Source organism: Botryllus schlosseri, chromosome 8 (assembly GCF_051294905.1).
Source record: "Botryllus schlosseri isolate E-star chromosome 8, Bs_hap1, whole genome shotgun sequence".
NCBI classification, from domain to species: Eukaryota; Metazoa; Chordata; class Ascidiacea; order Stolidobranchia; family Styelidae; genus Botryllus; species Botryllus schlosseri.
In genome coordinates, this window is record NC_137243.1 from 4,269,512 (window position 1) to 4,380,479 (window position 110,968).

The 110,968-nt window shown below is 41.0% G+C and overlaps 5 protein-coding genes, 2 long non-coding RNA genes, 3 other non-coding genes and 1 pseudogene across 19 annotated transcripts in view; 8 read left to right on the top strand and 3 right to left on the bottom strand.

Moving 5' to 3' along the window:
* LOC145444059 (transmembrane protein 70 homolog, mitochondrial-like) overlaps positions 1-292 on the top strand; it is a 7,140-nt gene extending 6,848 nt beyond the window's left edge. For all 3 annotated transcript variants that reach the window (XM_080321968.1, XM_080321966.1, XM_080321970.1), the window contains one exon: positions 154-292. The gene's annotated coding sequence lies outside the window, so the exon portion shown is untranslated. The remainder of the gene's footprint in view (positions 1-153) is intronic.
* A 50-nt stretch (positions 293-342) lies between these two features.
* On the bottom strand, positions 343-4,653 carry LOC145444058 (uncharacterized). 2 transcript variants are annotated; one of them, XM_080321965.1, is made up of 3 exons: positions 2,550-4,653; positions 2,166-2,519; positions 343-576 (listed from the first exon to the last, which is right to left on the bottom strand). In XM_080321965.1, exons 1-3 carry the CDS (start codon positions 4,567-4,569, stop codon positions 449-451), a joined length of 2,502 nt encoding a protein of 833 aa, XP_080178091.1. In that variant the 5' UTR covers positions 4,570-4,653; the 3' UTR covers positions 343-448. The 2 variants fall into 2 exon arrangements, with proteins under 2 accessions (XP_080178091.1, XP_080178090.1); XM_080321964.1 differs by having other exon boundaries at positions 2,166-4,653.
* Positions 4,654-21,731: 17,078 nt separating this feature from the next.
* Positions 21,732-26,247, top strand: LOC145444520 (sodium/calcium exchanger Calx pseudogene; annotated as a pseudogene). The gene is made up of 2 exons (XR_013916710.1): positions 21,732-23,235; positions 23,303-26,247. The product of XR_013916710.1 is annotated as a sodium/calcium exchanger Calx pseudogene (transcript).
* A 7,615-nt stretch (positions 26,248-33,862) lies between these two features.
* On the top strand, positions 33,863-36,121 carry LOC145445129 (WD repeat-containing protein 93-like). The gene has a single exon (XM_080323267.1). It carries the CDS (start codon positions 33,976-33,978, stop codon positions 36,043-36,045), a length of 2,070 nt encoding a protein of 689 aa, XP_080179393.1. The 5' UTR covers positions 33,863-33,975; the 3' UTR covers positions 36,046-36,121.
* Positions 36,122-39,879: 3,758 nt separating this feature from the next.
* Trnak-uuu (transfer RNA lysine (anticodon UUU)) lies at positions 39,880-39,952 on the bottom strand. The gene has a single exon. It is a non-coding gene; the product is annotated as a tRNA-Lys (tRNA).
* Positions 39,953-43,958: 4,006 nt separating this feature from the next.
* Positions 43,959-44,040, top strand: Trnas-gcu (transfer RNA serine (anticodon GCU)). The gene has a single exon. It is a non-coding gene; the product is annotated as a tRNA-Ser (tRNA).
* Positions 44,041-44,042: 2 nt separating this feature from the next.
* Positions 44,043-44,114, top strand: Trnaa-cgc (transfer RNA alanine (anticodon CGC)). Its single transcript has one exon. It is a non-coding gene; the product is annotated as a tRNA-Ala (tRNA).
* Positions 44,115-57,645: 13,531 nt separating this feature from the next.
* Positions 57,646-79,199, bottom strand: LOC145445140 (uncharacterized). Of its 2 annotated transcripts, none has more exons than XM_080323275.1 (5): positions 79,082-79,199; positions 66,852-66,950; positions 60,386-60,480; positions 59,324-59,803; positions 57,646-59,257 (listed from the first exon to the last, which is right to left on the bottom strand). In XM_080323275.1, the coding sequence occupies exons 1-5, from the start codon at positions 79,107-79,109 to the stop codon at positions 58,328-58,330; spliced, it is 1,632 nt and encodes a 543-aa protein (XP_080179401.1). In that variant the 5' UTR covers positions 79,110-79,199; the 3' UTR covers positions 57,646-58,327. The 2 variants fall into 2 exon arrangements, with proteins under 2 accessions (XP_080179401.1, XP_080179403.1); XM_080323277.1 differs by lacking the exon at positions 79,082-79,199 and adding an exon at positions 76,203-76,242.
* On the top strand, positions 60,478-66,111 carry LOC145445144 (uncharacterized). Its single transcript, XR_013916899.1, has 2 exons — positions 60,478-63,247; positions 63,481-66,111. It is a non-coding gene; the product is annotated as an uncharacterized LOC145445144 (long non-coding RNA).
* An 8,299-nt stretch (positions 79,200-87,498) lies between the features above and the next one.
* LOC145445557 (uncharacterized) lies at positions 87,499-89,648 on the top strand. 5 transcript variants are annotated; one of them, XR_013917080.1, is made up of 4 exons: positions 87,501-88,010; positions 88,609-88,752; positions 89,222-89,257; positions 89,470-89,648. It is a non-coding gene; the product is annotated as an uncharacterized LOC145445557 (long non-coding RNA). The 5 variants fall into 5 exon arrangements; XR_013917079.1 differs by having other exon boundaries at positions 87,634-88,010; positions 88,645-88,752; XR_013917078.1 differs by having other exon boundaries at positions 87,643-88,010; positions 88,591-88,752.
* A 16,098-nt stretch (positions 89,649-105,746) lies between these two features.
* LOC145444911 (large ribosomal subunit protein eL8-like) lies at positions 105,747-109,441 on the top strand. Its single transcript, XM_080322972.1, has 8 exons — positions 105,747-105,825; positions 106,030-106,150; positions 106,430-106,579; positions 107,827-107,914; positions 108,552-108,684; positions 108,754-108,884; positions 109,060-109,129; positions 109,297-109,441. Exons 1-8 carry the CDS (start codon positions 105,823-105,825, stop codon positions 109,402-109,404), a joined length of 804 nt encoding a protein of 267 aa, XP_080179098.1. The 5' UTR covers positions 105,747-105,822; the 3' UTR covers positions 109,405-109,441.
* The last annotated feature ends 1,527 nt before the right edge of the window (positions 109,442-110,968 follow it).

Below are 110,968 nucleotides of genomic sequence, written 5' to 3' on the forward strand. Positions count from 1 at the left end.
CTGAATTATGGGTTATAATCCAGTGTGTGTCAATGTAAGATTTATAAACTTCTGATTTCAAATAATATTGAACTTAACATCTATCCCCAGAATCCGTGATGCCATGACACACAGGCCACTTGAAAACCTTATGCACTACATTTTATTTTACAGCTCGATGCCTTTTACAAGAGACAGATTGCAATGCAGCGCAATGTACCGCTTCTTCAGACATGGCCACACTTGCCTAGCATGTGGAGGGAATGATGGAAAAACATTAATTATCCTTTCTCAATAAAACTCAAAAAATGCAGGGTGTCCATGTCCACGTCCGCTTTCCACGCTCAGACAGACTATAATACATACAGATTCGTGCATGGTTTATTGAATTCAAGATTTCAAATAGGCCTGCTCCGGTACGTAAATAGATTAGAGTTCATGTCAATCATCAAAAGGTGTATCTTTGAAGTCACTGATTTTCTCTGTACTTGGGTGGAACATACAAGGCCATCGGTGGTTTCACATGTCTTCTTACGTCATTGCTTCCGTACTGTGGCCGATCGTTCGGGTAAGATACTGCTGTATTGTGTTGTGTGCCTGGAATGGAACAAGTTTAACACCTAAAACAGACTTCATTTAAAGTAAATCCTAAATATTTGGGCAGAATGTGAAGCCTCAGGCAGACTTCATTTATACTAGTTATCCTTTTAAATCAAGGCTTGCCAAACACAGTGAATAATTTTGCGAATTTTGAACAGTCAATGGCCCCTATTTCTTCAACTTTCTGGTTTCATTGGGTCATTAGTAGGGCCATTTAAAGTCATTAAAGTCATATTTTTTTCTATACATCAGTAAGTCGTGAAATCAATTTTAAAGCAGAAACCGCATCCATATGGGGTATATTAAGAAAGTTATAAAGTCATATTTTTCTGGCTAGGTCATATTTGAGTTATAAAGTCATATTGTTGTATACTTTAAATAAAAAGTGCCAATTGAAGCAATTACGCACTAAGAAAGTAAGGCAATTTCTGATTGAACGAAGTCAAACTGTAAGGTTAGCCTACATAACATTACAGTCGCAGACCTATGAGGTTGCACATTGCATTATGAGGTCACACATTGCATTGTGTTGCTACACAATCTGTTTTACTTCTGTGCACTGAAGTGGGACGTCATTTGAAGTTCAGAGACTTCCACAAGTGAAAGAAATAGTCAACGCACGGGAAGCTGAAGGAGTTATTGTAAAGAGCGTCAACGATTCAGTGAACGATCCAAAGTTGACGAGTCAGTTAACAGAAATATGCCTCCACTAAAAAAATAGTTCAAACTTGATACTGAAAATGGAAAGTTGTGCGTACACTATCAAAGAGGCTGCTAATGCTGATCTAAATGCCCTCAATATCGGAAAAGATCCGCTTGAGCTCAAAAATTACATTAAGAAGCGATTGAACAAAAACGATGTGAAACAAATTATGGAGCTAAAAAGACAAGACATTTCAGCAGCGCTGTATGCAAAACTGCAGAAGTGTCAACCAACATCAGCGTCTGTGGAGAGCTCATTTTCCTTACTAAAGTCATTTTTACGTCCAAATCGTAAATTTAAAGACTTCAACATTCCACACTACATGAAACTACTACAAAAGTGGTTTAGAATTAAAATGGATGTGTATTGCTGTTATGTTGTTCATGTTTTACTCGTCAGTTCCATGAGTGACGTTGGTTACATGTAAAAATACACAATTTTCGCATAAAGTCATATTTTCCCAAAAATAAAGTCATATAATTGATTTTTTAAGGTCATATAAAAATGGCCCTGTAGTCATTAGTAAGAAAGTTGAACATAAAACACATTGTGGCTCGCACATTCATTTGTCTTGTATATCTGTAAAGCCAAGCTTGAAAGATAACTTATATCATACCTCCCGGCATGGCTAGCAATTGCGAAAATTTAAATATAACAAAATCAACAAATTCAAAGGTTGAACAAAGAAACTACACTCAATATCAAGACGGAGCTTATTGCTTTATATGTTCCTTTTGTTATAGTCGAGTAAACATATCTCAAATTTGATAAATTTTTTCATGGCCCCTTTAAAAAATGGGGTTGCGAACCCCATCCCTAAATGTAAGGAGCAGAATGTGACTACCGGAGGTTCAACTGTAGTGCTATAGTGCACTGCCCTTACCTTCGCCGTGAGCCTGGTTCGCAGCTGCTTCCACAGACTTCAAATCAAACAGCGGCACCTCTTCGTAGTTACCGAAATCCACAAACTGAACCACCGCCGTAGGCGCGGACGGATGAAGGTCTGTTATAACGGCGAGGTAGTACTGTGAGTCTTCCCAGTATTTCGCAAAGCAGTGATGTCCCGCCTGCCATTGCGGAATTATAACGTGAAGACTTTGAGCGATGTTTCGAGGTCTTTCGTAACCTTGTCCAGATGATGAACGATTTCCAGGTGTATTGTCGGAGGATGCGCCACCTCCAAATGTTGTAGGGCCGCGTTGCGGGGGAGGATTAACTGGTATATCATTGAAGACAACTTTGCTATCAGGTTTTTTTGCTGTATCACTTGTTTCCAGCCGTTGACGGCTGTTATCGTTATGTTTCTGATGCCTAGGTGGTTTGCTTGAATTCCTTGCTGCATTTGCACCAGTTTCGGCAAGGCTTTGACCAGATCGTGGCTTGGCTTGCGATTGGTACTTCGAGTCCCTCTGGCTATTGTTACTCCAGCCTTGATTTCTTCCATCATTATTGTACATGTCCCGATTGTTATTTGCACTTGCTGGGGGATGGCTTTGACCAGATCGTGTTTTGGATTCCGATTGGTAATTTGAGTCCCTTTGGCTGTTGTTGCCATAACCTTGATTTCTTCTAGCATCGTCATACGCGCCCTGATCGTTATTTGCACCTACTCCGGGATGGCTTTGACCAGATCGTGGCTTGGGCTGCGATTGGTATTTTGAGTCTCTTTGGCTGTTGCTGCCCGAGCCTTGATTTCTTCTACCATCGTCATACACGCCCCGATTGTTATTTGCACTCATTTCGGGGTGGCTTTGACCAGATCGTGGCTTGGATTGCGATTGATGCTTCGAGCCCCTTTGACTGTTGTTGTCCGAGCCTTGATATCTTCTAGCATTGTCGTATTTTTGAACGTCCTGATCATATGAATGTTTTGTGTGCCACTTATCCCCATCATTTCTCTGCGTATTCCGATCGTATGAATGTTTTGATTGCCACGTATTTCCATCGGAGCTATGAGTAGGATTTCTGTTGTTTTTATGATCATATTGATGACTTGATTGTCGGCCGTAGCCACCCCTCTTATAACCACCATAACTGTTGCTTTGTCGCTCTGTGCCACCATCAAAGGCTTCCCTTTCATAACTAGGATATTTTCCAGTGTCTTTTACCAACATATTTGACATGCGCTGATCGATGAAATCCATTAGCGTAGCTGGATTTGCGGATTGATTGTCTTGTTCCTGCGAGTCGTAGTCACGTTTGCCACGAGCTCTACCACCTCTACCTCTGCCCCCACCTTTTCGACCACGGGGGTTGTCACTGCGTACGTTCCGATCAACTGGTGCTGGTGTTGGACTTGGAGTTTCGGTCAACAAGTTCATCGTCTCTTCAAAGTCGTTATTAGTCTTCTGCAAGCACAAGACCACTTCATCACGCTTGAAACCCATTTCAACGAATTCTTTTAATGTGTTTTGATGCACATTTTGCCCACCAGCTGTGGGTAGTTCACGGTATATTCCTGTGGAATTTTTGGGCTCGATCGTAACCTTTGGGTCTTCATGATGCGGTTTTGCGTTGTAGCTACGAGCTAGTTTTGGTTCGCTGGGCGGTCTCATTCCGAATTTTTCACGGGGATCGATCAGCAATTCTTTTTTATTGTCAGACTTATTAGCTTCGGCGATAGCTGTCTTTCTTTGCACGCTGAATCCTGAATTATCCGCATCTTCCTCCTTTGAATTGTCTTGTAACGATTTTTTGGGTTTGTCATATTTTTTGAATTCCGCTCCTCTTTTTCCAAACGCGACAAACGGTGGTGGGCCGTCGTCCGTTTGGATATTCATCCTACTGATAGCGTTCATGTCTTCTGATATCTTCCATTTCGAATACAGTTTTTCGACTCTGCCACCAAGGACCTTGAAGCAGGAATTTGTCAATTGCAATGTTCCGCTGGATAATGTAATGCGCCCCATGAGTTTGACTTTTGTGCCTGGCGCTGTTTTTAGCGAGACATCGCGCAACTGTTCATATTCTATCGCCGTGACAGTGTTAGATCCGTCGGTCAGACTTAATTTGAGCATTCTAGGTGCAACTGAAGAAAGCTCGTTGTCTTTCGGCGCGGATATGTTGCGTGTTTTCACTACCTGAAGCACACATGGTCCAACTAAAACCCCGCTTTTGCAAGAGGATAACGCATCTTGAATGTATTTTTCACCGATCTCGGAAATATCTTCGTTTAATGCCTGAGATTTGATTCCGTCGATACTATTTTTAGTGCCTTTGAGAGAAGATATGCTGGCCTGCTTTAAATGCCATCCTTCCCCCAGAAGCGATGACTGTAAACTCTCCATTTGCACTTTTTAGGATTCGCTCTGAAGTTCTGAGCTGGTACAATTTTTAGCAGCAGAAGTATCTACAAAGGGAAAGTCCCGAATCATGCAGCACGATTACGACCGGACATGATAAGGATATTCGGTTCGGAACCGGAGCTGTACCACGACACAGAGAGAGAGACAGTTTTTATTGAGCAAAAAATTACATTCAAAAACAAAATACATGTTGCAGCGATACGGTTCCTTAGGGACCATCTAGTCAGCTGCAGCGATGGAGTACAAAAATCAGGCTACATTACTATATGTGAAGAGCTTCTTGGAGGTACAGAACTTCAATATACAATTAAATAGTATATTCATATTGAAATGAACCCGAATATTTTCGGCTGACACTCGTCAGGGGTAATCGTCAGCAACTAGTAGAGAATTGGAAAGAACATTGTATATCAACAATCGTATCACAAAATATGACGTCACCAGCATGAAAGAGAGCGTTCAATGTACTAGAGAGAGATATGATATTCTTTCTCGCCTGCACCATCGAGATGCTTTGGCGACGGAGTTGCGATACGGCCCCATGAGGTCATCTAGTCTGCGCCCCCGTTTTTTTTCTCCTCCATGCTATCCGTGATTGCTGAGCGCCTAGCAGGATAGCTGCGGATACCATTTTTCGAGTCTTTGGTATGACCCGGCCGGGAATCGAACCCACGACCTACCGCTCGAGAAGCCGGACGCATAACCATTACACTATCTCGCTCGGCCACAATCACAGTGGCACCTATATTCGTTCACTTCAACAAAGTAATGTAGTGTACGAATATAGGTGCCACTGTGATTGTGGCTACGTGGGAAGAACGTCAAGACGTCTGCAGGACCGCATAAACCAACATGTCCCCAGATTTATCAGAACACGCTCAGTGAAAAGCTCACCCTTAACTCATCCACTTAAGATTGATGCTGATCGATCAAAGGCCATTAATTCTGCCATCGGCAAACATCTGTTGGATAATCCGATTTGTGCGAATAATTATCGAGACGACCGATTTCGAATCGTAGGGCGAGGTCGCTCACAATTCCATTTGTGTGCCTTGGAATCAACTTTTATCAAAATACACCAACCAAAACTCTGTCAACAAAAGGAGTTCGTGTACCACCTAAAAATATTACATTGAACGCTCTCTCTTTCATGCTGGTGACGTCATATTTTGTGATACGATTGTTGATATACAATGTTCTTTCCAATTCTGTACTAGTTGCTGACGATTACCCCTGACGAGTGTCAGCCGAAAATATTCGGGTTCATTTCAATATGAATATACTATTTAATTACTATATGTCAATAATAACAGTAGAAAGAGAAGCGGGTAGAGCGTTTTCTCTGCACCCTGTTAGCCGTTGCAGTTCTACATTTTACAATGCATGCATAAAAATTTCTCCTTTAGTAATATATTGAGTTATTTGATGCAGATTGCTCAACGAAAAGGATGAAACGAAAAACATTAACAATAGTATTTATTCAAGGTCCTAATTTCGGTTTTATATTCTCCTTTGCTCGTTCAATCTCCTATTTTTCGGTTCGGTTAATTACCAATTTTTATCAGTTCAATACACTTTAACGATATATATTGGTATAACGCCACTTTAATAATATTCAATAAGGAGTTGGTAAACCTTACTTAATTCCTTGAAGTGAAAACCCGATAAGACCTTTGTGAGTCGTATATTTTGTCGTGTGAACGTAGATAACAAAATATGAAATCGTACGATGTTTTGTGCATGTACTCTCTCTCGTGGCTATGAGAGATATGCGTGGGTAATACCACGTAGAGATATTCATTCATACTATTCGATTGACAAATTCGGAAGTACTGTTACGTCGTCGTACATTGATTCAATAAAGTTACAAGTCGTCGAGACAGAAACAAAATATATTCGTCAGTGTGATCCATCGAATACGTGTGCAATAGACAGGCTTCGTGGTACGTCAGCCAACGAGCCAATCCACGGCGTGGATTGCCGGTCGTCGAACGCAAGGGAACACGCAGCGAATTGTAAACGCAACCTTCTGGAGTCAGATAAATCACAACTATAACATCTACAAACGTTCGCTCTGCGTTATATACACCACAAAAATGCGATACAATGAAAAGATACGAAGGTGTCGAAAAGACTCGGACGTCTTTGGAATCAGACACCCACCTTGGCCTAGGCCAGAGGTCTCAAACACGCGGCCCGCGAGACCATTTTGTGCGGCCCGCGTTGGCATTTTGAATTTCGAATATTCGACAATACTGTAGGCCTATTGAACTGCCAATTATCTTTTTTTGAATTTGAGAACTGGAAATTCGCTTTAAAACTACCCGGAAGCCTGAAATTACTCCTCAAATTTCACTATTACATCACTTTCAAAAGTTACCACACAGTGAAAGATCAACTATTACGTCACCTTCCTTGTTTATAATTGTAAAGCATGACCCGTTGATGATTGAAGTGATTGAGTGACTGAAAATTGAGATTTGGACTTGGGCGCGACCTTTTGTAGAATTACTAGAACTCGGACTTGATGTATGATAAAATAAGAACGACTCTAGTTGAATCGCGTCAAACGTTATAATCAGAGAAGGACTTATTGTGACTTGGAACGCCGTGACTTGGTACAGCCACGGACGCAACAAACGATCAAACTGGTATGGGGAATGGTACTATATCAAAAGGTATTAGCTTGTGTTGCGTAGCTTATTTGGATATCTAAGCAGGTCGGATGGCAAGCATTGAAATTGTGTTGCCTCTTGATGTATAGTTAGTTAAATCCTGTGTCATCTTGGCCCTTGGGTATCTTTTTCTTTGTTCTCATCGCCAAATAAATGTGGCGAGTTTAAAGTAGTCGTAGCATACGCTTCACAGCTGTAACACCAATGGATTTTTCGGCGATTGGGCATCTCTATTGCTATGGTGATCATTATATTCAAGTTGTTATAATTCTGTTCCAATATTCGAAGGTAAATCTAACGCTGATTTAATTTGACTTTGGTAAGGACATGATCAATAGCCTAGTTATCGGACTCGAGCCTCTGCTCGATAACTTGGACTGGACTTGACTCGGTGGTGATTCGAAAATGACTGGACTTGACTCGAGTCAAAACTTTAAAAGTGAGATTGACTCGTGACTCGGAGCTTTGTGACCCGATTACAACTCTGCTGAAATGATGAAATCGATAACGATATATTGAATTGAATTGCTAATTTTAGCAAGCAACCTTTACATCTTCGTTTGTATGTAGAGATGCCGTAATAATACGTCATTTCTGGAAATCTGAACTACAGCATTCTGGTCCCACCAAATGACACCCGACCCAGGTAACAAAACTATTCCCTTCAGTTTGCTCTCCTCTTTTGGATCATTGTTTGCTAAATCTGCTGGTGCATTTATTCAATGACGAACAGTGCTATAATAGCCATAGAGCGTGTAAACCAGGGGTTCTCAACTTCCCTTGTGTAACGGGCCGCAATTTAACAGCAATATACGCTGCGGGCGCAGAACATTATTTCCATGTATTTGTGGGCAGCTATAACATTTAGGCTACTGTAGCCTATTTACCAGTCGTATACGGTCGTTTAGTACATTTTCGTGAATTCTAAAGCAATAATGGACAGAGTTCGTAAGTTTGTATTTTTTGTGACAATAATATCTTCCAGCGACGCAAGTAAATCCCATCATTCAGCGTGCATTGCATTAGTTTCCAAGTCGGTATGTGCACATTCAAACCCTCCCACCAGAGAGCGGAACTCTCTGTTTCAATGCGTGAGCGAGCAAGTATAAAATAACGGTAACTTTTTCGTTGCAGAGGCCATTATCACGTTGAGCTCTCAGCGTTATGAGACGAAGTCTGGCGTTTCAGGGTCATTTCTGAACAAACCAATCAACCCTACTCCTTTCCTTCCATGGCTGGAGCCCTGCACCAATAGTCATACAGATAGAAGTCAGCTTTGTTAAATTGGTGATTTTCGCTTGTCCCCCCTCGCGTTTGCCCTGCCAGCATTTCCACTCTGATAAAAGGCACCCAGATAATTCGCTATGTAATGTCTGTGGAGTCAGTGGATTTTTCCGATGCTAGGCTTGGGAGGGGGAGATAGTGGTTAGTGGGAGATAGTGGTTGCGACAAGCGCCCACCAAGCAGACGGAGCGAGTTCGATTCCCGTCGGAGGTTTATATGGGCTCCTCTTCCCCTGCCGTTGCCGTTCTTACGGCGACAAAAAAAGCCCAGATAAAGACCCGACGAAGAAAGCACTCACATGGAATGGAAAGAACTAGTAGAAAGGGCCACGGCTTCAAAAAAAAGATCAACGTCCAAAAGAACCGTGACATCGGGCACTATAGGCCGAGGTGGATGTTAGAGTAAAGGATGCGTGTCGTTCGACATCCTCCTATCTGTTCATGATATCGCGTTGTACATTGTGTGTGTGACTTGTTCAGATGCCTAGCTAGGCTATGGCGGCAAAGTATTTCACAACATGCGCCTGATCGACTGAAATTGCTGTTACTCGTCTGGTCACGGTTGAATCAGACAACTGTAGCTTTGTTAGGTGATGTTGTCTTGCTGTTAAGTTTCGGAAGCAACGAGTATTCGCAGAGTATGTTTCATGGGTTCCAAGCATTTTTGAACCATGCGTCTGTAACACCGTCGACAATTTGAACAATGCCTCGAAATATGGATTGGTGGGATTGACAGCAAGCTAGCAATGTTTTTTTCCCAACATCAGGCGATACGAATAACTTCAGAAGTGTCGTGGTATAATTTTAACCTTCTACGGGGGCGCAGACTAGATGACCTCATGGGGCCGTATCGCAACTCCGTCGCCAAAGCATCTCGATGGTGCAGGCGAGAAAGAATATCATCTCTCTCTCTCTCTCTCTACGCTTCGTTACGAAAACTGTTCTTCGACAAATATGTCACATCGGTTTTCCATTTATATCTGAGAAAGCAAATTGATTGTTCCACGCATAGTTACACACCCAGTTCGCGCCGTTTAATTTCCGGTTCCTTGAACCAGACTCCAGTCGAATACCGATTCCCAACAATACAACAAACTACACTCGAGCATATATCAAGAAACAAGAACACATCAAAGAATGAGTAATCAAACGAGACAGAGACGGTGCGATAAGAGAGCTAAGTAGCAAAATTAATATGTGACAATATCTTGCAGGTTGGGTTTATAGTGAAAGATGTCGCGGGCCGCAAAATAAACGTATGCGGGCCGCGGGTTGAGAACCCCTGCTGGTGCAGACAGTAGGTAGGTAACCTGACGATTCGAAAAACAAAGTTTGTTAATACCCCTAGCAATATTCCCTCTAATTTTTCAAGAGTCTGCGCAAACCCGCGAACTCACTGCGCAGGTCCTCGGACAAGAGTGCGCAACCACCCTCCAATAGGATGATGAAACCGACTACTGGGGGGCTTCGCCCCCCAGACCCCCCTCGGTTTCTTTGCTTTTTCAGGTACTTATCATCTACATTGGATGCCCGTTTAGTGGTTGCGTCCCAAAACGCGCGAAGCGCGAAAAATTCTGTAATTCATGATTGCATCGGTCAATATGATCGGGAATTGCATATATATTGCTAACAATTTTTCTCTTCTCCCTGCTCACATAATCAGATTTACCGGTAGTGCTGATCCATTGAGGTGTGTTGGAATAGATAGGTCCTTTAAATAACAATAAACATCTTCGGGCGTACCCGTTGATATAATGACTTCGTTACATGATGCTATTTCGTTACCCCCTATGTGCTATTATAAAAAGATATTGAAATCGCCAAAACGTACTAAAGTAAAAGACGTACACGATTTCAAATTGGTATTTCTTCACTGGATAATATTGTTCTCTCGATATGGCATTTGTCTTGTTGTGGGACGCGGATCGCCAGGACAGGAACATTCGGCGCCAGCCATTTAGGCGCCTATGAACAATTGAACATGGACAATTACACATATATGTATTTGTATATATATCGAAGTTTTCGGTCAGCACGCGGGAAGTCTTTTTCGCCCAAGGTTTTCTCACTGCTGATCGTTCTGGCGCACTTCTTGGAGTCGCATGTTACATAGCCTTTTACTTGGCGCGTCATGGTGCGGTAATGGCCGACACCCAACTGTCCATTTCTACAAATCATGCGCATTTTTTGTTGGGAAAGGGTATCCAATTATCAAGATATCTGACAATAATAAATCGCGCGTAGCGCGAAAAGAAATTTTCAAAAATACACCATGATTTATGTTAATTCCCGAAATAATTTAGGGCCCCCTTCGAGCTCGGCCCCTCCAATTGGGGGGTTTGGGGTGCGACAGTTACGGTCCTGAGTAAATCTTACGCAATGTTCAAGCCACGCGGAGAAGACTATTCGTTAGTTTCTCGCAGATTAACTTCGAGCTAGCCCATTTATTGTTATTTATAACTTTGTTAAACCATGCTATTTCGCCATTCCCAGAAAATAATGCGCGATTGAAATGATATCAGTATCGCTCACGCGTACGAGTCCATACTAAAAAAATATCTTCCGTGAGGCGCACGTGATTGTAAATTCTCATTTATGCACGGAGCGCAGTATTTACTTTTGCGGGTCGCACTTGTACCTCGGATTCATACTTCAGTGATAACACTTTTTGGCCCTGGCAATGTTCCATCTTACTTCTCACGAGTCTGCGCGCCTGTGTGGTCCATAGGACAACAGTGCGCAACGACTATAAAAAAAAACATCATTTCGGATTTTTTGTGCGCAGCGTAGATTTTCTGTGCGCAGAGACCGTTTCAGCACTGCGCATTTGCGCACGTGCGCAGCTTAGAGGGAACATTGACCCCTAGTGTACATTGTACAATGTACATATAAATAGGACACGGGGTATACAAAGTACATTTATAACGTAAGTCAGCATATCGTTGGAGATGATACAACCAAGATTATAGTAAGGAAAGCTATTGCATGGACATGAAAGTATATCTGTCGGCGTGGTAGATGCCCGCTGTTCCAGAAAACGTTCGTTTTTTGTGATTGAACAAAAATATCGAGACGTGGCGAATACGGTAGACTAGCGTTATTGTAGGTTCATTTGTTTTGATTACGCGTTTACTGCATATATTAATGTATACGATATATTGATATGTGAGGTGTGCAGTGCACTCTGCGAAGCGTTAACGGTCAAAGCTTGTAATCGGTGCGCATCGAAGCGGGATGTTTGCAGGGAAACGTATTAAACTTCCTGGCTGTAAACATATAGGCCTACCCTGAAGATGCGGAATTTGCGTTATCCCGCAAGTACGTTCCATTAAAATCGGAAAATGCCAGCAATAATGACTAAGTGATAGTCTTTATGCATCAGTGACTTTCGACAAGCCGAGGTAGAAATTCTAAATAAAGTTTTTTGTTTTAATAAATTGTATTAACGTTTAGATTCATAGAATTTCTCAAATTATATGCTCATAGCTTCCTTTAGTCCGCGTCACACTCGATTGAACTTCTGGCTCTAGAATGTTTGTAATGACAGGAAACGATATGGGATTTATGCGTGGTTGTTGGGAAACGAATCAACAAACCAATGCAGCTATTTACATTGTCAGAAGTTACATGCTGTATGAAGCGTTATATGGTCATCAATTTTTAAACTTATGTGTATATATATAAATTCTGTTCAAATAGAGCAGTTAAAATAGTGTGAGCGCGATAGATAAATCAAAGTGCATATGTATATTGAAGTAATGGCATTGACATTATCTATATCACGCATAAAAATAGTCAGTGGGACCTACATGTAATAAATAAAGCCTATACATGCGACTCCGTGTGATCGAAAGGGAATTTTGGTTACTGAGTGTATGATGCTTTTACCAATCAATCATACTCGGTCCGGTTATTATTAGCGTCCTACGTTACTGTATTACTTCGTTCAAAATACGTAGAAACCGCGTACGCACCATTCAATATTGAATATAGCCTACTCAATCCGTGCATCTTTGTCGTGAATATTTGAGTATTTTCCTTTGGTTGATGTGTCGAGAGATACTATATTTAAAACTCTGGCGAAGCGATCATGGATGTAAACTGTGTCTGCGTTATCATTGAAAAGCTTCTGTTTATCTGGTCACAATCGATGTTTCCTGCGCGCGATCGATCCGGAAAATCTCGTACAGTGATGAATCTAATGTCGTCGTCTATGTATGTTATGCTGTTACAGCCGCGGAAAGTTGACATCAGTGTCGCAAAAGGAAGGGTTAGGAATAAAGTACTTTTAATATCCGACACGGCTTGTTCTGCTAATAACCCTCGCGCGCTCGTTTTGGTTCCTTGATGAGGTTTTTATGTTTCTTTGAATATTGAATCGATTACGGATTTGAAATCTCCATTACGAGGTATGGGATTACGTGTCGACCATATACATCAAAAGCAAGTTAATGCGACTATCAGACTGGATAAATATGTTATAGCCTTTTCGAAGGGATATATTAGTAAGAAGGTGCTTATAAATATCATTTTAGCTGTGGATTGAATGTGCGTCTTGATTGAATAGAACGGGATGCGTTGCAAACCTGATGTATATATATTATATAGTATACACTCAGCTGTAGTGGTTGGTAGTTGTGTGCTGTAGTAGTTGGTAGTTGGTAGCTGGATCGCTACCTTCCGGTATCGGAAATAACCCGCAATCATGAAGTGTTAAATCCCTCGAGGTATCGCTACCCCAATGCCATATGGTACCCGGAAGCCAAACAGCGCGTGAGCACATTTGTTGCAGAAAAGATACATTTTTTATTAGCACATTTCTGCAATTTCGTCTATATGTCGGATTGTTTGATTGAAATCGTTCGCAGAAGGAAGGACATATATAGTCTATAATCAGGGTTGCCATAGCGTCCTTATTTCTAAGATTTGTCCTTATTTTGAAGGGCCACGTCTTAGAAAACTCAACTGTCCCTATTTCTAAGAAATGTCCTTATTGTCGACTTGCGTCCTTATTTTTTCTTATTTCCAACCACTACAGAACTTAGATTGTTTTCCGCTGGTATCTGTGTTGCATAAAATTCTAAAATGATGCTTTTGCGTCGAGATTTTATGACATCGTAAATGAAAGTAGCTCTCGTGACGTACGCACCACAAGATTTAACTTCTAAGTGGTGAGATAGCTAGGGTAGTGAGTGGTGGTATAGCAGTTTCGTCTGTACCAAGCTACCGTAGCGGACGTCATTTTAGCAGTAAACATCAGCAGGCTACCAGGTTCCTGCTGTTTGGTCTCCAGCATAGAATTAGCTCAAGCTGTGGGGAGGGCAGCATTTATTGCGTAGTGAAGAAGGCGCATGCAGTGCAGTCGACACATTGGTTAAACAGTAGTAAAGCTATAAAACATTGATAGATTTATCTAAATCATATTGCACTTGCGCATATAGTTTTAGCTACTAATAAGGATAAATCTGATTGGTTAATGAGCAGGCGTAAAAACGTTTTTCCTGACGATTATGAGAGGGGATTCAAAGGTTTGAAGGGCGAGTGTTTCGTACATAGCAATATCTGCAATTGTGACATTAATCCGGAGACCATAGGAAAGACCGCTATTTCAACTCACATTCATACCCCAAAACACAAAATATGTGTCTTAATGATTAATTTGAGCCAGTCGATGGATAATTTTTCCACAAGTCGATCAGCACGAACGACCACAGACTACAAGGCAGCTGCTGTAGAGCAGTAGTTCTCAACCTTTTTTGAGACACTCCCCCTTTATGATATGAAAAATTTCTCGCCCCCCTTATCGCCATATCACAAAATCCAATAGGGATGATAGCAACCCCAGCAGATTGTTTGATGGCATGGAATGTTATGAATGTTGGTGAGAGAATTAAATAATGTAAAATTCGGTCTACATATAGAGAAAAACGCGTGAATTGTAGGTAAATCGCGCTGAGCGTGAATTTTCTTTCAGTTGACGGCTTCTTCGCGCCCCCTTCAGATGCTTTCACGCCCCCAGGTTGAGAACCACTGCTGTAGAGGATACCTGGGCATTCCATACTGTCAAACACTAGCAACCATTCCTCGCCAACGATTGCACTTCGCAATTGCTCAAAGCAATATTTCCCGATTCCAACATCGCAAATAACTTTTTGTCGGCCAGGACCAAGACTATAAGCATTGTTACTGGAGTTCATGCTCCATACGCTCAAAAATGATTGTGTCTAAACTTGCTGTACTGCCATTTCCATATTGGTTGACGCCTCTAATCGAGGTGAAGAAGTTTGGGATATCAGCCTATGGGGGGCCCAAGACTAACGATTTTTTTTCGGGGGGGGGCGGCTGACGATGTGCTGTTTCGGCTCTAAGTAAAGGTAAACCTAGACCTGAACTGTCGTGAGAACCATGAATCACTTTCTAATGGCAATGAGTTGCTGAAGTAGATTATCTCTGGCGCAAAGTATGGAATGTGATATGCACCGGCACGTATAAATACAAATTATGTACAAACGCTTTTTCATGCTAATCTAATTTTTCGACTGTCCTTATTTTTGGGTTCATGTCGATGGCAACCCTGTCTATAATTCAGTATCTGATTTTGGGAACAGTGCTAGACAGTGCGCAACGTATGTGACAACGCCAACGAACAACCCTGTTGCTGTTTTGTGATGCGTGTGGTACAGTGTAGGCGAGACGGAACAAGGCTTACCGACTTCCATCGCCACCACTCCAACATAGCGTGTTCCGTATAGCGCAGTAGTTCCCAACGTGGGCGATATCAGGGGTGAAAATACCAAAGGGGGCGAAGGGGGATGAAAATTTTAGAACGACCAGTGAGATATATTTGATTAACACGGTCAAAAATGCACGTGAAGCTGGCGTATTCTGCATGTGACGCGAAAAAATGTCAACTCAACAAATATTAGACACGGAAACCGATTTTCCTACCCCCCACCACCTCGAAAATATGGCGTTTGTAGTAGTTAAGTCACGAGCGATCTGAGTTAGGTAAATATATTTCCAGTTTATATGTCCACTTTTTCGGATCCGTAAATATGGGGGGGGGGGAGAAATTTGTGTCGAGTTTGATAATGGGGTGATGAGTCGAAAAAGGTTGGGAACAATGTTCCCTATGATTTTTCACGAGTCTGCGCGCACTCACCAGCTCACAGCGCGGTCATCGTCATCATTGGTTTATAATTAATTTTAGAAGTTCCATACACCACAAAATGCGATACAATGAAATGAAAGGAAGGTGTCGAAGCGACTTGGAGTAGTCTATGGAATCAGACACCCACCTTGGCCTAGGCGATGTATAGAGGAGGCATGCGCAATTGCACATGTACAAGTCTGCTTGCAGGTACATCTCGTGGTTTTAATATAGAAATTTAAGTTCCATAACTGAAATGCCTTTGCGATCCATTTTATAAGGTTCCATGCTGGTGCGCAGCCCATGGGTTAAATTCCCTTCTCGATTGATGTTTGTGTACGTCAAACGCAGTAAACAAAAGTTAATCAGGCTCCTTGTGTCTTGTTCCCCGATGATTTTGGTGCACCTCTATTTGTAGTAATAGATTCAAACGTACCGCGTGATATGAATTCGCAACCGCAACATGTCCGGCACCATGATTGGATACGGTTATTCAAACACGGTTTCAATCGAGACAATCGCGCAGTACAAGATTGTACGACGAGACATGATATCGCGAATCGTGTTCAAGTATACTTGCTGCATACTGCCAGTAGTGCACGGCTCTTTTTCAATCTTGTAACGAGTCGCGATACGCATTCCCAAACAGCCTGCACTGGCGTGCGTTAAAAATTCATTGATATCGATGAGTTTATTTACTGTACAATGGACAATGGACATATGTCCTCAGTGACGCAATAAACATTTATGTTAATTTACGACTTTTCCAATATAATCGTCGCAACATGCCATAAGCAACGTTGCTGGAGGATCAGAATTCGGACAAAAATCTTCAACAATACCATCAGCATTTTCAATCAATAGCCATTCACCGTTCACCAGCTTTACTCACAATGAGATTGTGAACGGTTTGTATTGAGTTACGAGGTGTAGTTTGGGCTTATGCTGCTTACCTGTGCGCGGTCATTATAAAACCCGCCAGTCGCATTTAGCTCATGTATGAAGTATGATTGATTATTATATAAATTCGTTACAATAACGACATACAGCTTGCAAGTCGACATACAGTTCATCAGGTAATGTCTGAGCTATATAGCAGAGTTTAACGGAAAGGTTCAACAGTCAATAAGGTGGTTAGAATATATCTATTCTTATTGAAGTTCTGTCGGAATCGCTTCCATTTGCAAAATCTATTAAAGTGCGAACGATGAGTCTCATGCTCGGAAAAGACGCGTTTCCATTGTAACCCGCGACATGAAAGTACTTGTTAAATTTCGCCTATGTTGTATATTCAATGATTGATGGATTTCATATTCGAATGCCAATAAAGCAAGAATGTCGATGAGACCAAAGCAAACAGCGCTATATTGGCATATGCTTTCCAACCGCGCCCATAACCAGGCGACACTTAGCCGGATCCGTGAGTGGTTAATTACTGTGCGTTAACCAAAGGAGCTCATCGTTGCAGGCGGTCTAGTAGATGTTAAGTTTGCAGTTTTCTGGTTGAACGGCTTTTCTTTGCTAGTGCAGATAATATTCATCTGACAGACATGCTGCATATATATAGTTTTGATTGTACGGTTTTAGACAAACTGGCATCACAATTTTGGCCATGTTTCTGGACTTTCCAATGCCATTGTACTCGTATAAGCAAAGTATACGACCACACGGGATGTGTCTACGCTACAATATTGATCGGACAACTGTTAAACTCTGCAAAGCATGTATCAAGGGTGGGCAGACCTGTTTCGTGCGCGAGCCGCATATCAAAAATCCTAGTGTTAATGAGCCACAGCACAAAAATGAGGATTAATTACGTCACGATGTAATGTCGGCCATCGAATGAAGTTTATTATTGTGTGGTGCTGGTGATGTGGTGCGTCTCCGCTTGGGCTGCAAGCAATGTTCCCTCTAAGCTGCGTGCGCGCGCGCGCACTGCTGACAAAGGCTGCGCGCACAGGAAAATGTGTGCCGCTCACAAAAAACATCCACCTTCGGTTCGAAAAAAATAATCAGACGATGCGAAACCATCTCTTGTTGTAGAAAATGTATTAAAATGCGATAAAAAAAAACTCGAGTCCGTCGCAGCGAGCGCCAGTGTTTCGCGAAATTCGGGGAAATCGGGAGTCGAGTCAAAGTGGAGTCGTGATCAACCCTTAGCATGGAATAGATATTGTGGAAAAGTACCAAATAATCTTTAAATTGACGTATAACCGGCATTATATTCTTTGTAGTCGCATAGTAGGTACATATTCGTGACCACAGTGTTATGACGTCATAATGAGTGATGCTCTACACGACTCGCAGCCTAATCAGGTTCGAATCACCCAGATACTCGATAGTGTCCATCCAGCCCCGGTAACCATACCCACGAAAGGAATTTAGTCCGAGATGTGATGCACAAACGCTTTTAGATGATGCCATCATAGTGATGTAGGGGCAAACCAATAACGGGTTGACGATGCTTCGTATATTAGATTTACCAGGTTAAGTCGCTATTTATTATTTCAACCAGGTTGAGCTAATTCATGACGATAGCATTCCCGCGCAACGCGCAGTTTGAATCAAATCGGCTCAAGTACTTTTCGCGAAAGTGGTCACCCTGCAAATCGATATTCCGCCGGTTGATGGAATTCGCAAATGCAATCCGACTCCAAGACCGTGACCAAATTGTCCACATTACGAACGATTTTTCAATGAATTCATCGATTATTTAGTAACCTTCATGAAAGATTGATGCGCGCCCGAATAGATTGGCATGGGAAATCGACGATTTAACTAGATACAGTCTGGGTGTTCTGGCGAATCTCAGCCATACGTGGTCACTATAAATTGGTCGCATTAGAACCTACCATGACCGACGGACGCCTTGGGACGTTCTATACTGAATTACAGTCACAGACGGAAGCTCTATTCAGTAAATGGAGTCCTAATCATAGACCATATTGGTTTAGGTCAGTGTTTCTTAACCTTTTTTCCTCTAGCGCCCCCTTTCAAAAATTATCGTGCTCCAGCGGCCCCCACCTCATATTGTGAGGACTGTAATAAAGACAATGGGTGAGAGGGAGGGCCGTAACAGCACTTTGTCAGCCCCCCTAAGGAAACGATTGTCTTGGGCACCCATAGCGTGATAAACCAAACTCATGAGGGCATCGCCCCCAAGAACCCCGTCGCGTGGTTTCGATGGTCAGCAAAGTTTATGTGGCCTGGTCGCACTAGACGACAAAATTTTCTATAATGGATGAATGAAATAGGTTGTAATTGCATATATATTTCGCTATAATCTTTTTATCCTCTCAGCCCACGTAATAACATTTACCAGTAGCGCTGAGTGAGCTGTTGTATTGGAAAATGAAGGCCACGTAATTAATAATAATTGAACATATTCGGGCGTGCCCGTTGGTACAATTAAATCGTTACATGTTATTTTGTTACCTCTTGTCCGCTGCCTAGTCAAAAGATATTGAAACGCATAAACGTATTAAACTGAAGTAAGCACACGATTCAAAATTGGTATTTTAACTGGCAAATAATTTGTGTCTGATGGATGTTATTTGTCCTGTGGGGTGCAGATTGCGACGACATGATATTTCGGCACGAGCGATTTAAGCACCTGTGGACAATTTGACTTATATACATCGACGTTTGCGCTCAACATAAGAGCAATCCTCTTCGGCCAAGGCTTTCTCGCTGACGGTCTTTTTGACACACTTTTCGGAGTCCCATATTCACCGGAACTTCATATATCTTCGTGCATCGTGGCGTGGTAATGGCCGACGCCGAAATGCCTATTTCTATTTTCTATAATTATGCGTATTCTTCCGTGGTGGAGTCGTCAAAACGTGATGTTTAATTTATGTTCATTCAACGAAATAATTTAGGGCACCCTTCGAACTAACCGATTGGGGGTTTGGGTTGCAGCAGTTTCGGTCTTTGGTAAGAGGTCAAAGTTCAGCCGATCTTTTTGTGACTTTCGTATTGGAAATATTTCGCGCTTAATCGCGCTCGAGGACCATTCGACTATAATAAACTATATTATAGTTGTGTGTGGTATATTCAGGGTCAAATCAAGGTTGTTATAACAACAATCGGGTACGGTCTCATACCCTGTGGTTCGAACCCTCCCGAATTCACATCGGCGATTGGCATTATGGGGAAATTAATGGTATTGGATTTTGTCTTAGTGCTTTGTGTAACTATAAGTAAGTCAACTGAAAATGTGATGCATATATCTGCTCACATTGAACTTACTACTGTACCCAGTTATTAATTTTAACAAGAATGTATTTCGATCAAAGCAACTCATATTATATAACGTTCTTGTGAGGTTGTGAACCACAACTCGAAATATTATCATCCTTTATGATACGATGAAGAAATATTCTGACGATTTAATTGTGTAGCTCTCAAATACAAGTATATTTAGTTATTCATTTCGTGTACAAAGCTTCAAAACTTATTTTATGCACAAAGGGATCTCACTCTCAATCAAAAGGGATATACAGTGCCTCCTTTTTCGATTTTCACACGCTGTTCGCTGCGGGATATGATACCTAATTCGAAACATTTTGTTGAAAACAACCCTAGCAAGCGTGACGGGAGTGTTTTAAATAACGGAAAATTGGCGATCTAAAAGTACGCGCAATTCGTTTTATAAGAATATTAATAACCCAGTACATTTATGAAAACATTTGTAGCAAACATCGCCGCGTAGCGCGACCAAAAATTTCGTGATTTGACATGTTTTGTGGAATGTTAATTTGTTCTGAATACTCATTAAGGACATCTCCTACCACATCATCTACGGCGAAGCCATTTTTCTTCAGCGCCCCCGTTATCGCCCCCTGAGCCCAGCTCCCCCCATATCGCCCCCTGAGCGTTTCCGCCCCCTTCAAAATCGTCAGCTCCCCTTGGGGGATGGGGGATGGGGGCTGGAGGCAAGGTTAAGAACCAATGGTTTCGATGGAAGCAGCTGTATATTGGTATTTCGGGCTAGACACAATGATTCGAGTATCCGAATCTAGTATTAATTGTAATGAAGTGAGACATGATCGAAGACTGAAATTTTACGCTCCTTTCCACTAAGATTTGATTTATCAACGAGAATTATAATTTTTTTACTATCATGCCGAAGCATCGAGACCTCGATTGGCAGTATCACAGCATACAAAATGGGTATAATAGGCCCATATGCACGTTAGTGAAAATGATATTGCTGTGAAGTCGGGTTCAACCAGAGCATTGTCATAAAATAAAATGAAATAAAAACTACCAAATTATGTCTAATGTGATGTACAACTGGCATCATTTTCTGCATCGTTCATGAAAGGTACATTTTTTAACTTACAAGTCATTCATACTCCCATGACGTCATAGTGAGTAAAACCAGACTATACTCAACTCGACTAGAACCCAAATACACTCGATTCACACGATTCAGTATCAAGTGCCCAGGCACATAAATTTGCCATGTCCTAATTGGTATTACCTAGTAATATTGTCAACAATGGTGGGGTACCGCCTCGTCTAATATGGTACGGGTGCATCGGAGATTATAAAATACGTGCATTTTTATATCTTGAACATCGAACGCATACCACAGAGTAAAATATTCGTCTGATAGGCGTGATCGGTTTCGAGTATTTAGGTTTCGAATATTGTTGTCCGCTTCATAACAGTCTGTCTGTAGAGATATCAATTCACGAGCGTTCTCTGCAAGGATTAAAAATACTGGTCACCATGTCCTGGAAAATCTGCATAGTGTGTCTTGGCGTATTTTCACGAAACAATGCTGTACATATGGAGATATATGCAGTTTTATCGATCGACTATGCCAGTGAGTATATTCAATGCAAGTGTAAATTGAGACTGTAAAGATGTGCAAACTTGTAATCCATCTAATTTTGCGCGACTCCTCCCGCGAATCAACAACCGGTGTATCCGATAATGAGCGATACGTCGGAATGTCGAGTTATGATTTATAGATGAGAATATCAAACTTTCATGAATGAGACTTTGATCCACGACCAAGCCCCAGCGAGGATTATGTTGTTTATCCTTTCTACGTGCTTCCGCATATTGACCGATTGGGCGAATGACATTCCTGATTTCGTATATACAAGACGCGTACTAGGCGTGTAGAGAAGCGCGTCACGCCGGCGTGGGAGTATTGACGCTATTTGCCGAGACAACGTATCTACGCTCGGTCGCTCGCGCATTCCGTTCCAACGGCCGTAACTGTGAATTATTAACCCCGAGCTGAAAGAAATGCGCAGCGCCCAAGATGGCTCGCTCTCGAACTGTCACCTTTGCGACACCAGTAACGTGGCTGGATGTTCCCTCTAAATTCGGCGAACCTTTCGTGTGTAGTGAATGGATGAGCGACGCGGTATACGTTCAAAATCGCATGAATTTCTGCGAATTATTACGCCTTCTAGCACGCAGTGGTTACGCCGCGAATCCTCAAAAGCGTGTCGGTTATTGCTACGCACGAAAGTTGTAGTTTATGGGCCAGCATTTCTGTTGAGATGCGGATAATATAGTATGCCTAGTCGAGCGAACCGTGTTCAAGTGGTTATGCATTCGCAGCATAGAACACATCCACTACCAACATAATTGGTACGAGTGTCACGGAATCGTGGGATGAAGCCGCGGTATTTCGTGGAAATCAGTTATACGCGCGTTTAAGTTGTGAATGTTGTAGAATCGCTTGAGGGCAATAGCTCATTGATGTCCGGGATATCTATATATCTATCCAGTTCTAGATATCCCTGATTGATGTAAACAGCTGTAGGCTCAGTTTCGCCGCAAATGTAACCGATTCTTATTCATTATCAGTATCAGTATCTTAATAATATTATCATTTCAAAACACCACAAGACTGCGATAGCAAGGTGTCGAAACGACTTGGAGTAGTATTTGAAATCAGACACCCACATGGGCCTATAGGCGATGTAAATAACAGTCATGAACATCAACATGGCACGCTGGATGGAAAGACATAAGCAAGGCATAACATAAAACGTGATGAAAATGAATGACGCATGTGTCAACATACAAGGTTGATATATCAGATCGAGGTCAGGAAATCTTGAAGGCTGACTAGTAATTATTCAGTGAAAATTGCTTGTATTTTGATTTGAATGTGGGCGCTGGACAGTGGACATGTTCGACCCTGTCGGATAGCTGGCGAGATGCTGTTACACAGTTGAGGTTCGGTATACTCGATTGAGTTACAGTGATGCGTATTCTTGTATTCCGTCCTGCACTATGATCATTAGGTATATTGGCTTGTAGGTTTCGGTTATTTTATCATGGCTGCTCATGATGGACTAGGTCTAGGTGTATTGTTATAGACGTGGGAAATTAATGGCCGGTGTCTGATAATTTCATGTTTGCACTAGTTGAGCTTTTAACACGGTCTATTGGCCGGAACAAAAAGACGATGGTGACGCAAACCATTCATTGGCACTACTTACTACTACAAGGATCATGTAGAGCAGGCGTAGGCAGAGTAAGCGTGGCTTGGTTAAAAGTTCCGGTATGTATTCCTACGTGTATGCAGGATTGCAAAATGACTCGTAACCATATCCTTTTCAATTATTCAGACTGTTACTTCGTACAATATGCGTTTGTTTTGAGCACCATTCCACTATCGTTCAATTCAAAGAATGGCTGATAACGCCACAGAGGCGGTGTGCGCGCTGTTTTTAAACTACAGTTGCAGTTCCGGAAATATCTTGCCCTTGGTAAACGAATCACAATGGAGCACAGGATTCCGTGCGTTTATCTACTTAGTCGGGTTACTGTGGAGCTTTATGTTCGTCGCTATCATCGCCGACACCTTCATGTGCTCAATCGAGGTGATCACCAGTAAAACGACTGTCATAAAAGTCGCGAGGCCTGATAAGGAAGAAGGATATCGGACGCTTGAGGTCCGAGTATGGAATGATACAGTCGCCAACTTGACTTTGATGGCTCTTGGTTCCAGTGCGCCTGAAATTCTGCTGTCCGTTATTGAAATTGTGGGCAATAATTTCCACGCCGGAGAATTAGGACCGAGCACTATCGTGGGATCGGCTGCGTTCAATTTGTTGATCATCATCGCTGTATGCGTGATGGGTATACCGATCGGAGAAGTCAGAAAAATTAAGAGATACAAAGTCTTCGCCACCACTTCGCTTTTTGCTATATTAGCCTACGTGTGGCTGTACATTGTCTTGGTCGTAAACACAAAAGACGAGGTAGATCTGTGGGAGGCGATTGCTACGTTTGCCTTTTTCCCTGTGTTGGTAGCTTTGGCGTTTATGGCGGATAAGGGATATTGTGGTAGGCAAAAAGTGAAACACACACAGCAGATGGAAATAGAACTGGGCAACAACGTAGAAGACGCGGCTTTGATGACAGCAAACAACTCAGAAGAAGAGAAACTCAAAGAAGTGGTGAGCGCTTTCATGCAGAATTTGGACAAACCTGAAAATCTATCCGAAGAGGATGCGGCTTTAATCGCGGCGCATAAAATGCATTCTGATGTCGCTCACAGTAGGGCCTGGTATCGAGTCAAGGCTTCAAGAGATATATTAGCAGGTAGAAAAGTCACGCCGGATTTGAGCTGCGCTCTGAACACGTTAAGTTCAACGTCACCGGAAGATAAACTCCATTACAAAGTCGGAGTGGATGAAATCTTAGGCAACACACAACCTAAACACGCTGTGATTGAGTTTGACGCTGTGTCTAGTTCAGTAATGGAAAACTGTGGTTCTGTTAAGATCGCGGTGGTACGTTCTGGGAACACTCAAAGCATAGTGAATGTGAGATACGAAACAGTGGACGGCACGGCCACTTCGCATGAAGATTTCGTGCCTGTAAAAAGCACTATGACATTCTACGGGAACGAGGTACGCAAATACATCGAAATCGATATAGTCGACGATGACGAATGGGAGCCGGACGAGACCTTTTTCGTGCGCTTGTTCTTAAGCAGTGACGATTCGGACGGCGGGACCGTAAAATTGGGCAGTAAAAATATAAACCAAGTCACCATTATCAACGACGACGAACCAGGCACTATAGAGTTCACCAAACCAAGTCATTTAGTCACGGAACGTGTAGGCACAGCACGCATAGCGCTGAAAAGAACTAACGGTGCCGACGGTACCGTAACAGTGGAGTGGGTTTCGAAAAACATAACCGCAAAAGAAGGAACTGATTTCATCGGAGATAGTGGTAAAATTATCTTCGAAAACGGGGAAGACACAAAACATATCGAAATCCCAATCGTAAACGACCACAAGACTGAAAAAGACGAAAGTTTCCAATTAGAACTAACATCTATATCAGAAGGAGCTAAACTAGGCCATCTTCAAAGAACCGTAGTCACCATCGTCGGAGATGAAGAATTTGAGGGCATGATCAAACGCGTCATGGCTAAGACACAATTTAAGTTGAAAAAGATGAAATTGGGATCGCAGTCCTGGGCGGAACAGTTTAAAGACGCTATGAATGTAAACGGGGGCGATGTAGAAAACGCTACTGGATTCGATTATCTGATGCACTTTCTCACGTTCGGATTCAAATTCATTTGCGCATTTGTACCGCCCCCTACGATGGCAGGCGGGTGGCCATGTTTTTTCTGCGCGTTGGCTGTGATTGGACTTTTGACTGCTGTTATACAAGATCTGGCGAGCATATTCGGTTGTCTAATCGGGTTGAAACCAAGTGTTACTGCTATTACGTTAGTGGCGCTTGGCACTTCACTACCGGATTTATTCGCTAGCAAGACAGCGGCTGTACAGGAAAAATCCGCTGACAACAGCATAGGAAATGTTACCGGTAGTAACAGCGTGAATGTGTTCTTGGGTCTTGGACTACCGTGGCTCATCGCTTCGATATACTGGAACGTCAAAGAGGGCACATCATTCCCGATACCGGCCGGGAATCTCGGCTTTAGCATCGCTATCTACTCGATATGCGCGGTTTTATCCACTTTGGTTCTCGTGCTTCGTCGTCTGACTGCATGCTCCGGAAAAGCAGAACTGGGTGGTGCCAAAATACCGAAAATCGCGACAGCGGCTTTTTTTGGGTTTCTGTGGTTTATGTACGTGCTGCTGTCTTCTTTGCAAGCGTACGACATAATAGCGGGATTCTAAGAGCACGGTGTCGACGGAAAATCTCGATTAGAGTCCCACCGATTATATTGGTTCGCCGATAATGTCGAGTCGATATCGCACTCTGAAAGGTTAAAAAATAGCGGCACTTTTCGTGGAAATGGCTGTAAAGGTGTTTAGATAAATGCTCTGAATTTTTGGTAATGCGCCTTACGCTAGATGCCATATCTTTTGAGTATCGACTGAATATATCAGGGCTATCGGGGAAGATGCTAGTTATAGTTATCGGCTCAAAATCAGATTTCGGTCTGGCTTTTAGTCTGGATTCCCGGGAACGCGTCATACGCGTTGCCCTACACTCCTTGTATTCGTTTAGTATAAGAAATCAATCGGAACACCGCTTAATCAGTTATATTTTCAATACATATTCTTTTATAAACTAAAAATCACGGAGTTGTCGATTTTTATGTAGACTTTCGTCGTGTCCTGATAAGCTCTTAAGCGATATCGATTTCTAACGTGAAGCCGGCTGTTGCAACTCACGGAGATTTTAGCCTTGACAGGAACAACTTTGATTCAGCATTAATTCGCAATTATCTGTCCGACACTAGTCATATATGTCCAGGATGTATTACCGTACGACTATGCGTGACTTAACAAGACTGTGATGGCATAAATGCATGATCCGACGATTATCTATAGTCAGAAACAGCAGACCTATGCATCGGCTACATTTTCGTGTTGAGTCTCGAGTTTCAGTGGTTTTAGACTCAATTTGTAACCTAGACACCTTCCCGGTGTAGATTGAGCTTTTGAGTATCGAATTCCGATCACACACCGTCTCCTTCATGTTTTATTCACCGGATGGGAGCAGGAGTAGTCAGCACACTCTCAGTGATGAATTAGTGGGAGCTCTCTTGCTAGAGACTTGGGATTCGTAGCTGGAACGTTGTAAATTTTTTATGATCACTTTCTGAAAACGATTTTTTTTTACCTGATGGTAAAGATAAGCACGGATTTTGCTGTTTCATATACTCAATTTTGCGTCCAATTCCAACTCGCGTACCAATACGTTGCACAAGTTAAATCTAGCATTTACGTCCATCGTTATCACTGTGAATGTGGCATGAATAGTCATGATTTTGCGATCTAAAAAGAATTATCAATAACATTAATCGTCTGGGGAATAAGACGGGAATACGACGTTTTCGCATATATCTTATAGGCTTACATATATATATAGGCGTATTTCTCACACCACCGCAGTCAAGTTATTTCTTGGTAAACCATTGTCTATTTCAGGCAATCTGTATACACAAAACGCATACCAGAATCGTTATACGAAATTGCATTGGTTATGGACTGAAATATCAATGAATGAGCTCTCCCCTCTATGTCTTTCCATGCGACGAAACAAGTACAATAGGGCGGAGTGGATCGACAAATTCTCTGGTCCGACTCCGATCCTGATTTTCAATTCTCTGGTCCTGCTCCGGCCGTATCAGAAAGAGCACTGATCCGGCTCCAGTTAGAAATGAAAAAGTCCGGCCGGATATCCAATCCGGCTCCGGTCCATGCTCCGCCCTACAAAACAAGCAAAAGTGTCCAGGTTAAGTATTTCATTGACTCAAACAACCTGCTCAAAGGCTACTCCTCAATTAAGAAGTGGTTTCTTGTCACAGGAAGACGCTATAATAGGTCCTCGTATTGATTGGGAAACTGTTAGCAGTTTCTCGAACTCGCGTGGCTTGAGGAATCAATGGACGAAATTTCAAATTGCACCCTCATTTTTATCCTGGCTGCGTCTTCGTCTAAACGCATTTTCCCGTCGCCCGCTATATAATCATCTCGAACGTGCCTATATAGGCCTACCACTATAATACGTTACAAACGAGTGGCCCAGAGGGATATTGTAACAAATCAAATAAACCAACTTTCATGTGCAAGACCTGAAAAGCTCAGAGAAAAGCAATTTAGCATCACGTATCTGATATTTGATGACGGCTATAACTTCTGTGTGTACAGAAAACTGTACGTGATCATTGTACTATTTACTGAGTGAAGACCGGCTTGGAGTTTTCTACTGTTCCAACGATTTATCAATAAATTGCCATATACTTTCAAAGACTTGAATATACCGTTGCTACAACGTCGGTAACAAACTGTTCTGCGACACTCCCCAAGGAATTTCGATTGAAATGTGGTATTAACTGGGCTATCAATTAACTCAAAAAATATTTATAGATTGTATTTCATTCTTGCCCACTTTCGCGGGCTAATTGAGTCGTACATTTAAATATTCATGAGCTGCTCCGCTAAACATTAACTGTCATTATGTATGGATTATAGCATTGTAAGAAAGTACTCGCACAACATATGAATTATATATCTCAAATTAATTTCGAAGTATATTCGTGCTTCTGTAGAGTACAGAAATGATGAGCATAACACATATAATTCAACAAGAGTGGAGAAGTTTTTAAAGTATTAGTTATAAACTATAGATATAGCACTTATAAACCACCTTGACACTTCATTGACCCGCCGATCGAGATGATAAAAACCAGTGTAGCTTCCCTGATATGGCATGCTAAGAACCAACAGGAACGCCATTGAAATTCTGGGTTCAGAATCTCGTCTTTTCGCGATTGCCCAGAATGCCCATGCCCACATTAGTAATACAAGTCCGTATGGTTTTCAAGGTTGTGATGCCTCGAGTCATGACTCGACTCGAGTCGCGATTTCTTGATGACTCGATTTGACTCTAGTCATTTTCGAAAAATACGGAAATGGCTCGAGTCGAGTCAATCTTTGTATTGACTCGACTTGGACTCGAGTCATTGCGCATGACTGGAACCAAATCATATGACTCGAGACTCAGACAGTCAAGACCGACATTTTATTGTAATTTCGAAGAATTGTAAAGTAACCGCGCTATTTGGGATTTCGTCTATTGGTAGTTGGTAGTTGGTACTGGTCCTTGAAAATGCGACCACAAACAGCTAAAGTGATGAAAATTAGTATGTTAGAAATGCGAACCATTCGATATCACCAATCAAAATTATAAAAAGTGGGTTTAACAAGATTTGAACTGTCTGAGCAGTCAACACAATTACTTGGACTCGAACTCGAGTCATAATGCCAATACTCGGACTCGACCCTTTGCTCGCTGACTTGGACTCGGACTTGACTCGGTGGTGTATTGAAAATGACTCTACTTGACTCGAGTCAAAACTATAAAAGTGATATTGACTTGTGACCCGGAGCCTTGCGACTTGCTTACAACCCTGACGGTTTTTGATACCATATACGCCCACCTTTAGGAGGATTCGTCCTCCTTTTTGAAGATTTTGAAAATGTCAGCCGACCACCTAGTGGGAAAAATTTACCGTTTCTTTGAAGATTTTTCCATGGTATTCCAAGTTTGAAAATTTTGAAAAAGTGTCCTCCTATCCCGATTCCAAAATATGGTAACCCTATATACGTATTGACATAATCACATAACACAAACACAGCCACCCACACAATACACATACTGATATACCCCGGTATAGCCTTTTCACTCTCAGACACTTCCTATTACACTACTCCAGTCATACTACTATTTCAACCACGCGACACATTCACGCAAGACCAGTCTGCCATCTCCGGCCACTCTCTCAGCCAGAGTGTCGCATCTCAACATCCAATCCCACGCGCAACGTAAATTAACAGAAATACCGAGCATCCTAGAAACATGTCAAGGACAATAAGGATGCGATTACGGGGACGTCACAGTAGTTTTTTTTTCTATATTCTTTCTTTGTCTGATGCAGCGCAGGACTTGCTTTGTGGTGAGGAATACAAGTGCTCCGAAATATGTTCATTATTACTAAAACATCATTCGGGTGTCCAAGAACACGATTTTGGGTCACAGCAAAACGGGTTATGGTCATTTACCGCCGCACTGAATGACTTTGTAAGCTGTAATATCTGGCAGCAGGGAGACAATAGTTATTTGCATTCTATTCTTTGAGCACTGTAACTTGCATACATCATCTAGCCTTGGCGTAACATCGTATAGGTATCAAAAATCGTTTGTAATTGTCACATTCACAACAGTTCATTTCGAGACGTAGATTAGGAAGACAGGGGCCGTGTCTGCTATGCTTTTTGATTATTCAACGTATCGCACAATTCAAGATTTCGAGTCGGGTACATCGAATTCGCGAGTGATATAGGCCGCCGGCGTGGCAGTAACTGAAATTTGATGATTTTGAAAAGGGGGTATCCGAGCCCCTAAACCTGAAGACGATATTGTCTTTACCTCTCAAAGATATGTTTATACTGCCACGAGAATAATTATTTTGGCTGTGATTAAAATTTACCAACAGGGCGTTTCAATATTGCTCAATTCAATACACAAAATAAATAGTTAGCAAAGAGCCATATCTTATACCCAAAAGAGCCATATATGGCTCGCGAGCCATAGGTTCCCGACCACTGCAGTCTACACTCTACCTATATGTTGCTGATGATTACCCGTGGCGAGTTTCAGCCAGAAATACTCATATATAGCCTATTTCAATTTCAATATGAATATATTATTCAATTGTATGTTTTGTATCTCCAAGATGCTCTTGAATTGCCTATTCCCAGGCTTTAATTTGTTACGGAAATAGTATGTTTGTTTGTGAATCGCGTGTGTAAAGTAGGGGTCGGCATACTTTTTTGCTCTGCAGGCCGGTATTAAAAAAACACAAATGTTCAACATGGAAAATGAGTAGGCCTACAGCACAGTACACGGTGAATAAGGGGTGCACATGCACATGCACGCAGTCAGGCAGTAACACAGCATATGCTTCGATCGGTTGAAGAGAATGAATTAATTCTCTTTAAATTTATATCAGTGATCTTGACCTATATACATGCAAAAATATACGAAGTTTTCGCGGACCGGTTGCCGAGCCCTTGGCGTAAATGAATGATGGTGAATGGCAGGGTAACCATATTTTGGAAATGTGAAAAGAGGACGCTCCTTCAATATTTTCCGATTTACAATTCAGGAGTAAAATAAAAATCCGGAAACAAATGGTAAATTGTCTTCGACTTTATGGTTGGTTGACTAAAAAAAAAGGTAAACACTTCGTCGCGACTACGCTTTGTTACCATACTCTTCCGTTGGTTGATTAAAAAAAGGTCAACTTTCCGGCCCAGCTCCCGAAATAGTCGCCGAAGCGTTACTTCAGTGCTGATTTACTGTGTCTCACTCGAATTTTACCCTATATTTAAACAAAATTCTCGAAAAAGACGACAAAATCTCCAAAAAGAGGACATTTTGGCGTCCTCCGGGGACACTTTCCAAAAAGTCAAAAAAGAGGACAAATCCTTTTAAAAGAGGACGTATGGTAACCCTAAGTGAATTGTGATGAAATGGCCTGCATCGCAAGTCTCACTTCATCACGTGGGGGCTTATGACCAGCGTTTGGAGGACGGGGACATGAGAACGTCTATTGTAAGCTCACGCGGAACGAGCGCGAAAAAGGCATTATATACAATAAATGACATGCGCCCACTAGGAAGTAGCCTACAATATCTGCAGTGATGTCGATCGTGTTAGATCAGGGGTGGGCAACTTGCGGGTGTATAAGGGAATTTGTACGGCTGTCGACCTGCAAATTGACTCCCGAATTTTCGAGAGATTATAATTATTCTTAAAATTTTCTTCGCGCTGCGCGCTATTAAATGTGACTTCATTTTTCGATTTTAATATAGCAGCGTCCTTTGCAATCTGAACCCCATGGAATGTATGTATGTAATAATGGGCACAACACAGTGGAGCTTATCGCCATTTTAGGCCGTGTGCTCCACGACATGAATTTCATAATGTTCATTGTTCTTTGCTTTTTGTATTCTTGGGAACATCTTTCAATCTCTCTCGCAGTCATTCTGCATTCTCTCACGCTCCCATGCGTCCTCGGCGTGGTCTCTGCTGTAGCACGGCTCACTTTCAGTCTGAACTTTTCAAGGCACTATCGTAGTAGTGAGGTCGGCGATGAGGAGCCCAGATAAACCTCCGACACGTAGACGTTGGTCAGAACCGGGATTCGTACCAACGCTCATTGGTGTCGTGACTGCAGTGATTAACCAACTGCGCCACTCGCTTACCCAGAACCCCATAGTAGACGCGAACATCACATGAAAATGATTCGCCCCATTTACAACTATACCAATTTGGAATCGTGTGCTCCTCACGAAAGAAATTTGCTTCTGGTATGTTTGAGCGATTCCAATGTCTTTCTACTACACCGACAATCCTGTTGGAAGGTCAAAATAACATCATGCAACAAAATGACCATAATACCAATTGGCTCCCCCGAAGATTTATCATCATTTATAACACTAGTACTGTAATAACCGGCGAGTTGACCAAAAAAAGGTCAAATTTTCGGTTCGACCTCGAAATTACACTGTTAGAGCTAAATTTGCATGAGTTGACTAAAAAAACGTCACATCTCCCACTTGACTCCAATATAGCCGTTTTAACGCGCCATCGCCCCCCTATCGCCCCTTCGTTATTTTCGCCCCCCTAACCCGCCAAATCGCCCATTGGGGGAAAATATCGCCCACGTTGGGGACCACTGGCCGAGGCGATGTAAGGATGTAAGGGTGATGCATATTGCATCATCATTCGTCAACATTGGTTGATTGGCAATTCTTATCAGTTCAATTATCGTTCAATGCACCACAAAAATGCGATAAGAGATATAGTAAGGTAGAAAAGATAGCAAGGTGTCGAAGCGACCTGGAGTAGTCTATGGAATCAGGCACCTACCTTGGCCTAGGCCAGTCGTTCCCAACCTTTTTTCAGCTCATCGCCCCTTTTTCAAGCTCCACACCGATCATCGCCCAACAAATTTTGTGAACCGAATGATAAGCATACAAACTGTAATCACCGGCTGGAAAAAAGGTCAACTTTTCGGCTCGATGTCAAACGTCTACACTTTTGCAGCTAAATTTTGATGGGTTGACTAAAAAAAGGTCATTTCTCCGATTTGGCTCCAATTTCCCCGTTTTAACGCGCCATCGCCCCTTCGCTATTTTGCCCTCTGTCGCCCCCTCTGTCCATTTTCGGCCCCCTATCGCCCCCTTCGTCATTTTCGCGCCCCCCCCCCCCCCAAGACCACCAAATCGCCCACGTTGGGAACCACTGGCCTAGGCGATATACTGAGGAGGCATGCACATTGCACACTGAATGAAAAGTAAATAAGATAGTATAGAAAAAAGCAAGCGACAAGGAATGGGGTGACATGTCATGGAATGCGATATTGATAGATCATGTCGTGGTCTGGTAATCTTGAGGATGGATTAGTATTCATTTAGTAGTAATTCCTTGTGTTTCGACTTGAATGTGGACATGCTCGTCGACTGTCGGATGGCCGGCGGGATACTGTTCCACACTTCAGGTCCGGCATATTTGATAGAGCGATGACCTTTTTGGTCGATCATATAATATTTGGACGACGTGGACGCGCGCGTGTACCTGTGGGCTTTTGATTCCGAAGGAAAAAAGTCAATGAAATATTCGGGGCAACGACCGCAGTGGAACTGATACATAAGCTTGGCATATCTTCTATGTTTAGGACACCGAATCTTTTCAGCAGAGACTGTTGGATGGACAACCAGGCCCCCTTGGGGCCCTAGCTATGATACTGAGTACGTTATGTTCTAGTTTTTGCTGTGGCTTGAGTGCAGTTTTACTGGTAGCGCCCCTCCCCACAGAGGATGCCATATTGAAACTTCGATTGGATTAAGGATTTAATTAAAGAGTATCAGTAGAACCCATGCATTGCACACTGAATGCAAAGTAATAGAAATAACGTAAAAGGAGGAGTCGATATAAGTGTAATTGCTTGGTTATTAACTTGGTCATTAATTTGGTCCCGGAATTCCCTCTAGCATATTGTTAATCGAAGTTTCATTCGTATTTTGAAAGAAGGACTTAGCTTAAATAAAAACCATGAAAACCATACAAATTTAAACACTCTCCATTGTCATGGAAATAACATCACGCATCAGTGGCTCGTTCATTTCTTCGTTGGTTGCCTTGAGAGTTCAGTATAATATTGATACAAGTCGTGTGTTATAGCGTTGATATATTGTAAGCGTTGTTATATCTTGCCAAATCAGCGAAAATGCCGTTCTTCATACGTGCAAGACAGCTTGACATACCAACTCCTACCATCAGCACAGTAGCTTCGGATGACGAGGATAACTTCATAACAGATCCCGAGAAATTCTTCGACGAATTGCCTCAGCCATACCGTTTTATTGACAAAGTTCTAAATGGATTGATAGAAACAGCCTGGGAAAGAATCTCAGAGAGGGAAAAGCTTCGCGAAATTGAAGCTAAACGTATCAAACCACCAACTTATTCCGCAAGTGGTAGATTGGAGCAGTATGATAACATATCATGCTTATGCCCGGCTCAAGAAAACATCATGTTTTTGAGCTTAGAGAATTTGATAGTGTCAGTGAAGAATGATTCATACGAAGAAATTGCGTCATGGCGGCCTGAACAAGAAGTATGTTTTGAAAAAATATCAAACGCCTTCGTAAAATCCCTTGACATGTACCTGCTAACTGTTATTGACGACATGGGATTTTGCCATTTGTTGGTTTATGAGAATGATAAATTCCATTTTGTGTGTATCCTGAATGAACTTGTGGATGGAGCACCAAAATCAAATGTGGTGCACGCCGAGTTTTCAAAAGACGGACAATATTGTGGCGTATCTCTCGAAACAAACAATCTCTCAACAATAGACTTTTACCGAATCCCACTGGAAAATTGGACAAAAGAGATTGACTCTGCACATAAAGAATATCAAAAGAAGGCAGAGTCAATGGGTGCTGCTACAGCTAATGATGATGAAAGTAATAACTCATCTCACCCTTCGCAAGCTGATGTTGAATTCCCCCCTATTAAATTCTCAAATGTCGTTCCCATTCTTAAAGTAAATGAACCTTCTAAGATCGATGGTATATCTGGAAAAACACCTCAGCAACTTATAGACTCTGTAAGCTCTGATGTTATCGGCGATGGAACTTGTCATTTATATTCAGATTCAGCGTTGAACGTGCAGAGCAAGCTATTTCACATTTTAAATGAACGTGACTTGGTGTATGCAGAAGATGAAGAATGTGTGGTGACATATCGACCACAGTTTCACTTTCTCCAAAAAAGCTTGATGGAACCTCCCATTCAGACTAAGGGCGACTCAAGCTATATTTACGTGGGAGTCTGGTGGACACATCATCACAATTTCTATGTATATCAACTTAACAAGGCAGGAAAAAACATTGAATTCAAACCGGATGGAGTGTGGCCCCAATGCGCCGACATCACAAGCTGTACTGTGGCCTGCAACACGACCCTGTTAGCAATTGGATTAAGTAACGGCACACTGACATTATGGGATAGAAGCTTAAGTCTTGTTAAAAATGTGATGATGATATCTCCATCGGTTCCAGTTACGTCAATCCAGTTTTTGATTGCAGAAAACCCTACACAGACGCAGTATTCTTTTCGGGGAAAAGATGTTGCATTACTTGTCGGATCAGAGAATGGACAAATTTGTCATGTGATTTCAGGCCAAACGCCGTCTTCTCGTGTAGTAGTGTCTGAAAGCAGTCAATGTTTTGAAGTTATGAAACCTGTCGTGAATCTGCCAAAAGTGTTTTTGATGATTCTCAAGGATGGAAGCTTAGCGCTTCACACCACGACGGAAAGCGATTCATTGTTATGCTATCTGTCTTTACCTGAAGATTTTCGCTTTGAAGGTCCGTACCAAAGCGGCTGTGTTTTGGATGCAAATGGAGAAATACTGTATGTAAAAAGCAGCTCGATATCTACGAGCGGAAATAGCATATTTTTATTCCATCTACGAAATTTCCCGACGCTTGACAAATTCAGAGATTCGTGCAAGGTTGTGGAAAGCTTCCAAAATGTATCTTTTGATGATACTGTACACAATATTCTCACAGAAAGAATGAGACAGCAGGCGTGTCGCACTGAGAAATTGTCAGCGAGATGGCATCATCTCGATAAGCAGTTACAAGTCATCGGCAGTTTGAAGGAATCGGTGTCGATTATGAAAAGGGAAGAAAAATTTTCAAGAAAGTCCACATCGGCTGCAAGATGGGGCAGGACCACCTCGCGGATTATCTCGCATAATAACGAGTTGAAAAGGATTCAAACTTGATCTTTTTTATCGTTATAGTTATAGCAATTTCATTTCTGAAACAGTGGCCAAAAATTATTATATTGATAATTTGCAATGCTGTTGTGGATAAACGTTGTGCTGTGGCCTGTGGATATTGCTCACAGGGTACACTCCATGGCAGTAGGGTTACCATACGTCCTCCTTTAGGAGCATTTGTCCTCCTTTTTCAGGTTTTTGAAAATGTCCTCCGAGGACGCCCAAATGTACTCCTGTTTGAAAATTTTTAAAAAGTGTCCTCCTTTCCCGATACCAAAATATGGTACCCCTAATACAAAGGGAGTATAATTCAATGTAACTGAAATGCTCTGTGAAGGCTATAGGCAGGAGAACTGATGTTCGAGCATGTAAGAGAACAGGAGTTTATGGAAGACCACGGATTTACTATTGACGACTAGATCTATGACACTTAGACACGTTCAAAGCAATCAAATCATAATATTGGACAGTTGTTCTCGGCTCAGGTTCAACACAAATAAATATAAAATAAGTTTGGACAACACATTTGGTTTTATGGTATCCAATGTATTGTGAAATCGCATTCTGGTGCAGGCCAAGTCTGCGTGGAATCCAGAAAAAGTGCTGTGGGGTATCACCCAACTTCGAAAGTTATGGGATAAGATCCACATCAGGGATAATCCATTGGCGGACCTTTGGAGTGTTGGATCCGGGCCTTACTCATCAGTTCTAGATATCCCTGGTATCCATAAGTAGTAGGCCTATTTCGATATGGCAGTCAGTAACGCGCGCGCCGCCCATTTAGATCGGTAGGACTTGGTATGTTGCGTGCGGTATCAAAATGGGTAGCCTATGCGCATTGCGCATGTTGTGATCTAGGACGGAATATGATGGCGCGAATGCTGATTTTTTCTGACATAGAGCACCGAATAAAGCAGGTGGATTCAGAAATCACAAGCGCCCAAGACGGAATTTTTTCGTTCGATGTACCACCATCATCATCATTGGTTTATTAGCAATTTTATCAGTTCAATACACCACAACAAATGCGATACAATGAAAAGAAAGGAAGATGTCGAAGCGACTAGGAGTTGTCTATGGAATCGGACACCCACCTTGGCCTAGGCGATGTAAAGAGGAGGCATGCACACTGAATGAAAGTAAAAAAGGTAGTATAGAAAGAAATAGGGCGACAAAAAATAGGGCGGCATGTCATGGGAAGCGAGATCGATAGGTCAGTCGTGGTCCGGTAATCTTGAGGATGGACTGTATTTATTTAGTAGTAATTGCTTGTATTTCGACTTGAATGTGGACATCTGGACATGCTCGTGGACTGCCGGATGGCCGGCGGGATACTGTTCCACACATTAGGTCCGGCATATGTGATAGAGCGATGATCTTTTCGGTCGATCATATGATATTTGGACGACGTGGACGCGCGTGTGTTGTACTTGTGCACTTTTGATTCAGAGGTAAAGAAGTCATTGAAATATTCGGGGCAACGACCGCAGTGAAACTGATACATAAACTTGGCGATTTCTAATTTCCGCATATCTTCTATGTTTAGGACGCCGAATCTCTTCAGCAGCGACTTATTGGATGGGCAGCCAGGCCCCTTTGGGGCCCTAGCTATGATTCGGAGTACTTTATGCTGTAACAATACGAACCCACCGTGCATTGATCTGTAAGGTGAGATGAATTCTTCTCGGCCTACTGAAGATACTTGTCATAATTGCGGAACACTAATGCGCAGCGGTATTCATGGAATGTTGTTCACTATTGGATCGTCAATCGTGATATCTTTGCATTTGGCAGAGTCCAAGTAACGGTTACGCTGCAGTAAACTACTAATTCAATTCAATTTTTCATTCACAATTTCAATACTGCAGCAGATTTACGGATTTGCTATGTCTGAAGTACAATGGTAGCTAACTAAATATTAGGGGTTGCGCTGCACCAGTAACTTGACCTGTGTCCGTTGCTGACCTGGTTGTGAATTCTCAGTCCCGCAGGCACACTCAATACAGTTTATTCATCATATACCTCGTTGTCGTAGGAAGCGTAAAAGAGTCGCATCTCTTAAAACCCTGGAAACCAGTTTTTATATACGCAGCGTGCATCATTGGGATCGGTGACCTGTCCTCACACTATGTTTTTTTTCTTTTCAATTACTTTACCTTGTAGAATCATCACTGCTCGTGCTCAGTGCTCACCTGTTATATTAGGCAAAACGTACCGAGATCCCAGTAGGGGGCCATCATGTAATAATGAGAGAATATCGAAGTATGAAGTAAGTTACTGTGATATGGTGAGTAGTAAGCCGATCACCTGGTAAATTATTACTAAGAAAATGTTATATTTCCTTCGTATCAGATACATTGCGTTAAGGGAACCAGGGTCCGCCACATCACAATACACCACAAGCCTGCCATATAATGAAAAGATAGGAAGGTGTCGAAAATACTTGGAGTAGTCTTTGAAATCAGACACCCACCTGGCCTAAGCGATGTAAAAAGGAGGCAGTTTTCGACTCGATACAGCAGGGACTGTGTTTATATAGCAAAGTACAACATAGCTAAGCTGTAAATTTTATTTATAGCTGTCAATCTTTGATGCTCTCTTTTTTCGATGGATACTTACATTCGCTGATGGTGCTTTTGCTCTGCTGTATGAAGACAGAGCTAGACCTATACCTATATATAATATCTATAATGGTGGCTACAAGCCAATATCTTCTCTGGTGCATGCCTTCTTCCGTATCTTATTATCGTCCTTATGCTTTCGACGCCACCACAAGAGGTCAGTGGCGAAACGTTGCTATTTAGTCAGTACTGAAGTTCTCTCCGGTTGCAACTTGTAATCACTGAGCAATATGCAATATGCTTTCGAAGTTGCCTTCCAAGTTATAATCCAAGCGGTGTTCCGAGGAACGCGCCTGGGCCATCATTGGCTACAGGTGCGATCAGTGGTCGAATACCTATTATTGCTGTGGTTGCGGTTGGGGTTCCAAATCGAAACCGCGTCCTTCTGAAATGCCGATTCAATCTCCAATATTTATTGGCTCACAATACATATTCATGTCGTCATCATCATCATCATCATTGGTTTATTAGCAAATTTATCAGTTTAATACACCACAAAAAAGAGATACAATGAAAAGACAGGAAGATGTCGAAGCGACTTGGAGTAGTCTTTGGAATCAGACACCCACCTTGGCCAAGGCGATGTAAAGAGGAGGCATGCACACTGCACAGTTGCACAGTGCACACTGAATGAAAGTAAAGAAGATAGTAGGCTATAGGAAAAGAAAGCGACAAGAAATAGGGCGGCATGTCATGGGAAGCGAGATCGATAGGTCGGTCGTGGTCCGGTAATCTTGAGGATGGCCTGTCGGATGGCCGGCGGGATACTGTTCCACACATCAGGTCCGGCATATTTGATAGAGCGATGATCTTTTCGGTCGATCATATGATATTTGGACGGCGTGGACGCGCGTGTGTTGTACTTGTGCGCTTCTGATTCTGAGGTAAAGAAGTCATTGAAATGTTCGGGGCAACGACCGCAGTGGAACTGATACATAAACTTGGTGATTTCTAGTTTCCGGATACCTGCTATGTTTAGGACACCGAATCTCTTCAGCAGCGACCGTTTTACTGTATTGGCGTATTCGAAGAACGGCCAGAAATAGGTGGAATAAACCGAACCGATATCAATTACCTAAAACAAAATAAACAAAATTAAAATGACTTTATTTAGAACAGATGATAATGAGCCGTAAGAAATACCCTAAAAAGTTCGAAACGGTGTGAATGCCATACAATTTTAAAAAAGCATGAGCGAAAATGTAGGGAAAAAAAGCGCCCGATAAGGGACTTGAACCCTTGACCGTTGGATTAAAAGTCCAACGCTCTACCGACTGAGCTAACCGGGCTACGAGAGACTAACGTCATCCAATTCAAAATTTATTTGAATCGGCGCTTTGAATCGATCGTGCTCTCGTATCACTATAGATTAGAAGAGGTACAGAATTTCAATATACAACTGAATAGTATAAATATTCGGGTTTATTTCAATATGAATATACTATTCAACACTATAGATTGCTAATCTACGGTAGGTTAGTAATCTATAGTATCACTGAGCTATATAAACTCGTATGGACTATCAGAAGCAGAATGGAATGAATTTACATCGCATTGTGTCTTATCGCATTGTACATTGTGTGTAACTTGTTCAGATGAAAATTATAACCCAATGATTGTTGTTGTTGTTGTTGTTGTTGTTGTTGTTGTTGTTGTTGTTGGAATCGCATTAAACAATTACCGGTTACCGGACTATAACTGAAGAACGGAAACTCTTACCCTCGAAGTATACCGCGCATGATGTTGAAAGCAGTGGTCGGATAAAGTCGGTTCGCACCGGCTCTATATAGAATAGAAATGTCTCACTAAATTTTACTGGGATCAGAGAACCAGTTATTTAGTTGACATTACTGCTTACTGTCAGATAATTAATTATTTTCATCTCTTGTAATTTTAATATGTTGTCACTTGCATAACCTAAAATTTAAGTTTTGTGAATTGGCATTCAAAGGATGAAATTAAATCGAATTCTTATACTTCGTATTATATGCATAGTGCTAAATATTGATACAAAACACGGGAAAAGTGACTAATTTTTTTTTATTTTGAGCGTGGTTCCGGAGGATTGGAAACTTTCAAACGTCTTACGATTATCGCGTGCGGATTGCGGTATCACTAGAAATTCCAATCATTTTACGAAAATGCCACCATATTATAAATCTAGATTACGACGAAGTAGGCTAGTCATGCTCCAATCCAATGGAATCATTGCCTGCGTTACTGATGGTATTTACAATATCAGACCATGTTCGGATATAAAGTCCATTCATTTCGAGTCCATGACACTCAGGGGTCGGGAACCTTTCTCGATCCAAGAGCCATATTAACCCAATATTTTCAAATGTAACTCCCAAAGAGCCATAAATGTCAATCAACTGTTACGTCACAATTGAAATTTGTGACGTATTTTTAGCACTAATACATGGAATTCGTAGTGTGCGTCATATTTTCTCTTCAATCTTCAATGATTTGGTATTTTCTATCAATGTTTATGAATGACTAGATTTTAAACATTCTTATAACCGAAATCAAGCAATTTTCAAATTTATTGTTCGCAAATAAAGTGTGCAAGGAGAGATAATGCACACTGTGCATTGCACAGGTGAGACACAGACGGGCCAAGCCTCACCTCTGATAGCGCAACTCATCGTAAATAGCTTGGAATTTATAATCACTGATATTAGTCGAATTTTATTGTCGCATTGATTCCGAATATCTAAATATTGATCGACTTCTCCAGTATTCGGCTAACTAAGCGCTGCGACACACCTACATTTTAACGGAGATGCTGTAGAAAGCTACTTTCCAATCACAAACATGGATAGCTTTCGAGTTTTTTTTTATAATTTGAATTTCTAATTGTGAATGTCACTTCCAAGGCAGTTCATTTCTCGGCGTAGATCAGGAAGAAAATGTGTATTAGAAAACGGCATTGTCATAGCCTACAAGCGTCGCCGTGTCTGCTAACCTCTTTGATCAATCAAGGTATCGTGCAATCAAAAATTACGAGGCGTGCGATGTCGGGTAGACCGAATTCGCGAGTGAAGCTAGTCGCCGGCGCGACAACAGCTTAAAAATTGGAGGATTTTGAAAAGGGGAATACGAGACGTTAATCCTGGAGACCCCACTGTCTTGACCTCTCAAAGACATGTTTAGGCTGCCGCGAGAATAATTATCCTGGTCGTAATGAAAATTTACTAACAAGTTGCTGCAATATTGATAAATTTATTACAAAATTAAAATTTTTCTAAAGATCCACATCTTATACCCAAAATAGCCATATATGGCTCGCGAGCCATAGATTCCCGACCACCGCATAGGAACACTGACCTATAGCCTAATGCTAAATATTTCCAATATTCAATTGAATAGTATATTCATATTGAAATGAACCCGAATATTTTCGGCTGACACTCGTCAGGGGTAATCGTCAGCAACTAGTAGATCACTGATGATTACCCCTGACGAGTGTCGGTCGAAAATATTCGGCTTCATTTCAATATGAATATACTATTCAATTGTATATTGAAGTTCTGTACCTCCGAGAAGCTGTTCAAATATTTCCAATATTGTGATGATACACAATAGCGAAGTTGTCTGCTGCTTCTATATTGATCACATTGACGGAGACCTATATCCAAGAACGACGCTGGCAAGTTTTACTCAAACAGGATTGGATCCGGATTCACATTTTTGCCCGACTGCCGGATCTGGATCACGACAGGATTTTAAATTTCTAGTGCATGGAAGTGACTTTTTGTTTATTTACCTTGATGTTTTGATGAACTTGGGCCCATCTGTTCTTGCAATGCACCGCAATTTCTTAATAGCAAACTTCAACGCGTTGGCGAGTTATTACAAAAATATCGAGGACAGGAGCAATAAATGCTCAGCCTTGAACAGGATTTGTTTGGATGCGGATTTTAACATTGAATGCGGAAACAGGATCCGGATTGGAACAGGATTCCATTTCATCGGACAGGATTGGATCCGGGCCCCAAAAAACATGATCCGCACATCTCCACTAGGATTCTAGGAACCCCGCAAATAATGATCATTTTATGGGTGTGACAGCACGATTACTCGTCAATAGGGCTGGGCAAAATCGAGTACCTGAGTGATTCGATTCTGAATCACGTAAAATGCTTCGAGTCGAGTCGAGTAATCAAGTATCACTCATTATGACGTCATAACAGAATGTAATATGTCAAAGTTCAAATACATATCTTTTATGCGACCACAAAAAATATAATGCCTGTTATCCATTACATTAAACATATCTTGGTATTTTTTCGACGACAACGATTTCATTGCAATTGGTGACAATGCTGTGGGAAGATCATGACTTCGGAAATGTGCTATTTCCAGTAGCGTTCGTAGCTTTGTACTATATGTTTCGTATGCTACGATGCTGCCAATCAAGGTTTCAAGGCATCAATAGCGAAAATTAGTATTGAAAATACAATTCTCTTAGACAAATTACCTTTCAGTGGCGTGGAGCGTATAATTTCAGTACTCGAAAAAATCGTGTTTTAGTACTCGACTCGAATCAATAAAATTAATACTCGATTCAGATTCGAGTACTCGAATCACTGTGCCCAGCCCTACTCGTCAATCAATGTCGAAGGCACCAAAAGTCAATCGTGTGCATCTTCTGGTAGAATTAGCTCTATGGTAGAATGGAGTGAGTGTGTGTAAGATTATATTTTGCGTTTTGAAATGCTTCCCGCCAAATAAACGAGTTAAACATTACCAATGCAAATGATACGAAATACCAAGGTGCGTTGGGCACAGGGGACTACTTATTGGGCACTCATTATGTGTTTATCGAAAATGAGAGTGAACTAACAGCAAAATATAATGTGATGGTTGCGAATATTTTTTTTTTCTGCACAAGCCGATCTAGGCGGGGTTCAACTGAGTCGAATGAAGCATAAAGTATTCAACTATGTATTCGATGAAGACATTTCTTTACTGATACAATCTCGTTTTGCCTATACGCTGGTATGGCGGGCCAGGTCATCAGTCAGTTTCGACCCGGCTACAGCTATATTGGAACACATATCTCGTCTCGAACCGGCCTTTGACGTGCGAGGATCATCATACCGGGGATCGAACTACCGGGATCGAACGCAATGAAGGAGGTCAACCGAAGACTCGTCACTTTCGAGATAGAAGATCAGATCACCGGCTTCCTATATTTTTCTCTCCTATCAATTGTATGCGATTCCATATGCGTATGCGTCTTCGATTCTAGCCATCTGACAATGAGTTTGCATGCGATGTGTTTCGTGAGACGAGGTGGCCGAGTGGTTAAGGCGATGGACTGCTAATCCATTGCGCTCAGCACGCGTGGGTTCGAACCCCATCTTCGTCGCTGGGGATGTTGCTCAGTGGTAGAGCGCACGCTTCGCATGTGTGAGGTCCCGGGTTCAATCCCCGGCGTCTCCATTACCGTTTGATACAAAGAAGAAACGAAATTTTTGAAGAGCATTGATTCAGGAGAAGGTTTCGGGTATTCTGAGCATGCGACACACTATATGAAACAACAATGAAATATGCGACTTTGAAACTAACTCTAACCTAATTTACAGCCTCACGTGGACCAGAGGTGGTCAGTAACGAAGTACGTTTTCGAAGTAGCCTGCACAAGTAGATTTTACCTATACTTGCTACATAATTTCTCTTCTACGTCAAACTTTTTGTTTTTTCATGCAAAACTATGACACCCTAGAATACTTAAAATTTTACTTTTGCTTGTATTTGAGAAAGCATTAACGACGTTACTCCTACTTCTACTTGAGTACCGACAACGAATACTTTGAAAACCCCTGCCAAGGGCTGTGGAATCGTTCAGCCATATCACAGCTAGGAATCTTCTTCATTCACTTCTTTGTACCGACAATATGCGAAAAGTATAGAGCTTAACTGTTGATTGTGAAGGTGACATACGTACTTTTCCGCAAACTATCCCACGATATACCATCCAATGTATCGAACTTGGAAAGTCGTAAATATGATGTATGTCAAAGAGGTAGAAATTTGTCATCCGCTCATATGGAATTCAGATCAATTGATATTCAAGTAACCTTTCATATAAATAAACTGTCTTTTACCATACTCCGTGCTCGATAGAGTATTGATAAGGTGCGTCGCCAGGGCAGTGATTCGTAGCAGCGAGAGCTCCGAGGCTGCTTCAGAGACAAAGTATACATATGATCGTATCGTACAAGACGGATAAATAAATAAGTAAACAACCAACTAACTCGGGACCGCCACGAGTCGTGACGTAAGTCGAACATGGATACAACGTGACTTTTAGAAAAATCCCGCAAATAGACTATTATCTATCAGAGCGACTCTCCGGTTACTATATATTGTATTACTTGTCAGTACCTCGTAAAGCCAAACAGTGATGATCAAAACAACGCAATGGTAAGGTCATCAGGTTTGGAATGACCTTCAATTCTCTTCAGAGTTTACATTATAATTAGCGTGGTGTGATAGCGTGATCTACCTGATTCGTGAAAAGGGGCGTCTCTTTGCAACGAAGAAATCGGTGAAGCTAAATGTGAATCAATAAGATTGATTTTACGTATAGAACCATGCAAGCTTGCGTTTTCAAAGCTGCTATTCAACGGCGTTATATTTGATAAGCAGATAACCAATTCATTATAGATAACCAGTAACCAAATAGGATCTATATTGGGTCATTTCTATTCATGCGTATGTCCATTTTTTCTCCCCCCTCTCTCTCTTTCTCTCTACGCTTTCTAAAAGCATTGTGGCGGAGTTAGGGCGGATAGCGAATAGTGATAGAGATTGGTTGCATCAAAATACACGCGACTGTTTCTCAATATCATTCGATGACCTGATAAACGTGATTGTGTGCTCTTATTATTTCGTTTGTTTTGACCAATGTATACAGTCATACACTATACAGTGTATTCCATAGCATATCGGCCTACATACATCGCGTAATTTTAGGAAATCGAAAACACTCGCCATTTTACCGTAATTCGAGATAGTAATCGAATAGGTTGACTATTCTGAGAACGCGGTGAAACATATGCTATCCATATGCGATTACACGTCATATACGAACCAATATCTAACGCAATAATGACCAGGTGTCGTGATGTCACACAAAGCAATACAATCGAGCCCTAGTAACACCCCATTCCTCGTTCACTAGCCTTATTACATTGGCCATCTTGACGGTTGTCGAACAGTGCTTTGCGTCGTGCTAAACCACACTTACTTGAATGCTTTCCAAGTCTCGCGTTTTATAATTCTAATTGAAGTAATTTGGGTCTACTGCGGTAATCGTTTCTATTACGTATTGAGTGCTTGAGAGATGTTAATATAGATCAATAGTTCCCAACCTTTTCGACTCATCGCCCCCACATCAATCTCTACACACATTTTGGCCCCCCCCCCCTTATTTACGGATCCGAAAAGAGGACATATAATCGGGAAATTTATACACCTAACTCTGATCGCTGGTGAATTTTCTAACAAAAGCCTATTTTTCAGAGGTGGTAGGTTCTTGGAAAACCGGGTTCCGCGTCTGCTTTCCGTTGAGTTGCCCTTTTTTGCGCGTCATTTGCAGAATATGTCGTCTTCACGTGCATTTTTCTACAGTGTTAATTAAATATCTCTCACCTGACGTTCTCTCATTTTCGCCACCGGTCGCCCCTTTGGTATTTTCGCCCCCTCCTTTCTCAAAATCGCCCACTGTGCGGGGGGGGGGGGATATCAACAACGTTGGGGAACCACTGGTATAAATAATTGGTGTTCTTCAGGAAAATCGTGCATGGTTTGGATTCATGGGTGATTATAAACTTATGGCATCTATAGCTTTCGCTTTCGCAGTGTATACAATTTTTCTGTGTAAAGTCCGACCGATATCGGATTTTTGAGCCGATACCGATAAATAGCACCTCACCAATAATCCTGATATATTAAGCCGCTGTTCAAAAGATGGTTCTATAAATCTAAACCAATACCGAGAAAACCATTACCGAGAATGGGCATTACCGAGAATTGACATTACCGAGAATGGTCATTACCTAGGGTTACCATAATACGTCCTCTTTTAAGAGGATTTGTCCAATTTTTGGCGTTTTTGAAAGTGTCCTCGGAGGACGCCCAAATGTACTCTTTTTCGCGATTTTGTCCTCTTTTGTGGAAATTTTGGTTAAATATATGGCAAAATGGACTTACATATAGCAATTAAGCACGGAAGTAACGCTCCGGCCTGTATTTCGGGAGCAGGGTCGGAAAGTTGACCTTTTTTTTAGTCAACCACCTGATAATGTGATGGAAAAAACTATTTTGGGAGCTGAGCGGGAAAGTTGACCTTTTTTTTCAGTCAACCAACCACGAAGTGGGAAAAATTTACCATTTATTCAGGATTTTCCTCTGGTTTTGCAAGTTTGAAAATTTTGAAAAAGTGTCCTTATTTCAGATTTCCTAAATATGGTAACCCTATCATTACCGAGAATGGACAGTTGGACACCATCGAGAATGGACATTACCGAGAATGGCCAATGCCGACAATTCAACTTACTGAGACGGACGTTGTCGAGATTATATTCCTGAGAATCGACACCAAATGTGGAAACGCCGTGATGCACATGTACACGACCCGTACAATGTATAACATGCCTGTATTGCATATATTGCATTCTCGGTAATGTCCATTCTCGGTGGTGTCCATTCTCGGTGGTGCCCATTCTCGGTAGCGTCCATTCTCTGCGGTGTCCATTCTCGGTAATGTCCATTCTCGGTGGTGTCCATTCTCGGTAATGGCATTCTCGGTATTTTTTTTTCTCGGTATTGACCGGACACCTCAAAAGATATGGTATCTAGCTTATGACTCATTTCCAAAACATCAGGGCATTTTTGAACATACAGACACTGCTATGCTTGTACAGTACATACATGTACATAAAATAAACTAGAAACGCTGCATCTGGACACATGTAAGATTTTAGAAACAGTTATATCAATATCCCCGCAGTCTAGCGGTCGCAAGATTATTTTTCTGTGGCTCTCGACAACCATGCTATGACGTCACGAAAATTGCAGATAATGACCGATACCGATATTCCTTTCAAATTGTGATATCGGGTCGATATTATGTAGGCGAACCGATCGGCCGCGCTCTAGTTCTATGCAAATTACTAAACGTCGATGTTGTTGTTATATGCTCCTTTTTTTTAATACATTGCGACACACGTATCAACTTCCGTGCTAGATTCGATTAGATAATTGATAACTTCACGAAAAGTTTTTCTGTTTAAATACGCGGTGAATGAGAAACGAGCTTTTGCATTATCCTGCGAGCTTCGAATTTCTGTGGCGTGAAAAACGCTGCATCACGGTTTCCTGGCACATTTGGGAACCCCTCCGATAAATCCTTTTCGTTATCACGTGGTATGACCATTTTACCAATGAAGTATCCGGTTTTGAATTACTATTGTTTATGCTTGCCCGTGAGCAGTAATTTTCCGATCGTGAGTGGGGTTGTGGTTGCTTGTGATGTTAAGCAAGCAAGCTGTAATGCGCGCGAAAAGTTACTGGCAATTATTGAAAAGTAACGTACGGCACCTGATTCACTCGTCAATGACTTCCATGTCACGATCGTGGTTACATCACGATGGCAGTTTGTCGTTGCTTCTCATTCTCGGGTATTATCAGGGTTCTTCACGGAGGCTACGAGAATACAATCATAGATAGGCGAACGCTCCTGTTGTGGTATTAGTTCCAAGTGTGACATTCCTCAAGGAAATATGCCCTCAGGGTTAGCGCGAGGCAGCAAGCTCTGCGTTACAGTTTCCGGATGGGATTTTTCGTTTGACTTTCGTACTTCGTAGGCTACCTCAGGGTATTGAAGATTACAGAAACGAAAATTGAAACCGTAGAATTTTCAATTTTCCACGATAACATTCTCAGGTTGACGTAATGCAGGGTTTGGAATTCGCCGGTTAAGTTCCGAAGAGATATAGGTAATGAAATCAACGGTATAGCGTTGTTACGTAATACTTCCGAATGGGGTACTACTATCCCTTCGCAACTACTCAACCGAAACGCCAACCCATTTCATTTCTCTTTCATACTGTATACTGCTTAATAAAATAGCTGGGAAATGTAATATCCAGCATAAAGTATTTATAGCTATCACGGAAATGGTTCAGGATTTTCGGGGATGAAACATCATCGCGAGACATATCTATACCCGGTGCAGTCTCAATATACAGACGTTGCAGATTCTAGTCCCACCTTTGACCAATTATCCACATCCAATGTCGTATACTCTTATGACATACTTTCAGTTACTATGCATAAAACAAGAAAAATACTGTAGACGCGTAAAATTGATCACATCATTTGTTCTTCGCTTCTTATATTGCTATCTATATATAGGGTTGCATTTAAAACAAACGATGTTTTAAAACACTTTGTTTAAAACATGTTTTAAAGAGTGTTTTTGAAGTTGTAAAATTATGCCATAATTGTGTAAATACCTTCCAAAACATGTTGCATGAGCCTACTGACAATTACCACCCGATATAGCCGACGTTTATCGATATGGAATGGTTGGAATCCTCAAAATAGTCGGTTCAACATTATTAGTACAGATATTTCGTCAAAGGAGCTATATTTACCCTATATTTTCAATTGTCAATATCAATCCGATATGACGTCACTATTGAACGTCATGGCTTTACAATAAAAAACATGTTTTAAATTAGGGCCTTGTTTTAAACATGCTTGTTTTATATTGATTTTTGTTTTAAATGCAACCCTATCTTTATACAACTATACAATAACTTCGAAGTTTTTGAGCATTCGTACTAATCCTACCCCCTTTTTTCAGGGATATTTCTGGCGAAAATGTGCAATAAATCAGATTTCATCCGATACCTCGCAACGCATGTACGTCATCGCGTAAACTCGTGACGGAATCTCAAGTTGGTACATTCCGGCGGACTGAGTTAGATGACTTTCACTTTTTTAATGGTCTGTTTGTTTGTCTGTCTGTATGCGTACTGCGGTTCAACTAGGGTCACGGAAGCACATTTCTCCTCATCGAGTCACGCGTATTGCGCTAACAGGCGCCATGAAAGTCGAGGGGATTACGAAGTGTCGCGGTAATTCCGCCCGCATCATTAATTTTGGAATCTGAGTGTCCCTTGTGCCTATGCTCGCGCCTGCTCAACGTCAACGCTCAAACATAGAACATGATATAGGTGGTAATCTATCCAGAGGACCATTGTATCATATTATGTGATGCTGCCGGCTATGAATTGATTCCACCAAAGTTTCCCAGATTATAGATTATGTAAAGTTGAAATAGATCTGTGTACTCTGAATATGTATTCCATGTACAATATCCACACTAGAAGTTATATACACAACACGTTTGTTGTTTGGGTATTCATGATGTTATACGATATTCCTTTTACTGATTCCTGATCTGCTGACTGCGAGGCCTTTGTATTATAACCGCTTATTCATATAACATGGTGATAACTATAGGGTCGCAAATGGTGTTTTAAAACGCTTTGTTGAGTGTTTTAAAAAAAGGCCATTTAAAAAATAATGTTTTTCTTTTCAAAAGGTACATAATTACGCCATAATTGTGGAAAGACTGTCGTAATAACATGTAGTATGACTGAGCCTGCGGACGATTCGCAACCGATATGGTCGGCGTATTGTCATAGACGGTATGGAATGGTTGGAGCCCTTACAGTCGTCGTCAGTTCAACAGTTATAGCGCGTAGATATAGATCATTGGTACGCAATGGAGGTTTTGATGATGATGACCGCCGACCGTAGAAATGCTGCATAACGATGTAGTATATACTGGTCAAAGATGTATTTTTTGGTCCGTTTAAGACGTGTGTCAACACTCAACAGCCTTTTTCGCCAAGGAGACAAATTTACCCTATATTTTAAAGTGTTAGTGTCAATCCACTGTGGCGTCACAACTAATGATTCGTGACGTCATGACTAAAAAAACACAATGAAAAACATGTTTGTTTTAAATGCAACCCTATACACGATGATTCCTGATATGTTGACTTGAGGCATGGCCTGCTTGACTATTGTATGACAACCGGTTACTCGTCATGGTGATAACAAGGGGACCAGGTCGTCAGTGAAGAAGTACTTTTACTATCTTGGAGTACTCAGGTAGGTTTTACTTGCTTGTACTACTTATCGAAGTGTCTTTTAGACTACTTGCACTTCTACTTGAATTTTGTTAGGAAAAACTACTTTCCTTTTAACTTGGGATTTCGAAAAGTAGAAAGTAGTTTGGAACAGGATTTTACCACTTTTATGAGTGAAACTGTCATAATATACACATGAAATACCCCCTGTATTACGGTGACTCAATATACAGTCCGATATATCCCCTGTATTTGCATTGTCTATAGTCATTTGATTTAATCACGAAGACATACACTACAATTACGAAAGTAATCACCACAGATTAACCGCTAAAAGTATGTGACTCCTTGACTAATCTATATTTTTTGAGTAAGATCGTAAATCCAACGATGTCTAATCGATTTTTCGCATACTATGTTCTCCATGTTCGGTAGCTCATCTATACGTGAAAGTTCTTTCTCAGATATGAATTGCTAGCGTCTAGTTAACTACGTCTGTCGACCGTCGAAATTTAGTCATCTACTGTTCCAATAACGCCAGTAATAACCAATTGATTCTTCTGAGATGTATTTTCATCTTACTGAAATACACATATGCAGATGTTGGTCAAAAATAATGCGGGGCCCCGAATAATGCTTCTGTGATATTGGTTTCTGATGACACGATTTTTAAGACAGACCAGTACATTCTTAATTTCCTAAGTGAACTTTGTCGAAATTCTGTATATTTATAAAGACAAAACAACATAAATAATATTTGGCGGCACCATGCTACCAGACATCACACTCACACACTACCACCTCATTTTACACGATACAAGCCCGCTTTCAAGATGTTTTCCCACAATAAACGCCGATTCCATCATATAGGACTTACTATACTTTGATGCTAATGTCTACTACCTTTTTGCATATAAGACTGAAAACCCATAGTTGGCTTCTGTTTCGCAACAAAAGATTTTGAGATATTAGTTTCATATCGTGGAATCCCGACATAACTCAGTTTGCACGCTCGCGGGAAATTTTCGATGACCTCCAGCGGTGTTTACTTCTGCTCGAAACGTTGTATGGTCAGTATGAAGAAATATTACGCCATTCGTCAGCGTTCGCGTGGCCAGCAATTAAAATGCAAATGTTTACTACATACTGTATTGTGAAAGATGTGGATATTTGTACTTCTAAGGTTTTGACTACTGTGGGAGATTCCACACCAAACTGTATAATGTTCGTAGTGCAAACCCTGTGTTCTAAGAATCTAAATCACCCAGTTCATCAGTACAAATGATGTAGTAAATATTCTCGTTTCATTGTTGCTTGCTGGTATGCGCAGATCGCGTGTATGTGTATCATGAGTCGGTGTATATGTCGCAAAAACATCAAGGACAAAAATAAACTACGTCCTTTCCTTTCCTTCCTTCATTGTAGGGTATATCGTTACCAAATTTCTATACAGCAGTTTCATATTTATCACTGCTCCAATTTGTAACGTCTATTAGGTAAGCTTTGCTGTCACGATATACATTTATGAAAACCCAGGCTGATATACCCCAACTCTTTTTGTAACCAAATATGTTTACCAATATCTTACAAATTAAAATTATGATCAGATAAATAATCTTGTCTTACACATGAAATGAGATGTATTCATATATTACACAATCGGATCCCACGTACGCAGGAGTCTGCATTGTACAAGAGGAAAGAAAGCTTGTAGATACAAATGGTAAAAGCAACAATGCAAGGTGCGGATCGATTTTTACGCTCGTTTCCGATTGACTGTTGTTGTAAGATCTCCTAGTGTTACAATGGCATACTACTATATCCTGTATGGACCGGAGCGTGCACGCAGGCCGCCCCGTGCCTTGCCCCATATTTTTCCACAACTCACTACAGGTTTCCGCCTGCACTGTTATATCGTAGAATCCCGAATTTAGAAACTCCCTAGCCGATGAAAATAGAAAATCGCTTTGATTAGCTCACTCTGCCATAAAACTATGTTTTCGCAGGTTTTACGATACACAGTTCCGCGTATACTTCTACAGTTGCAATGTTTTTTGATGTAGCGATAAACATTTCAGGTAGCACATTGGCGGCTGCGAGACAATCAAGCTATAACACAACGTATAAATATTCCTCGCGCTGTGTTGGCGTGTAGATTATGTGTACGCATAAATGTGTATGTGTTATTGGTGGTCCGTGTTGACGAATTGGGTTTGTAACCCGATAGAACACAACCTTTGACCAAATTCAGACGTTTCGGTGACCAATACCTACGTATAGCTCAATTGCATAACTACATTTGTTCCATTATGCTGTAGTGATGTCGGAGTTATGAACGTTTATGGCAGCATTTGCTGTTTACTTATAGTCGATACAGCAAATAAAACACATACGTGTACTGTTGGAGTGAACACTTGCTATATATGGGCAATGGGCATATCATACTCAGGGAAAAGTTAACTCGTCAGTGTATCGTAAAGTGAAACTTATAGTATATTCATGAAATAATTTGATTTATCGGCCTCGTGAACTTTGCCTATAGAACTTACAATTAACGTCCGTCTTTCGCGGAAAGATACGTGATGGCTGTCAACTCCCTAAACATTAGCATATATTGCTGGCAAAACATATTTCCTACAACGCCGTCCCTCGCGCTTCAGTCCAGAAAATAAACATGTTTTCGCCTCCTTTGTTCGCGGCAAGTCGCGGTACAAACAGAATCTTGGCGCCTTTTACTAATTTTCACGAAATTTCAACAAACAACCGTTTTAGGTCGTGCGAGTTCCACTTGTATTTCAGTATTTGTTACTAATATAGTATTTCAACTAGCGATATATCGTAATGCCGCGTTATAAACACCCATAATATAGTGTAAATCAGTCACAAATTGTGGCTATTTTTGTTCGAAACGCTAAATTTAGGAACTTTATTCTACCGGATTTTCGGTCCGATGACTTTACCCTTTTGATAAAACTATTTATAATCATCATTTACCAGTTATCCGCAAACTTTCTTTCATTTTAATTCGTTTTTTCAACTGCGCGGATAATCTGTTGATATGTGTGATATGTTGCGTCCACCAATCCAAGTTTCAAATTTCATATAATGATTACTGTACCATGAGACATTGTGATGCTGATTATACTCGACTGCCATAGTACTGGATAATTAATTTGATATTGGCGTGGTATTTTAATCCAGTAACTTACATGGACGGATATTTCATTGATTTGTTTCGACGGGCAAGGTCTTCGGTCGGGTATATTAAAAAAAAATTGAGATTTACCAACACTCCCCTCGTTAGCAAATAATATCTTTCAACTTGAAATTGTCGAGAAATGTCCCTCCGGAACCTTATTATCGATTGCCGATGTCATAAAACAACAGAGGATATTCCCTTCAAATTCACTTCGTGACTGAGCAGGAATCGCCTTTAATTTTCATTTACTGATAACTAGGGATGGTGTGAACGTGAGGTTCACGTTCGCGTTCTGTGTGTGAACCTCGGAAATTTAGAGGTTCGCGTTCACAACAGAACCTTGGTAGGTTCTGCACTGTGAACCTGTTTCATATATTACAATTTTCACTCCATTATAACATCTTTGGTTCAAATTTATTGCATTTCAACTGCGGCCTGCGGGCCACTCTATGGACGGCGCTGACAGCATAAAAAATGAACAATAAACGAGCATGCACCTTGGCAATCTCAAAAATTTTACTTGCTTTGTTACAAATGTTTGCTCGAAATATCTAGCTTTCCGTTTGTGATTACAAACGGAAAGCTAGATATGACTCTTTGCTGTGAGCTTGACCCGCAATCCCACAACATCACGAGCGAAATACACTACATGTAGTCAGCGAATGATACTTATTCAACTAATCAATGAGATTGATATCGTTTTCTGACGTAAAAAATCAAGCAGGCGTACGGGGTCAATTTTGACTTCATATGTTAATGTATCATTAAAACCAAATCCGTGCGTTTGAGGTGTTGGCTACTGCCGTATAACTTGTTAATGGGGTAATATCGGGGACAAGTATAGAAACCTGTTTTACACTCTGCTCAATATAAATGTAACAATACTCAGATGCCCACTACATTACACGGTCTGGCCTAGACCGTTAAGGCGTAAGCTTATATTCCCTGGCAAGTCCTCGTCGAAAATGTCGGCAAAGCGACGGAAGATATTGATTTTATGGAATTATTATATCATTTGATTACCTCAGTTTTTTTGCCGACATTTAAAACTCCAATATGTACTTCAGCATTGTGGCATTATGTGGCCCGAGTCGTCGCTAGGTATCGTGTACAATTGAACATTAATATAGGCTAATACTTCATTGAAAGAGAGGGTTGGGATTAGCAATATGACGTCACGTGACGCAATGAGGTTCACGTTCGCGTTCACACAGAACCTTTCAAAAAGGCTCGCGTTCACACGAACCTGAACCTTTCAGAGGTTCACACCATCCCTACTGATAACCACCTCTCCCTCATGATACTTTTAATCCTCTATATTCGAAAACTAAATAGAATTAAGCTCTTCGTTTAGTCGTCTTGAGGATCTGCAGAGCGTTCCAACACTTATATCTTTCCTCACCCACCCAAAAAGCCATCTCTGGGGACCGATCCGCGCTAATATCATTAGAAGTCACTTCGGGGAATTCCGATCGCATTTGAAACAATCACCGAACTGGCATATGGAGCTACGCAGGATGTTGATGATAGTATGAATCATCCGTGTAGGTGGGAACACTTGATTGGATAGAATCCACTCAAAACCTTCTTTATAAAATAATTTGGCAATACAGAATAAATACTTTGTAGATCAAGCAATATTAAAGAATTCTTGATGTGATTCATAACGATGTGGAAACCTCACCGAAATTGAGTGGGCATAAACATGGCCCGTTAGATAGGATATATTAGACATACATAGAAGGAAACAATTCACATGATTTAGGAGTCATACATTTCCTATGAATGGTGAGTTTAGAGAGTCATTTTCTGATATATTCGGGTGGCGGGATACTTTTTTTTATTATTTAAAAGCACGGCACAGATTTCTTTGGGCAGCAAGAATTGTTAGAGCATCGATTACAATTGATCATCACTCTACTGTGTAAGTATAGGCCTATTACATATAAACTATCCAGATTACAAGATTTCATTAAACATATAAAAGATTTAACCACGATGTACCGTTTTCAACGAAGTTTCACTATCATTTGAAAATGTTTTGTCTCTCTTATCAAGTTCTGCTATGCTGCGCAGGAAGCATCATGTGATGTATAGTACATATCCCATGAATAAATTCTAAAGTAATATTCAATTATTTTGTCCATTGACACGCTATCATTGTGGTGAAGTCTCATTTCCGATTGTCTCGTCCTTTAGATTTAGTTAACCAACTATTACTTGATTACGTCTCTTCTGTCTTCTCCGCTATATAGTATCGCTGTATCGCTTCTAATTTGTTCGTTGGTACCTTAGTTGTTGGCGCAGTTGTGCTCCGTATTGTAGTGCTTTTTTTCCGTTAATTAAAGCCTTAGATACGGTAAGGAATAAAGGTCATCACAATCATCTCGTCATATATTAATCTACATCTCACGTTGTGTCAGCGCGGATTTACGAAGTGCTACGGTAATAACGGAACAAGCTTATATGTAATATGTATAATGATTATACGATATCACATCAAGAAAATAATAACGTATTAGCAAGTTTGATGCTAAAATATCTTAATTTGCTTGTGAAAAAAGTCGAGCACTGAGTAAGAAATATTTCACAGAATATAATTTGGATTACTGACTAGGACGCTTCATTTCTTCATTGTTTTCTGTAAAAATGTTACTCCATCGCATATTCTGCTAAGTTCGTTTTTGTGTCCCCGGAATATTAATATGTAGACCATAACTTGAAGTATTTTTGCCATTCTCATGTAAAAATATGTTATTTTGTCTGTGTAATGTCTCAATGTTTGCGTCCTCAATAATTTGTATTTTCGGGGAGCAGTGTTACGATCACTGTGTCTCTACAAACTTTACTGACTCGTACTGAATATATGGCAGATTTATGTCATTCGATATAGTATACTACCGCCGTATCGGTAAAAAACTTGTGTACTCTTTCTGTAGAAGTTCTTGAACCCAGCGAGGTGATCGCTTTTGCCATAACATCACAATTGATGTTCGCGCACGTTTAGAGAATGGGTTAGTTTGAACAATGAACAGGGATGTTTTGCCGCAATTATTGTAAGTATGACGGTAGTGATTTTCCTCCTGAGATGTTATATCTGTACTTACACACATGCCTTCTAAATATGGCGCCGTCGTGCGTATGCACCCCGCTGAAGTAAATATTGCTTTGCACGCTTGGATGCTCTATCGGCGTTGCTTAAATCTCTGCTGACGTCTTAGCGACTCGCGATTGCCGCTGATTTATAAATAGATTCACATCACAATTAAACTTGGGCGTTGGATGCGATACCTTATGACGGGCATAGTGCGTTGTACTTCGTCAACGTTCGACATGGCAAGCCTTAATATTAGCAGAGGGTGTGAAGTGTATATTACCCGGACACGCAGGTTTATCAATAGCGACACAGGCTTAGCAACGTGCTACCCTGATAGACTGTGATCTCAACATTTCAACGCGCTTCAACTTTAGTGAAGCCAAACAACAGAGCGACCTTTGCAGCGAGTACCCTTCTATTCACTTCACTTATACGTCACAGTCCCTTTCTCCGTACTTTGTTTTTCACGAGTGTCCTCTGTTTATCAATAATTCAGTCGATAGCGAATGTTCCCGTCCAGTTATATTGCCTATGGTGGGGCAAAATACAAAATACTACATAAAAAAGTAAATGGTAGAAGAAAATACGGCGTAACAGATGTGACAGTAAATTGAAGCAGTAACGTGAAAATGTATACAGTAGTTGAACAAAAGTAATATAATTATAATAGCAAATCTGTATAATATTTCTGACTGGCAAAATTCGCATTTGTGCTCTGTTGCAAAAGTAATTTTGTTTTTACCAATGGATTGTCGCTATTCACTGGATATCTTATGGGGGATGTCACAGGGCGTAATGACCGACTGAAATGTTCCCCGGTAAGTTTCAGCAGCTTCAGGTAATCAGTCTTTTGATATTCGAATGTGTTGGCGAGTTATATCATAAAGAAAAGCTACAAAATAGTATGATTTCTGAGTAAAATAAGATAGGCGTGGAACATAAACGTCGTAAAATGAACATGAATATAAGTGCGACACGTAAATGCATACAGATACAGTATTTACAATTTGATTCATATGACGGCACATATCCTTAATAAATAAAACTCTCAATAATAACTTAAACATGGAAACAGACGCGACTAGAACAAGTATACGAAACAATGGTCCCACTTTTTCACTCGAATCAAAGAAAACACCTTCTATGAACAAGCAATGTGTCAGTCTTCATGTCTCCGGCGTGGTCTTTACAATGAAAGAAGCTTTGGAGATTTCACAGAGTCCGGGCTGGTGTGCGGTTCGCTTGAAGAGCTTCGCCTGTGAGCTGCGGCACAGCTTTCGCGAGCGTTGTGATACGAGCCGTAATTATTGGCGCTGGACGAAGTGATGATCCCGGGCGTGTTGAAGTCGCCACAGTTGAACCCGACATCGGATGAATTCAGTACAGATGTCGTCACAGAGCTACTGGTCACACATGGTGTGTTCGGGAACGTAAACACTGATGAAGTATTGGACGGGGTTGCGAGACTGCATACTGGCGTATTCAGTGTTTCAACCGGTCCGGCATTCCCTATGTCCAGGCTAGGAAGAGACGACGCAAATCGTCTGTGATCTAACATATCCTGTCTGTGGCAGTTGTTGGACTGTACCGGGTACGAGCTCGCCATTAAAGACTCACTTCCTACTATTACGGAGTTGTTCTGTTGGTTGTATATGTTTTCTTCCATTGACCTGTTGCATGAGTTCGTCAAAGACGGACCTGCTTGTATCACGGACACTGTGCTAGCTTGTAACCTTTGCTGATTGTTCATTTCTTCGAGGGAATCAACCGCTGACAGTAGGTCAGAATCGTGACTGTGGCGGTCTCCGAGTCCAAGGCAGTCGGTGGTGTTCATGCAGGACGTGTCTTTCGGACTTTCGTTTCTCATTAGGTTCAGGGACTTGTCTTGTAGAACTTTGCACATTGGTGCATGCGATGCTAAGATAAATTCCAAGTGGTCTTTTTCTTGTTGCAGTTCCATGATTTCGCGAGTTAGCATGCCTTGGTGGTCTTCTAAGATGTCGGTTTCACCCTGCAGTCTGTCAGTAAGCTCACGTCTCCGGTTCCTGCATTTGGCCGCTGCTAGTTTGTTTCTTTCTCTTCGTAAGCGTCTTTTTGCAGCCTCCTCTGGTGCAAGCTGTAATACAGAAACATTGTTTAGTGCTATGTTCCATATTTACAAAATAAGTTATTTCAATCTTACATCATGATCTTCGACTTTTCGCTTTCTGCCCGGCGTACCTCTGGGCTTTCCGCTTTTTGTTAACCTTGGTTTGCCGTCTGCAGTAGTTGTCGACGAGGAAGGATTTGTGTAGCCAGAGTGTGATATTCTAACCGAGGATGACTTCTGCGCGCTGTGAGGTACCAATGGATTTTGGTGCATGCTCGAATGCGCTACGACTGCGTTCGGTGGTGTTATCGATCTCATGTCGATGTGACTTGTAGTAACCATCCATTGCATGTCGGGTTTGCTGGCCGAGTTTAGGCTGTGCGGGCCCGGCGAAGAATGCCTCTCGGAGCCGGTCGAAAAGTGAGTCGGAATTCCCATGTTTCTGAGATCATTTGAACTGCTTGACATCCCAGGAGAGTACGAGCGATGGTCGTTTTGTTGTATACCGTATGGTACTATAGGCATCTGCTGACTTGTATGATCAACGGCACTGCTGAACTGAGTAGGATAATTCTGTAAAAGAATATTACAAGGACTTGAGAAATCGACAAGACTACGTTATCACGACAACGATACAATTATGAAATTCATATTGGAGTCAATATCTGTGGACTTACTAACATACTAGAAACACCGAAGCTTAGCCTTACATCACTAAAGACTTCGTTGTAAATTTACTATCTTCGCTAAAAAGTACCATTCTCCAAACCCCGGCACCGACGAACCACTCTCTCGAATGAGCTCTTGATAAAGGGCTCGTTCGGTTTTTATATGTGCTCTTGCGTCGAAGTGTCAACAACAAAGCCTTTTTTGTATTATTCTCGAAATTCAGATTACATATTCTTACGGGGTTTAGGCATTAGTTGAATTGATAATACACATAAAGAAAGTCAACATCACTGTGATGTGATGTGGTTATTAAATGTTCGAATATACACGAGGTCAATGTTTTGAAAAGAAAATCTGCAACGTCATGCTGTAAATTAATGACGTAAAAGTCATATGACGCCATGGGGTGATGACATGTGAAATCGAGGAGTGAGAAAAGACTGATTATGCACAAAATTCGCTGCAAGAGCTACCGCGGGAACTTACCAGTAGCGTGCTTGGATGTGGCTGGAACATATTCTCGTCTAGCGAATGAGGCGGGCAGACTTCGTTGTACATGGCGTTCAAGTCCGAGTACCCTGCTGAAAACATTGCATTCTTCATGGTAAATTGTTGTTGCTGTAGCGAGCTTGATGGCGATTTCGCTCCGCGGGAAGAAATACTTGATATTCTTAATCTATGATTTGATATGCCTTATATGCTGTCGAAAAAAGAACGATTTGTTATTTCCAAGTAGCCTATACAATGTTCTTTCCAATTATCTGCTAGTTGCTGACTACTACCCCTGACTAGTGTTAGCCAAAATAGTCGGGTTTATTTCAACATTAATATATTGTTCAATTGTATATCGAGGTGCCGTACCTCCAAGAGTCTCTCATTTCCAAGTATACAACGATTCCGGGTTTCTCATCCGTTGCGGATGCTGATTACATCGTTTCACCTGAGCATCTCGATATTGCTTTTTACCAAGTCATCAAGTTCGAGAGAATATTTACTATTAATTTGTCTAGCTCTTCGTATCCTACTATACTATGTTGCTTACCGATGAATCATCATCAGCCATTGTACTACTGTGCGACTGGATTCCTCGCACCTTTATATATGTATGCGTAAACTTTGCGTGAGATTTTTTTCTCTCTCATCTCGTGAGTGTTGTTGCTATAATAACGTTGTGCGTTGGGTCCTACGTCGTTGTCTTGGAGTTGGTACGCATTTCTCGTAACGCGCTAGAACATTCTCTCGGACTATAGAAGAGATCAATGGACTGTATCGAGGGAGAAACGGACTTTTGGGTATAGTTTCGTAAAGGGATACCGACAGGGAGTTTTGGATATCCCTGGGTTTCGTCTCAAGAGGATAAGTCGTAGATTACGTACCTTTCCAATATAATCCAATTTGTTGGTGTGCAGGCACAGCGGAGTTGAGGTGATTACCCAAAAGCACATCACGGAAAATACCTTTAAAGTTTCCTTACTAATAATGCATCAGGGATAGCATGCCCGTTAGCCCCAAGTGCATTTAAAGACGGTGATCTGCCTTGTAGTTACATCGAATATAATAATGTTGTATGTAGGATACATGAGGGGAAAGGCACTTCATGTGAAATTACGTATCACTGCATGATGAATATCGACCACTGATAGTTTAGGATGCGTCGCACGGAACTTGTAGAGATGTGAACTCTATTTGTGATCCAATCCATCTCTGAATCTGATATTGATTGTCAAAAATGATTTTAACCAAGTTCCGGTAAAGCGCATATTTCACGGGTTATTGTAATTTGTGATGACATCGCAGTCAATGGATAGTATATAATAATTACGGTTGCATTTAAAACAAACGGTGTTTTAAAACTTCGTTTTAAACAAATGCCTCAATTTTTCAAACGTTGGTTAATTATGCCATAATTTGTGCAAAAACTTCCGAAAAGCATGTAGTATGGGCCTGCGGATGATTTGCACCCAATATAGTCGACGTATACGATCTGGAGTCCTGGCAGGAACCCTCGAAATCGTCGTTGGTTCGACAGTTATAGCGAGTAGATATAGATGATTTGTACGGAATGGGCGTTCTGATGTTGATGACCGCCGACAGTGAAAATGCTGCATAACTAGGTAGTCCAGGCTAAAGATATTTATAGTCTAGTTATGACAATGGTCGGAAGCCCTTTTCGTCGAAGGACCCATATTTACCCTAAATTTTCAATTGTAAATGCCACTTCAAGTTCCATGTGACGTCACAATTAAATACTAATTACGTCATGACTAGAAAACAATAATAAAAACATGTTTTAAACAAGGGCCATGTTTTAAACATGTTTGTTTTAAGTTGATTTTTGTTTTAAATGCGACCCTAACAATAATTGACTGACTGCCAGCTCAAACGAAGAACACTCCTGTCGCACTGTGCAAATATCCAACATCTGAATAATATATTCATATTGAAATATCATTGAATATTTCGTTGAATCATAATATTGAAGTTCTGTTTTTCTAGGAGTGTCTTCAAATCTCCAGCAATTGAAAAATATATTAATATTGAAATATCATTGAATATATTATTCAAATGTATTTTAAAACAGTTTCTTCTAATCTCCAGCACTTACATAACGCAAACCAAGAACATACAATGATAAAACTAGTGATTATTATCGATCACAAGGCGAAACCATGAACGGAAACGATATTTTGTAGAATGTATTAGAATCAGGCGGGATTAAATCAACTCCAACCATATCAGGTGATACGATGGTTGGTAGACAACGTTGTTTCCGATCATCTAATAGTTGCTGACGATTACCCCTGACGAGTGTCAGCCGAAGATATTCGGGTTCATTTCAATATGAATATAACGTCCAATTGTATATACAAACTATTATCAGCAACATATTTGCCGCATATATTTTACTTCGTGCACCATTATTATTCTTTCGCCATATACACGTTAGAACTACAACGATTTCATAGTATAGAGTCAAGATTTCCAGAAAACGTTGAGCGAGACCAGCGCAGCCGATGGTGAAGTCGGAAATAGGTTAGATTCCTATCAAAACAGAACTTCCAGATTTTCATTCCGATGGATACCAATTACCGTATCAGTTTTCAATAGATTTGAAAGTTGTCGACTTCTCAAACTCCGAAAATCTGCACACTGGCATTTGCGATTTTAAAAGCATTGAAATAATACTCCAATCGATTGCCAAATAATAACGCAATACCTCGTTATTTCTCCAGGAACAGATTTGATGGAAAGTTTCGATCGGTGTTTTGATGTCGCGAATGGGTAGCGAACTTGTGAGGGTGCCTGAACTTCCACAATGCGCGCCGCAGTAATTATTTTTCTGCTGAGGTATTGATTGCTAACGTCTGTTTTTGCATATCATGTGCGTAACAGCTTTCGTATGTCAATGACCTTGAAGTGAGGGAAATTAAGTCGTACGGTATCGGTTCTTAAAATAGTCAAAACAATACCGTTTTGTATTGTTTGTACACCCGTTAACGAAACTTCGTTACGTTCTCTGTTTAATTCCCCATGATTATCGAGTGGCCCTGGCAATTTTTAAGTACATGTGGTTTTCTCAGCTGACGGCATTTCACCGGCCCGCGTACGTGCTCTAAATCGTTTTGACGTCTGACTGAACGCCTGCAGCATGGTGCCTTGGGCGTTTTGCGTCGTTTTACGCAGCGTATGCGTAACATCAAGCGGCTTACCGGTGCGTCAGGTGTTAGTGCGAGTGGCTGGCGTCACGTTTGCTGCAATCAACCATGTCAAATTTATTGTTACAGCATTTGGACTTACGTATGGGAGGCATTGTAGGTTAGAGTTTCGAGTTGACGCTGTATACTCCCGTATTTCAGGCTATTCACAAATAAGCGACGTAAACAAACCTATCTTCGAACTGTGACGATATATATTACGCAGTCAGCGAAGTTCGTATATACGATGAAGCAGAGATATCATAAGATTATTTCTGTTTTGTGAATTGTCTGTGTGATACCCATAGATTATAATCAACAGCTGCACATGCGTATGCGCATGTATACTGACGATTGATTAGCACAACCAGGAATCATACGAACACTCAAGTGCAGCACAATTTTAAATGAGGTCCGATTTCCAATAGTTATAAATGGTATCATGGGAGCGGCTATTGTCTTATTGAGGCAATCACGAGTTGCAACAGTGAGTATATCTCGGTTTAATCATAACCACGTATTCGCGATGCTTAGGGTTACCATACGTCCTCCTTTAGGAGTATTTGTCCTCCTTTTTCAGGTTTTTGAAAATGTCCTCCGAGGACGCCTAAATGTCCTCTTTTTTGAGATTTTGTCCTCTTTTTTGAGAAAGGTAGGGCAAATTCGGCTGATATACAGTAAATTAGCACTGAAGTAACGCTCCGGCGGCTATTTCGGGAGCTGAGCCGAAAAGTTGACTTTTTTTACAGTCAACAACCTGATAATGTGAAAGAAAACCTGTAATTTGGGCACGGAGTATGAAAGTTGACCTTTTTTTAGTCAACCGACCACGAAGTGGGAACAATTTACCATTTTTTCAAGATTTTCCTCCAGTATTATAAGTTTGAAAATTTTGAAAAAATGTCCTCCTTTCCCGATTCCAAAATATGGTAACCCTAGCGATACTGTCATAAATCCACCATCTACAACTTGGATAGGGCGTGCGCGCCTTTCTGCGCAGTGGCGGCTCTGCTATATGCACTTATTATTAAGTACAATTATGATCATGTCGTGATCCACCAATTATCAAACTCATTTTATCAACTGATGGGTATACTGGCTACCTATAGGCTAAAGCTTATTCTGGCTCTTATATTCACATTTATAACATTCGTTGGCAGTACAGGTAGCAATAACATGTCTTCGAATTCCCAGTGCAGATTTCTCATAATGAAAAGATATATAAACGAAGGTCTTCCCTGCCGCTCATCATTGTGTATCTCAGAGGCACTACTATTTCACACCAATCTTTTCGAAGTCAAAAGTTCTATAGAAATATAGTCGCGCGCACCTTTATTGTAAATAAGGAAAACCTTGAGTTATGAATAATTTCAGAGTAAATCCTACCATACACCAAATACACACTATTTTATTTATTTGCAACTGTTTATCTCAGTTTCTTCTGGATCTTCTATTCTCAAGTCTCATATATTCACTACCTACCCTTCAATAGTCGTCTGTATTGACAGCGCATTTGGAAGAGACCTCTACCAAGAGACTACAAAGGACTTTTCGACGTCATGTGGGAGTAACATTACCCGGTACATGCCGAGTCAAAAAGTTTACTTCAGTTTCTTTAAATAATTTCATCCAATCTGGATATAATTATGTAATATGGTTGATGCGTCGCGAAAGAAGAATTGCCCAACGAAAAACTAAACAAAGAGAGTTATAATTTTACTACCACATGCCGGCCGGATACATTTGGATGTACCCGAAATATACGCCGGTATCGTTGGCTCGAATTGCGAAATTTGTATCGTCACAATCGATTGTGTAACTCTATATCTAGACCACTGTTTGCCATGTAAAGATACTATTGCCGGTTTACTTTCATTGGTTTGTTCTTATCGTTTGCGTAAGGCTAATCTAATTTTAGCTCTGTTGCTTTGTCATTGTATACCTCGACTCCTATTTGGGGGCATGTCATAATCTTCTAGATTTCAAGTGGCGATTGGTGATACAACGTGATAATCCCGTGCAATTATACTGTATACCATTGGATTTTTACATGTGAAGTATAAATTGGATGTTGGTATAGGCTATATCACAACAGAATGTACTATACACAGTGTAAGCGCTGTAAGGTAACCTGGAGAGTATCATTGTTGAAAGGCGGTGCATCAGCGCGCTGGGGAAAAGCTCATTTCTGAGTCGCAAATCACATACAAAAACGAAAGCTTTCGGCAGATCTGTACTAAATATCTTATCTTGATATAAAGTGAGTGAATGGGGTCGTTATGCACGGGTGTAATTACAGAAAAAGTTTGCAAATCAGTTCGCACTCGCTGGTGAGGAGTTTCGCATCGTGATGTCATTCACTTTTACGCCTTACTCATCTAAGGTTGAGCTATATTACATATGCAATGTCCTTTACTCCAAAGTCTGTGGCGAGGTAATAAACTTGACATTTTTCTCGAAGCAATGCGGCAGTTTGAACCTCGCAAACATATTCAAATGCGAGAGATTTGGGACATCCTGTTTGAGTGATTATGCCGGGACGATGCGGCACGATAAAATTTCTAAAATGCTTAGAAGCGCCGGCAATCATTACGATTGATGGGTACAGTTGGCCTACACCGTACAAGAAGCCATAAGGGATGACACATACTTTTCACGTTTGCTATATTTTCTGATCGGGACCTTTGGTCATATTGATAACATTAGCATCTCGACACAATAGCGCTATTGTCCAACATTTTAGGACAGGATATTCCACGTATTTTAAATCAGGATACCGAAATAATACGATACTTTTTGATATCTCATCTGCGATCAGATCTGTACTCTCAAACCGTCGCTGGATTCATCTGGCATCGGTGGCTTCTGGCGAATGCAGTGAGACACAAATCATACTTAGAACGCTCCAAGGTCCGGAATTGCTCGGGATTTACGAAGCATGCATTTTTACTCTGCAGATCTCGGATCTAATCGCTCGCTGGTGTTTCTATGCTGTTGGATTAACTCACTGAATGATAAGGTCGCGAAAATGAGTTTCTTCTAAACAGAAGTCTGTTTTCGTCAATACATTAATTCGGGAGAAACATCCGCATTATGCCTTGCCGGCAAAATATCACGCGCATCTCAAATTCTTTAACAAATCAAAACAGTGGCTTTCCGTATATTTGTATCGAGCCGCACACAATAGAACGGCCCTGGTCATGCTACGTCACAAAGAGGACACGAGAGAATATCAGCGGATTTATATCAATATTTACCTCGAGCCATAGCGTATCGGGTGTAACTCTGCATAATGGAACCGGTTTCTCTCGCGTCCGTGTATTGCCTGTCGTCGGTCCGTATGATTCCATTGTAAGCTGCGAAATAAAGGAGAATCGGATCAATGAGTGGGTACTCGTGAGGTGCACCTCTTCGAACTTTCTATGACGTAGCACTAAGCCGTTTTGAATCTTACAACAAAGGTGTCATGTTGTTATCGAATTAGCGACGAATTGCCATGCTACAACTTGCAATGAAGCGATCTCTAATGTTACTCGGATTGACGCTTTTGCGTAGGATACGATGGTCGGTGGATATTCTCTTAACATTTTGCTTTTCACCCCCGCAAAACTACCTGTGATGCATTTTTTAGCGAGAAACTGTTATGAATGGATAATTTTCGATTCTAGTCACGTCCACGTTTGTTATCTTCGGTCGGAAATCACCAGGATTCTGCCGTGCCGAATGTATCGCAACGCGTCGCTATCTGTTGAAATGTTCAACTGCAAATACCTTATCATATCGGGACAGAGCTAAGGAATATTTCTACCTTATTCCATTCTGGATATTTTTGTGAAAGTCTGGTCGAGGCCTGCGATAACCGGAACCGCAACCAGAACTAGAAATGAAACTACGTACTTCACAATATCCGCAACTATAGCTATACCATACAACTATACTCAGTTTTCAAAATCCGCAACTAGAATTACACACAAAAATTTCAACCAACTAGATGGGTATAATTTGTCCGCTTCTATCAGCCGGCACATTTCTGTCAAAAGTTAATAATTTTAATAATATGTAATCCCAAGAAAACTAATCCGCATTAGGGATGAAACAAAACGAAGAGCTATACTGTTATGATTAATAGTAGGGTCTTCAGATGTATATTTTATATTAGTGATGACCATATAGCCATGTTAATCATCTTGCAACGCAGACGGGGCTGGGGCGCGTTTTTCTGGTATGTTTATCTGGAACCTATGATAACTGAACTTTATGGAGGTTGGATGTGACCTCTCCGAGCCCCTAAAAATAGCTGAACTTTATCCCTGTAATAGAATGATCCACGCGCCACAAAGATGAAATTATTTTGGGCTAAAAGCATGGTTGTGTCTGCATGTATATATAGCTGAAGATAATTGATCGCTATGTTAAGTGGGGTGTTGTCCTTGGTCTGCAGCCTTCACCATTGATCAGCATACGGGGTTAGTAGCGAAGCGTTCAAATTATTATATTATTTCCAATACTAAATGCATGTGTTCTATACTTTTACGATAATCACACAGTCTTCGCATTCACATTAATATTATAATTTCTGCTTGTAAAATTGCTTGGAAATTGAGCCTCTGTCACTCGTCATTCCGCGTTTGCATGCATTGATATCAAATTTTCAAGACCGTCAAAAATACTTTGTACACCTGTTTAGTGTTTATACTACATGTGTCCTCTCCAGACATACAAATACCATGGTTCCCCATGAAATAATAATGTGAATTCGGCAATGTTATTTGACCGTAATCAATTAAGACTACTTCTACTTTTGCTTAAGCAACAGGAATGACTATATTTTGATCGTTGGTATAAAAGTAACGTTATTAATATTAATATTATGATTATTGGAAATCTGAGTGGTGCTTATCGCCATTTAAGGCATTGCGCGCCACGGTATTGAGGTAGGGGAGATGCGGTACCGATGAGACACTGGGACCCTGTGGCGAGATAGCGCAGTGGTATAATCCGCGGCTACAACACCAATGGGTGCGGGTTCGAGTCCGACCGAGGTCGACTTCCGAATTCCGATATCTAAGTGTTGGAGGTTTACCTAGGCTCCTCCTCGCCACCTCATCCGCGTCAGCGGTGTCTTACAAAAGCCTAGAGGTGGGCCGTGCTATAAGTCGGCAGTTACGGAAAATACAAAGAATATCGGCCTGGTGTAAATGACCACAGTAGTCGACAAACACCATGAATACCCCAAAAAAACAACAACAACAACAGACACTGGGACCAAAAATACTTGAAAAAGTCTCTGTGATAATAATCACATGATCACAGTACGCGACTTTGTCTACAATGGTATGCTGGCAGAATCTTTCCTCGCATGCAAAAAACTTCTACTTACGGGATCTGTGACAAATGATTTACGTTTTAGGGGGTGTAAAATAAATTTGGATAAATGGATACATTTTTCTATATCAACTTCCAGTATTTGAAAGTCAACATGTCGATTTGCGATATGTGCCATTAATTTTGTTAGTTTTGGCGGAAATCCAAACGTGATTTTATCCAACATTTGAGTTGATATAATTTATTTTATTCTTGAAGGTGAGACGAAACATTCTTCATTGGCTTGTTGTAGCTTAGATTATAGTACGCATCAAAACTAGTTGAAATTTGAGTTTTAAGCTTATGTCTCATAGGTCCCATGGTCGTAGAGCTTGGTAGAGTATTGATGGTAGAGCTTGGATTAAAGTATTGAGTCAGCAAAAGATAAGCTATTCTCGGCTGAAGATTTGAGGGCCGGAGATCATTTTGCAATTTTAGATCCATCGGTACCACATCTCCCCTACTTGAAATCAAGCGGTAACTAAATGAACTTATTACAACTTATTACGAATACTGCAACGGCGGTCGACAACCGGAATAACGAAAGTGGGCTGCGTTGGGTGAACGGGATATGCAACTGTCAATCAGAGCTTCGCAACATTTTTAAATGATAAACTTTGAAATTTTAGTACTTAACATATTTTGCGCTGTAAAATTGCAGATACTGAAAAATAAGCCTCCTTTTCTGTAAAATGTTCCCAATAAAAAAGGCGTTTCAGTAGCGCGCTATTATTTGCGGGCGTGGCCATTGCTGGCTGCAGTAAAAGACTGTAAAATCCACATAATCGCAATTTTATGCTTCATCTATATCACGGCGCTCATATTTTCGAGCTATACTTACAATATTCATGTAAACATTACGGTGATAAAATGCCAAACTAATTAAAATCAGAAAATGTGAGGCTTGTCACGTCGGCATTAGATTTAAACTTCATCTCTCATCCCACAAGTGGTGTTATGAGGTCTTGTTACGTATCACGAAGAGCTAAAAGTAGGCTGCCGGTTTAATCTTCGTATTTTCGTTCGTTGTTGTTTGACGTCACGTTGTTTACTAGACGTGGGTTAGTTTTGAGAAATACAGAGCTGGAGGGACCCAGCATAACATCGAATCGGGTTTGGAACTATACGTGGGCCGATGAAATGCAACACGAAGACAATCTCGGTATAACAAACTATTCGACTATTCGACAGACTATTCGACAATTTAACCTAGCAAGGACATCAATTTACAGACAATCCTAGACTGACGTCCGCTATTGCGACTAAAATAGGCGCGTTGAAAGTCGCCGGGTATATCTCAGTAAAATGATAACTGTACCGGAGCGTCATGTTACAACTCTGGAAGAAATTATGTTCAATGGTTCTATAACTGCTATTACATACAATACGAAATTCGAGGGCTTTGCTCGATCAAAACATTTCGCAGAAGAGGACGCGTGTATAGGGTCTTCGTTTGCCTTACGTAATGGGCCCGGAGATAGCATTTACAAGCTAATATCTTTGCTCTTGTTGAAGATGTATTAGCTCCGAATGGATAAGTTCTTGCCTGCGGCTGGAAGTGACACTTACCATACATTGTTCAGTATCTTTTATTAGCACTATCGTCATGCATATAACGCATAGTTGTTGCAACAGCAGTTATTAATATGGAATTCCATTATTGTTTCGAAATAGTTAATGGTGTTGCATTCTTGCTCGCATACAGACTTGATGAGAAAGTCAATTTGTATACGATTATTTAATTATATAATTATTATTTAAGAATCGATAGATATGACACAGTGGCTACTAGAAATGTTTTCATGTGCTCATCTTCCATCTCTTTTAGCGTGGTTTCGATAGGGCACTCTGACACGGGGAGATTATTGCATGCAGCACCGTAACTGCCGCACCCCGAACCCCCAATTGGGGGGGGGCGAGCTCGGAGGGGGCCCAAAATTATTTCGTGAATTAGCATAAATCATAGAGTATTTTTTGAAAATTTATGCAATTTTTTCGAAAATTTTTCGCGCTGTGCGCGAATTCAAATAGCCATTTATCTATATTATTGGGTAATGGGCCATTACCGCGCCACGACCCACAAGACATACAATCAAGTTTTAGGCCATATAACATGCAACTCCAAGAAGTGTGTCAGAACGATCGGCAGCGAGAAAAGCTTGGCCGAAAAGGTATATGCCCTTATGCAGACCGAAGACTTCGTTATATAGGCTATACCAAATACATATAGGTTTAATTGTCTAGGCACCTAAATGACTGGCGCCGAATGTTCCTGTCTTTGAAATCTGAACCTCACAAGACAAATACCATCCCGCTGGGAAAAATTTTATGCCAGTGAAGAAATACCAATTTGAAATCGTGTGAGTCTCTTAGTTTAGAAGCCTACGTTTCGGCGATTCTATTTTTTTGATATAGCAGATTGGAAGTCACGAAATAACATCATGTAACGAAGTCATACCAACGGGTCCGCCCGCCCGAAGATGTTTAATTATTATTTACGGGCCCTCCCGTTTTCAAGACACTTCACTCAGCTCTACCGGTAAATCTAATTACTTGAGTAGAGAGGACAATAAATTGATAGCATAATATATATGCAATCGCCGATCTGATTGACCGATTTTATCGTAAATTATCGAAAATTTTCGCGCTTCGCGTTGGCTCACAATACAATACAGATAGGCTAATATCGTGACAAACGCGAACAACGTGATGGGGGGATCGTTTTATCACCCCATGGGAGCCCAAGACCCACGTTTTTGGGGGCCTGACGAGGTGCTGTTTCGTTCCTGCCAACGGGTATACTATACGCCCGAAGATATTTAATTATTATTGAGTGGTCGACTGGTCGTACCTTTTCAAACACATCTCACTCAGCTCTACCGCCAAATCTGATTACGTGAGCAGATAGAACATAAAAATTGATAACAGTATATGCAATTCCTGATCATACTGACCGATGAAATCATGAATTCTGGAGATTTTTCGCGCTTCGCGCGCTTAGGCGACAAAAGGTGATTCACTAAACAAACTCCCAATGAAAATGATGAATAGCGGTAAACAGTGTATCGTCGGAGGGGGGTCTATATAAGGGAGGTTTGGTCTATAACCCTATGGGGGGCCCAAGACCAAAGTTTTTTTGGGGGGCCTGACGAAGTGCTGTTACGGCCCTGATTGCATGAATTTATCGCTCACGTGACACTGCGATTGTATTTAGCCTGGGGCGTGCGATAGGCCCCGATTAGTCCAAACAAAATCACAAAATGATCGGTTTACGATTACTATCATTCACAATTGAATTTCTTTCGCTTCTTTCCTTGAAATCTCCAAGTGTTCCAAGATGACGCAACGATTGAGAAGAGGCTAAATCATGATGTTTTTTGGAAATTCTGACGTCATGTTTTTTTATTACTTTCGGTACCCAAAGGTCACTATGTACTTGACTGGAATCTCATGTTAACACTTGACTCGGATTCGTGGGCCAAGCCAGCCCCATAACGGTCCCCTTTCTACCAATAAGTAGCAATAGGTTATTTATATCAATACACGCTACATGCTGGAATTATAGTCATGAATATCCGATGAATGTAATTTACCGCATTAACACTCGTCAGTTTTGCATCTGCATCAAGAGACGGGAAACTGTTACAATACGTCTGGTGAATGATGCTTGGTTGCCAGGTTGAACTGCGAGCATAGAGCTATTAGTAGCGATTCCATTCAACCAAAATTTACAAGTATTCAGTAAATTCAGTGTTCCATAGAACATCCACAATTTCACAACATGGTAGCATTCAGCGGATTTACAATCATTATCACAACAGCATAACTCACTGTATGGTAATCGTCTCTATAGCGACGTCATGTCATTCGTAAGAAGACTTGCGCAACTAGACAATTTTTATATTTGCTAAAGTAGATTAGAATTTGAATTATAGCTATACATTTTTCCAAATTAGACTGGAAATAGAATTATAGCCGAACAGTTTTTTTCCTATTAGACAAGAACTATGGCTACACATTTTTTTCCAAATTATATTAGGATAGAAATACTGCATTCGCAGAAACGTGGAAATTGCACCAGGTTCAATGCATATCAAGTTGGATTTCATTCTCGTGAGCATGAGAATGGCAAATGTCTGTACAGCAAGCTTGGTTCGTTTCGCACTATACTGATCTCATGTAGCCTTTGCAGGAAAACCAGAATTAGATTTGAATTAAAATTAGAGTATAGAAACGTTTCACGAATTAGATTAGAATTATATTACCGGCATTTCGCTCTAATTGTATCATTAGCTGTACTGGATATTTTACGGTGCGGGGCTCTTTACAGTTTCGTATTGTCATGGGGAGAGATGTCCCAATAGATCCAGAGGTCGAAAAGACCGGTCGTCACGTTACTTTGCCGCCTGACTCGTGACCGCTCTATTTTCATGACACTTGAGTGACGAGCACTGGTTAAATTCGTTCGAGAGATCTACGGAACAACCTTTTATCTCGTTGCAAACCGACCGTGAAATGCCGGCAATCATACGAATCGAGGGCAACATACGCTGACGCAAATTCTATTCTCTCGCGTCAGAACTCGACGATGCTTTTGAAAAGGGTACAACGGCCTCGCGGACAATCGCATCAGTGATTCTGAAGCGATTACTGTAGTGGAAATGTTCGCGTACGCATATCGCATACGTAGATAGTAGAAGCTTCTTGATTCGTAATTGTGTTGCTCTCGACTTGGTATATTACTGTTTCGGTGATGAGAACCGAACCGGTGCATTCCAAATGCGAGTCTGAGCCACCGTTCCCGCAAGAAACGACTAATAAAGACAGTCCCATTGAAACCGTTTAGTGATACTTGCAAAACCCGGGATTTGTGTGGTGAAGTTTCTTCGAACTATACCTAGAAAGTACTCGTTAACGACTCCATAGGCTACGCTGGAGCGGTAGAAATCAACAAACAGTTCAAACAATTGAGCAATGAGCATGCGGCGTGCCTACCGAAAAAAAATCACCTAGTCCAGCCAAGTCAAACAGACGATTTCAATCGGCCGGCGATGCAATGCTGAGTAATTGGAAAGTTCTTGTATTAGCCAGCACATTTCTATCAAGAGTTAAGCCTTTTTATGATCTATGATCCCAAGAAAAATTATCATCACCCAACACGAATAGAACAAAGGAGGTATAATGGAATTTCCCACGTTTTCAGTCTTATACCTCGAGTTTCTAGAACAGAGCATCAATATTCCGTGTGATATATGATATATGTACTTGATAATTATGCATCCCACTGAAAAAGACTAGGGTAGTGATTGGGCTGTAAGATTTTAGCATCATTTGACTGGTCCGCATTAAAAGGTCAAAATTTGTTCGTCAATCGTCATGCTTGAGAAACAATATAGAAAAACATCTTTTTCATGAAGATTTTTCGACGCAGCCACACAAGAGCCACGCCTCTTGAAGTGTGGATTTTGTTCACGTTCACCTCGTGTCCAAGAGAGATGCGAATTATGGGACGTTTTCGCGTCAAGCACGAAACCCAATCAAGGCGCTACCGACCCCAAATTTCAAATTCGAAGGAGGCGGAAATACTCGGTGAGCACTATGGTGACGCTATAGTCTTCTGCATAGGCCTACAGCTCAAGAAATCAGTGATGACACAAAACACCGCAAGGGCTATCCGCAGTGCTAAGTTCCGAGTAGCCAATTGAACATGAGTATATGACGTCCAGATCGGCCATGACCTGACCAGTGACCACTCTCCGCCGGGATGCGGTCGCTTGCGATATATATGTAATCGAAATACGACCGTGAATAGCAAGAAGGTTGAACCTGGATTAAGCTTGCTATATACGGGATCAGTGCATTATATGTGGTCAAGGGTGTACGAGTTTCGATTAAACGTTAAAAGGGTGTACCACGACGAAAAAGGTTGAAGAGCATAAATATAGGACGTTTATTTTCGTCCTTAATTCTTGTTTCGCGGCATATGCACCGGCTCAGAAATATACATATACATAGGCTTGCATTTAAAACAAACATGTTTAGAACAAGGCCCTTGTTAAAAACATGTTTTCATTATTTTTATTGTTTGGGTTTTAGCCACGACGTCACGAATATTTAATTGTGACGTCACAGTGGATTGACATTGACAATTGAAAATATAGGATAAATATTCCTCTTTCGACGAGAAGGGCTTCCGACCACTGTCATAAACAGACCAAAAATATATTTAACCATAGGACTACACCGTTATGGATCATTTTTACGGTCGGCGGCCATCATCATCAGAACACCCATTCCGTACCAATGATCTATATCTACTTGCTATAACTGTTGAACCGACGACGATTTCGAGGGTTCCAGAATCCAGACACCCCAATCGCATACATCGACCATTTAGGGTGCAAATCGTCCATAGGGGCATACTACATTGTTTTTCGGACGTATTTATACAATTACGGCATAATTAGACAACGTTTGAAAAAACAACAACTTTTTTTGTTAAATGCATTTGTTTAAAACACTGTTCAGACATGTTTTAAACAAAGTGTTTTAAAACGCCGTTTGTTTTGAATGCAACCCTACAAACACACGATCTGCGCGTATCCATGCCTTGAGTCCATCACGTACATATGTCACTGAACAAGGATGGTGAAGATATAAGCTTGTAAGGTTTGCCAAGTCTTGCACCACCCCTCCATGCTATCCTGGTAATGATGCTGAGCTCAAGGCGAAAAGCCATGAATACCGGTTTTACTAATCAAGTCTGCGCGGACCGGGGATTAAACCCACGACCACGACTTGGACATCTAGATAATTCTAGTTGTCTAATTTGACTAAATTAAGGCAAAATGCCGTTAATCTAATTGTAATCTAATTTGTGAAATGTTCAATGCTCTAATTTCAATTCTAATTTAATTTCTGGTTTCCTGTTCATGCTACAGGAGATCTGTACAGTGCAAAACGAGCCGAGCTTGGTGTACACTTGTACAGACATTTGCCATTATCGTGCTTATGAGAATGAAGTGATATGATATGAACTCGACATGATTCAATGTCCAGGTTTCCACGAATTAAGCAATTATATTTTCAATCTTATTTGGAAAAAATGCGTAGCTATGATTCGAATTCTAATCTAATTTTTAAAAGCTGAAAAATTTCTAGTTGTCCAAGTATGCTTACTCTTCCGTAGTTCCGGTAGTCTTATGTAGTCTCAATATTTCTCATTAGGCTCAATATAGTCTTACCTGTAGTCTCAATAGCCTTCCACATAACCTCAGTCGTTTAAATAGGTCCCTTACACAAAATAGGTGCACCCCTAATTTACTCGTGCCGTTAATGCCATCGTGTAATAGCTATTGAATATATAAGATTCGAAAAACTTTAGCTATTGCCGAATACCAAAGCATCGGAGGCTTATCCAGTTCTGAACTAAACATTCCACGCGACGTCCGGGGTCATCGAGAATCCTACTGGTTTCCCACAGGTATGCAGGACGGCCAAAATATATGAAATGATCGGAATGCTATTTCAGTGAAGGGCACGAATTTCCAGGTGAATGCGACACCGGCGCCGCGACTACCGGTTAGCAGACGAAACTAACTCTTGGGTGCGTTAACGTGCAGACGCGGTGAATCACCACGGAATTTCGGTCAGTTAAAGTAGTATATGAGGGAACATTCCATCATGTTTTAAAGTAATTGCTCTGTTGCAGTTGTGTCATCCAAATATCGTTCCGGCATGTAGCTATGTTCTGCAATGCTACACCGGAAGCAAACGATGATTTCATGTCCACGGAAACCGAGCTGGTAAACGGGATGGATGGTCTATAGATTCTGTGCCGACACCGTGTAAATATGACGCGTCGCACATGTCAGTCCAAACATGTTTATTTACTTTGCTACGTTAGCGTATGTATTGTATTGTATTATCCCTATAATAGATTGCTTACATAAAACATGTGTCACGGTGAGGAGAAAATCACTCTTGTCTGAGCACGCGGCGGACAGATGCCCAATTGCCCATTTAAGGAATAGCTTTCGCGTTCATGGGTAATCAATAGAAATCGATTATGTCAAGTATCGGGAGCTGTTGACAATCTCATACAAGGCATACGTAGTAAAATTTCAATAGTATTGCTTATATTCCCCGACACATTACATAGTGTCACTATCAGAAAATATGATAATTCGCAGGAACAAAATTTCTCACGTTTTTTCCAGCGATAACTTAAAAAACTTTTCAACAACGAGTATAGTTGAAACGGTTGGTAGTTATCACTACCAATGTTTAGACGCCGCTGAATGGAAGGTGTGAAGACGAATGATCGACGATGGATTGACTATATGTGGCTCAATTTTGATTCATTTTGATGCATGATTTCATGAGAGGCATACTAATGTACATGGCATAGGCACTACCAAAATACTTTTGTTCTCCTAGATTCCATTATATATTAACATAAGTTCTGCAGCAAGGCCATTAATAAGATCTCCGAATTGTTAGTAAACGTATTGAAAAGCCCTAATTCCGATGGGATCCAGAATGGTTTCCATAGAACTGATACAGCGACGAGGGTGTAAAAACAAAGCCATCGGCCAGCGTTAGAGAATAGCTGTCTATACCGGAACAGCCGGCTAGTCTTTGGTCTATGGCACCCTTGATACCCTTTCATGTTGTTCTTATCATCAGACCAAAACAAACCAGTGAATCATCGGATGGTACTTTCCAATTTCAGATGTCCCGACCAAAAGTAGAAAGAAAAACATTGTGGAAGTATCTATTACGATACACCATCATATCGGATATCATATAGGAGCAGAAAAAATTCTCGGATGACACTGGACTTATAATACTGCAACGAATAAGATACAGCCAAGATGTAATTACACAGGAATCGTAGAATTATAGCACTGCGAGATGTTATTCGGCTAAACTCCACGGATCCATTAGCAGCTATTATGCTGTGGCAATATAATAGAAAAGTGTGCGAATTTGATGTATTTTTGCCGATGCATTAGTACAGGTATGCCAACTATCCAGTCATACTGCTTAGCCCGATTATCTGGGACCGACGTCGTGTATTTGTTGCTCGTGAGCTCTTGCTATCATATCTTGTGACTTCCTGTGAGTCGCACAGGTCCGGTATCAATTATTTTCTCGTGTCGTGTCTTATGGAGTGAGGGGAGTTTAAATTGTACACTTTGTCTTTATTCTTCAGCGACTTATTCATCGAAATCGCCGCCAATTTGCGTGGGCGCACTTCCTGATATCCCTCGCCGACTCATCTCATCTTCAACTGTAACTTTACCGATTGTGTTCAGTGGTACGGCTAAGCGCTGTGTACCGGAACATCAAATAGATGCAACCGATTAAATCATCACCGCATTAGTCACGGATATGCGTCCATTCGCTTCACCGTACCTTAGCTTCGCCGAGAACTATACATAAGAGCTTTCAGCCACTATTAGTGCTTTGCGCATCGTATGCATCATCCCGTATTTTATGTAATCGCATACAAATGGCAAAATATTGATTCCGTGGTGAATTATATACCAATATATAGTACACAATGCTAAAAATGCATTTTCGTACAAAGTCACAATCCACTATTTAAGTATTTTTGACGACAACAGATCTCAATATAATCCAATCTGCGCGCACTTATCATTTATTAGTTATGCGTTCATTAGTAATTTTTTTCAGCGATCATTTAGCAAAGTCATATACCCTATATGCTTGTTAACAATTCAGTTACTTTGGGTGCAACGCAGAATTTCTGGCTCCTGTATGTCCTGCGATGTGACACAGGTCAAAGAATTGGGTCAGCAAACATTACATCTTTAACCCAGTATACATGAATATGTTCGGATAAGAATCATAAAAGATTGGATTATGCACCTACATCTTTTAAAAATATTTATGATTTGATGATGACAATACTTTGAATAAACTTATGCATCTGCCATCAGCTACTGACGTATACATCCGCTAAATACACATCGACCCATTTTAAAAGTAGAGTCGTTTGACTTGTTTGCAGCAAATGCTAAATCCAACAATTATGCAAATTCAAACATATTCAACCAAGACAAATAAACGATATCGCAGCGTCGTCTGTACTCACGGTCAAAAATCGGTCGATAATATGCCATGATTCTTCTCGTCTTCCTTTTTTATATCACCCTCTCTTGATTAGTCAGATTTTATGATCCTGGATGTGAATGTTATTCAGAATAATATACACATAGCACTGCCAATTTCTCACTAAGCGCCGACTAACGGACCCATCGGTGATGATAAAAGCGAATCAGATTCGTAAGCCGAAAAACGAATCATCACATATGAGCAACTCCCAAATCATTCAAGGTTTTACCTTATTAAATCAGCCAGCAGTTTTGCGAGAATATAAACTTGTAGTTGACGAAACGTCAGAAATGGTGAACAGATGGCTTCGGCTACCGATGAATCAGAACTCACCGAATTTATTTTCAGCGCATTGATCAGTATATCATCAAAATCTAAAGCTCTTCGCAAAGCGGAAACTGCTAGCTGTATTTACGAAGGTGATACAGAAGCTATGTAACGCGTTTACAAGATAAAGACAACCGGAATTGGCGTCGTATTGCGATATAATATGCTATCCGTTCGCTCAATGCTCCGAACGCTATGCGGTTTCCTTGTGTAAGATGTGCAATAGATTGTTGGGTTATAACAATTGTCTCAATAGTTAGTATCGCATTTCACTATTAAATAACTTACTGTTAAACAAATTAATATGAGAGTGCGTCACATATTTAGTTGTTTTCTTCCTCATGACCTTTGAATTCATGCCAACACTGTTAGGCCTATATTTCTTACTCGCCGCAGAATCTTGCAGCGCATCAAGGTGCTTGAATGAGGCACCCAGTTCGAAGAACTGAAGTATCGAAGTTGGCGAAAAATAGAATGTCTTTTGAAAGGTATGAATCGAGATTACAGAAAAAAAGGACGCATGGTGCTATGACCTCCATCTGCATGCCGTTATCGACGATAGAATGATAGCCTACCGCTTGGTGAAATAATATTTTGGGTGTGCCCGTTGCATCTACTTTATTCGCTCCAGTAATTATGATAGTATCGTTGTTATTTGTGAAGTGAGAAGTGGAGTATTTCTGACCATTCCATTTCCATACCATCGCCAAGTCTTGTCCAGCATCAATTCGGTCGTCTACCTGGCTTATGATTAACTATAATATCAGACTACAAAACAAATAGAACCGAGGCACTACAAAACATTGTCGGGGAACGTAGCGTATTTATGTTCCATCACGTATGCTTTAGGCTCAAACTAAGTGTGAATTGTACGAGAGACATATGCGGCATAAAACGATATCAATTTCAAAGTCTCTATAGCATATCATGTATTGTATACAGGACTGCAACTGCTGTACCCCAAACCCCCTAATTGGGGGAGGCGAACTCGAAGGGGGGCCGAATTTGTTTCGTGAATTACAATAAATTATACAGTCTTTTTTTGAAAATTTTTGCAACTTTTTCCTAATTTTTTCGCGCTATACGCGATTTAATGTTGCCAATCATATCCTGATCATTGGGTGCCCTTCACCCAAGAAAAATTTCGGCATTTCGGCATCGGCCATTACTGCGCCACGACGCACCAAGACGTATGAAGTTTTAGGCCATGTAACTATGGGTTACATTTAAAACAAACGGTGTTTTAAAACACTTTGTTTAAAACGTATTTTAAACAGTGTTTTGAAAAAGGCCTTTTTCAATTTTTTTTAAAGTTGTATCGTTATGCAATAATTGTGTAAATACTTTACAAAAAACATGATGTATGAGCCTACGGACAATTACCGCCTGATGTAGCGGACGTATATGGATATGGGGTGGTTGGAACCCTCAAAACAGTCTGTTCAATACCAATTGTACATATATTTCGTCAAAGGAACTATTTTTACCCTATATTTTCAATTGTCAATGTCAATCCACTATGACGTCACAATTGAATATCCGTGACGTAATGGCTAAAAACAATAAAAAACATGTTTTAAATTAGGGCCTTGTTTTAAACAGGTTTGTTTTAAATTGATTTTTGTTTTAAATGCAACCCTATACTGTAACATGCGACTCCGAGAAATGTACCAGAACGATCAGCAGCGAGAAAACTTATTAGGCCGAAAAGGACTGCCCTTATGCTGACCGAAAACCGATAAAAACCGATACATATTCAATAAATCCTTATATATGTTTAATTTTCCTTATGCCTATAAATAGCTGGCACCTAATGTTTCTGTCCTGGAAATCTGAACCCCACTAGACAAATGTCATCCCGCAGAGAAAAATTATTTGCCATCAGTGAAGAAATACCAATTCTAAATCGTGTGCGTCTTTTAGTTTTAGTACGCTTGGGTCTCATGTTTCGAATAATGACAGAAAATAAATAGAATATTATTTTTTGTTAATTAACCGTAGTTTTCTCATTATCTAATACCAACGCATGCACTGAGCAGTATTTATTAACAATGTATTTCACTGGTTTCAATTTAGAAATAAAATTAATGCGCTGGAGATTATAGCTAAACATTTTGACTCGGCCCACCAACGTATATTCTGTTACTCGTTTGGCCCGTGGAGAAAAATAATCGCCCACCCCTGCCGTGGACCGTTGGATCATGGATACATACATATATCCATGCGTTGAATTAAAACACCGTCATTGAGATGTTGTCATTTCGATGTCAAATCAGTTGACAAACAGCATTATAGAATGTAAACGTGGAATGACAGCGACCGATTTTGCAGCTTCGTTCCGCTTCGCTGAAGCTTTACTCGGACTTATTTTACGGCAGCTACTGTAGAATTTCTGGCAATCCAAAAGTTGTCTTCCAGAACTCAGAATTTACTGAATCCGGTCTTGATCGAAAGCTACTGTCGCACTGATTTCGAAAATATCAATCAAAATATGGTGAAGCACCGTACTGACATTAAAAACCCCCCTCAACATTTAAAATCTGCATTGTTCAGAACAATCGGATAATCGCAAAACAATGACCATAACAATGACCCATTGCGGCTCTTCGATTGTTCGGACAATGCCGATAATTCAGACTTGGAGGGCGAATTCTAAGCGGTTCAGTGCCTGATCATATTTTTATTTACATTTTCGGAATCAGTGCGACAGTAGCTTTCGATCAAGACCGGATTCAGTAAATTCTGAGCTCTGGAAGACAACTTTTGGATTGCCAGAAATCCTACAGCAACTGCCGTAAAATAAGTCTGAGTAAAGCTTCAGCGAAGCGGAACGAAGCTGCAAAATCGGTCGCTGCCATTCCACGTTTACATTCTATAAACAGCATACTACATGCAGCTTCGTCACCACCATGCGGATTAGGACAACGGATGCAATCACCGTCGTGGCGACAGTAGGGTTACCCCTTACCATACGTCCTCCGGATGATTAAATGTCCTCTGAGGACGCCTTAATGTCCACCTTTTTGAGATTCTGTCCTCTTTTTTGAGAATTTTAGTCAAATTTACTGTCACATTGGACTGCGATACCGTAAATCAGCGCCGAAGTAAAACCATAGTATTTATAAGATAGTCGTTACACTCCATTATTCCCGGTGGTAAGTATTGGCGGGACAGCAGCACCTAGCGGTGGTTGTGTTAATCTTTATTTTGGGCGACGGCTGTCCTTGTAACGGCCCTGCGGATATACAGCTGCATCAGCTGTATCACTCAAGTATCAGCTGTATCACTCAAGTATCAGCTGTATCACTTCAAGTATCGCTCAGCTATCACTCTGCAATAAGTTTCACTGCGTCTGGATGCGCGAAATAGTCTGGTATCTCTCAAATATCAGCTGTATCCCCCAGGTACTTCTCATGCATAAAAAGTATCACGTCAATACTGCGTCGAGGATGCGAAATAGTCAGATATCAAAACAAAACGGTATCGTCTTTTATCGAATTCGTGTCTAATATCGAAAATAATGCTGTACTGAAAATAACCGAGAATTCCCTTCAACCTCCACAATTTGTATTCTGTTCATTAAAGAGATTCGCTTTGATTCCGTTTCATTTATAACCATATGTCTCGTATCAGTACAGCAGCAATAGTAGCAGCAGATATTTCCGAGGTACAGCATCCGTGTATAAACTACACTCTGTAGCATACACCTGGCACCATTTCGAGCTTGAAAATATGGTCCACGAGAAGATTCAAGTTAGGTATGTTGCAATGACCCGATCATGACAAAGTCATCTTTGTACCAGTACTTCAGTGAATATAAGCTCCTACTGAATTATATTTCCTGATCACAGCTTTATGGTGCCCTTTTACAGCATAATATTTTTCACACAGGATAGTGGACAAATCAATGAATCTGGCAGGCAACTGATTTCGGAAATAGAATTCCACATTGTTTTTTAAGAAAGTTAGTTCTGGATAAAAACAGGACAGCATTTCTTCGGCAGACGATTAACCTCCGTCTATTCAACAAGGCTATATGAATAATAACGATTTTGACGTTTTCTTGAATACTCAAGCACCACCGATTGCTATTGCTTTGCATCTCACGCAGCATCAATCAATCAATCAATCATGTTTATTAATATTTTCATCGTTTCAAAACATCACAAGACTGCGATACAATGAAAAGATAGGAGAGTGTCGAAACAACTTGGAGTAGCCATTAAGATCAGACACCCACCTTAGCCTAGGCGAAGTAAATAAGAGGCATGCACACTGAATGAAAAGTAATGCAGAGAATATAAGACGCAAGCGACAAAATGAGGTGGCATGTGGCGGGGAGCGAGGTCGATGTTATTTCGTGGTCCGGTAATCCTGAAGACTGGCTAGTATTCAAGAACGTGTCACACATATTCTAAAATTTCATCATGGAGATAGGGTGTTAATGGTGACGTTGTTTATCGGCATAGGACTGGGCGTGTTGCAGGCAATCAAAACTTCGACAATGTCGCAGACTAGATAAGCAACGTCTTCTGCAGAATCCGAAAGTTCACCAGTTCGTCGGTCCCCAGACAAAGGTCTCCTTTGTCCTGAATGTGAATATATTCTTCGACGATTTACAACGAGATGGGTAACATCCGATGGCCCTAAAATGAATGACCGAGCATATTAACAACAAAAGAGGCTATATTATTTGGTAGAGTGATTGCATCTTTATCGGAACTGTAAATGGGAAATGGCATGAATACTCATTGTAAACACGAAAACTTGTTTCGGCGAACGGTGCCATGATAATACTGTGGCTAGATAACGCATACACGCAGTCCTCACGTTATCAAACAATTCAATTGGCTCTTCATCTGATATATCCATCGCAAACATTAAGAATCAGTATCTGGCAATATGTAAATAATGCTTGATATACAAATGCATTCTTCCTCTTCGTCCTAAAATCGAAATTGTTCGGTGAATGCAGGTAGTTACATTCTTCTATGGTTAATAACCGCAATGAGAAATGTACAAAAATCAAGTAGTAACAGATAATATCAGACAACTCCAAATAGAATGACCAGCAATAGCAACAACATAAGGGTACACAACAGTTGGAGATGGTATATGATCAGTACTGACGTACGGTATCATTACTCGTTGTAAAAACAACAAATTTACAATATTTTGGCGATCGATGCCTTCACATTATTGCTAATTAACGCATTATTATAATCAATACTTTCATTACAAAACAATTCCATAAGCTCTTCATCTGATATATCCATCGTAAATAGTAAAGATCTATCTCCGGCCGTAGGCAAATAATACCGAGTTGTATGAAACTGCTTCGATGTACCTTACCACCACTAGGTGCTGCTGCCCCGCCATAGTTAACAATGGAGTGTAACGACTATCTTATAAAGCAGGGGTGGGCAACATACGGCCCGCGGGCCGGATCCGGCCCGTGAAGGGATTTTGTCCGGCCCGCGGACAGTTTTCTGTCTTACATGATAATGTGGCCCGCGGCCCCAGTATTCAAAGATTCCCTGCTACTTGCGTAAACGTCAAATTTTAGTGACTGTATGTTATTATACACATGTATGCGCACTGCGCAGTGAGCGAGGGTGGTGCTTACTCGTAAGTTAGTCGAAGCGAGAAGACTTGCATTATCGGCATTTACGATGTACTCAACCCTAATGTCATTTGTGGTAATGATGGTGTTTGTCGACTACAATGGTCATTTACACTAGGCCGATATTTCATATTTTTGATTCCGTAACCGTCGACTTGTAGCACGACACACTTCTAGGCTTTTGTAAGACATCGCTTATGCCAGGGGTCGCCAACTCGAAACGGGTCGCGGGCCACTTTCAAATTTTGTAGAGGCCGCGGGCCGCATGAATTCAATATCGAGATAAAATAGGCCACACAGTTGAACAACCACGCTATATCTCGTCACCTACTAAACCAGGGTGGCGAACCTGCGGCCGTAGAAGGGAAATTTGTGGACAAGTAATTCAATTAGTACCGTATGTGCGGGCGGCCGTCGACATGCAATTTGAATTTACAAATTGAGTCTCGATTTTTTGAGAGATCCTAATCAATCTTGAAATTTTCTTCGCGCTGCGCGCGATTCAATGTGACTTCGTTTATCGATTTTAATATAGTGGCGCCCTTTGCAATCATAGCCCCACAGTACAGACGTGAACAGCAGAGGAAAATGATGCGCCTAATATAGAAATACCAACTCGGAGTCTTGTACTCCTCACTATACGGACAATCTTGATGGTAGGTCAAGAAATAATAGCATGCAACCAAGTGACTAATTATAATTGGCCCACCCGAAGATGCATCATCATTAATATATTGTCCTAAATTTTCGAAAAACACACCCTCCATCAAATCTACAGTTGAATCTGATGACATCGGATGAGAAATAATATGAAAAATATTATTATTTGTGACGAAATTCATAGGTGAATCGGAAAATATTTTCGCGCTTCGCGCGATTATGTACCGCCCATAACATAACCATGACCCAGCACCAGTGACCACTCGCGAAGTCGGTGCGTATAGTAAGCCTATGTGATTAAATGGATAAGTCCGGAGTTCACCGGAAAAGGACATGGACACTATAACATGTGTATTTGGCGTCCAGATAGTTCATTACGACTATGCCCTGGAATGTGGCCGTAGGCTACATGAGTAGTCGAAATGCGGCCGTGAATGGCAAAAAGGTTGGTCATACCAGTGTTGGGATCAAGTCACTACCTTCGAGTCACGAGTCATTTCGAGTCATTGCACATTTTGACTCGAGTCAAGTCAAGTCAATCGATTTTCAAAGGTGACTCGAGTCAAGTCAAGTCACTCGATTTTTTGAGGTGACTCGAGTCAAGTCGAGTCAAGTCAAGTCAAGTCACGAGTCAAGTCACACTTCAAGTCAAGTTGCCTTTTCGAAGTACGAGGCATGATTACGTCATTGCAATTTGCTAGCTGTCTGATATACAGATTGAGTGGTCATTAATCCCGCACCGATAAACGAGTTAAATGTACTTGCAAGATGACGCTGTATCGCTCACATATACGTAGAACTGTTAAACTATACGTATTTGCATAGCCTCAGCTTATAGTTACCAGCCAAAATAGAGAATAGACAAAAGAATTGATTAGATGCAACACATTACCCATTTACAAATTGATGATACAATTCGAGCCTGCGCCAATGGTTGAGAACTATATAAACTGTATTCGATTTCAATAAGACAAGAGGTTTGGTTAAGGTATGAGCAGAGAACAGAAATAGACATTTCGCTATTTTATTACTTTAGTACTCGAGTTACGGCAACGTAAGCTGTAAGCTTCGATCACTTCGTTTGCAGTCAATTTATTTGTGAGAGAACAGTCGAGACTCAGTGAAACGCACAATATTTGAATGATTATTCGCTCTCACGGGTTACACCAGCGTTTCGAGAACAATCCGAATATATGCAAGATTTTTATCCACACCGATTAGGCTACTTGATGACTGGAAATTGACTCGTGAATTTTGGTCCGAGTCACGAGTCAATCCACATTTCTAAAACGCCGAGTCAAGTCAAGTCAAGTCATTTTAGCAAAGTGACTCGAGTCAAATCAAGTCATGCGCAAAAGGTGACTCGAGTCTGACTCGAGTCAAGTCATGACTCGAGTCATCCCAACACTGGGTCATACCTGTACTAAACCCTAATGAAGAGATATATTGGTGAATTTGTAGTACCGGGCTTATCGAACGGCTTGAAATCTTAATTAGGGATTGCACCGTGGTGATCGATCAGAGAGAAGCAAACATAGTGGTGCCTGTATGACAATACTGTTCTCAAATCCACATTGTCTTCGTCATTATTGGCGAGAAATGGCTTTGAAGTTACATTGCTGTCGTTAAAATACATTCATTAAATACGATTTTTTCCTTGTATATGTGGATAAATGGGCGAACAATGTATCGATTCAGCAATCCGGCCCGCCAAGTATTTAATTTTCCTATATCCGGCCCGCCGACTGGAGAAGTTGCCCGCCCCTGTTATAAAGGCTATGGTAAAACCACGAGGGCTGAGCTGGAAAGTTTACCTTTTATTTTTTAGTCAACCGACCACGACGTGGGAAAATTTTACCATTTTTGCAAGATTTTCCTCAGTTGTCTCCGGTATTCTAAGTTTGAAAATTTTGAAAAAGTGTCCTCCTTTCCGATTCCAAAATATGGTAACCCTAAGTGATAGGCCTATTTAGGATTGAAATTATTCGAAAATCCAGGTTAGAATCTAAATATTAGTGCAGTGTCGCAAATAATATTTCCTACGAAATTTTTTTAATCAGTTATAAGTTCAAATTCAACGGCATTTTCATATCATTCTCGATATCCAGAAACTGATGATACGTTGGATACGTGCTCTGAAGTTGTAGTTCCTGGTCTCCACTTTATGTCACGTGTACGGCGGTAAGCGATTTCTTCATCTTCACTTAGCAGGTTGGCGTCCACTTGACAGGTTCGGATCCGCTAGTGAACGACAGTGCAATAATTGGTGCACAATGAACTTTCATCGCAGGTTAATGAGGTGAGCCGTCATATTGAAGTTTAATATATATATTGATATGCTCTTATTAGAGAATGCTTTACGCGTTTCGCCGTAGTCACATATACTTGGCATGCTTCTTGGTACATCGATCGTCGCGCGTCCGATGATTACCGATATATTTGCTACTCTTGAATGACACCATGATGTATACACTAACATTCTGAGGACGTCTGCGAAGTGCTGTTATAACGTTCGTTGGTCATTTATATCTTATTACTTATTGCTTTCAATCAACATTTACAGTACTGTAATTAATAATTACAGTACTGTAAATGTTGATTGGAATCGCTGGCCTTTTTGCCTGATATATCAGGTGAGCAGCTATGATTTTCCAAGTTGAAGGAATTTAATAAAAAATAATTGAAAAATAAAACATAGTGTGAGCACAGGACACCGATTCCATACAGGGTAATTATTACAATTTCTGACACTCTGACAGCAATTGACCTGTATGGAATCGGTGTCCTGTGCTCACACTGTTTTATTTTTCAATTATTTTTTATTAAATTATTTCCACTTGAAAAATCATCGCTGCTCACCTGATATATCAGGCAAAAAGGCCAGCGATTCCAATCAGGGCAATTGATACATTTTCTGACTGTCATGTTATCAGACTGCTGGGATCATTTCTGAGAATTCAATCGAAGAATCTTCATCAGTGAATGAATGAATGAGAATGAAGCATGCTATGAAGAATTGAACTATAACGAAAATTCGTATGGTGAGATTTTTCTTCAAAAAAGCTAATATATGATCATAATAACACGTGCACAGTGCTATCTTGTCCATTGATGACTATTATATTTGCTACTCTTGAGTGGTGCGATGATGTGAAAACGTTTTCTGAGGATAGTTGCAACCGAGTAAGCTACTCGAAAACTGAGATGGAATTCAAAGTTGAGCATCCTATTCTATCAACTTTTTTTTTTGCAGAGGGGGAAAGTCGAAAGAAGGTTGTGATCCGTACGGGTAATTATATGTTCTTTTAATAGCATATCAACCGACTATGGACGAGTTGTAACCTGTAATTTTGATATTTTGTCCATTGATGACTATTATATTTGCTACTCTTGAGTGGTGCGATGATGTGAAAACGTTTTCTGAGGATAGTTGCAACCGAGTAAGCTACTCGAAAACTGAGATGGAATTCAAAGTTGAGCATCCTATTCTATCAACTTTTTTTTTTGCAGAGTGGGAAAGTCGAAAGAAGGTTGTGATCCGTACGGGTAATTATCTGTTCTTTTGATAGCATATCAAGCGACTATGGACGAGTTGTAACCTGTAATTTTGATATTGTGTCCGATGATGACGATTATATTTGCTACTCTTGAATAGAATGATGTGAAACATTGGCCTGAGGACGCATTACTTGGAATGATATGGCATAAAAGAAATTTGATTTCACACAAATACTGAGGTTTTCCTGGTATCTGTTCAGTGCTTCATCGAAGATCTTCAAGCAGGACAACATGGAAACAGAGATAGGAGATGCACGTCACGTGACGACAGTTTGTGCGAGTGCGGCCACAAACATCTCGAAGAAACTGTACAAATTTATTGAATGAATCCTAAAAATCCAGTTACTGCAACGTTTTGATTGAACTATGTCTGAATAAATCTCACTATGATTTTAAAAAGTTTTAAAGTCGGACTGTGTCGAGACCACTGTGCCTGTTCGATGCGAATGTGATCAGACTCGTTGACCTCCAAGGTTGTATTGATCATAGCTATCTGATACCGAATACTGTGCAGTGTGCATTGGGGTTATGACTTGAAAAAAAAATTTGCCTGTGGCAGAAATTAATGAACATATAAGTTGATAAAATTACGATCGCTTTGTTCAAATCGAGAAAAAATGTACCGTACGAACCAACTCTGATTTTCGACACTGGTCCAAATACAGAAAAAATTTACCATTCAAATGTATTATATGGTAAAAATTTAATCTTCATGTATATGTCCTTTTGCACTTCTGGTAAAGTTCATCCATCAATTTGGCTGGGTTTCTGCTATTCTTTTAGTGCCAGGCAGTGTTGTGATGACTCGAGTCACTTTGCTCAAATGACTTGACTCGCCATATCAGAAATGTGAATTGACTCGGAGCAAAATTCGCGAGTCATTGTCAAGTAATCGGTGTCGATTAGAATCACTGTATCTTGCGTATGTTCGGATTGTTCGCAAAATGCTGGTGTAATCCGTGAGAGCGACCGATAACTCGATGATCGTGCGATTTACTGAGCCTCCATTGTTCTCTCGCAAATAAATTGACCACAAACGAAATGGTCGAAGTATACTGTGTCGTAAACTAGTATACTCAAGTAATTTGATAGCAAAATGTATATTTCTGCTCTCTGTTCTCACCAAAATTTCAGATTATTTTTCAATTTGAGGGGTAGCCTCCCCTCTTGACCAAACCTCTGGTTTTATTGAAATTGAATTCGAAGATAGTTGATATGCTCCTCAACCATTGTCGCGGGCTCGAACTGTACCATATCAATATGTAAAGGGGTAATGTATTGCATCTTATTGATTCGTTTCTCCATTTTGGCTGGCAACTGAAACTGCAATTACTTCCGTAGTTCAACGATTCTTCGTATATGTGAGCAACACAGCGCCTTGCTGCGACTGTATATATTGGTTCAGGATCCATGACCACTCAATCTGCGTTTCAGACAGGTAGCAAAATGCAATGACGTAATGATGCCTCGTACTCCGAAAAGGCAACTTCACTTGAATTGTGACTTAATCCCAACACTGGTGCCAGGTACATCTACAACGGAAATATCCGACTTCCGGTGGAATAATAAGGCACTGTATAGCTGCGGGACATTCGAGTGCCAAGATAGCAGCAAATAACTCTTTGGTATACCCTAGAGCCCGACCGATATTGGATTTTTCGGTCGATACCGATATCTGACACCTTGACCGATAACCCCAATACATTCAGCCGATATTCAAAAGAAATTGGATATGAATAAGCACATCTTCAAAGTTTCAGAGCATTTGTTTGAACATGAACATCTTTACAGCCATTGTTATTCTTGAACATGAAATAAACTAGAAAGGCTACATCTGGACACTTGTTGAGTGTAAGTTATGTGAAATATATCAACATTCTCAGTCGAGCGGTCAAAGATTATAGTTTTCTGGCTTCCTACCGCCATGTTGTGACGTCACGAAAATTGCCGATAATTTTTCAGCTTCAGTGGCCGGTATCGATAATTATTTCGAAGTGTGCTGATATCGTCCCGATATTATCGGCGAACCGATGATCGTGATCGGTCGGGCTTCAGTATATTCCATCTATTGACATATGGTTAGAATACTAGGCTTCCTGACACGCATTTGCGATTATTAAGCATGATTGTTTTTAAATTTTTGTTGTAATGACTCGACTCGAGTCACGATTTTCTGATGACTTGACTTGAGTCATTTTCTCAAAATACGGAAATGATCCGAGTCAATATGTGTATTGACTCGACTTGGACTCGAGTCGTTGGGCATGACTCGAACCAAAGTCATATGACTCAGACGGCCAAGACCGACATTTCATTGTAATTTCGAAGAATAGTAAAGTAACCACAACGTTGGCATTTCGTTTATTGGTACTGGTACTTGAAAATGAGACCAGAAGCTGCCAAAAGTGAAGAAAATTAGTCTATTATAAATGCGAACCATTCGATATCACCAGGGTTATAGAAAGTGGGTTTAACAAGACTTTAGCTGGAAACTGAGCAGTCAACACAATGACTTGGACTCGGACTCGAGTCAGAATACCATGACTCGGACTCGACCCTCTGCTCGATGACTTGGACTCGGACTTGACTCTGTGGTGAATTGAAAATGACTCGACTTGACTCGAGTCAAAACTATAAAAGTGAGATTGACTTGTGACTTGGTTACAACCCTGCTCATTATCCGAATTATGTTATTTCTGTGATGTTTACCAACTGAAACCTTTGAAAATGCGTGGGTCTTGAGATCAGGCTATACTACATAAGCAAAAAACTAACATGATATGACCAACGTATCATCGTGGTCATATACGGAAATACATTACGAAAAAGTTCTGCCAAGTCGCTGCAAAAATTTTAAAAAAGTAGTACGCATTTTATCTTGAGACTTCATCGCGAGCCGCACAAACGGTATACCGGGCCGCCTGCAAGACGTTGATTTTCCACCCCGCCTTATTTCTTTCCATTCGGTGGCATGATTCCTCTTTCCATCGCCTATAGGCCTATAGGCCCAGGTGGGTGTCTGATTTGAAAGATTTAGGCCAAATAGTTTGTTTGGGGCAGATTTTAGTTAATTTGAACATTCTTTCGCGCTCCGCACGATTTACCTTGACGTGATTAGGCCTACTTGATTTTTGGAAACCCAACAAAGTATATACGGCAATCTAATATCGTATAAAACCGTTTGGATGCTTTAGCCTAGGAGTGTACAGGTGTAGGCTATACTGTGCAGCCTGTAGCATCGCGAATAGTTTATATGAACCATCATTTTGGCGATGGGCATTTTCACGTTAGGATACACACGTTTCGGGCAAAATGCGACTGCTGCGTGCGCTGTATGCGTTGCCAAAATGATTGGCGGCGATGAAACATTGAAATATAACAACCACCGCATGTTGGCCAAAACGTTCGTCATTGATATGTTGTGGTTTACATGCGTTGTATGTGCACCGTGACCTGCGAGAGGCACCGGTGGGGGGAGAACGTGAAAGCGGCCGCGATAGCTTGTCCAGGCGCCGAAATCAGGGATATATAGAGTTCTAGAATTCCCTGGTCGAAATGACCGGCGGGAATAGTCCCGCGCCCGCAGCTTGAGCCGCACGTCTCAAATGACATCCACACAAATAATGAGTCCCGTGTCGGAATGAGAATTTGAAATTGCGTGATCGTCTCACGAGCAATGACAAACCTTTGCCGCTATACCGCGATGTTTGAAGCTTTGCAGACAAATCTTTTATCAGACCAAGTTAATGGTGACATGAAACCAGAGGTGGTCAGTAACGAAGTACTTCTACCTTTTCGAAGTACTCAAGTAGTTTCCCTCTACTTCTGGTACTTACTCAAGTAGATCTGATTTTCGCTACTTCTACTTCTACTCCGTAATATTTTGTGATCTACTTACTTACTTTTCGCTATTTTCCGTTTGTCAAGTAGAAGTAGTTCAATCTTCCAATCAGGAAGATAGCCTGAGGAATTTCGGGGCTGTTTTCTCGGAGCATCAACATTTAATTTTCGTAAAAGTTGAGCAAAGTCCAGAATTTTCGTCGCGCGCAGTGGATACGGACTTACCAGTATGATTTCACGACAGTATTGATGAATACAATTTAGGTAGCGGGTTGGCGTGATTCCGTTCACACAGGGATATCTAAAACTAGATATCCCTGCGTTCACACCACATTGTCGCCTTCGCCCATATGAAATAATTCATCACAGTATACATGGCTCATCATATCGTTTGAAACTGATGTTTCGCAATCTATCATTTACTTGTCATATCGTAATCTAGCATGTCCATGGCACGTCCTAACCTGGAAAAGTGGACTCTGACTTTTTTGTTTGTTGTAGTGCTGTTTTAGCATACCGCCTTTGAAACTTTCTGGACTGAAGGCATGAAAAACGTGTTCCGCTAGAAGTAGTATTTATCTTTTATTTTCAATTCCCAGTATCATATACTTTGAGTTATAATTAATATCAGTTCTTTTGTCTGGATAAAATACATGTTGAAGTATAAAAGCAAGTGTAGTAATGCCTTTAATTTCCTGAAATAATGCTACATAATATGGCATTTTTTACGGCCCCCCATATTTTTATTAACGTTTACTTATCGCGCAAAGTGTTTACACCGTATCCTATACAACTTCTCCGTATTGCTCTTCGACTAAACTACGGACCTTAAGATATGAGGGATGGCGCCATACCATGCTATTTTCTAAAACGTGCTGTACGAGAAAACAGAGGGTAATTATCGCATTTCCATAATAATACTATCATTTTCATCCTATGATGCGGACGAATGCTTATGCTACCGAAAATTGGATACCTGCTGGTATGCATCAATATGAATCATGCTCGTCACCTTTCGCATAGCTCACTTTGCACCTTTTTACAATCCATGTGAAGGAATTAGGATCGTTTCACAACTACTTACTTACTTAAGTACTTTTAAAGTCAGTAAATTCTACTTCTACTTCAAGTAGTTTTAGGTTGCCTATGAAAGAAGTACTTCTACTACTCGTACTTGAGTAGATTTTTTCGTCGCTACTTCTACTTCTATTTGAGTAGCTTTCTTGACTACTTTGACCACCTCTGCGTGAAACCGACTTGCATAATACAGGAGTTGGGACATTTTTTATCATCAGGCCATCTCATCATAACATATTTGATGGGCCTGTCACATATTGGTTATATGGTACCGAACAAAGTTAGACTTGGAAACGATCAAGGTATAACCACAGAAGATCGATCATTACGCGACTAAATTCAAATGATGCACATATTACGTACATTAGGTGGTCTAGTACGGTAACAACCAACATTTAGACCCTTCGCGACCAATACTGTAAGATTGACGTATAACCGATGCCGTTACCAGCTATAGATAGGTGGTTCGTGTGATTCCTTGCTTGAAACGCTAAATATGACAGAATAAAAATGGTTGACACGCTGCATACGAAAGGTTGCCGGCCCCTGCTATACAGTATACACGAACTCTCGTCAGAACGAAAGTGCGCATGATTATATGTCGTTATGTAGGCCTACCACTTAAATTATTTTGCTCAACGAGTTCAAGCCCGAAGTTATAACCGCATGCATGTGGTTGTGTCTGTTTCAGTGTACTCTTTAGTTTGTATTACTGCGCGGGTACTGAATAGGCTACCACAATTGAATAGCAAAACATCAGCCCTCTCTTTCCTTTCATAAGTCGTATCCAGGGCCGTAACAGCACTTCGTCAGCCCCCCCCCAAAACCTTCGTCTTGGGCCCCCCATAGGTTGATGAACCTAACTTCTGGGGGGCTCCGCCCCCCAGACCCCCCTCAGCCTGTGCCCTGTTTCCCGCTACTTATCCTCTACATTGGCTGTCCATTCTGTGTGTCAGTTTTTCTCACCTGAACGCGCGAAGCGCGAGAAATTGTTATAATTCGATGACTGAGTCGGTCAATATGATCGGGAATTGTATATATATTGCTGTTAGTTTTTACCCTCTCTCTTCTCACGTAATCGGATTTACCGGTAGAGCTGAGTGAGGGGTGTTTGAAAAGGTAGGAACCCTCAATAATAATTAAACATCTCCGGGTGTATACCCGTTGCCAAGAACGAAACAACACTTCGTCACGCCCCCACCCCCCAAAAAATAACTTGAGTCATGGGCTTCCATAAGGTGATAAACCGGCCCCCATCACGTTGTTCGCTTTTTCAACGAAATTATAGTGGTACCGTTTCGTGAGCCAGCGAGCCAGCGAGCCAGGTGCGCAAATTTTTGATAAGTCATGATAAATCGGTCAATAAGGTCGGTAATTGCATATATATTGTTATGAATTTATTGTCCTATCTACTCATATTTACCTGGATAGCTAAGTGAAGTGTCTTCGAAACTGTAGAGTCCGTAAATAATAATTAAACATATTCGGGTGGGCGGACCCGTTGGTGTGACTTCGTTACATGATGTTATTTTGTGACCTCCTGTCTATCAAAAAATATAGAATCGGCCAAACGTACTAAACTAAAAGTTCACACGATTTCAAATTGGTATTTCTTCGCTGCCATATAATTTTTCCCTGCGGGATGGTATATGTCTTGTGAGGTTCAGATTGCCAAGGCAGAAACATTCGGCGCCAGTCAATTAAACCTATGTGTATTTTGTATGCCCAGATATAACGAAGTTTTCGGTCATTATAAGGGCAGTCCCTTTCGGCCAAGGTTTTCTCGCCGGCGATCGTTCTGGCACACTTCTTGGAGTCGCATATTACATGGCCTAAAAATTTATGTCTTGGTGCGTCGTGGCGCGGCAATAGCCAACGCCGATATGCCCATTTCTATAAATATTGCGTATTTTTTCTTCGGGGAAAAGTACCCAATAATCAAGATATGTGGCAACCTGAAATCGCGCGCAGCGCGAAAAATTTTTGATAAAGTTCCACAAATTTCCAAAAAATACTCTATAATTTATGCTAATTCACGAAATAATTTTGGGCCCCCTTCGAGCTCGGGCCCCCCCCAATTGGGGGGTTTGGGGTGCGGCAGTTACGGCCCTGGTCGTATCATATGTCCAGATCGGAGATGCTAATATTGCTAATTGGTTTGAAATATAGGGGGGAAGGTATGCGGAGTATTCTCGTCTGCATCATCGAGATGATTGGACGATGCTGGAGATGCACAATGCACAGCACTGCAATTGAACCGTTAGCTTGTCGAGTCAGCAGTCAAAGCACCACAATTTGCCCTCTCCACCCCATCCAAGTTTGTACTTAGCGCCTGATCACGGATATTTTACGATCAAGTATCGCAATCCTGGGGTGATTAATCTGATAAAATTGCTAATACTAAAGTGAACTGTCTGAAAGACTTTGGTCTAACCCTGGCCGGACCAAGACATGACATATAACAGTGGTCGGGAACCTATGGCTCGCGAGCCATATATGGCTCTTTTGGGTATAAAATATGGCTCTTTGCGAAATTTATATTTTTGTGCCTAATTTATCAATATTGCAGCAACTTTTTATTAAATCAGCAGCAGGACCAGCTTTATTCTTGTGGCAGTATAAACATGGCTTTGAGAGGTTAGTGAAGTGACGTATTCAAGGTTAGGGGCTCGGACCCCCTTTCAAAATCCTCAAATTTAAGTTGCTGCCGCGCCGGCGACCAATATCACTCCCGAATTCGATGTACCCGCCACGAAATCGTAGATTGCACGATACGTTGATTGCTCAAAGAGACTATAGGAGACATGGCAGCGCCTGTAGTACGATGCAGTTTTTAAATAAACATGTCCTCCTGATCTACGGCGAGAAATTAACTGCCGTGGAAGTGACATTCACAATTACAAATTCAAATTACAAGCAACGCCATAGCTGCCCGGCCCACGTTCTTGATTTATAACGTAGTTTTGTAGTCGCTGTTAAGATATCTAGGGGATTGGCGTATGGCGAAACGTTATGTTACCGCCGAATACTTTGAGAATTGAGAAGTCGTATCGGAATCAGTGCGACAATTACATTCGATTAATATCAGTTATTATAAATTCTATGATGTTTACGATGAATTGCGCGATCACAGGTAAGGCGTGGACCGACGGCGCCTCACTTGTGCCTATATTCTTTCACGCTTCATTTTCGAACAATAAATAGGCAAGCTGCGAGATTTTGGCAGTAAAAATGTTCAAAATCTAGTAGGTGAGGCACTGCCTCACTTGACTCTCTTGACCCCACATCACTGACGCATCACACATTACAGTGGGTATGTGTACTGAATACTGAATACTGAATAGTGACCCTGTTTGGATCCGCCTACGTAAGTCATCATGCATGGGTCCTCGAATTTACGAATAGCATCAAGATGAACCTACGATCTCGTATAGCTGACGAAAATCTCAAATTTTGTTTGAAGGTTAATCTCAACCAGGGATATATAGAGTTCTATATATCCCTGACCTCAACAATTATTATCAACCAGTCTAAAAAGTCATCAGGTCAGGAATACCATTCAACACCAAAAGACGCATTACAATTAAAAAGATATAACTTGCAAAAGATCCATGTAACACTCAAATGAGGCAACCAGCATGATTGATAAGAGCTTTTACGGTGTAACTGCAGTGCAAACGACGAATCCCTAATCCCATGTAGTGATTTCGAATTTGCGCTACCACGACGTCACGATTTTTCAATCGCGGCGTAGTAGTTCATTGACATGTATGGCTCTTTGGGAGTTTAAATGGAAAATGTAGGGTGAATATGGCTCTTCGGACGAAAAAGGTTCCCGACCCCTGACATATATAGCCTATCACTTGATTTTCATCGCTTCCTATGCTATCTACTGTAGATTTTAATTCAGTGTACATTTTCTACACCAGGGACGGGCAACATACGGCCCGCGGGATTTTGAGCGGCCCCCAGAGAGATTCCGGTTTTACATGATAATGTGGCCCGCGGCTGGAGAAAGGTGGCCATGAAACTACTTCTTCTGTTCGGGTCTACGCATCAGCGAGCAAACATTTTCGACCATGAAAACGAACAGACAAAACTGCGCTTTAATCGACCTGATACTCATGTGTAGTCTTTACTAGGGCTGAGCAAAATCGAGTACCTGAGTGATTCGATTCTGAATCACGTATTATGCTTCGAATCGAGTATTCGAGTATCACTCATTATTACGTCACAACAAAATGTAATATATGTCAAAGTTCAAATATGTACTTTGCGCCACCACAACGAAAATGATGCCTGTTATCCATCACATTGAACATACTTGGGTAACTCTTCGACCCTACCGATTTCCTTGCACTTTGTTACAATGTTGTGGGAGGGTCGTGACTTGAGACATATTTCTCCAGTAACGGAGGTAGCTTTGTAGGCCTGCTATGTTTCGTATGCTGCGACAGACTTGAACAACTAGAAAATTTTCAGCTTTTTCGAATTAGATTAGAATTAGAATTAGATCTACAGAGTTTTTTCCGAATTAGATTAGAATTAGAATTAGAGCTCCACATTTTTTCCAAATTAGATTAGAAATAGAATTAGAGCTTCACAGCTTTTTCCAAATTAGATTAAATTTAGAATTACAATTGCTGAATTCGGAAAAGATGGAAATTGAATGAAATTGTGAATGAAAAATAAATACAGCAAAAAGTTCAGTTCATATCAAATCACAGTGGGGTCTGATTATAGATTACTAACCTACGGATAGATACGCAGGTCCCGTCGTTACGCTCCGGCAAGCAGTTACACTTGTTGCTGAGCAATCTAAAAGCTGCATAATTGGTGGTGTTATAGTTCGCGACCCGAGGGCTGAAATTTAATGAAACTGGTCTTAATCGAGAGCTACTGCCGCACTGATTCCAAAAATACAAATTAAAATCTTGACGGGGATATGGAACCACCTCAAAACAGCCTTCAAAATCCGAAAATCGGCATTGTTCCAACAATGGCACCACCGCAACACGATAAACGTAACAATTGCAATTTCACCAAGCGATTGTTCAGAACAATGCCGATTTTCATATTTCAAGGGATGTTTTGACGTGGTTCCCTTTCCCCGACAAGATTTTAATTTGTATTCTCAGAATCAGTGCGACAGTAGCTCTCAATTAAGACCAGTTTCATTGAATTTCACCTCTCGGGTCGCAAGTTATAACACCACCAAATATGCTGCTTTTAGATTGCTCAGCAACAAGTGTAACTGCTTGCCGGAGCGTAACGACGGGACCTGCGTATCTATCCGTAGGTTAGTAATCTATAGGTAGATTGGCAGTGTGACGCAACAATGCTGTCTGGCGAGACGAGAGAATAACTCAAGAGCAAGGATGCGGCCGAGCGGCGAGAGTGGGATCAGCTGACGTCCCGGCTATGTGCAATCGCGTCGCAGAGAAACGCTGCGCTGTTGATACTTTTTCTATTTGCTTCGGTACAAGCGAGCACGCCTTATCAGCCTTTCCTTGATTTTTAAGGGTAGAACTGGGTCCACAGAATGTATTAGGGCCCTACCAATTTCCGCGCATTATCTTTCAACTGATAGAGATATTTAGGCTACGTCTAAGTAGTCTACATTGGATATGTCACATTATTATGATATCGATTGCCTTAGCCCGCTTGTTGCGTGTAGGGCTCCAGAGACGCGTGGCGCTGTTGATACTTTCTATAGGCGCTTCGCTAAAAGCGAGCACACATTACCAGCGTTTTCCTTGATTTGTAAGGGTAGAACTTGGTCCGCAGAATGTATTTGGTCCCTACCAATCTTCGCGCAATATCTTTCAGCTGATGGAGATATGTAGGTTACGTCTAAGTCAGTGGTTCCCAAACGGTGGGGAATTCCCCACTGGTGGGGAATTCAATGGTTTCTGGTGGGGAATGGACGCATTTGTTAGAAATTTTATACAGGACAGTCCACATATTCACGGAGACACATGAGCAATTACCGCTACCAGTTAACTGCTCTGGAATGTATGTATCGAAAATTATATTGTGTGTTGTTCACAAAACCTCATTTTTGACTCTGGATGGCCAATGATGGCGTCACAAACACATTCAGCACGACTAATTTGACGTGAAATAACGCTTTCGCGAAATTATGAGCGTTACTGGTATCGGTTCACAATTCGTTTTATGTTGCAGTTATATGCGATTTTCTTGCGTACTGGTGTGGTTGTGTGTCTTGTGTAGTCTAGGGTTGCCATACGTCCGGAATTCCCCGGACATGTCCGGAATTTCACTGTTAAAACTGCGTCCGGAATTTCCGAAATATGCCTAAATGTCCGGAATTTTGAAGTAAGCTTATAATTTTTTCCAAAATCAACATAAACAATATTATTTTTGGGCAGTTTATGCTACATTAAATTTTATTCGCGCTGCGCGCGATTTAGTAACACGTAAATTGATTTTAATACGGGGACTACCACCCTCGCAAAAACTGCGATCAAAAATTAATAAAAATATCATTAAGTTACAGAAATAAGTTTAAGTGTAATCGCAATTACAAGATAACGGTATATTCATTGAGTCGGTTTGGGCTGTTTGGACATATGACTTAGCCATGTACAAGATAGTGTCAATATAGCGTAAACCGACAAGATAGCGTAATGGTGACGCGTCCGGCTACTTGATCGGTAGGTTCGTGGGATCGGTAGGTCGTGGGACCGAAGACCTGATTAGTAACACTTGTATCCATGACTTCCCTGCTCGGCGCATTGTGATAGCATGGAGAGGTGGTGCGAGACTTAGAAAGTCGTACACTGCAGCTTCCTTGTCCAGTGGCATATGCACATCATGTGCTCATGGTATGCATACGTATATGCACAGATCGTGTGTATGTATATCATGAGTCGGTGTAGGCTATATGTCGCAAAAACATCAACTCTGACCATAGATAGTAATCTATGGAAGAACCAATACTATTGACATAATTCATTCCAATCAATTAACGACCAGATGCATATAGCAAGCCCTCAGAAGTTGCATCGCTTACCCTACGATCGGCTCATATAATCAGTGTTTATTTGGGCGCGAGGGGGCTGGAAAATGTGGCTTCGGTCCTAGTTACAACTTGCCATACACAACCACACACTCCTGGATCGGATCGTGACCACCTCTAGTCGATAGACAAAGCTTTTCTAGTGTGACGTCGTGTTGATCCACAATGTGCTCATACCTCATTTTGAAATCCGCTAGTGGGCGCTAAAGAGCGTACGGAATTTACGTTACAAAAATATGGTAACCCTAGTGTAGTCAAATCAGCAAATGTTATGTGACGACAAAAGTGCTGGATAGTGGGGAACAGGACCGTAACTGCCGCACCCCGAACCCCCCAATTGGGGAGGTGGCAAGCTCGAAGGGGCCCAAAATTATTTCGTGAATTACCATAAATTAAAGTATTTTTTTAAATTTATGCCACTTTTTCGAAAAATTTTCGCGCTGTGTGCGCGATTTAATATTGTCGAATTTCTGATTATTGGGTACCCTTCCGCCACGAAACTACGTAGAATTTATAGAAATGGAGACTTCGGCGTCGGCCGTTACTGCACCACGACGCACCAAGGCATATGAAGTTATAGGAAAATAATTTGCCAGTAAAGCAATACCAATTTGAAACCGTGTGTGCCTTTTAGTTTTGGCAATTCCATATCTTTTGGCATAACAGATATAGGAGGCCACGCAATAGCATAATGTAACGAAGTCAATATACCAACGGGTCCGCCCAAAGATGTTCAATTCTTATTTAGGGGTCCTACCTTTTCCAACACACCTCCCTCAGCTCTACCGGTAAATCTGATTACGTGAGCTAGGGGAGATGAAAAATTGATAGCTAAATATATGAAATTCCCGTTTCCGATTCAAACACGAATTATATAAATTTTTCGCCCTTCGCGCGTTTAGTCGTAGTAAGGCGACGCGCTGAACAGTAGACCCAATGCAGCTGGTAAGTTGCAGAGAAAAGCGTACAGGCTCAGCGGTGCTGAGGGGATTCCGGGGGCCCAAGACCAACGTTTTTGACGTTTGACAAAGAGCTGTTACGGTCTTGGTGGGGAATGTAGGCTCGGAATAATTCTGAAGTGGGGAATGATGACAAAAAGGTTGGGAACCACTGGTCTAAGTAGTCTACATTGGATATGTCAGATTATTATGATATCGATTACCGTAGCCCGCTTGTTGTGTAGGGCTCTTGAGATGCGTGGCGCTGTTGATACTTTCGATAGGCGCTTCGCTAAAAGCTAGCACACATTACCAGCCTTTCCTTGATCTGTAAAGGTAGAACTGGGTCCACAGAATGTATTTGGGACCTACGAATTTTCCTGCAATATTCTTCAACTTATAGAGATCCTTCCGTCTCGGTATAGCTATAAGTATACATTAAAATTGTATTAGCCCGCTTGTAGTGACGGTCCCCAGAGGCAAGTTGCGCTGTTGATGGCGGGTGTCGATGCTTTCTATACTATAGTCGCTTTTATGGTTAAGTGTGAGCAATGAGCATTGAGCATGGGCATTGGGCATACATTACAAGCTTTTATTTTATCCATAAGGGTAGGACTTGGTCCGCGAATGCAGCAGGTAAAATGTTGATTGTTGAATAAAGTTTAACAGCAGGGGTGTCAAATTAAACTGGTATCGCGGTCCGGATTCGATCCGTTATTAGAAAGCTTGCGGGCCATACCTGCCAAATGACTCCAATGTTACCACCAAATCCATACATCTTGTTTTTCACTGGAATATATCTGATATCACTATAAACGTTGACGTTGGAATTTGCTTTATCATTTTTCAATCACCAAACAGTTTTTTTGAATGCCAGGGACCTTTTGCGTCAAAGGTAATACAGTGGTATCACAGATATTTGAATTATATTCCTTCTGTAGCCTGTATTTATATTCCTAATGCAGTAAAACGGATTTTCATTATTTTTTCGCATCTGTGAATAACTGAATGTCCATTCAGCCCAACAGAGTTTGCACTTTTTCGCCTTCTCGGAATTTGGTGTCAAGGTCACCGGCATGGTGCTAATGGGGACTAGAATAAAAACTCAACACTGTAGTTGTATTACTACAATATCATATATTTACATTATCTAAATTTGCTGTCTTGAGTGAATGAGTGATGCAGACTGATTATACACAACTACTTTTTACATTACTAGTCCAAAGTACAAGTACAAATCAAGGAAAGGCTGGTAATGTGTGCTCGCTTTTAGCGAAGCGCCTATAGAAAGTATCAACAGCGCCACGCGTCTCTGGAGCCCTACGCAACAAGCGGGCTAAGGCAATCGATATCATAATAATGTGACATATCCAATGTAGACTACTTAGACGTAGCCTAAATATCTCTATCAGTTGAAGGATAATGCGCAAAAATTGGTAGGGCCCTAATACATTCTGTGGACCCAGTTCTACCCTTAAAAGTCAAGGAAAGGCTGGTAAGGCGTGCTCGCTAGTACCGAAGCAAATAGAAAAAGTATCAACAGCGCAGCGTTTCTCTGCGACGCGATTGCACATAGCTATTGCCGGGACGTCAGCTGATCCCACTCTCGCCGCTCGGCCGCATCCTTGCTCTTGAGTTATTCTCTCGTTCCTACAGACAGCATTGTTGCGTCACACTGCCAATCTACCTAACAATGAATAATTTGGGGCTGATTGTGGGGGTTCCAGGGCCATGAGTGGAATAAAATTTATATTTTCGTAATCAGGGCAGAGTCAGCTTTCGATTGATACCCGATTCAACAAATTTATTGCTCGGCAAGCCGGTCAAAAATAACCGTCAAATTGCCTGTAGCCAAATGGAAATCGTGACGTGATACAATTTCATTGAACCGTGCGATTTGCTTGTGTCGACACCATATAGGACACTATGGTGTAAGTAATGCGATGGCGGCTTGGCACTGGATTTCCTGTGCGAGAGGGATATTCTTGTTAACTCGCTGTAAAATACCGCGGTCAAGTAGGCATTTGAAGAGAAGCAAAAAATTATACATTAGAATTAAAATTAGAGCATAGAAACACTTCACGAATTAGATTAGAATTAGAATTAGAGCTTAAGAACAATTCACAAATTAGATTAGAATTAGAACTATTCATCATTGGTTTATTAGCAATTTAATCAGTTCAATACACCACAAAAAATGCGATACAATGAAAAGACAGGAAGATGTCCAAGCGACTTGGAGTAGCCTGGAATCAGACACCAGAAACCAACCTCCACTGTGAAATATCTAGGGATACACATTGACAATGATATGTCTTGGAGATCCCATATCGAGTTGCTAGTGTCAAAAGTTTCTCGCGCTTGTGGTGTGCTGTCACGGGTATCTCGTTTACTTCCCAGATCAGTTCTAAGAACTCTATACTTTTCCATAATTCATCCTCATCTGTTATATGGTATTATTTTTTGGGGCACAACTTTCAAAACGTACTTGCAAGCCTTATCTGTTCAACAAAATAGAGCTATCCGCTCAATATGCCGTCTAGGGCCACGGGACAGTGTTCAGCAAGCATACAGATCCCTCAACATATTAACAGTTCCTAAAATGTGCTCTCTAGAAATTGCAAAGTTGATGCATAGATACCATAATGGCAATATTTCTGATGCATTGCTAGGCCTATTTCTTCTCCAAAAAGACGTCCATACTTATAATACCAGATCTGCTTCTTCTAACAACTATTTTATTCCACGTGTGTCTTCAATGGCTCAAAGATCTATTGTCTTTTTAGGACCAAAACTGTGGGGTGAGATTCCAACTGAATTGAAAAATAAGTCTTTTAACGAATTTAAATATCATTATAAAAAGCAGCTCTTACAATCATAACCTTATGGCTACTGTTTAGTTTCTTCATTCTCATACCATTGAGAGTTTGGTACCGTTTGTATTGTTTACTTGTTATTTTACCAACTGTTTAGTTACTTGTTATTATATAGCTAGATTGACAGCAGTGATATGCCAAATCATTAACTATAGATATACATATATGGGTTATATGTAATTGGTATTGCATGTTGACCTATATATGACTGTCTGTTTAATGTATGAGGTGACCAGCTGACTTGAAGGCCTGAAGGTCGTATCGCTGGCCACCATTTCACAGCATTACTTTCTTACACATGAAAATAAACTTCTGTCTGTCTGTCTGTCACCCACCTTGGCCTGGCCTTGGCCCACCTTGCTCGGCAAGCCGGTCAAAAATTACTGTCAAATTGCCTTTAGCCAAATGGAGAGTGTAACGTAGACCAATTTAACTGAGCTGCGAGATTTGCTTGTGTCCGCACCACATAGGACCTAACGCTGCAGCAAGTTTCAAAATTACCGCTACATATCCACGAAATAGCGATCCAAAAGTTGGACGCTTCACAATTACTTCATATCATCGGAAAAGATGCGAATGCAATATACTAGCTATTGTAAATATATCGATCGACCCGAATAAATACGACTAGGGAAGTTCGATATAAACGGAGTAAAAATATACATCGTTCATGAATAAACTAACCGCTTGATGTCCCACGAGGGTATCGGTAAACCGTGACGACGGTATGTAGAGGTTTCTTGCCACGAGTGATTCTTTTCGATTTCACTACGCCGCAGGATGGTGGGTTTCTGAAGTTATCTAACCTAATCGCCCCTGCAGTTGATACAGCGCGGGTTTAATTTATAGTAGTCATGTAAGATGAATATACTGTATCAAATGGTACGAATCAGTCTCGTATAGTTGCAACGATATTAGGAAGGAATATGGTTACGATTTCGTGCCGTTATTACGTTCGTCAAATGAATACTGTGTCTTCCGTTCCAGCCTAAAGGAAAGAAAGCAAAAGGAAAGCGTGTGGCCCCGGCCCCGCATCTGGCGCGAAAGGCGCAAGCCAAGAAAGTTACCAATCCTCTCTTCGAAAAACGACCCAAAAACTTCGCAATTGGTGTGTACAGTGTTGAGTTTTGCTGTTTCTCATACGATAACTATAGATTGTTGGTAATAGACTGATCACGGATTTCTATTTATAGTGGCTGTTATATCCGAGTGCTATGCATATGCGTACTATATAGGCAACTTTGATTATATTTTATAGTACTGCACAGAACGTGCACTGTTGTCTGATATGCTTGTGGCTTAATTTTAACCGTTGTTCGATTACTTTCCTGTTATAAAAATGCTTGAGGTGCGTTTTCTACAATCTTCAATTTGTACTATTACACAGGCGGTGACATCCAGCCGAAGAGAGATCTTACAAGATTTGTAAAATGGCCCAAGTACATCCGTTTGCAGAGGCAGAAGGTTGTATTGCAAAGACGCCTGAAAATCCCACCTGCGATCAACCAGTTCTCGAATGCTCTCGATAGGCAAACCGGTAAGAATGATATTGAACAAGTGCGTATGAGCTTGTCATCGCTCTTTTATGTGACCCGTGACTCAACAAATCATACCACCCTTGATTAGTTCTTCGACATGACCTTTTCTTAACTCTTAGTTATACCATAGTGTCCTATATGGTGTCAACACAGGCAAATCTAACGCCTCAGTGGAATTGTATCACATCACAATTTCCATTTGGCTACAGGCAATTTGACGGTCATTTTTGACCGGCTTGCCGAGCATTAAAATTAGTAAAATGGGTATCAATCGAGAGCTGACTCTACGCTGATTACGAAAACATGAATTTTATTCCGCTCGTGGCCCTGGAACTCCACAATCAGCGTCGAATTTTTCATTGTTATGGACCTAGATGGAATCTCTGTCCATTTTTTAAAATAAATCCTGGGTGATGAGAGCTTTTCTATATAGAATAATTAAGGAATTAATCAGAAAATCCTGGGTGACGTTGCCACCAATTCCACTCCGGGTTATGGATATTGGCTTGGCATTGGGACGCAACGATGCTGTCTCTTTTTCTTTTGAGCTACTCTCTTCTTTCGCCAGACAGCATTGTTGCGTCCCAATGCCAATCTCCATAACAATAAAAAATTCGAGGCTGATTGTGGGCGTTCCAGGGCCACGAGCGGAATAAAATTTATATTTTCGTAATCAGTGCAGAGTCAGCTTTCGATTGATACCCATTTTATCAAATTTGATGCTCGGCAAGCTGGTCAACAATGACCGTCAAAGTGCCTGTAGCCAAATATAAATTGTGACGTGATACAATTTCATTAAGGCGTGAGATTTGCATGTGTCGACACCATATAGGACACTATGGTTATACATTGTATAGTGGCCTTCGTGTGTCTTATAATACCTCAAAATTTTGTGCTGTGTGATGATGTTCAGTGTCGATTTCAGTTAATGAGCTTGTGTTTTCTCAGGGTGTAAAGTTTAATTGATGCCCCTTGCACATCTGTGCAAGTTACATTTGCTTTTAGCAAATGATTGCCATCCCACGCTCGAATTGATTGCCGGCAAGATCACGTGTGTCCTGATGAATTATTGATGTTGACCTCAAAATTTGATTGCTTAAATAAGAAAATTTTCGCACCGATGGGCTGAGATTGTCCAAATGTCCCATCTCTTGGAAAATTGCCATAGTCGCGCAGTGAATTTTGCCGGCAATTATTCGACTACTGGTAATGGTGAATGGAAGTGACACTGAATCTGTTAAAACAGCAACCGCATTTTTCAAATTGGCCAATAAGTACCGTCCCGAAAGCAAGCAAGAAAAAAAGGATCGTTTGAGAAGGCGTGCAGAAGAAAGGTGAATATGTGGCTCTGTTATAGAACCTTTGCTGGTGGAATCCCATTTCCTGAATGACACTAACAACGCCTTTGCATTGATGAATTCCTCGGTCAAGGGGTGTATCTATATTTTGACGATCTCATCAAATATTGTAATTATAGAATCAGTATCACGATGAACTCAACTGCATATTGATATTACTAGAGTTATGTATTTAAGTTTATAAAATTCCATTTCATGAATGACGCACACTTAATAACGTGATGGAATTGAGGAATTTCTCGGTTTAGAAAGGGTGTATATATAATCCCGAATTCGCCAGCCATTGTACCTCGATGCTGCCTGGTTATTTTTTATTATTCTACTTGACTACCACCCGTCGTCTCTGGAATTGGATTGGCTTATGTCTATTTTTCACATTTTTGTAAAATATTCATGTGATATGGCCTCATCTTGTCCCTATGGAATCTCGGTTCATTTTTTTGAATAAATTCTGCGGGACGTTGCCACCAATTCCACTCTATATCTTGGCCATGGTTATTTCGAGAACCAGGTGATTCCACTGACGCAATGTCGGCTGTGGCTTGACTGTACCATGAAATATTTCATAACTTTGCCTTGATGCTGTCTCACTAGGTTTCAACTCTATTTACAGAGCCGCCGGGAAGCCAGACACCCCCACACGTCGCCCGAATGTCGTCTCAAGTGGTGTGGCCACCGTTACGAATCTGGTCGAAAGAAAGAAGGCTCAGCTAGTTGTCATTGCCCATGACGTTGAACCTGTTGAGGTATGTCGTGACAGTATACCACATACTTCGATCGAGTTATGTTTAATCTATGCCATGTTTTTTATTTAGATCGTCATCTTTCTACCAGCTCTGTGCCGTAAGATGAACGTGCCCTATTGCATCGTCAAGGGAAAAGCTCGTCTCGGCCGATTGGTACATCGCAAGACTTGCACTTGCGTCGCCATCACTGACGTGAATAAGTAAGTGTTGTGTATGCTCTGTCGTTGTTAAATTGTACCCGATGATTACAGACAATATTTGCTAACGGAAATTCGTATGTCGAATCATCCACCAAGATCTCTGAGGGCACTGCATTCGTGTCTAATTCGTGGCAGGCTGTCCACGGTGGTTAGTGACACTGTAATTCTGTTTCAGTGATGACAAGTCTTCGCTCAGCAAGCTCATTGACACCGTCAGAACCAACTACAACGAAAGGTTCGACGAGGTGAGTGCGATTTATGATTTCGCCTTGAAATTTCTCACTGTGATGAAAGAATTTCTTCACCTGAAAACTTTCTCGCTGACTGAAGCATTGACAAACCTGAGTGACATCTGCTCTTCCGTAGGATTGCGGGAGTTGGAATTCTGTCGAATTTGAATTCTGTTTTGCAGATCCGTAAGCACTGGGGTGGTCAAATCATGGGCAACAAGTCCATGGCTTTGGTCGCGAAGCAAGAGAAGTTGAGAGCTAAGGAATTGGCTGATAAAGCTAAAATGTGATTTTTCTTGACAATAAATGTGTCGTTGAGATGTCGTAGATTCGTCATTTGCCAGGGTTGTGAATTTTCAAAGATATGATGGTTTGTTAGTAGGGCTGGGCAAAACCGAGTACCTGAGTGATTCGATTCTGAATCACGTAAAATGCTTCGAGTCGACTCGAGTATCACTCGCTATGACGTCACAACAGAACATAGTATGTCAAAGTTGAAAAATATACCTTTTATCCCACCACAAAGAATATAATGCCTGTTATGCGTCACATTAAAGATACTTCGGTATTTTTTCGACCATACCGATTTCATTGCTCTTGTTGACAATGTTGTGGGATGATGATGACTTTGAGGATGTGTTATTTCCAGTAAAGTTCGTAGCTTTGTACTATGTCTCGTATTCTGCGACACGGCCAATCAAGGCTACCTCAGTGGAAAATGGTATCAAGCAGTGGCGGCTCGTCCTATAGGGCAACTGGGGCATTGCCCCACCTAAAATTCTGTTCAATAACAATTCTTTACCATTTATAGACGCACACCTATCTATATAAACCGAAATCACAGCGAAAATCGTATACTTCTTGTCCTTTCGCTTGTAAATGCCCATATATAGCGAAGTCTATGCGAAAATCGAATTCTCTTCTGTGTTTTCGCTTTGCGAATGCCTAGCCGGGGCTTGCCCCGGTAGCGCTCATAACAAGCTTTCACTGTCTATTCTCTCAAAACCGCGCACAATAAAGAAACGGTGATTTACTCTCTCGGTAATATATTTTTCAAAGGCGATTTCGCAGCAGACCTATAAGACAGTAATAAAAACGTATGTGTCGTGTTACAGTCTCCAGTTTCAAGGCCAAAATCTTTTATGCTGTACCGAGACCAAATTTCCGAGGCTGCTATTCTTTACAATGATGTTTTGGATTCAATAGGACAGGCCCAATCTATGAGATAACAATTGCGTATCTGTCCGAATTCGTTTACCTTTCCAATTAGGCTTACGCTATCTCTCGAGTTATAGTCATTTCCATTTCTGCAGATAATTAGTCAGGTCTAATGCGAACATGAACCGTGTTGAATCTTTGTTCCGTACGCCGTTTACGCAGTTACCACACTTTAAGTCACAGCTCACCAGCGGACCTCTCGTGGCACATACGTTAAAATCACTGTTGCCGGGAAATTCATGTTACCGTACCATCATTAAGTTACTTGTTTACGTTGGAAAACGCCATTGTGACGTCATCTTGATAAAAAGTCGCTTGCATCCCTTGCCCCACCACCCGATATTGTCACGAGCCGCCACTGGTATCAAGACTATAATTCTCGATAGTAAATTAACTTTTAGTTGCGAGGAGCGCATAATTTCAGTACTCGAAAAACTCATCTTTTACTACTCGACTCGAATCATTATAATTAATACTCGATTCAGATTCGAGTCCTCGAATCATTGTGCCCAGCCCTATTTGTTAGCCAACTTTTGACACCGGGGATAGGGTTTATTTATGAGCTATATCAAATATTTTGGAGGATAAACTCTTTGAGAACAGCACATGCACATGCCGGATGACCGGTTGTAGTCT

Coding starts and splice junctions, on each gene's coding strand:
- LOC145444058 (XM_080321964.1), bottom strand. CDS start 4,569: ATGGAGAGTTTACAGTCATCGCTTCTGGGGGAAGGATGGCATTTAAAG. Junction 577..2,165: donor GAACCAGGCTCACGGCGAAG/GTAAGGGCAGTG, acceptor GTTCCATTCCAG/GCACACAACACAATACAGCA.
- LOC145445140 (XM_080323275.1), bottom strand. CDS start 79,109: ATGGCATATTATCGACCGATTTTTGACC. Junction 60,481..66,851: donor CCGATACGCTATGGCTCGAG/GTAAATATTGAT, acceptor CAATGTTTTCAG/CAGGGTACTCGGACTTGAAC. Junction 59,804..60,385: donor CACATCCAAGCACGCTACTG/GTAAGTTCCCGC, acceptor ATTCTTTTACAG/AATTATCCTACTCAGTTCAG.
- LOC145445129 (XM_080323267.1), top strand. CDS start 33,976: ATGCCGTTCTTCATACGTGCAAGACAGCTTGACATACCAACTCCTACC.
- LOC145444911 (XM_080322972.1), top strand. Junction 108,885..109,059: donor GCCATCACTGACGTGAATAA/GTAAGTGTTGTG, acceptor ATTCTGTTTCAG/TGATGACAAGTCTTCGCTCA. Junction 109,130..109,296: donor ACAACGAAAGGTTCGACGAG/GTGAGTGCGATT, acceptor TCTGTTTTGCAG/ATCCGTAAGCACTGGGGTGG.